This window comes from Artemia franciscana, chromosome 5, assembly GCF_032884065.1.
Source record: "Artemia franciscana chromosome 5, ASM3288406v1, whole genome shotgun sequence".
NCBI classification, from domain to species: domain Eukaryota; kingdom Metazoa; phylum Arthropoda; class Branchiopoda; order Anostraca; family Artemiidae; genus Artemia; species Artemia franciscana.
This window is the reverse complement of record NC_088867.1, coordinates 27,930,256-28,051,465: the sequence shown is the minus strand read 5'-3', so window position 1 is coordinate 28,051,465 and position 121,210 is coordinate 27,930,256. Positions and strand designations below refer to the sequence as shown.

The following is a 121,210-nucleotide window of genomic DNA, read 5'->3' as shown; positions in this document are numbered from 1 at the left end:
TTCCAGTTCCAAAAATTGTAGGGAGGTATATGGACTAACAACAAGTCCTTTCACCTCTTTGACATCTTCTCTAGAAAAACTAGCTACTGGAAGCGCTATTCTCCTCCAATCTGCAAACAATGGACATATACGATTATGAACAATAATACACTGTTATTGATTGTGGGAAGTACGAGTACCTGAGCTACCTGTCCCCAGCAGTTTAAGGCACTAGGCCGGCCGGTACTAATACGGCTCTTCCTACTCATTCCCGCTCTCTTCTGCACAATCAAAAACTATGGATAAGTCGCGTCCCTTTAAAAATTGACTTCTTCAAGCTTTAATCTTTATTAAACAATATTTCTCTTCTTTAAGGTATCAATTGCTGTCTTAAATATCTTACGATCAATTTCCCATGGCAGGTTAGAATCCAGGATAGCTGTATAAGTATTTGAAATCTTAGCCAAGGAGCAGAAACGCTTAAGAGCAACAGTCTCCTCACTCTGAGCCTGACAATCAAATAAAATATGCTGGATTGTTTCCTCTGCTGAAAAGCAGATTCGGCATAAAGGGGAATGATGTAGCTTCCAATTAAATAACAAGCTATTTAGAAGTAGGGCACCTGATTTCAGCCGGTAATATAGCACTGTATTTAATCTTGTATGAAATGGAGATAACATTAATTTACTGTGATTAACTTTGGATCTTTGCCTGATAATATCTCGTGAATTGAGGTCAGAGGAAGGACTAGGAGATAACATGGAAGCCTTTGCTGCTAGAGAATCAGCCATATCATTATATTTTATACCTTTTTGACTAGGAACATGTTGAAAATAAACTTCATTTTCCTTGATCTTAAGATTAAGAAGCTGTCTTCTAATATTATATAAATCTTTGTCATTAGCAATTCTATTAATATTTTGGATCAGTAGTAATGCTGATTTAGAGTCGGAGAGACAGAGTATATTTTCAGATTCCATGTTATAATTTATAAGTGCATCCAAGGCCAGGCGGATGGCACATAATTCAGCAGACAAGATAGAAGATCCCAATGGGAGAGGAGAATAAATATTCAAATTCAGGGATGGGATACATGCTCCTGCTCCAGCTCTTTCCCTCTGGACAGATCCATCTGTATATATTTTTCTATAGTTGGGGTAAGCCCTTGAGATGTGTTCAGCCAAAATAGTCTGGATCTCGTAATTAGGAATCAAATCTTTACTAATAGAGATAAGTTCTACTTGACAGCTTGGAGGACTCATTTCCCATGGGGGGGACTCGGTAAAGGGATATGCATAAAGCGAATGTTGATTCCAGTTTGGGACCTCCAGTTGAAACTGATTCCATGATGAATGGGCATTGGGACAGGCTGACTTCTCAGCAAAGGTGTGTGCATATACAGCATGCTTGGCTCCATAAGCCTAGATTTGCGAGAAATACTTTATCCTTAGACTAGATGCTCTTTCACTTAGGGACACCAATCCCGACAGTGTTCTTAACTTTGACAGAGCAGTATGCTTATGCACACCCAAAGCTATTCAAATAGCAGAATTTTGTAAAGATTCAAGGATTTTGAATGAGGATGGGGGACGAGCTGAAAAAAATTTGAATTCCATATTCTATATTTGAACGAATATATAATTTGTAAAAATCCAAAATAATTTTTGGGTGACATCCCCACTTACTTCCAACAAGTCTTTTTAGAATACAAAGTCTCGGAATAATCAGAGATTTCAAAGAATTAATATGTTCATGCCACTTCATTTTAGAATCCATTAATAAACCAAGTAACTTCACTGAATTGCAATATGGGATCTCCCTTGAGAAAATTGTCAGTGGATTAGGAGGATCTAGAGTACCATTAGTAAATATAATGGCTTTAGTTTTACTGATTGAGATTGGGAAGCCAAATGCTAAAGAGAATCTCTGGACTAAACTTATATCCTGTTGAATAAGGCTTTGAAGAAGGCTAATATCCCTTCCTGACTTCCAAATGATCAAATCATCTGCATAAAGGCCAAATGATGCATGAGATACTTGAACATGAGATACTTGAAATTCAGAAACATACAAGTTCAATAGAAGAGGACTCAATATTGCACCTTGAGGAAGTCCTCTCGTAATGGGGCATTGCTCACTTCTAGACTGATTTACTTGAACGTAAAAATATCTATCAGTTAGAAAAGACTTTATAAAACTTATAAAAGGATACGGGAAGTCAAGATTTATTAGGATTTCCAATAATTTATTGTGGACTACATTTCCATAGGCATTCGACCAGTCAAACAGAACAGCCATTGTGACATGTCTTATTTTAAGAGAGTTACAAACATCAATTTCTAGCCGGGTAATGTTGTCTAAAGAGCTATGTCCTTTTCTGAAACCTGTTTGTTCACTAGGAAAGAGATTGTTGACTTCAGCAAACCACTCAATTCTTGATAAGACAAGCCTTTCCAGAACTTTACTAAAGGAAGGTAATACCAATATAGGACGGTAAGACTTGAGATCATTAGATGAATAAGAAGGTTTTAAAGCTGGGAATACCTGAGCAATCTTCCAGGCGTCTGGGAACTTTTGACTTGACCAAATAAGATTATAAAAACTTAAGAGGGCTGTATGAACCACCTTTGGGGACTCAAGAATCCACTTCATATAAATACCATCATAACCTGGGGAAGACTTGATGTTAAGAGAATTAAGTGCTAAGCAAAATTCATCTTGGGAAAAAGGTTTCATCAGAGTACCCTTATAAGAACAGGTAAGAGGGAGATTACAAAAAGGAGGTTGGCTGGGATGAAAATCTGAGCAATCATTTTTAAAAACATCAGTAAACAGATCTGCCTTCTTTTTATCTGAGACAATTGGATATCCATCCTGAATGATATCATATCTACGGTCATCATTAGGCTGCTTTCCATTATTTAGTTGGCTAATGAAATTATGGACCTTTGAAATTGGGGTTCTAAAACTGATGCTTGAGCTGAAATTCAGCCATGTACTCTGTTTAGCTCTCCTACTAATTAGTTTCACCTTAGCACATGACTGCTTATAAGAGATTGCTGTTGACTAAGATGGGTGCTTTTGAAACATTTTACGAGCCTTTCTCTTTGCCAGAACTGCAACCCTACACTCATCATTCCACCAATTCTTGGGTCTTTTGGAGCCATTGTAAAAATGTACCCTAGTCATTGGAATTGCCAATTTAGCTGACTCCAGAAGGATTGATCTCAGATTAGACTCAATGGCATTAATATCAGAATTAGGAGAAACAAAGGAAAAATCCACTTCATTTAACATCTCACGAAAAAGGGACCAATTACCTTTGGAGTTGATAAATGTAGGGACATAGGGTTTGGGAGTGTAGCATAAATCTTGAAATGATGTAAGAATTACACAATGATCAGATTGAAGAGACGACACCTTTACCATCTGAACTAAATCATAATATGAAGAAGGACCTAGAAGCAAATCTATAGTTGAGAAAGAGTTAGAAGAAATATTATACCTGGTCTGAAAGTCAAATGGAGTGAAAATCAAGGTGTCAGGAAAATTGGACAATAGGTACTCTATTCCTCTTCCTGCTTTGTTGCTACCAGCTGATTATTCCCAGAGAGGATTATGGGCATTAAAATCACCAAAAAAAAGGTATTATTACCTGATAATTCTGTTTCCAAGATACTTTGGATGTCCTTACTCCCACATGGATTATAAAAGGATTTTATGGCAAGATGGTTACCATCGGCTAAGGTAATTAATATACCTACAACATCTATTTCATCCCTGTAGATAGTTGAGGGTTGAGGGGAGTGTTGGATTGAAACATGAACAAAAATTGCCACACCCCCTCCCTTTCTGTTAGTTGATCTATCTTTCCTGTAGCACTTGTACCCAGGCATTTTGATTTTCTTGTACTGATGAAGATTAGTCTCTTGTAGACAAATAATTCCAATTCTATTATCATTTGCACATTGGATAAGATCAGCAAGTTTATTTGAATTTAAAGAGACGCAATTCCATTGTAGGATCTGCAGCTTAGTTAACATAGGAAGGGTTGAATAGGTGACATGCATGATATTTTGAGAGAATGGATGATAATTCTGTTCCTATTTCATTGAAAATAGAAATGGAAAAGTAGTGTTCTGCAATTTCTTTTGTTATACTGGCTTTTTTATCTTTAGCCATATTTGATTGTAATATTAGGTCCACTGATGCAACATATTTAATTAAATTAGTAATATGAGGTCCAACTCTATCTTGCATAGTGATGGCTTGAGTAGAAATATTAGGAAAAGCTGCCACTCTTTCAGAACAAGATTTAGGATTAGTTTTAGGATTGTTGAGGGATGGACTAGCTTCAGCCACCTTGGGATACTCCTTAGCCAACAGAGGGTAAGAAGTCTCAGTAGGAGGTATGAGTGCCTGATTTGGGTTGTTCTTGTGGACCTGTAGCCAGGGTTTTTGAGGAAGGGCTAAATTCCCTTCCTTGGCCTCATTAACTCTTGGACCTGATGGTACTTTGGACAGCTTGGCCAGCTCCATTGCAGCTATCATGAAAGGAACATTTTCTTGAAGAGCAATCTTTAAAACTTTAGCTCGTTGAACATATTTAGGACATGACTTGCAATCTGTTGATTGATGTCTACCATCACAGTTTGTACATTTAGGCACTTCAGTGCATCTACTTTCTGTAGACAAGGAGTGATTATCCAAGGCAATTAGGGCACCCTGGTTCAGAAGAAGAACAACACTTAGATGAGTGACCAAGCCTAAAACATTTTGAGCATTGAAGAGGTTTTTCTTGGTATATTTTATGAGCTTTTTGCTGACCAAAAAGGAATACCGAGTCAAATTGGGAACTAGCAGGTAAGATAAAGAGGACACTCTTACTACTTCTTGTTCCCTTAGAATCTAGCTTGCCCATACGATGAACATCCAGAACCTCCAGCATTTCCCCCTTATTGTTCATAAGACCATCTTTCAAGTCATCATTTGACAGTTCCAATGGTATGTTGTACAGTACTATTTTCTGAGAATTTTTCAGGGTTGGTTTCCACCATTCAGGTGTAACAGGGATATTGCCAATTTTATGTAGGCTAAGTGCTTTGCAGGCTTCATTTCTGTCTAGAAACATAACTGTTAGTGAACCATCTCTGTTCACATTCACAATGAAGCTGCATCTAAAAGTTTCGAAAAGATTCATTCTAGTATTAGTAATATTTTTGATAGAGTAAGATTGATCTTTTACTGTTGGAGTAAAAAGGATAATGGGTTTGTCCTTTATCTCCACAGCTGGAGCTGAGTTTGAGAGTCCCATTATTTCAGGAGGACTCATAGAAGGCTTTTTTCGTTTCTGTTTTCTGCCCACTGTCTGAAAATCCTCATTTAGCAGGTTGTCAGTTTCAGAGATTGGTGACTCAGAGACAGTAATCATGGTTTCATTCAGGCTATCATCATTGGATACTGGAGATACAACAATAGGAATATCCGCTTCTGATAACCAATTAGATGCTTGGCCCCCTTCCCTGAGGGGGCTGGAAGAGTTAGGAAACATTGAGTTCAGGAAAGGGAAATTCCAGAAACTCTAACCACGCAATAAACTTATATGACAAAGCAAAAGAATACTTCTCAAACAAAAGGAGTAGCAAGAGCTTTATTTCCTTTCACTCAGAAAATAAATGAAATCAATAATATAAATTTTTCATCAATTGATTTCTTCTTTTCTCTAGCCAAATTAGATTTTAAATTAGGTTTAAATAAATTAGAATAAATAAATTTTTAAATAAATAAATTTATCTAAATTAGATTTAGGGAGTAACTAGTTTGAATCCAGTCTACAAGCATGGACAAAATTTGGACAGCATGTAAATCTCATATTCAGCGGACCGCGGAGTGGAAAGAATGCCAAACAACAATGTGCATACCTTCTTCTTTGGCTAGGAGAAAAAGGACAATATGTCTTTAGTACTTGGACATTAGCATCAGAAGAAAAAGACAAACTTGATGTTTATCTTAAGAAATATAAAGAGTACATTGCTCCTATGAACAATCCTATATTCGCTCGCCATAAATTCCATAAGCAGGATCAGTTGGAGCATGAATCAATTGAACATTACATTACAGCCCTCAAGGTGCTTGTCAAAGACTGTGAGTTTACGGACAATTTTGAGAAGGAGATGGTGAGAGACAGATTAATATGTGGACTGAAACAACATAGAATTCGAGAAAAACTATTATCTCAAGGTGGAACCCTTACTCTTGAGACTACAGTGACAATTGCAAGAGCTTTTGAGACAACACAAGAGCAGTTCATGTCCATGTCAGCCATGTCCTTGTCACCTACAACAGTAAAGGAGCCAAATGTAAAACAAGAATTAGACTATGTAAGAAGACAAAAGAAGTATGACCAACCCACAACAAGTAAGAAGTGTTACTTCTGTGGTGGGGCATATGACCCAAATCACTAATGTCCAGCAAAAGGGAAGTCTTGCTCAAAGTGCGGAAAGACAAATCATTTTGCTTGTGTCTGCTGTAGCAAACCAGTAGATACTATTGATATGGAAGGAACAGATGGAAATCAAGAACAAGAAATTTATATTGATACATTACTTATTGGAGCCATAGCTGAGAAATCAAGCCAACCGACTGTGGCTATCAAACTGAATAATTCAGCATGGGAAACTCTATTCAAAATCGACACAGGAGCTGAAGCAAATGTTATCCCAAAATCTGTCTTTGACAGACTTAAACCCAAACCACAACTAAACAAGACAAGCCAGATCCTTGTAGCTTACGGAGGAACTCGCATTCCAATTGCGGGAGTATGCTCTTTAAATTGTAGACATAAAGGAATTATCAACAAAAAGTACAGTTTCTTTGTAGTTGATATACAGTCGAACCCTATACTAGGATACCAAGCATCTGTAGAAATGGGGTTTGTGAAGGTAGCTACATCTAACTCTTCCTTATCTACAAAGAAGAGTGTTCAGAAGAACCCAATTCCCAAAGAGTTTGATGACGTCTTTGCTGGGGTAGGTAAACTCCCAGGTAAAGTAGAGATCCATGTAGAAAAGAATGCAATCCCATCCATTAATCCTGTAAGGAGAATACCTTTTGCCTTACATGAGAGGGTTAAAAGCGAACTGGAGCGCCTGAAAAAATTAGACATCATTGAAAGAGTGGTGGCTCCAACCGAGTGGGTTAATTCAACCGTAGGCGTGGAAAAGTCAGACGGTTCGTTACGTTTATGCTTGGATCCAAGAGAGCTTAATAAGTCCATACAAAGGCCCTATTATCCAATGCCAACTTTCGAAGATATAGCAGCCAAAATTCATGGCCATAATAAGTTCTCTAAGCTTGATGCAACATCTGGGTATTTGATGCTGGCATTAACTGAGAAGTCTTCACTTGTCACAACTTTCAACACCCCATTTGGCAGGTACAAATACAAAAGAATGCCATTTGGATTAATATGTGCACAAGACGAATTCCAGCAAAAGATGGAAGAAACCTTTGGCAACTTGAAAGGCGTTGGCATCATTGTTGACAATATCCTTGTATCAGGAAAAGATGAAGAACATGATGAGAATTTAAGGGAAGTCCTAGAGAAGGCCAGAGAAGTTGGAGTAAGGTTTAATCCAGAAAAATGCATATTCGGATCAACAAGCGTGCCATATTTTGGACATCTAATAACTGCAGATGGTATCAAACCAGATCCTTCAAAAGTTCAAGCCATAATTGAGATGCCACATCCATCAAACAAAGACGAACTGGCCACATTCCTTGGAATGACAAACTTCCTTTCAAAATACATTGCAAACTTGTCATCTCTAAACTATCCCCTCAGAGAGTTGGGAAAACAAACTGTCTTTGAGTGGACCAATGAACATGCAACAGCAATGAATAGAATCAGAACTTCGATCTGTAATAACCTTGCAACCTTTGATACTAAGGCAAAATCTGTTGAGATGAAAACCAACACTTCCAAGCATGGTCTCAGGGCAGAGTTGAGCATAGGTGGAAAAATTGTTCCTTTTGGATCAAGGGCTCTCACATCAACAGAACAAAACTATTCTCAGATTGAAAAAGAGCTATATGCTATCCTCTATGGCTGTAAAAAATTTCATCAATTTGTCTATGGGAGGAGAATCATTGTACATACAGATCATAAGCCACTGGAGGCTATATTGTCAAAACCAATAAGCCAGGCCCCTCCCAGGCTCCAAAGAATGATGATTCAGCTGCAGCCATACGTTATTACGGTTCAATATATTAGAGGAAAGGACTTACCAGTTGCAGACACACTGTCAAGACTGCATCCACCCCACTTTGATGAAGAATGCTCCCTGGAGATTGAATTCCATGTTCACTCTGTTATAAAAAGTATCCCAGTCAGTGATAAGAAGATGGGGATCATCTTGGAAGAAAATAAGAGAGACCCAATTATGATAGAACTTACCGTGGTCATACAAAAAGGATGGCTGAACCACCGACACCAGTGTTCTGCTAGCATGCAACCTTACTGGAATGTTAGGGATGAGTTGTCCAGCGTTGATGGCATCATTTTAAAAGGAAATAGAGTTGTCATTCCAAGAGCATTATGAAGGGACATTCTGCAGCAATTGCACATATTACACCTAGGGATGGAGAAAAGCAAGCAAAGAGCCAGAAGCTCCGTTTACTGGCCAAATATGAATTCAGCTATAGAAGATCTGATCCAGAACTGCAAAGCTTGTGGGAAATTTTCCAGAAATAATCAGAAAGAACCACTGATATTGACACTAATCCCACAGTATCCTTGGGAATACCTGGGTATTGACCTTTGCAAGATCAACAGAAGAGACTATATAGTAACCAGTGACTACTATAGTCATTTCATAGAGATCAACCAAGTCAAACCAGCAACCTCTTCAGAAGTAATAAAGAAGCTCAAGGCCCATTTTGCTAGATATGGTATTCCAGAAAAAATTCGGTCTGACAATGGACCACAATTTATATCTTATGAATTCCAGTCCTTTTTGTAGAAATGGGACATCCAGCATCTGATTTCAAGTCCGAATTTCCTGCAGTCTAATGGCCATGCTGAGAAGGCCATGGATATAGGGAGTAGGATCATGCTAAAAGCTATAGAGTCCAATACAGACCCCTACCTTGGTCTTTTAGAATATCGGAATACTCCAATAGACGGTGAGGCATCACCTTCCCAGCTTCTTATGAGTAGAAGTTTATGATCCATCCTTCCCTGTACTTGAAAGCAACTGGAGCCAAATACTGTTCCAAAGACAAAGTTCCTCAAAGCAAGAACTAATCGACAAGAAAGGCAGAAGCAGAACTATGACAAGGCTTCTAAAGATCTAATAGAGTTGAAAGACAACCAACCCATTTGGGTCAAGCTGTCAAAGGAAGCTACATGTTGGATGAAAGGTGTAGTGACGTCATGCATATCTCCAAGATCTTACCTTATACAAGCCAAAAATGGTAGATTTTATTGCAGAAATCGGGCCCATTTGAAACCATGGTCCAGTGCTGAAGGCAACAGTGCTCAACAATCTTCAGGATTCACAGGGGATGAGGACCTTCCAGCAGAATTTCACCCTCCTGTGACTCAATCCTCTTCTCCAAAAAAGGCTGTTCCAAAGACTCCAGATAATCGTAGTACTGGAGAAATCTTCCAAGACAGCCCGTACAGAACCCCAAGAGCTCCAACACCCCTCCAGCAGCAAACAGTGAAAGCAGAAATGGAGAGGATTATTCACGACCCTGTGTAACAAGAACTGGAAGAGTGGTTAAGCCAAGGAAGATAAGGGACATTTAAATTGCTAGTGTTTTCTTTTTTTGTGTGTATGCTTTTATAGCACAATTATTATTGTGAAAGAAAGGAGATGTTGTGTTTAGTGCTTTTATGCTTATGCTTGCTGCTTATTATCTTATGATTGCTGTTTGCTTATGTAGTTTTGTTGCAGGTCGGTTGGCTTAATGAATTAATCTACTTGGTAACAATACAGATACTAAACAACAATTGAAGAAGTTAAGTACAGTGTGGAAATTTTGGTACCTTATCAAAAGAATTGTTAGTACTGGACACAGAAAATAAGAACTGCAAGCTCTGCTTTGAAACACTGGACATAAAAAAAAACACTCATCAGTGTGTTTGCTTCAATGAAGAAATACTCGTCTTCTGGCACTATAGATACATTTGACTACATATCATGCTGGAAATGATGCAGTCAAATCTCTATTCTTGCATAAACTCTTTTTAGAAAAGAGTCCAGTCAGAACAGTCAGTTGTTAGTTTTTCTCCACTTCAGCAGCCAGAAGAGGAAATATTAGCATAGTCACATAGCCACAAGAATAAATCTTGCCTTGTAAGAGATTTAGCCCCTTTGTGTGCCAGAGACTATCTGCCATTTTCCTTTGTTGAAGGACTAGATTATGGAGACTTTGCAGTCAAGTATGATATGGTCACTGACAGAAAAAAAGGATAAAGATCCTCCAGAGCCATTGCTGGCGCATAGGGCGTCGAATCGACGTTTCAGTTGCTGGGTGTTTTTACAGGAACAAGTACCAAGCTTGTTGCCCAACCAACAGAAAAGACCTCCCTACTTCCCAATATATTGCCAAGTGCATATTGATGACATATATGTGTCATTCCATTGTGGACCCCAGTGCATGAATCAAATGGACACAGAAAATAAGTACAGCAAGCTCTGCTGTGCAACACTGGACAGAAAAAAAAACACTCACCAGTGTGTTTTCTTCAATGAAGAAATACTCCTCTTCTGGCACTATAGACCTGAGGATATATTTGACTACATATCATGCTGGGAATGATACGGTCAAATCTTTATTCTTACACAAACACTTTTGAGAAAAGGGTCCAGTCAGGGCAGTCAGTTGCTAGCTTTTTCTCTACTTCAGCAGCCAGAAGCAGAAATATTTCTCATAGCCACAAGAGTTAACCTTGCTTTGTAAGACATTTACCCCTTTTGTGTGCCAGAGACTATCTGCCATTTCCCTTTTTTGAAGGACCAGATTATGGAGACTTTGCAGTCAAGTATGATATGGTCACTGACAGAAAAAAAAGGATAAAGATCCTCCAGAGCCATTGCTGGCACATAGGGCGTCGAATCAACATTTAGTTACTCGGTGTTTTTACAGGAACAAGTAGCAAGCTTGTTGCCCAACCAACAGACAAGACCTTCCTAGTTCCCAAAATATTGCCAAGTGTATATTGATGACGTGTACGTGTCATTCCATTGTGTTGTCCTTGAAGATATAAAAAAAATTATGGGGAGGCATGGTAATCTGGCGTTTGACATTTGTACTGAAACAGTACTTTTGCACATCAGTACTGAAAGCTGTCATATTGAGGACATAGACTACTATTTTTGACACCTGAGTTTGAGATGTAAGTCCACATTCTTTCAACTAGATGTCTTGGGACCAATAGGCATACAGCTGAAAACATCAGGAAAGCATACAGGCAGGTAATATAGACAATCAACCTCTCTAGCAAGACCATTCAGGTGGTCCAAGGCAAAGAAGCAAATGTGAAGAAAGCTTGCCAACTTGAAAGGGTTTTTTTTCTAGGGAAAGTGCAATGAGATATAGAGGACCAGACCAGGCAAGGGAGCATGAACTCAAGAAAGAAAAATCAGAAGAACAAAACTCAGAGGCGCCATTTGGGGGGGGGGGGGTCAGGGGTGGGCAAATGCCCACCCCAGATTTTCCAGGGGGCCCAAGCTTCTACCACAAAGGGCCCTTTGCCGGCCATAATAATCCATTATGTCCAACATAATCCATTCTGTCCAATTGAGTTTAAATTGCTGCACACCTATTAACCAAAGAACATAATTACTTGACAACCCTTGGGGTAATTAAACCATTTGCTATTAGTTATTGTAAACTTTGAAAGTAGGCAAGATACATAATAAAATTCTCGAGTTCTGTCAAATGCCCATTTTCTAGATGATTACGCGACACGAAGTGAGTGGGGGGGGCCAAGATGGAGTTTATGCCCACCACAAGATTTGGTCCAAATGGCGCCTCTGACAAAACTCTCTGAATGAAATGATAGATGTGGCCACTGAAGTTGATGAGTATCCCAGGGTTGATTCCAAGCTACCAATCTTAGAAAGCTCAGACAATATGCAGTATGTAGCAACAATGGTCCCATCACTACAAAAGGTCTCAATTAAAGCTCTCCTGGATATTGCTATTGGCAATACAGTTGGAATATACAGAGTTCTGAAAAGAATGGATAAAAAAAAGTTGGTCCTATATAATTCAGAATGGGAGTTGCTAGGTGAACTTGCCCCATTTCTAAGCATTTTCAGAGAGGCCATGAAGGTAATGGAAGGGGAGCTGTACCCTACACTTGGAGTAGCTCTGCTTTGTAGAGGAGAAATTGAAGAGCATTGCAGACAAAGTGTCAGATTCAGCAGCAATCAAGATCCTACAGCAAAGCCTCAGAGAGAGGCTAAACTTCAGGTTTCCTATTGATGATTATATGATCAGTGCTGCATTAATTGACTGTGAAAAATAAATTGACAGCTATTACTCAGTATCTAAACAAAAGCTAACAGCTCATATGGCACTTGTGACGAGGTCAGAAGAATCAAGAGCTCATATGGTATGAAATCTAGCAAAATTCTAAGAATCAATAGATTGCTTTAAAAGGAAAATCAGAAACTTAATGCTGGTCAGGATTTAAAATAAGAGCTCTTGAGTCATGAGGCCCTTCTAAATATCAAAATTCATTAAGATATGATTGCCCACTCATAAGTTAAAAATGCCTCAATTTTTCTAATTTTTCCTCTGTTCAGCCCCACAGATGGTTGAATCAGGGAAAACAGCTTTATCAAGTCAGTTTGTGCAGCTCTCTGACATGCCTACCAATTTTCATTGTCATACCACATTCAGAAGCACTGAACTCCACCACCTACCTCCCCCAAAGAGAGCAGATCCAGTCCAGTTATGTCAATTACATATCTACAACATTTATAAGCATTTCCCACGATTTCCAGTTTCCCTCTCCAACTCCCCCCATTTCAACTTGCCTTAATATTCAACTTTGAAAAAGGCTCATTTGATTGGGAATTGAAAGGGCTAGAACTTGCTACAACATGCAAAATTCAAAATTCTGAGATGGAAGGGCAACTAAGCCCCTCCCAAGCCCATCATTTCTCCAAACACACCTAGTAAAACTAATGAGATAGCCATTTTGTTCAGCATAATTAAAAGGTCTAGAAATTATTTATTTGAGCACAGCAACCCCTCACAGCCCTAAGGGCAAGAGTTATTATGCCCATGGGGCATATAAGGTACATATAGAAAGGATGACTATAAAAACTTCAGAGGGGGATCATTAGATCTGTAATCAGAAGTTACAGTGCCCTTTGTAAGACTCAGATGGATTAGAGGGTGGAAACCCCCCCCCCATACCTTATATTTTTTTCTTAAATTCATCTGACAGAAATTTTGGGATGGCCATTTGTTGTCATAGAAACTTTGAAAACAGCTCTTTCAAATAGAAATTGAAAGGGCCAGTACTGTTTTTAATAGCCAAAAGTGATTAGAGGACATTGCCCCCCTCCTCCTGCACAATCAAATTGAAATTATTTCATACCTAATCATTCACATTAATTTATTCACATCTAATCAAAAATTCTGAGATAGCCATTTTGTTCAGTGTAGTTGAAAGATATGGAATGTCTTTGGCAACGCCCCATACCTTCTCAAGACCAGAACATAATTTGCACTTTACTGAAAAAAAAATGGATGTGGATTGTCTGTTTAGGATACATATACTGATATATATTCCTTAAAGTTTTAATAGTTTTTAATTTATTATGGTTAAAAAAGTTAAAATATTTGAAACATATTTTTTTATTTAAATCATACAATTAACAACTAAGTCAAACTCAAAATAAGCAAAGATTAATAAGGAGTATGAATGACAATCCCCATGCCTTTTCAAGACCAGAACATAATTGGCACTTTACTGAAAATAAAATGTATTTAACATGTTTTTACTTTGTTTTTACTTGTTCAAAATGTTTTACTAGATATATAAAGGGGGAAGTCCTCCCCCTTGCACTTTAATTACAGTGTGAGTGTCTGGTGCCCTTTTTAAGAATAACATGAGATTGGAGAGCATGTTGACTCTCCCCCCACTATGCTTCAAAATGGCCTATTATACTAAAAACAAGCAAAAATTAACATGAGTAGGGCTGATAAGCCCTATGCCTTCTCAAGACCAGAAAACAATTTGCACTTAACTCAAAAAAAAATATTTGAAACATTTTCACCTTTCTTACTTTCATAAATGAAAAATTATCAAAACCTTAATGAAAAAATGTCAGTATATGTCTATTTAACTGACAAACCACAATCAATTGTTTGTTGTTTTTTTTTTTTTTTTTTTTTTTTTTTTAGTAAAGCACAAAATGTGTTCTGGTCTTGAGAAGGCATAGTAGTTTTTTGAGTTTTGACTCTGCTATTTATTGCAATTTCTGTTTGTTTTGAGTTTCATTAATTCATTCACAGTGACTTGTGATAGTTTTATGCTTGGAAGATTATTTGACTTTATTTTTGCTCATTCTTGACTGAACAGACCTCTTTGCTTTTCTTTGGAAAAATTTTCCTGCAGAAAGTTTTTTCTTATATGATGTCTTTCTCTTATTCTATTTATTTCTAAAATTGTTAATTATCTGTGCAAAACAAGCTAATATGTCTGACAGATATTTGCATATTTAGTATGTTATGTATATATGACTGAAAAATAAATGAGCCTAAACTAAAAAAAAAAACTAAAATAAAATCAACCTCCTCTCCCAAAAGGCCCTCTTAATACCTTTTGGCTTGACTTAAATTAGAGACCCTTCAACAAAAATTCCTGGATATTGAATTTGCCAGTAATCTTTTTTAATAAATTCTCTCAATTTGGAATTCAATAGTTTCATTCATTTCAAATAATTTTCAAGTTTGAAAATGCTATTGTTATTTTTCATATGGGGAAAATGTTTTCTAGGGAATTGTTGGAGGTGAATTTTTATATCAAACTGAATTTGACTTGCAAATTTGAAATTCAACTGTTATAAAAGTGCAAGGAAAATTTTGTTGAGCTAAATTTTCTTTGAATTTCCCTTTTTTAGAGATTGAAGCAATACATGATAGATAAGCTAGTTTGAGATATATTTGTCTTTGATTTTACAAAAAAAAAAAATAAAGAAAACCTGTTATTACTACTCTTTCACATAAATGTGCACATTTTCTACATAGCTGCAAAACTATCTGCATAGACCTTTATCATTTTAAAATATCATAACAGATCTATTTTTCTCATTTGTTTTCAACAAATAATCTGCATCTTTGTTTTGTAATAATTAGGCAGTAAATTTGTTATGAACTGAAGTAAAATGCTGTCAATTCTGTTATTCAACAAATAAGCTATGCTTATTATATATAACTGCAAAATCTGCAGCAAGAAACTTTTGAAATACCTGTGTTATTGAAGTTTCTTCATTAATACTCTTTTTGAACAAATAAACAGTATCTCTCTATTCTATGTGGTTACAAAATTTTATAAATTACAAATTTTCTAAGCAAAACTAGGATGCACTAGAACAACACATAGAATAGATACACTTTATTAGTTTAACTTCTACTACTACTACTAACAACTTGCTACAACAGCAAGCTGCCAGAGGCCACCACAGCTATGTGCACTCCTCTATCCTAATCTATTCAAAATTTTCTTCTTTACACCCTCCCAGGAAGTTCCTATTTACTTTAAATCTTTCTTTATAGTATCCTCAAACCTCAATTCCTGACAGCCTGTTTTCTATTTAGCCAAAAAAGGACAATCTTTGGCAATCTGTCATCCTTCATCCACAGAATGTACCCTAGCTATCTCAAACTTTCTCTCATTATTGTCCTTGAAAGTGGGATTAAACCACACTTTCTATACAGCTTCTGTTTGAAAAACAGTCAGTCAGCTGGATACCCAAAACAATGTGTAGGCAATTTCTCTAGAAAATGCCTAGCAAATTTTGTCTTTTTTTGGAAAAAAAAACATACTTCAAAACCATATTTGACCCCTTTCACCACTGTAGCTTCCAAAATTGTAATCTTGGCTTGCAGATTTATCTAACCTACTTATTCATCTAAACTTTTTTCAACCACAAAAAAATAATCTGTTCCTTGGTATTCTACTTGTAACATCTTCACTGCCCCAACATCTTTATTAATTATACTACCAAGGTAAGTGAAGCTGTCCACTTGATTAGTCTTTTTGATACCTAATGTTACTTTTTCATCTTTACTTATTCTTAGCCTTAGCAACTTAGTCTTCTTAAAATTAATTTTCAAACCTATTTAAGCATCCAGAGCTCACAAAAAAGCAAATGGAAGATGGATTAATACAACAGTAACTGGTAGCCTGTTTATTATGAATCAAGCAACCAGTCAGTAACTTTAAAGACAGAAGATGGGGCTGTATAGATGCAACAGGAAGTTTTTATCTTCTAGATCCACTAGCCTACCAACAAGTTCATCTACATGCAGAACAAAAAAAATGCCACCAAAAAATATAGAGGTGCCCATGGAACCTTGACCATTGTGCAAAACCCCCAAGTCAAAAGTCCATCAACCAATATCAGTAGGGCGTTTAGCTGACCTGAAGAAACTTCTCAAACAACAAGAACAAACCAACAACCAAACATTAACAAATCACAATGCACACCTTGTTCTGAAGCTGCCACTACAGCACATCTGATATAACCAAAAATGACAACAACAAGATCAGGGAGGGTTATACAGGAGCTGACTAGATTAAACCTATGGATATGGAACCCATAATAGATAACTTGAACAAATCCAAAAGTGGGAAGATATAGAATTCTTCTTTCAAAGTGATCAGACAATAATTCTTATTAATTTTTTTTCTTATTTTGTAGGTGCATGGGTCAGAATATAAGGTTACTTACTTGTTTGGTGCATATTAGAAAACTCTAAACAATACAACTTAGAAAGTTTCGACTGTCTAAATTAACTGCCTTTAAAGGTCAACAAAAAGCCTAAATCTATAATTTTACTAGGCCTAGGCTATTCTGTGATTAAGCTAGGGCCTATATCAATCCTTAAAAAGGACAACAGCAGATGAATTACTTAAACAACACATTTGGAAAGCAATTCATCAAGTAAGAAAAGGCCACATAATTTCGTAAGGTAGCCTAAATAAAAGCAGACTAACTTACGGTCAAATATAAAGTTTCTAAGGGTATGAAAATGCTGACTAAGTTTTCAATAGGCTAATATTCTTTTCTTAAAAGAACATAGGTCAAGATTATACTAGATGTATCCTTAGGTAGCGCTTAGGTGCAGGACTCAAAGTGCTTCTCCTTTTGCCAAATTCTGCCAGTGTGCCGATTCTGCTATGATTCTGGTCTCCAATCCACAAACTACCAATACAGAATGGATAAAAATTTTCTATTGAATCTATTGAAACTTGCAGATTGGTGTTGTGGCTTTTTCATCTACATTGGGCGTTCTACTATTTGCTTCTATCATCCCATTTGATAGTTTCTGAGTTCAGCACAAAAAATTGCCAATAAATGGAAAACTAATCCTCAGTTTTCCAGAAAAGCCTAGTATAGACACACCTTTTACAGAACGTAAATTTCAGTCGGTTGCCACTTTTGGATTTAAATTATTGCAACAAAAATAATCACAAACCTGACATATTGCAACTGAATTTCAAAGAGAAAACTAGTTTTTCGATGAAATCCATTTTCAACAGTTAGTTATTTAATTCAGTCCTAACCTGATTCTCTCGTACGGATTCGAAAATTTCATCGCATTTGGATTCACGCTTTTCTGCGAAAAGGCTGTCAAAAAAAATCTGTAGTCCACACTGTTGTTGTGGTCTTTTTTGCACAATACAGTATATAGGAGCTAAAGTTATTATCACATTTCCAGATGCGTTTTTAAGGACATTTACAACAAGTAATTATTAAATGGAAAATTTGCAATCAAAAATAATATGGTAATTTGTTTTTTTCTAATAGCCCCAAGATTTGTCCGTTAGTTGATCTATTTTCTGTTATTTTTTAGGTTGGAGACACTTATACCGAACACTAGCCGATAATTGGGTATCACCTCCATGTTGAAGATGCGGTAAAGAGGTACGTTGGCAAGTAGTACCGTTCCCCTTCTAATGTTGTGTGGCAATGGATGTACCGTTTTTTTTGAGCTAACAACCCGACAGTGCTTCTTTTACCTGGTTATGATTGACAATAATAAAAAGCCTTGGATCAAACAGCCTTTTTGTTGAAAACCTGTAGTGCTTCCACCACACATAAAGTGGACCTGTTTACAATAGACCACTACAATGCCCGTGCTTTCAGATCTGAATTTGGCCAGTTCATATGTTTAGTAAAATATGTCAAAGCGTCTATTATGTGCATAACTGAGACCAATCTTAACCAGGAAATACAAAGCAGCGAGATTGCCACTCGGGGATATACACTCGTCAGGCGAGATCGTAGGCGTAGTGAAGACTCTAGATACAGTGGAGGAAGTGTCACTGTTTGTCTACAGAGCCATATACCATATTCATACCTAGATACACCATATTCAACAGGTAAAGAAGCTCTATGGCTTAAGGTAACCCTCCAAAATAAGTATGTGATTGTCGGTACCGTGTATAACCATCCAGCTTGTGATATTAACAGCTACCATGAAGCCTCCCTAAAATACATTCAGGGTAAGAGCACTAGGTATGTCGTTACCCTCCATAGAAACTTTTACTTCTATCATAGCCTGCGGCTTTGTTGCAAAAAAAAAGATAAAGAGGGGCCGAACTTGTATAACTTATTTTTCTCTTACGGGCTGGAACAACAAGCTTCAGCATGCTCCGGCAAATATTTTGCAGAGAATTATCAAGGGGGCTTTAATGTCGTCCAAGGGGACTTCAATTCCTTCTCTACAGGTCAAAGGGACTGTGAAGCCAATTCCACAGGCAAAAGCTGAAGCTCTTGCTAAGACTTTTGCCAAACTCTCGAATCTGGAAAACAACAGCCGAAAAGTGTCACATTTCTCTGACTGAAGCAATACTGTCCTGGATCGTGTGAATAGATTTTGTCCTATCGCAATTTGCAGCATCTTGATGTGACCAAAGCCATCGATCATTCAAGGTTTGAGTTAGCTCTGCCATACGAAAGCAATTACTAATTTGGTTTCTCTATATTCCTTTACCTTTATTGATACCTTTGATACCTGATATGATACCTTTAGAAAGACTTACTACCCCTCCCCCAATTCTAACTTCTTCACTAAATCCTCAGTAGACCCAGAAGCTTGATCTTGCAGTGAATAAGCGAAGACTCTAGCCTTCATGACAAGATCAAAAGAAAATTAAACGAAAGCGGCTATTAAGCCATTAAAAGAACTGGTATTTTTAATTTTCGGTTGAATGAGCTTTTTTCAGATGTTCTTGGACCATTTGTTTGGTATCCACATGTGTCTTTGACCAACTTTTCCTGATGTTTCTTTGTACTTCTAGCGTACCTGAGAGTTTATGTTTGATGCTGTTTCTTCAGTTATCAAAGAGGGGAAAATCTCCTTTTAATTGCTCATCTTACTTGACCTATTACTGTCTCTTGCACTTTCAGTTAATTTCTTGAGCATGTATTTCTATCTTTTGGTGCTAATAATATGCTTGAGGGAGATAAACAGTTTCGATTTCGGCCTGGAGTAGGTTGTCAGCATGCACATCATGTATTATATTCTTTGCTCCTTAAAAATTCTTCTAATTAAATAGTATTTATCTTTGTGCTTTAGATTCATGAAAGGTTTACGAAAGTGTGTGTCATAGTCAGCTTTTTTCTGCTCTTCATGGTTATGGTGTCAATTTTCAGTTATAATGCCTCTGCATTACTGATACTCTAATTCTTTTCTTCGGCTCAAATCGGCACCAGCTGTTATAATTAAAGTGAAAAGAGGTTTAAGGTAAGGTGGAATTTTATCTTCGACCTGTCAACCTATGCTGATGACCTGTTTCTTATAAGGCGTACTAAAACCGGTCTATCTAACATGGTTTCTCGTGTTGCCACTTCTTTTTCGGATATACGCCGTTCTATTAATGTAGATAAATGTGAATCTCTTTCTTCTAAGAAAATTCAAGTACTCCCCTCCTTTGTAGTGGCTATACTATCCCTTCTCGTATATTTCCTTTGATGGCTCGGTATTTCTATTGTTAATAATCTTCCAATCTTGTGCTAGCGCAGTCTCCGATATTTAATAAGAATGTCCAATTGGAATATGATAAGATTGTTGCCAATCTTAGAGGTAAATATAATATACTTGCGTTGACTAAGCTCTACTCAACACTTTGTGACCATTCAATACTTTTACTTCTGGAATTGTCCACCTTCTTAAGAAAAAAGAACTGAAAAGAATCCGGATTAATTATTGTTGATTTTGTAAATTTTTGTTGTCTCTTCCTCCTTGGACAAAAACTGAGTTCTTATTAACAAATTTCTTGTTCTTGATATTACTGTGAAAATTAAAAGTACTACACAGAAAGCTTTCAAATACCGCTTGTATCCGTATTTTTCCTTACCACAGCCTTATCAGGCTTTTTCAGTCGTAAGGTGTATTTCCTTTACTTCTTTGTTAGATTTTCTCCCTTTAGTTATTCCGCGTTTTTTTTTATTGCAAAGAGTGAGTACAAATTAAATAAAAATAACAATAGGGATAGCTTGTTTCCATATTTTTATACATTACTGCTTTATTAGATTCTATAAGTTGTGTTTTTTTCTTCTTTTCCCCTCCTTTTATGTTTTTTCTCTTTTGTTTTACTGTATTATTTCTCACGTTTTACTCTGTAACTGGTTTCCTTGTGATTTCTATTTTGATTTGCATTGTATTTTATTTGTTTTCCTTCGTGTTACTCCACGCATTATACTTCTATATAGTGTGAGAATAATAATAATAATAATAATAATAATAATAATAATAATAATAATAATAATAATAATAATAATAATAATAATAGAGTCAATTCCTGCAAAAAAACAACAAACAGATGAACAGAAAACTTTGTAATTAGGTTTTGTGGTATGCTGACCCTGACAGTGCAACGTTCACTAAGATCCTTTGGCCTTTTGGAGCTTTTATCCATTGAATGATCGTTTTCATATGTGCGCTGCTATAAATTTTTTTTTTATTCTTTTAACTAATAGCCATCTCACTCCTTCCTTACAGTTCTTTATTACGAACAGCTTGAAACTCTAAGGTAAGGAAGGTGTTAGAGGGATCTCGGGTCCAAAGTGAGCTTCTAATTATACTGATAGATTAGTTAAATAAACAGAAAGCTGTTTTTTCACCCCACAAACCGAAAACCAGCATTCCTAAGCAAAAGTCATAAATACCTAGTGGGATATTTAAGTGTAATCTATTTCACTGTTCCTGAGACCTTGATACGAAAAGGCAAAAAAAGGCTAGAAGTTGGAAAAAGCTTACTGTTTCAAAATGAGTTACATTCTTTATGTATTATTTCTGAAAAAATGGAACTAAAAACATATTTGTTCTAGGAATTAGTTTACGGAAATACCTCAAGGGACATCTGTTGTATTCTTCTAAATGTATACAAAAACCAGATTTTAGTTATGATCTTATGTCAAAAGAAGAAGCTAAAGATGATTGGAACTATTTACGTGATTATTGATAACACATGTACCAAATGCCTATCTTTCGACAGAAGTTGGTGTTGGTGGGGAGGAGGAAGGGATTGAGGGCCTACACGGGTAACGATGTCAAACACGTTTAAAATTTTCCCATTATCCACGTTTAAATAGTACAGAGCTTGTTTACCTTCTTGATGATCAGTTATTATTGAAGTGGTGGGAGATGTTTGAGGAGCCACGAGTGCACCTTACTTCTCAAGCCAAACAGATCGAACTTATTGTTTGATATTTTTTTCAAACATTGCGGAACATGCCTAACATTCTGCTAAAATTCTGTTGGGGTTGGGCATAGAGAGACCACAAACCCATTTTATTTCCTAGTCCTATAGATAGACAATCTTTGCATTTGGCTCTAAAACCAATTCCAACCGTCGGACAATAAGTTAATGAAGGGAGGGACAGGTGACTTCTGCAGGGACAAATATTCTACTTTTGTTTTACCATCACACTGTTTGAATATCCTCGTGTGACTCCGTTTAATAAAAATACAGCATATCTACCCATCGGCTGAAGATTTGATGTCGGAAAAGAGGAAATCTAGAGGTACCAGAGGCCCACTCCTGTCTCTAATGAAGTGTTATAACATTATACTAGTAGCCTATTCTGACTGGTAGAATAGGCAATGTAACAGAGTACCAAGAGCCTGGGAATATCTCAGTTTAGTAGATTCAACCAATGCACTAGTGGTGCCGGGCGGGACAGTGTATTGTCCAGTTCCCTCCAAATGCAAATAAGATAGTAAGTTTATGATTCCAATAATGCAAATTGAAAATCTTTACAACTCCACTTTCAACAGAGTGCAGTAGATTTACTTTTCTGCTAAAAATTGGGTGGAGAGAGTAATTCGGGGGGGGGGGGGTTCAAAAAGGTCATTTTATGCACTTTGAACCTCTAATTACACAACCTAAAAATCCTTTCGCGTTGAAGCAAATTCCAACATACTTGTCTTTCTGCAAAAGAGGTTGGCACTAGGGACATTGAAGGGACTACAGAAACGTTTTTTACCTTTTAATGATTTGGATTCAAAATGATGTGTTATTTTATTTCAAAAAGAGTGCTACTTGCCTATCTTTTTGCTAGAAATTTGGTTGTTGAAGAAGCTACAGCTCCAGCTTTACGCTGATCCGGGATTTAGCTCGACTTGGTACCAAGGCACGACTTATGCTATGCTTTCACAAAATTATAACTTACTTTTTTTTTACACCAAATCAGATATTAGCTCATTTTACAGAGATTCATTAGCCAATTTCTTTTTTCATCAGTATACACTTCAACAGCAAAGTTGGAAAGCCCACCGAAATCCTGAAAAAAACGTAACTCATGTACAAAAATTTGGGTGGAATGTTTGGTGCATTGTACTTTCACCAGCTGCTCAAGGATTGTCTTTGATTTTGGTTCTTTTTGAATCGAATAAAGACGCATATCGCTATTGTTCTGAGTCACTACTTGACTTAGATTTTGCTCTGATTTGCACCGACTTAGGACTTGTATCGTTTTCATTCCATGAGAAATAAGGGTTATATTGATTTTTACGCTGAACATGGATTTACCTAGTTTCTTAATGTAATTAAGACACTGTTCTTTTTTTTCTCCTTGTCAGGTCTTGCCATTTGAATTGAATTCCACTGCTCAGACTAGATTAGTTTTGCACGGAAACAGGACTTAGCTCATTTTGCACTGTGGTGGAAACTAATTCAGTTTTGGAATTAGTTTGACCAAAGGGTCACTTGGAAATTTTTCCCGCCCAGTCCGAATTCTTATGTATTTTCCGTCGATTTAGACTCGTCATTTTTATTATCGGTTCAATAGGACTTGGCTTGTGTTTTGAAAAGGGTACTGCATCATGACCAATCCAATTTTTCATTTTCGTCCAATCAGAATTCGGTGACCTATTTCAAAGCCCTCTCGCTGCTTTTCATTCACAACAAAACTCCAGAAAATAAGAAAAAAATACACCTCATGACTTAGCTTGTTTTTGCAACAGTTTAAATTCAGCTCATATTAGCATCAATCTTGGACTTAGCTCATTTTTCGGCAATGTTTTTAAGGCAAGTCAATACTTAGCTTGTATTGCAGTGTGTCGAAGCTTACATTTATCTTTCGCAAAATTAGGACTCTGTTGCTCGTTCACTGTGAAAGAGATTATTCTGTTTTCAGCACCAAAGCTCCCTTTTGGACCGTAAAACTTATCTTTGTACGAAGTGTGAATTAAGCTTGTTTACTCTTATACCAAGTAAGGTCGAATTTTGTATTTCACTGAAATGGATACACTAACTTGCTTTTTCGCACCTAACTAGTCTTTTTTTGTTTATGAGCCTAATAGGGGTCTAGGTCGCTTCTTAACAGTTATTTTTAAATTTAACTTTTTTATACCTATAAGGACTTAACCCGATTATTTACCTAGATTTTATACTTAGTTACTTTTTTTACCAAATTAAAATTCCTATGTTTTTGGACTGAGCTTTAGTCTGTTCTTAAAATGCAACGGTTTCGACTTCGCTTGTTTTTACGCCTAGTCTATTCGAATCATGCGCTAGGCTTATTTTAAGCTGAATAAGGACTTGATTTGGCTTTGTAACCAGTCAAAACATGGCTTGCTTTTTATCCATTGCTTGATTTAGGTCTCGTCTAGACTAAGTCAAAACCTGTCTCGTTTTGACACCGAGTCTGAATTTTGGTCTTTGTTAAACAGACTTAGGATTTATTTAATTTCGAATTGAATCTGAAATTCCATCACTTAATTAAAATTTGGTTTGCGTTTGTATTTATTCAGGACTTTGACCGTTTTTAGGAGTTTAATCGATTTCATTGAGTCAAGGCTTTTTATATAATTGGATTTCTGTATCCCTTCATAGCATTGAATTTGTTCTCAAAGAAAAGTTTTTTTTTAGAATTTTACAGAGGATAGTCACAAAAAATAGAATTATATTTGAAGTAATTCCATCTTCTTTCAAGCACGTAGATAATTTAAAATATTTACTATTCTTAGTATTGGTAATGGTCCTGTTAAAATTTCCATTGAATTCAGCAAGCCTTCACGGCACAAGGCTAATAACAGATAAAATTTAACATTAACATAAAAATGTTCGTTTTGCATGACAAACAGAGTAAAGTGAACTCAAGGTATCAGTTTCATCTTTAAACATTATAAAATGATTTTAATTTTCTATCAACGCATCTGAATTTTTTGTACAAACAGTTTATACTAGGTACTTTATATACATTTCAAGGATAGCTGGTCAACGACGAAACTAAAATAAAATTTTTCTTAGTTCAAACACATATTTTCTTACCTTTAAATATTTTTCTCATACTACTACTACTACCACTAACAGCTCACAGCAGCACCATGCCACCCGAGGCCAACACAGCTACGCACACTCTTCCTTCATCCCAACCTGTTCAAAGCCTCCCTCTTTGCACCCTCCCACGAAGTTTCCATTTCCTTTGAATCTTTCTTTATGACATCCTCACATCTTCAGTGTAGACGACCAGCTTTCCGTTTAGCCCTAGACGGTTGGCCGAAAAGGGAAATAAATTCGGTAATCTTTCATCCTTCATCCATAGAACGTGCCCTAGCCATCTCAACCTTTCTCTCATTATAGCCCTAGAAAATGGTGTTGAATCACACTTTTCATACAGCCTACTCTTTCAAATACGGTCAGTCAGCCGGGTACCCAAAACAATTCGTAGGCAACTTCTCTGGGAAACATTTAGCAAATCTTCATCTGGTTTTTGGAGCGCTTGTGTTTCAGAGCCATATTTGACCTCTGTCATCACTGTAGCGTCCAATATTATGATTTTGGTTTGCAGACTTGTCTTGTGCTACTCCTAAGCAATGATTTCCTTACCAATGATAGAACTATTAAGTGAGAACTAATGATGTTATTCCTTTGCCTTATTCTAAACACGAAGACTAATTTCTCAAACTACACTAAAATTAACAGCATAAACTGCTTGTAAAATTAGTTGGCGGCCCTTTTGAACCCGTGGAAAAATAATTTTTTTCTGAATCTCAAAACTATTTTATTTAAATCTTTACGAAAATATACGGCTATTGTAAGCAGGAAGCTGTCGCACATTTTAAAAATTTTTAGATTTTAATGTAACTTCAATCTGAAGCTCGAATCTGATTTCTCATGGCTTGAAGGAAGAAAAGCTTGACTAAAAAACTACTCGTAGTCTTCTCTAGTATAGACTACAAAACTTCATTTTGGCTTCAAAACTGGAGGCTTTGGCTCAAGGATAACTGAAACCAATTTTTATGACCCGAAGCAAGAATTAAATGCAGCTTTCGAAAATGTAATAACGTGTTAACAAATAATTCTATATTAGCAGAGTGGGTGTATCAAATTGGTTTATATAAGGTCTATAAAAGTATAAACTCGTCCATGATCCGTAATTATTTTTTTTTTCACCGATCTTTGACCTATTAATATTTCGCAGTGTGGACATAAGTTTTTAATGCCATCTATCTTTAAATCAAATAGGCCACATGTGTTTATGTGTGTAATTTATTTAAATTAAACAGTTTAATAGAATGAATGTTTCAATGAAACCTGGTGAGATAAAAGATCTCACAAGGATTGAAAGAATCGGAGCCCATTCACACATTAGAGGTCTTGGTCTAGATGATTCAATGCAACCAAGACAGACCTCACAGGTGGGTTTCTAAAGACACAATCAGATGACCTAGGCTAGCCTCATTCACAAAAGGTCACTTATATTCAAAAAATTAAGAAATATCATAGAAAATTCAACTAGGATCATTTTAATAAAAACAGCACTTGTAGAAAAATCCACGAAATTTGAAGGTAAGAACTTTTATTCTCTGCAGGCTTTTTATATGACTTAATAACTTCAGAGTGCCCTGCAATTTGGAAAGGGCCATATCCTTTTCAAAAAGTGATCAAGTGAAAACCTATATATTTTCAACAACACTGACATCCTCTTTCTTGGGTCAGTTTTGACTGAAGTCAGCATTGCTGATGCATTCCAAAAATTTGATCTCACCATCCCCTCATCTTGAAAATCTTCACCTAATGAAGAAATCTTTCTCATAGAACACAGCATAAGAAGTTTGAGAGTTTTATTAGGAGAATGGAGCCCTTAGTACAAGTAGAATTGCCATCACACTTATGTTCACTGTTCTCGCTTTCATCCCAGCTAAGAACACTGGAATCATCACACAGTTTTTTTGTTAAGTTGTCTAATGTGTTGTCAGATGAGCAGTATAGATTCAGGGATTCTTGTAAATCTATTTCAACTCCCTTTCCTTTATTCAGTTTTGTTTTAGCTTTTCCAGATTTTGCCTCATTCAGTCCTGAATCCTTCGAGTTCTCAATCTTCTCTGTTGCTTGATTTAGCCAGTGATTTTTTAGGAGCTGTCTTCTATTTATCAAGGGCTTTCCTTGTTAAGTTTTGTTTATCAAGACCTTGCCTTGCTAAGTATGAACTTCCAATAGAGTTTTGTGTCATCCACATAGATTTTTAGGACTGATGACATTTCTTTTGATTTTATTGATCAGCTGATCATGAGGACTGATCATGTTACCTTGCATCAATCTGCTGGTCACTTGTTGGATCAGAGATGTTGTCATGCACTCTAAGGTTTTCACTTTAATTTCTTAGGACTGATTCTATTCAGGATAGTATTTGCCTTGGCAAATTTTAGTGCTGGAGTTTACTCATTAGCTCTGCATGCCATACACTTTCAAAAGGTTTTTCAACATCAAACAGTAGGCTACTGTCAGGATGCTGTAACCCTTCCAGGGCTTGTGTCCAATCATTGAGTGTTTCTAATAACTATGTTGTACAGCTTTTGTTTGGTAGGAACCCATGTTGGTCAGAATTGATCACATTGCTCTGCAATATGTGGTTCAATATCCTATCTCATATGTATCCTTCAAAAATTTTACTGACTAGTGATGTCAGGCACACAGAATGGAAGTTTTCCACTTTGGATTGTTAACCTATCTTTTAGAAACCTATCTTTTAGATGAGGACAGCAATTGCAATGTAACACCTCAATGCTATTTTACCATCATCTATAGAGCTTTGAAAGATTTCTAGCAGAGGTTCAACAATATAATCTAGATTCACTTTGAACCACAGCACCTCTATTCTGTATGGGCCTTTGGATTTGTTTGGTTGAAGTTTTTAGAGTTGTAGTTTGATTTCTTTCTTTCTGATTAAGACTTTCAAGTGATTTATTTCATGGAATGGTTCAGGGCCTGCTTGCTTTGGCTTAAAAACAGAGCTAAAAAAATCAAAGCATTGGCCCTTTCAGATGGGGAACTTGCAGATGAGCCATCTTTGTTTATGAGGGTGCAGATTTCTCTTCTTATAGTCAACTTTGTATTTACTAGTTTCCAGAATTTATTGGGGGCTGATTTTGCATCACCAGCAATTTTCCTTTCTTGTTCTTCTTTGACTTGTTTAGTTGCTTCTCTCACCTTGTTCCTTGCTTGGTAGTATTCTTTACCTGTCAATTCTCTTTCCATATCATATTTTTGGACTTCCTTTTGTTTGCTGAATTTTCTTTTCTTGATATTAATCAGTCTTTTGATCTTGGAGTCCATATGCAGCAATGTTTTTGTATGTGCAAGTTTTTTATTTTCTGTGCAGGCTTCTGCACAGTGGATTATTATATAACAATAAAGCTCAAATTTTTTGCTGCAAGTTTCTCCCATTGCAGGATAGTCCAACCCATTGGTAGGGCCATTTCTTTAAAATTAGAATTATCAAGTTTTTTTTTAGTTCTTTCCTCTAATGATAGGGAGATGGCTTTGGTTGAGGGTCAAATTGACCAGAAGTATTACACGGTTGCTTTTACCTAGTTGCATTTTGATTTTTTGTACATTCATTTTTTAGAAAGATTTTCATTTATTAAAAACATTTTCCATTTATTTTTTATAAGCTTATCAAAGTCTGCAAAGAACAAAATATTGCTTTTGTTTGTTGACCAGTGAATTGCACCCATTTCTTGAAACCCCTTGATATAGAATTCTTTGGGTCAACTAAAGAAATCTGGTGAAAAACCCTTGAAGAATACAAGGTGCAAAACCCTGCCAAAAATTCAGTCCAAAAGAAGGTGTTTCAAGACTCCTCTGGGGTGAGCTGGGAAAGGATGACAATATCAACCTCCAAAATGGGTTTGTATCATGCTTTGACAGAATGCATTGCATAAAAAAATTTCCTAAGGCACTCAAATGATGAATTCCGGGATGCAATTCTTGATTCTGTCATAACTTTCTTTCAAAAAACAAAAAAAAAGGCAGTTGGTCTACTAATACTATATCATGCAAGTGAACAAAACCTAACAAGGTTCCCAAAAAAATCACTAGCTGAATCAAGCAACAGAGAAAATCAAGATCTTTAGGATTCAGGAATAAATGAAATTAAATTTGGAATATCTAAAACAAGATTTAATAAAGGAAACATAGCTGGAAAAAAGTTCCAAGAATCCCTGAATCTAGACTGCTCATGTGACAACACATCAGAAGACTTGCCAGAAAACTGTGTGGTAATCCCAGTGCTCTTAGCAGGGATGAAGGTCAGAATAGTGAATATGAGGGTGATGACAATTCTACTTGTAATAAGGACTTAAGTCTCCCAATCAAACTCTTCCACTTCTTATGCTGTGTTCTATGAGAAAAATTTCTTAATTAGGTGAGCAGATTATTTTCAAGATGAGGTTCAAAATTTTGGAATTTTTAAGCAATGCTGACTTCATTTATAACTGACCCAAGAAAGAGAATGTTAATGTTATTGAAAAAAGATATGTTTTTACTGAATTAATAATATTAAGTCATACAAAAATCTTTGCAAAGAATAAAAGTTTTTGTCTCCAGTTTTCTTGGATTTTTCTGCAAGTACTGTTTTTATTAACATTATCTTAGTCCAATTTTCTATGTTACTTCTTATTTTTTTAAATATAAGTGAATTTTTTTTAGGTTGAATCTAAGAGAAAAAAAGATCTATAAATAATTGTCTGTTCTAATTTACCCAAACATGACCAACTATGATCAGATTAGGAACCTACATGAACTGTACATAAAATACTATTGTTCAAAGTTGGATGAAGTATGGGTAACTTTGAATACAATTTCAAAATGCAGTCAGAAATACATATGAAAATTTATTTTAGGTTATTACTGACCATAAATAAAACTAATCACAAAATAAAGAAGAAAAGGTGCTTTTAGTATAAAAAAACTGTCTTTGTTTTGACACTTTTATTTCAGAAATATTATTTAACTAACAGGATTTGTATAAGAACAAGTTGCATATTTTCAATTTTAATTTCCTTTGAATTGTGAAATACAAAATTCTTATATTTTTGGAAAACATAGAAAAAAAGGATTTAAAAAACAGAAACAAAGTGATTCTATTAATAATCTGAATTTTTGATAGATCTGACATTGACCAAATTTTAAGCAAATAGTGTATTTCCATTTGGTATTTAATGAAAAGTTGATCAGCCAATCAAAAATGCAAGCTAACCTTTTTTTATGGCACTTGGTATTTACAAAGTGACATAACAATCATAATTTCTGTCTGTCTGTTGGTCCTGGTTTTTCTAGTTTGGGTGCTTCTAGATAAGCTATGATGACGAAATATGGAAGGCATAACAGGGACGAGACCACATTAAATTAGAAATAGTCGATTCCCTGATTCGACCGTCTGGGGGGAGTGAGGGGACGGTTAATTTTGGGGAAATTAGAAAAATGAGGTATTTTTAACTTAGGAACAGGTGATCAGATTTTGATGAAATTTGATATTTAGAAGGATCTTGTGTCTCAGAGCTCTAATTTTAAATCCTGACTGGATCTGGTGACATTGGGGGGAGTTGGAGGGGAAACCAGAAATCTTGGAAAATGCTTAGAGTGGAGGGATTGGGATGAAACTTGGAGGGAAAAATAAGCGCAAGTCCTAGATACATGATTGACATAACCGAAATGGATCCGCTCTCTTTGGGAGGCTTGGGGGTGGGGTTAATTTGGAAAAATCGGAAAAAATGAGGTATTTTTAACTTACAAATGGGTGATTAAATCTTAATGAAATTTGATATTTAGAAGGACCTCATAACTCAGACCTCTTATTTTAGATTTCGACGGATCCGGTGACATTGGGGGGAGTTGGAGGGGGAAACCTTAAATCTTGGAAAATGCTTAGAGTGGAGCGATTGTGGAGAAACTCGGTGGAAAGAATAAGCACTAGTCCTAGATACGTGATTGACATAACTGGAGTAGATCCACTCTCTTTGGGGGAGTTTGAAGGGGGGGGATAATTTGGAAAATTAGAAAAAACAAGGTATTTTTAACTTATGAAAAGGTGATGGGCTCTTAATAAAATTTGATATTATGAATGACTTAGTGTCTCAGAGTCCTTATTTAAATCCCGACCGGATCCAGTGGCATTGGGAGGAGTTGGAGGGAAAAACTGGAAATCTTGGAAAACACTTAAAGTAGAGAGAATGGGATGAAACTTGGTGGGAAGAATACACAGAAGTTCTAGATACGCTATTGACATAACTGGACTGGATCTGCTCTTTTTTGGGTAATTGGGGGGGGGGGGCATTTCCAGTGCTCTGGCGAGTTTGGTGCTTCTGGACATGCTAGAATAATGAAAATTGGTAGGCCTGTCAGGGACCTGCACAAATTGACTTTATAACAGTCGTTTCCCCAATTTGACCATCTGGGGGGCTGGAGGGAGGGGAAATCGTGAAAATGGGGGTATGTTTATTCTTATGAATGGGTGATTGGATCTTAATGAAACTTGATATATAGATAGACCTCATGTCTTAGATGCTCCATTTTCAATTCAGGACATTCGGGGGTGGAGAGGGGAAATGGAAATCAAGAATCTTGGAAAACTCTTAGAGTGGAGAGATTGGGATGAAACTTGATGGGAAGAATAAGCACAAGTTCTAGATACATGATTGACATAACCAGACCAGACCTGATTACTTTGAGGGAGTTGGAGGAATTTCTAGTGCTTTGGTTAGTTTGGTGCTTCTTGACGTGCTAGGATGATGAAATTGATAACTCTAGTGCCAAGTCTAATTTTAGGTTCCAACCTTGTCACAAATACCATATGAGCTCTTGGTTGCTGTTTTAATAAAGCAGATGAAAATGTAGTTTAGAATTGGTTGATATGTTTTGAATTTTGTTTTACATCCAGCAAAATTGATATTATTTTTGAGTGGATACAGATTCTTTTTAACAATTCTTGCAAACCAACATTTTTACTATTAAGACTTTAGAAATTAATAATTACCATTCTGGAATCAACATCACATGATTTTTTTCCACTGGATAGTTTTTAGAAACACTTTTTCAGATTATTGGTATTAAGGGCTGTTTTGAGCCCTTGTAGGGGTTAAAAAATAATTTTCCCCTGAAGTAATTATTGGATTTGGAAAGAGCATAAAAAATGCACAAATTAAAATTGCATAATTTAAGGATTATTATATTTAGAAGAAAATGTTTGCCTGGTCAACTGAACCATAGTGATACTGATTGTTTCAAACAGTTCGTGGTAACGAACTGTAGTAAGGAGCGACCCGGCTCAATAGTAACCAAAACTCTAAAAAATGGAATTTTGATACCAATAGCTATATCAAAAGAATCGCATTTTAATGCTGGTTTTAAATATATAAGTTTCATCAAGTTTAGTCTTACCCATCAAAAGTTACGAGCCTGAGAAAATTTGCGTTATTTTAGAAAATAGGGGGAAACACCCCCTAAAAGTCATAGAATCTTAACGAAAATCACACCATCAGATTCAGCATATCAGAGAACCCTATTGTAGAAGTTTCGAGCTCCTATCTACAAAAATGTGGAATTTTGTATTTTTTGCCAGAAGGCAGATCACGGATGTGTGTTTATTTGTTTTTTTTTTTTTTTCCCAGGGGTGATCGTATCGACCCAGTTGTCCTAGAATGTTGCAAGGGGGCTCATTCTAACGGAAATGAAAAGTTCTAGTGCCCTTTTTAAGTGACCAAAAAAATTGGAGGGCACCTAGGCCCCCTCCCACGCTAATTATTTTCCCAAAATCAACGAATCAAAATTCTGAGATAGCCATTTTATTCAACGTAGTCGAAAAACCTTATAACTATGTCTTTGGGGACGACTTACTCCCCCACAGTCCCCGTGGGAGGGGCAACAAGTTACAAATTTTGACCTGTGCTTACATATAGTAATGGTTACTGGGAAGTATACAGGCGTTTTCAGGAGGATTTTTTTGGTTGGGGGGAGGGGTTGAGAAGAGGGGGATATGCTGGGGGAACTTTCCATCGATAATTTGTCATGGGAGAAGAAAACTTCCATGAAGGGAGAGCAGGATTTACTAGCATTATTTAAAAAAAAAATTAAAAAATAAATGTGAAAAAGCTTTTTCAGCTGGAAGTAAGGAACAGCAATAAAACTTAAAACAAACAGAAATTATTACCCATATAAGGGGCTCACCTCCTTATGATACATAGCTCTTTACGCTAAAGTATTTTTAGTAATTTCAACTATTTATTCTACGGCTTTTGTGATTCAGGGGTCATTCTTAATGAATTGGGATAAAATTTAAGCTTTAGTGTAAAGAGCGAGGTACTGACGATGGGGCGAATCCCCTCATATATGTAATAAAAACATGAGAATACAAAAGTTCTTTACGTAAGCTAATTTATAAGTTACGTAAATCTTTTACCAATAAAAAGATTCGTAAAAAATTAAAAGTTCTAGTTGCCTTTTTAATTAACCAAAAAATCGGAGGGCAACTAGGCTTCGCCCCCGCTCTTTTTTTCTCAAAATCATTCGATCAAAATTATGAGAAAGCCATTTAGCCCCCCATTTAGCCAGCCAAAACGAAATGCAAATTTCGTTTTGATTATTCCTCTGCGGAGAGCCAAAATCAAAACATGCATTGATTCAAAAACGTTCAGAAATTAAATAAAAAAAAACGAGTTTTCTTAACTGAAAGTAAGGAGCGACATTAAAACTTAAAACGCACAGAAATTACTTCGTATATGAAAGAGGCTGCTTCCTCATCAACGCCCCGCTCTTTACGCTAAAGTTTTTTACTGTTTTAAAAAGAAGAATTGAGAGAAAGAGTCAAACTTTAGCGTAAAGAGCGGGGCGTTGATGAGGAAGCAGCCTCTTTCATATACGAAGTAATTTCTGTGCGTTTTAAGTTTTAATGTCGCTCCTTACTTTCAGTTAAGAAAACTCGTTTTTTTTTTATTTAATTCATGAGAGATCAAGTCACTGTCCTTTCCACTTAGCTTAGCAAAAGCCCCAAGCAGCTTTCTTTTCCCAACTTTTGCAATTGATTTGGGCCTCCTGCCCCTTGGACGTTAAACAATACAGATTATTTACAGAAAAGCCACTAATCTTACTTGAGAATACAAGCTAATGGAATTCTTCCAAGCCAGTATGGTTGAACAATCTTTTTTTCGTCCCTAACCGGCTTTTTGCGAACTAAATATGGGAGGCTGTAGTTAGGTGGTGGAATTCAAAGGTTCTGAAGCAATTGATATTGCTTAGTTTTTCAATAATTAGACTTATGATAGGCGTAAAGATCGTCCAGTTTTCTAATTCTATTGGTATAGCCTCCGGTATGGTTTTTGGAGAAAGCACTTATATTTTCGATTTTTTATGCTAGCCTTAGGGCTGCACTCTTCATTTGATGCTTACAAACCACCCATAGTTTCACCATTCGTCACAGCATTGGAGTCACTATCAATATAAAATGTGGGATGTGAAGTGAAATTCCATCAACTTGGTTGCCTTTTGGGAAAAAAAATACTAGGCATTGAAATTTCTGCTTTCATCTGATTCAATTTCCAGTATGAAATCATGTTCCAATAAAGCTATAGTATTAACACAAGTGGATGTTTTCTTTATGGAAAAGGTATCAGTGTTACCTAAGTAAGGTTATAAAAAATGTTAAAAATCCAAACTTGTCCTTCGGAGGGATAATTATAGTTGCTAAAGGCGACCTTCTTCAGTACTTACCTGTTCAACTCCAAAGCAACCGTAGTGAATAACATGATTTATTAATAAAAAAAAGTCATCTTTGGAAGTATTTCAAAACTACTTCCTCAGGAACAGTATACATGTTGATCTTGAATAGGAAGTACCCATGAAGTAGGTCCTGGAACTGGGAAATGGAAATCCTCCCAAAAATGGCTTCAATGAAATTTAATTATCTGGATATAATTTCCGATGGTAATCATAGTTGAGGAAGTATATGGAGATTATCTTGCAAGAAGAAAATTGCGATCAAATGAAGGAACTAATTAATTTTGCATTGCTCCCTGATAAAGTAAATGCAATAAATGTTAAAACTGTTGATCACCTTCTAGAAGAACGCAAATCTTAAATAAGTTCTCATTCTGTGAGATATAAACTGGAATGAGAAATTGAATTCACCCAAGAATCATTCAATTCAATTAAGATTGTAGATTTACTACCCCGTAACTTAAAGATAAAGGAAAATACAATAGTTATATGTATATGCAGTGTGTATATTCAGAGATTATGTGTAATGGAACAAGTCTGGCTATTACTGAGTTATGTTATAGCATAATTATGGTAAAAATTATTATTGAAAGAAAGTGTGGAAAATAAGTTCAAATTACTCTAGTTAGTCTTGACTCCTGCTCAACTGGTCAAAGGATCAGCTTGGATGTATAGTAGAACAAAATCAATTTCCATATCCACCAGTATTTCAGATGACCATAGATAGATAACAAGGGCAAACTTTTTCGAATTTGTTGGCGTCGATTTCCGTATATCTGTTTTTAATCACGGTAGGTTGTATGTAGCATTTTTTCGTGTTAAACAACAACATAGCTTGAAAGTTCTGCTCCCACCTGAAAATGAACGGATAATATTTAATATTGTTTGGAAGGAAGCATTGAACACACCCGTGAAATATTCATTATTCTGTTTCCTATATTAGTACTTTGGATAAATTAGGATTACTTGGGAAAAACTACAAAAGGATTTTCCTATATCGATCTTCTGAATCAACTAAAACAAAAAGAAACACAAGTAAAATTTTCATCTTTGTAATCAGTTTTAAATTAATGTATTGAATGGGCGAATGTAACGTTTTTAGTTTCATATTGTTGATACACTTCATGGGAAACGACAAGCCACCAATGGAATCACAAATGAAACTAACACAGCAAGATGTGTTGTTAGAAGACAAGAGGCAGTAAGAATCACAATCAATCGCAAACGAAAAGGGCGTAATGGCAGGCAAAGTCTAAATATAGCCTTAGGCAACATTGTAATTTTGTGGTTATTTTTTAGATGTGAGACTTACTTTACGTTGGGTAGTTTGGTTTCAAAGCATAGAGTAGGTAGTTTCATTTAATAATCGTATTCCAAGAAAAATTAGAAAAAAATAATGCACACATACAAAATTTAATCAGCAAAATCCATTAAACCAAACAAAGATAAACACAATTTATCAAAACAAAGAGTAATACTTAAGCAAATATGCCCAGACTGACTAGTTTTATTTCCCTTTTCTCATTTTTAATTCTTCACAAACGGAGTTGCTTGGTTTTTCCCGCTGGCCTTTTTGCAGAATAGCAACAGGCAAAAATGTTGTTTCTAAGAGTTTTAGTAGGTGGAATTTTGACAACAATGACGATTGTTGTAATTGTTCTCCATCTACAGTTAAAAATTTGTCAAACGATCTTTTCCTTTGTTCTGTCACTTTACTTCGATCGGCTTTTCGTTCTGTTTTTATATTAAATAAAAAAACAAACAAGTTTTTTTAACTGAAAGTAAGGAGCAATATTAAAACTTAAACATAACAGAAATTACTCCGTATAAAAAATGGGCTGTTCCCTCCTCAACGCCCCGCTCTTTACGCTAAAGTTTGACCCTTTCTCTCAACTCTACTTTGTAAAACAGTAAAAAACTCTAGCGTAAAGAGCGGGGCATTGAGGAGGGAACAGCCCCTTTTTTACGGAGTAATTTCTGTTCGTTTTAAGTTTTAATATCGCTCCTTACTTTCAGTTAAAAAACTTCTTTTTTTAAATTTAATTCCTGAATGTTTTTAAATTAAGGAATGTTTTGGTTTTGGTTCTCCGCACATGAATAATTGAAACGAAATTTGCATATTAATTTATTTTTATGGCTAAATTATTTTCTAATAGTTTTGATTGGACGATTTTGAGAAAAAAGAGCGCGGTAGTAGGCATAGTTAACCTCCAATTTTTTGGTTATTTAAAGAAGCAACTAGAACTTTTAATTTTTTACGAACGTTTTTATTAGTAAAAATATACGTAACTTACGAATTAGCGTACGTAACGAACCTCTATATTCATATGTTTTTATGACGCATATGAGGGGGTTCACCACCTCGTCAATACCTCGCTCTTTACACTAAAGCTTAATTTTTTTCCCAACTCCTTAAGAATGACCCCTGAATCATAAAGGCCGTAGAATAAATAGTTGAAATTAATAAAGTTACTTTAGCGTAAAAGCGAGGTATTAGGAGGAGGTGAACCCCTCATATGCTTAATAATTTCTGTTTGATTTAAGTTTTAATGCTGCTCCTTACTTACAGTTGAAAAAACTTTTTCATATTTATTTTTTCATTGCTCTTTAAAAAGTGCTAAAAAATCCTGCGCCCCCTTCATGGAAATTTTCTTCCGCCATGATAAATTCCTCCATGGAACGATCCTCCCGCATAACCCCCTTCCCTTAACGCCTCTCCCCAACCAAAGAAATCCCCCTGAAAGCGTCTGTACACTTCCCGATAACCATTACTATGTGTAAACACTGGTCAAAGTTTGTAACTTACAGCCGCTCCCACGGAGACTGTGGAGGAGTAATTCATCTTCAAAGACATAGTAATTAGGTTTTTCGACTGTGCTGAATAAAATGGCTATCTCAGAATTTTGATCTGGTGACTTTGGGGAAAAAATGAGCGTGGGAGGGGGCCTAGGTGCCCTCCAATTTTTTTGGTCACTGAGAAAGGGCACTAGAACTTTTCATTTCCGTTAGAATTAGCCCTCACATGACATTCTAGGACGAATGGGTCGATACGATCACCCCTGGGGAAAAAAATAACAAACAAATAAACACGCATCCATGATCTGTCTTGTGGCAAAAAATGCAAAATTCCACATTTTTGTACATACATGCTTGAGACTTCTACTATTGGGTTCTCTGATACGTTGAATCTAATGGTGTGATTTTCATTGAGATGCAATGACTTTTAAGGGGTGTTTCTCCCCGTTTTCTAAAATAAGACAAATTTTCTCAGGCTCGTATCTTCTGATAGGTAAGCCTAAACTTAACGAAACTTATATATCTAAAATCAGCATCAAAATGCGATTCTTTTGATGTAGCTATTATTATAGAAATTCCGTTTTTTATAGTTTTGGTTACTATTGAGCCGGGTCGCTCCTTACTACAGTTCGTTACCACGAACTGTTTGATTTTCACTCAAATGTATTCTGGAGTTCATTTTAACAAAGCCAACAAAATATTGCAATATCGTAGCAAAACAAAATATCACCAATACAAATAAAATTATAGTTGGTGGTATTTTCTGTTATATTTGAGAGTGGTATGGAAAATTAATAAAAGAAAAACAAATTTTGACGCATTTATGATAACTAATAAGAACCAATTTTCAGAGAAAAAAAAATCAGAAAAACATTATGCACTGGGACACTCCATTTACAGACCTACGACGTATAAACTGCTGGATCAGATCGTTTTAATGTAAATATATCTTTTAAAGAACTGTTGGGGTAAGTATATTTTCAATGGGGTGACAGCCACAAACTTCCTTGTGTCTCTTCGAGGCACAAGAAATTATGGGGCTCGAAGACAAATCAAAATTACAATGGAATTGGGTAAGGTGTAATTTTAACGCGGCTCATAAAAGACAGTCAGTAAAGTTAATGCTGAAATTATTCAGTTGCCTCCCAAGAGAATACAAAGGCTATAAAATATATAATTCTGTAAAGGATAAACCGTCGGGAGGATTAGAAATTACACTAGTACTTTTTATTTCATTTAAAATTTCTGATTTTCCATTGCACGACTTCAAAATGCAGAATGAGACTATGATCAAGCTAATGTGTTATTTAGATGTTAAAGGAGGGTGTGTGCAATGAAGTACGAATGTTTGTTACTTGATTATTTAACAGCTTATTTAAGCAAAAATTGATGTGTGATTTAGATGTTTCACAGGGTATGTGCAACGAAACTCGTATGATTGTTACTGAAATCCGTAACAACTTAATTAAAGCAAAAGAATTACTAGGAAAAAAAAAACTGGAATACAAGTTTTTGATGCATATGACGTCAAGCTAAATTATGCTGAATGAATCCGACCAGATAAACTCAAAGGTATGGAAAAAGCGTCTGAGGTAATGATAATCGAAAAGGAAGCACAACGAGAACAGAAGTTATAAGACATGCGACAGCGATTATCGCACCGAATCACAAACAAAAATATTTCACAGCAAAATCCCTGGTCAGGATTGACGAACACATAATCCTAAGAGAAAGAGTGTGAGTTCTTTCTGCTGCACTGAACTTTATTCGCTGAGAATACAAGGCCAAGTTATGCGTCACTAAACTCTGCGTCTCTTATGGGTATCAGCCATATCTGATGAAACTTACATTGTCCCTATTTGTAATGAACTATAGATTCTTTATGTACTCCATTTAGTATAGGCTAGAGATCGTTCTTTACTGTGAAATCCTAAAAACATTATTGCATTTTCATGATCTTTTATTAAATATTGTAAAATTACAAACAGGAAAAATCCTATGACTTTTTTAATTGGAACAGTAAGGTAGACCTTGCTACATCCTACGATTATGACGTCATTGATCAATATTGTGCATGAAAAATCTTATTTTTTGTTAAACATCATGTTTTAAAAATAATTTTTAACTATGAAAGCTTTTTAACTCCTTCAATTTCCTTAAAAATGAGCCATTAAACAGCTCTTAGCGATATTCGACTGCCCTGCTATCTGGGGAAAAGAAAAGAAAAAACCAAGAAAAGAGATGCCGTTTATGCAGATTATTGCGGTTGCAGCCACTTTTCTTGATTTTCAAGCCAATATATATCCCTTGCTGTTCAAGAAGAGGGACGTTAAGTTTCCTATATAGGGGTTTCAGACAACGCGGTCCTAATAGTATACTTCTTGTCTTTATTTGACTCTATTTTTAGGGGCTATGAACTATTGCATTTCTTAGTATTTGATGTGATTGTATCTTACTAGGTTGCTAAATGTTTCTGCAACCTGGATGAGACTGTTTTTCATTACCATTGTAAGTTAGAAAGTATGGTCTCTACGACTTTTCTAATATCAGCATACATATATATCAGGAATAGTGTGAGTTCTGTAAAAAAAAGAAAAAAAGAAAAAGAACTATTGGATCAGTGCACTGCTCCACGGAACTTTGGGAATTGGGAATACAATGCCAAGTTATGTGTAACTATTCATAGTATATAGTATAAATAGGTAGACTATTTCATAGTATCATTTTATGCTAGAAAGTGGTATGTGTGACGTTTTTTTAAGTGTATTGTTTTATTTTAAAACATAAAATTGTGTTTGACTAAACAGTTATGAGATGAAAGGAAACAGCATGAAATAGTTGAGTTAACAGCCATAATTAATCTATTGATTAGCCTAAAATCATTTGTGACAAAAATTAAACGTATGCTGTCAACCGTAATTCCAAATTGTAAGCCTGACTCTATTTTAATATAAATGTTTGAAAGCATAATTATTTACTGGCTTCTAGCATTTTCCTCTGTAAACAATGAAATATTTGGCGTTATTTGCTATAAAATTACAGTTTCTAGAACTTATCTTGCACCTCCTGTTGTCAATCAGGAAAACTTGTTGTATATTAAAATAATATCATAATGAATTATCATGATCTTTAATTTACAAATTATTCTAACAAAGCTGATGATAAGCTTTTTATTAATCGGTATTGTATGTAGTCAACAGTTAAATGACAAATGCAATGCTAAGAATGAAAAAATGTTCTGCCAAGATCCAAATGTTTGTCTTTGTTTTGTTTACAAAGACGAGAGAAAGTCTTGGCGAGATGCGAATCAGGATTGTCAAAACTCAGGAGGAAGATTAGCATCCTTTCAAAAAGATCGTGTGCAAAAATTATTCCCATGGCTTAAGACGCTACTGAAGAAAAATCAAAATTATTGGGTGGATCTCAAAAGAGAAGATAGGAGCGGCTGGAGATGGACTCACTACAATGAAAAGGTTGATCGGCTTACAATTAACGAAGGGAATAGCATTTCTTATCCAATTTGTGCCTTTGCAGCTAGTGATCCTTACTCCCGCCGCGCTGGATTTTATGCGTCTGAATGTTATCCCAGTTGGGATGAGAAAAACTTGCCTGTCTTATGTACAGTAAAGGATAGAGCTATTGATCTAAAAAAAAAACTCAATGGAACAGGTATGCAAGAGCTTGCAATAGTAAATAATCATGTACTTAAGGATATGCGGTGTAGGAAAATTGATTTTTATGACCATTTTGTAGTTTTTAACGAGAGTTATGATCACTTAACAGGGTTAGAGAAATGTAAAAAAATAGGTGGAACACTTGCTTCTTTTACAGCTCCTGAACATGAAGTAGTGTTTAAGAAAATGGCTGCAAAAGCTCATGATAGAGACTTTGGAACATGGAAGGTGTGGATAGGGCTGATAAAAGAGGATGGCACCTGGAAATGGGACAATGGCCAAAAATTATTTGAGGTATTTGAAAAGAAAGATAAAAAAAGGGAGATTTTTTGGAATGATAATGAACCAGCAGATATCAAGCAATTTTTATGTGGGTCACTCTACTATAGTGAAACATTAAGGCAATTTCAAGGGCAAAGTCAGAATTGCTTCTACAATGGAAATAATAGTACATTGCTCTCTAAGCTCCCATTCTTTTGCGAAATAGATTATTTCAAAGATGTTGGAGAGCGAATCGAGACAATTAACTTAAAGGACCCCTTTGTCGCTGATAAGATAAACAAAATTGAAGGTTTAAAAGTGTTTGAAATAATAGAAAATGAAATAAAAGACCTATTGATAGAAACCGATATAACAATTCTTCAACTAATAAACCTTAAAGAAAAGATAGATTTTATCCAAATGGTTCAAGATCAAATTAAAGACCGAAATGACCAAACAAAAACTGAGTTAGAAATGATCAGTTCTTTGAGGAAGATTCTTGAGGTGAAACCATTTTTGACTGAGGAGGTTCAGAGCGTGGTTGGTAAATTCGATGTAAAATCCCTCTATCAGTCTGATAGCGAAAAGCTAATAAAAAGGGGGTTAAAAAGGGAGTTAAAAGAAAAACTAGCAAAGACACTCCAACCTATAGAAAGCTTCAAAAAGAGTATCCGTGAAAGAATTGCTGCTTTGAAGGATGTTTTGGTAGAGCGTGATGAAAAATACTATGACTTGCGCGGACAAATGCACAACCAGAACGAAGGTGGGAAAGATAGAAAGACAAGACTGGATGAAAAGACACATCTCAGTGAGGTTATCAACTCTAATTCCTCTTTATTAGTGTGGGGTGAGTGGCTAGTGTGGGGTGTCATTGCAGTTTTACTTTTGACAGCTTTTTTATTGTTGTTAATTTGTTATTATCGTAAATATAAAGCTCAATCTACTGAAGATTGACAAATATTTGCCTCTTAAACGAAGTAGTCGCTTGGTTTCTTGAGGTTTAAAAAAGAAAAGAAAAAAGCTTTAAGAGTTTCCAAAATAAAACCTGGCATGTATTTTTTTTGTTAGCATCCACTGAGCTCGCTGTACCACTACAACCATTATCCAAAGTATTCCCTCATGTCACTCCTACGCAGCTGACGCCATAAACGTCTGAAATGAATACAACTTAAAAAAACAGATTTTTACTAACTGAAAAAGATAAAGTAGTTCATAATCGAACAGTAGCTTTGTATCATAAAGGTAAATATTAAAAATCAGAATTATAAATATGTTATTTAAATATTTCAGTTCAAACTAACGTAGAAAATGAAAAATAACGTTTTCCAAATCAAACAGTTTGTGGTAACGAACTGTTAGTAAGGAGCGATTCAGCCCGTTAGTAACCAACACTGTAAAACAACGGAACTTGATATCAATAGAAGCACCAACAGAATTGACTTATTATGCTGATTCCATATATATCAAATTCATTCAGTTTAGTGTTACCCATCAAAAGCTATGAGCCTGAAAAAAATTTAACTGATTTTTTAAACAGGGAGGGGGGAACATCCCCTAAAAGGTAATGAAAATCACACCATCAGATTCAGCTTAAAAGAGAACCCTACTGTAGAGTTTCGAAATTCCATCTACAAAAATGTGGAATTCAGTATTTTTGGCCAGAAGAAAGATCCTGATGTGCATATAATTTCTTTTTCTCCATGAGTGATTGTATCGAACCAATGGTCCTAGAATACCGGAAGAGGACTCATTCAAACGGAAATTAAAAGTTATAATACCCTTTTTATGTGAGGAAAAGATTGAAGGGCAGCAAGCCCCTTCCCTTGCTTCTTTATCCCCTGAAATCATCTGATCAAAATTTTGAGATGGCCATTTTGTTCAACATAGTTAGAAAGTTCAATAAACGTGTTTTTGTTAATAATATCCCCCCCTCAGCGTCCCGGGGAATGGGCTTTAAGCTATGAAGTTTTCCACGAAAGGGAGGAGGTATGTGGCATGATTTCAAAAACGATTAGAAATTATAGTTTTTTTTTTTAATTGAAGTATGCTAAGGAGAATTTTTCGGTGGATTGGTCAGCAATAAATTTTGTGAGAGGAATTTTCAGCGAGGATGAAATTCCCCGGGAGGAATTTTACGGGAGGGGGGGGCATTTTACGTGGAAGGAACTTTCCATGTAGCAGTTTCTCCTGAGTGGAGGGAGTTTTAAACGGAGGGGGAGCCAGATTTTCTTGTATTATTTGACAAATCAGAAATTAAAGAAAAACAGTTATTCAATTGAAAGTATGGAGCAACATTAAAACTTAATCCGAAGGGAACTTATTTCTCAAATGACGATTTTTTTTTTAAATGTAAATACTTATAAATGTATTTTCAATAAATATACTAAAACATGTATTTTTCTAAATAAAGGGGGAGGCACAAAAACTAGGTGACATGTGCATTCCCTCTTCCATTGATTGTATTGCACTGTAGGAAAAAAGTCTTATCCATATTAAGCTTGCAAAGCATTTGGTTTTGAAGCATTTCTGGAAGTTGTCGTGAAGCCCTTTCGTACTAAAAATTCTGTTTAGACCTACACTTTTTACGGAGTAGTTCACGAATTGTTACGATGCTTTTGGTCAAACTTGGGGCTCTACCACGTAAGAAAATTATGTGTAGAACACAGTTCAATCCTGCTCGAATTAACGGCAACTAAAACATAAACATAGAAATGGTTCAAGAAGGTATACTCATTTATGATAACAGAGTATCTGGCCTTAAAAAAAAACTTTCAAACAGTGCGTGGTAACGAACTGTAGTAAGGAGCGACCCGGCTCAATAGTAACCAAAACTCTAAAAAATTGAATTTTGATATCAATAGCTACATCAAAAGAATCACATTTTAATGCTGATTTTAAATATATAAGTTTCATCAGGTTTAGTCTTACCCATCAAAAGTTACGAGCCTGAGAAAATTTGCCTTATTTAGGAAAATAGGGGGAAACACCCCCTAAAAGTCGTAGGATCTTAACGAAAATGACACCATCAGATTCAGTGTATCAGAGAACCCTACTGTAGAAGTTTCAAGCTCCTATCTACAAAAATGTGGAATTTTGTATTTTTTGCCAGAAGACAAATCACGGGTGCGTGTTATTTGTTTTTTTTTTGTTTTTTTTTTCCCAGGGGTCATCGTATCGACCAAGTGGTCCTAGAATGTCGCAAGAGGGCTCATTCTAACAGAAATGAAAAGTTCTAGTGCCCTTTTTAAGTGACCAAAAAAATTGGAGGGCATCTAGGCCCCCCCCACGCTCATTTTTTTCCAAAGTCATCGGATCAAAATTTTGAGATAGCCATTTTGTTCAGCATAGTCGAAAACCATAATAACTATGTCTTTGGGGATGACTCCCACAATCCCTGGGGGAGGGGCTGCAAGTTACAAACTTTGACCAGTGTTTACATATAGTAATGGTTATTGGGAAGTGTACAGACGTTTTCAGGGGGATTTTATTTTGTTTGGGGGTGGGGCTGAGGAGAGGGGGCTATGTTGGAGGATCTTTCCTTGGAGGATCTTTCCTTCGAGGAATCTGTCATGGGGGAAGAAAAATTCACTGAAAAGGGCGCAGGATTCTCTAGCATTACTATAAGAAAACAATGAAAAATAAACATGAAAACGTTTTTTCAAATGAAAGGAAGAAGTAGCATTGAAACTTAAAACGAACAGAGATTATTACGCATATGAGGGGTTCTAAAAATACTTTAGCATAAAGAGCGAGGTATTTAGGAGGGGATAAATACCTTGCTCTTTATGCTAAAGTATTTTTAGTAGTTTCAACTATTTATTCTACGGCCTTTCTGGTTCAGGGGTCATTCTTAAAGAATTGGGACAAAACTTACGATTTAGTGTAAAGAGCGAGGTATTAACGAGGGTACGATATAAGGTAAAAATATAAGGTTATGAAAGTTTCTTACGTAAGTTAATTCTTAAGTTACGTATATTTTTTACTAATAAAAACGTTCGTTAAAAATTAAAAGTTCTAGTTGCCTTTTTAAGTAAACGAAAAATTGGAGGGCAACTAGGCCTCCTTCTCCACCCCTTATTTCTCAAAATCGTCTGATCAAAACTAAGAGAAAGCCATTTAGCCAAAAAAAGAATTAATATACAAATTTCATTTTAATAATTTATGTGCGGAGAGCCAAAACCAAACATGCATTAATTCAAAAACGTTCAGAAATTAAATAAAAAAAAAACTAATTTTTTTTAGCTGAAAGTAAGGAGCGACATTAAAACTTAAGACGAACAGAAATTACTCCATATATGAAATGGGTTGTCCCCTCCGCAATCCATCGCTCTTTACGCTAAAGTTTGACTCTTTGCCACAATTCTACTTTTTAAAACAATTAAAAGCTTTAGCATAAAGAGCGAGGGATTGCGGAGGGGACAACCCATTTCATATACGGAGTAATTTCTGTTCGTTTTAAGTTTTAATGTCGTTCCTTACTTTCAGCTAAAAAAATTTCTTTTTTATTTAATTACAATCTAAAATGTGTTGGATAAGTTGATCATAACCATCGGTAGGGAAATGACAAGTCAGTTTGCTGCAAAAATCTCAATGGTCATTTTTTTTTTCATTTGGTGCATTCTGATGAAGACTGTCTGATTTCATTTTTCGTATTCGGATGATATCTCTCATGGTGAAACTTTTTAAATCAACTGGCAAATGATAGAAAAGGTATTTTTAAAACGAAAAACAAGTTTCTGGACATTTTCCTTAATTGTCTGATAGCTTATCTACTTAAATTTGTAAAAGTGAGATTCTTGTGCTTTTGTATAAAAATTTAATTTCGTTTAAGTCTTATTCCGAAAATTTTCCGCTGTAAGAGCCAGGGGTTCAGGGGAGGGGAAGTGGTATCATAATACACTCAGTAGTTGATGTTTCTTTGAAGCTCTAAGGACAATTTTTACTTTTATTAAAATAGAGCTTGTGTTTTAATTCAATATACAATTTTTGAATGTCATATTTAGGGTTATCTTAATCACGAGGGAGGAGTCGACCCCTTAAATCCGCTGCAGTCACGATTGTGTGGATCTGCTTGGAAATAGTCCGTATCAGATGAGCTATCAACTAGCAGTAGATGTAAAACTGTTGTTTTGTGACAAGATGACTGTTGAAAACTGTTATTTTGTGACAAGTTTTGAGAAGGCATACAAAGCAGAAATTATCTGGGTACTTAATTTCTTGTAAGCTTCTATGTCTGCTGCTTTGTGTGACGGAATCATTGATGTCTTTAAAACCTTGTTCCCTGGTAAACTACCACCCGGGATGTCGGTGAGTACGGAGAAAGTTATGTACTTGATAACTGAAGCATGTCACTCACACTGTAAACACAGTCTTGTGAAGAATACAGGCAAAGCCCGCTTTGTTCTTGAACGCAATGAAACTGCAAACAGTTAAAGAATAAAAAAGCTACAGATTAGAGTAACTTTTACCTTCTTTAAGAGATCAGGTTGTGTGCCGCCATCTTGTGATGTATTTCACTGGACATGCAACTGGTAAAGACATTGCAAAAAAAGCTGATGTCATGCATTGGGATAAGAATTTTAAAGACTTATTATGTTAATTAGCAATGGACCTAATGTCAATAAAAATGTATGGGTACAAATGAATACATTGAAAAAGAAAAAGTCATTAAAATTGCTTTGGAACATTGGAATGCTTAACATCTATTTTGTACCTTCATGATAAAAATGTTTTCTGGCAACTCTCAGCCTATGACACTCAGTGGCTGGCACGTAGCACCCTCTGGCGTGCATTATGACGCTTAAAGCATTTTGCAGCAAAAATATCCGTTTACACTAGAATCGTTCGTTTAAGCTTAAAAAAATTCCCGATAGCATTCCTTTTGATGATTTCTAGGAATTGACGCTAGCGTGACACAATGTACCCGCCACTATTGGCACCCTTCGGCATATGTTATCATACTTAAGGCATTTTCTACCTGTTTTCCACATAAATATGCCTATAAACTTAGATTTAGCTTTATTTTATTTCAACTGCGGAAACATCATTTAATTGATAGAACGTGTTAATCCAAGGCAATTTTCGATCTTTGACACTCAATAGCTGGCACACAGCACCTTCTGTTGTGTATTATCACACAATACCACACACAGGCATTTTCCAGCAAATATATCTATTTACACTAGAATCGTTCGTTTAAACTTAAAGGGATATTTTCAATAAGGTTTCTCCCGATGATTCGTGGCAGTTGACGCCAGTGTGGTACAATTTACCCTCCCGATATCACCCTCTAGTGTGCTCTATCACACCTAAGGTGTTTTCAACCTTTTCCCCACGAAAATAAGCATATAAACTTAAATTGACCATTTTTTTTATTTGAAATGCGGGAACATACCATTTCATCGTTAGAAAGTGTTAGTCCAAGGTAATTACCAACCTGTGACACTCAATAGCTGGCACGCGGCACCCTCTGGGTGCATTATCACACATAAGACATTTTTCCGGCAAAAATATCCATTTATAGTAGAATTGTTTGTTTAAACTTTAAGAAAATTTCCAGTAGCGTTTCTTCTGATGACTCGTGGTAGTTGACGACAGCTTGGCACAATGTAACAGTCTGAAGATACCCTTTGGGGTAAAATATCATACCTATTCCATTTTCAACCTTTCCCCCACAAGAATAAGCTTATAAACTTAAATTGGAAACTGTTTTTATTTGAACTGTGGGAACATACTATTTCATTGTTGTAACGTGTTAGTTCAAGGCAATTCCAAGCCTGTAACACTCAGTGTCTGGCACACGGCTACCTCTTGCGTCATTCTCAACGTAGGTATACATATACCCTATTACGAAAAATCGAAAAAAATAGGTGTACCATAGTACTACGTGACATACAGGTATACTATACCGTAACAATCAGGTTTATTATACCATTTCACCTGCACTATGGTATTATGTAAGACCCAGGTGCGCATAATAACATTTTGTTGGATTAGTAGCTTTAATAGTACACCCCTTATGTGTCTATATATATATATATATATATATATATATATATATATATATATATATATATATATATATATATATATATATATATATATATATATATATATATATATATATATACATGTATATGTATATATACATATATATGTATCTAGCTTGAATGCATCAATTACGCTAGGACTCTCTGAATAACATCGATTAAAGATGGTTCAATTTCCCCTGGTAATTTAATTGAGGAACTATTTAGTGAACGTCCGTAAAATCAAATTTCACTCTAATGAAGGATTATGTTATATTACCGTCGCCCAACAAAGAGGTTTGTAAAATAAATGCGAAAATTGTCGATCATCTTCCAGGAGAATATAAATCTTATAAAGATTATGGTTCTGTAAAAGACAAAGAGGAAGGAGTAATCGAACTCACACCATAGATCCTCACTCTAATTGATACTGCAGATATGCCACCCCATGACTTAAAAATCAGGAAAATACAATAGTTATGCTTTTGCGTAACCTAAATGTTTCAGAAGGGATGTGCAATGATTGCAAGACAAAAAAAAATAAATTTGCCAGAACATCTGTTGGATTTCTGATAGTTCAGACAGTTTTGATAAATACACGGTTAGAACTGGAATAATATACGGTTGTCTGAGTTTTGTATAATATATGGCAAAGTAGTTTATTTGTTAGGTCTGTAACACCGTAAAAACTCGAGTTATGTCTTAAAACGAATGACAGCAAAATTGTATGTAAAGTTAGGTTTATTTGTTGGCCCTGTTGTTTTTTTTGGGGCTTTGTTTTATAATTTTTCTCCAGTTTTTTGTTTGTTATGTCATTATTTTGTTAACTCGGTTGTTCTCAATACATTCATTCATTATTTTCAATAAGGAAAATATTGTATTTTCCTTAAAAATTAGGAAAATATGCGTAACTTATATGTTTCAGGAGGGATGTTCAATGGAACACGCCATAACGTTACTGAATTGTTACAAGATAATTAAGGCAGACATAATAACTGGGGAAAAAATCTGAAAATGAAGTTAATGTTTCTCGAGTTACGGTTGACTCCGGTAAAGGTCAACTTGGATGTACTGTTCAACGACATCAATTTCGACTTCGACCCGCATTTGCAATGACAATACATAAATCTTAAGGCCATATCTCAGATCTCCTCCCCCTCCCCCTTTGTGAGAGAGCCTTTCTTGGTAGTGTCATGGTGTCCACCATCAGTTTTCCCTATATTGAGAAACCCAACTGCTAATTTCAGGACAGCTTAGGCTGGCAACACTAGTCCTCAAAAAGAGAGGAGGGAGTTGCCCACAACTTGCCACTCATCAGTAGCAAGCATTATTTAATACTCAGAACTGGTTCTAGCAAAAGAGCTTCTCTCTCCCGCCTCATAATGTTTCTCAAGGGATCTTTTTTTCACTAGGGTTAGCATTTCATATGTCGAGGGGAATCGATCCCATACATCTTAAGTAATTTTAAAATTTTGGCCAGCTTTAATTTGAAATCCCTGCCAGTTTGAAAAGAGCTCTCTCCTTGGGAGCAGAATCATAGCTCAAAGAAACAAAAGCTTGGCAGAACAACTTATGAGGTTTTTTATGATATAAATAGAATACAAAATCCAACTTCAGCTTTTCACTGTAGGCTGCGCCTCAAGGACAAGGAAAAACCAACGTTTTTGGACCGAGCAAAAATTAGATACTGCTTTCCAAAATCTAGTGTCTAATCTGAGGTCCATGCGTGCTGTAAAAAACATAGATGTAAGACCCTTGCCATTTTCTAAAACCATAGTAAAATCAACAACATGATAAAAAAAAAGGATAAAACCAATGTGTTGCTCATGAAACATAATTATGACATGTTTTAGGTAAGTTAGTGACAATCTACTTCTTTAAACATGATTTAATTTGAATGAATGGGCTTATCTTTATTTAGGTCCACATCAGAAAATTGTCATTTCGTAGCGAGAAACTTTAAAATAAAAGAATCTTTCAAGAAAATATGACTTGGACTGTCTCTTATCGGATTAAACGCCCAAGACCTGGTCGAGGTCAAATTCCACAACTGGTATGACTTGACAAATGTAGAGGGTTCATCTTCCCTCCCCATATCCCCTTTGAACAACTTCAGTACTCTGTATCTTTGATTCTAATGTGCTTTGGAATATTTTTATGTTTAAAACAATATTGGCAGGTTGCAAAAATTCAAGAAACTTCTGGGTGTTTTTATTCCTCCCTCCTCCTTAAGTTGAATAAACCATCTTTGAAGAAATAATCAACATCCTAAAGAAGGAAATTTAACCTTGAAAAGCTCATATCAGCAACTAGGTGCTATGAAGACCATTTCACGGAGGTCAAAGGGCCTCCATTGTGATTCAAGTACCCCTCTGCATAAGAAAAAAAAGAGACTAAGGTTCTCCTTTCCTGTTTTCTGGTATGGCCTCATTTACAATTCTTGCTCTAGTCGCTATTTGACCCATTGCAAAAATTCAAGAAACTTCTGGGTATTTTTACCCCCCCCCCTCTCCTTAAACTGAATAAACCATCTTTAAAGAAATTATCGATATCCTAAAGGAGGAGATAGACTGCTTAAACTTGAAAAGCTCATATCAGAAACCAGGTGCTATGAAGACCATTTCAGGGAGGCAAAACGGCCTCCATTGTCATTCAAGTACCTCCCTGCATAAGAAAAAAAGAGACCAAGTTTCTCCTCCCCTGTTTTCTGGTATGGCCTCATTTACAATTCTTGCTCTAGTCACTATTAGAGCTCTGCACATCATTAAGAGTATTTACTCAAGACATAAAAAGTTTCTTTTGTGGTTGAGTTTTCCTCATAAATGCTATCAAAACAGAAATTTTAAACAATTAGATTCTTCTTCTGGGTCATCTGTTTTTATATTCACTCCACTTCTAAAATAGTTGCATTTAAAACAAAGACTAAATTCCATATTCTCCTGTTCATATCTTGAAAAAACCGAAAAAAAGGGATTGCACTGCATTGAAATAGCCACTTGGTCTTCTTTATTGCTTATTTTTGTGATAATTAATCAATAAAATTATGAGTATTCATTCAAACAAGTAAAAGCACATTGGCTGTATTTTTCAGGGCATGGTTGGTCAGTTACCTGCCAGAAAAGCCGCTGGACTTGTTCTTGAAATGGTAAAAGAAGGAAAAATTGCAGGAAGAGCTGTTTTGATTGCTGGACAGCCAGGAACAGGGAAAACCGCCATAGCAATGGGAATGGCCCAAGCTCTGGGACATGATACTCCATTTACATCTATGTCAGGCTCAGAAATCTATAGTTTGGAAATGAGCAAAACAGAAGCTCTAACTCAAGCTTTTAGGTACAAGTAGCTTTTTTCACATTTGTTTTTTTTTTTTTTTTTATGCAAGATTTGTAGAAAATCATATAGGAATTTAAGGTCATATTACTATCAAGATTTGGTTGGAGACAGATTAATTAAAAAAAAAACTTTTCCCAAAAAAATAAGTTTTTCAAGGAAAAGTAAAGAACTCCATTAACCAAAAAATGAGCAAAAACAGATATCAAATAATCTACAAAGCGTAAAATTATCATAAAGACCCGAGTCAAACTCCGAAAGAGCAGAAATTAATGTGATTAGGGCTCACAACTCTTATGCCTTCTCAAGGCCAGCACATGGTTTACACTTTACTGAAAAAAATATAAATGAATGTCCATTGTCAGTTTAATATACATTTGCTCACATTTATTCTTTCAAATTTAATTAATTTTTGGCTTATTAAAGTTATTAAAGTGAAAACATTTAAATATTTTCAGTAAAGTGCAAATTATGTTCAGGTCTTGAGAAGGCACAGGGGGAGCCCCAATCATGTTAATTTCTGCTCTTCTGAGTTTGACTTGGTTATTTATTGCAATATCTGTCGTTTTGAGTTTCATTTATTCATTGATGCTGATTTGTGGTTGTTTTACGCTTGGATTTTTGTTTTGTCATTTATAACTTTGCACATTTTTGGTTTAATGGAGTTCTTTGCTTTTCCTTGAAAAACTTATTTCGTGGAAAAATCTTTTTAATTGATTTACGTTCATTTTATATTGGCATAGTCTTTTTCAGGGAAACTGGATTGGAAAGCTGATTGTCCTCTAGTCACTTTTGAATCTTAAAAACCGCACTAGAACTTTTAAGTTTTAATCCAATTAGCTCCTTAAAAATATCAATGATATTGCTAGTTATGATAGAGCAGCACTGCCTATAATATTGTTTATGTGCCATTTATACAGGCATGTATATAGTTTTTTCGTTAAATTAGAACTCTCCCTAAGCGTTCCCTCAAAGTTTCAACGTATTGCCCTTAGTGTGATTAGTTACAGTAAACATAGAAGCAACATCAAAAGTAAACATATTGTCTTCTGGCTAGTTAAAAATCCGCTTCAACTTACCCTGAAATGTCATTGTCTAACTTAACAAAGTAAGCCGTTACTGTGATATTGCTTTGTCACTCTTTTGACAATCTACATGATCACAGTTGGTTTTGATTTAGTTCGACGTCTGCCTGTATATTCCTTGAAAACTTCACCTTAATACCCTTAGCTTGTATAGTTACGCACATATCATCCTTGTTTTGTTTTTTAACATTTCCTTCAACATCCAACGTTCCAACTTAATACACAAGTCAATTCCTAAGATAAGTTCTTTTAACAGTCTAAGTGCATATAGATTCTTTTTTAGCCTCAATAGTGTTAGTATTACAGTAGTTGCGATGGTAGTAGGAGAAGTAGATGTAGTGTTTGTGTTGTATTAGTAGTAGTGGTAGCAGTATTAATAGCGTTATTAGCATGTACATCTTGCCTTTTGACCAGTTGAACATCTCTTTCGTGATGCCCCAGAAGTTTCACCTTGGCACGGTAAACCTTTCCAGAAATATTGCTAATTTGCGCTTTAGACCCTCTTCTGACGTCCTTTTCATCTTAATATTCTAGCCATACAAATTGTTGTAAATGAGGTAGTAGCTGGAGTAGTTTAGCAGCAGTAGCGGTGGTAGTAGTCACATGCCTATATTACCTTTTTGTCGATTTATCTGTCCCTTTAAGTATTCTCCGAAAGTTCCAACTTAATACCTAAATGCATTCTTGAGATACGCCCTTTTGACTATCTGCATGCACACAGTGTGTTTTGATTTAGTTCAAACTCCCCCTCGATGTTCTGTCAATTTTTCAGTTTCATACGCTTACACTTAATTTTGCTGGTATCATAGTAGTAGTGGTAGTAGTAGTAACAGTTGTCGCAGTAATATAGTGTATTATTATTATTAGTAGTAGCAGTAGTAGCAGCAGTATTAATAGCAGCATTAGCAGATTTCATTTTGCCTTTTGATCAACTGAATATCCCACTCATGATACTCATGAAGTTTCCTCTTGATATGGTATCAGTTCCAGAAATTGCTGATACTCTTGTATTATCAATCTGTATGCACATAACATGCTTTGATTTAGTTTGTTTCCTCTCAACGTTTCCTCAGACGTTTATTTCAATATCATCAGCCTTACTAGTGCCAGTTACAGAAGTAGTTGTTTTAGTCATAGTAGTGGTAGTAATAGTTGTGGTAGCAGTAGAAGCAGCGGTAGTTGTACTAGTAGTAGCGTGCAAATATTGCTTTTTCGGTCAATTGATCATCTCTCTTATCAATTCTCGTAAGTTCCAAATTAATATACTCAGTCATTCCTGAGTTACGCCCTTTTGACAACCCATATACATATAACATGTTTTGATACTGTTCAACATTCCTTGAAAGACTCGTCTTAATACCCTTCATATTTTGGAAAATAGTAGTCAAACATGCATACCTTTTCTTAATAACAAATACTATACATAAACAATGAACAAATTGCCTAATCTACAGCCCTTGTTCTGAGGCCTCGGGGTGGAGGGGTTGACATCCCTAGATGCATAATTACCGAACCTTCTGACAATGATGAAAAAAAAAACAGGTGTCTAAAAAGCTGTTTTGGATTTTTGTTTTCAGAAATGATGGGCTTGGAGGGGGGTCTGGTTGCTCTCAAGTCACTTTTGACTCTTTAAAATGGCACTATAACTTCCAATTTTAAGTCAAATAAGCCCCATCTGAAATCTATACGACAACCCATTCCATAAAATCCTTATATGTCCTCAAGGCATAAATTACCATCCTTACCCCAGGCTCTGGGGAGTTGGGTCAACCCTGGAAGCATTGTTATATGTTATTTGGATTATTTTGTTTTAGAATCGATATCTCGCAATTTCAATCAGATGTATCTCATGGAAGAGGGGTAGTTAGAGAAAGGCTAGTTGACTTATATCATTTTTGACTCTTAAAGGGGAACTAGAACTTCCAATTTTCAAACAAATGAGCCACCTCTAAAGTTTATACAACCATCCCATACATGAAAACCTTAAATGCCCCTGGGGGATAACTTAAAACCCTTACCTTCGGGTTCTGGTGGTTTGTAGCAACCCAAAAAGCCTTGTTATATGATCTTTGGACTATTTTGAATAAAATGGTTATCTCAAAGTTCACATTGTCTGCATGTCGGCAAAAGACGATGTGTGGGGGGGATGTAGCTGCCCTCTGATCACTTTGACTATTCAAAAAGGCACTAAAAGCTCTGATTACCTTTCCAATGAGACCCCTCTGAAGTATATACGACCACCCTTTCTATAAAAACCTTGTATGTCCCCAGGGCATAACCTAAAACCCTTGCCCCGAGGGCTGTGCGATGGTTGTCATCCTCGAAGACATGATTTCTGGACCCTTCACCTACGCTGAACTACATTGGTATCTCAAAATTTGATTGGATACGTTGGGGTAAATAATGAGCGTAGAGGGGGAGAGGGCTGGATGCTCTCAAATCAATTTTGTCTTAAAAAGGGCATTATAACTTCCGACTTCTAATCAAATGAGCCCCAGCTGAAATTTATGCAAACAAGCATTCAATGTAAACCTTATATACCACCAGGGCATAGCTTACAACCTTGCCCCAGGACTCGGGGTGGGGGTGGGGGTGGGGTTGCGCCAATCCTAAGGGCATTGTCGCACTCGCATGTTATTTGGACTATTCTGAACAAATGGCTATCTCACAATTTCAATCAGATGAATTTTGTAAAAAGAAGGGCAGTCGGGGGGGGGGGGGGTGCCAATCCTGAAGGTATTGTTACATGTTCTTTAGACTATTTTGAACAAAATGGCTATCTCACAATTTCAATCAGATGGATTTTGTAAAAAGAAGGGTATTCGGGGGGGGGGGTGACTGGCTAGTTGCCCTCCGTCACTCTCAAAAGGGAACCATAGCTTCCAATTTTCAACCAAATGAGACTCCTAAAGTTTATTCAATCATCCCTTTCAAAAAAACCTTAAATACCCCGGTCACAACTTACAACTCCTTCCCCAGGCTCTGGGGGTTTGTTTCAACCTCAAAAGCCTTGTTATATGATCTTTGGACCATTTTGAATAAAATTGCTATCTTTAAATTTCATTTGGGTGTATTTCGGGACATTACGACGTGTGCGGGGTGGGAGGAGTAGCTTCCCTCCAACCACTCTGAATCTTAAAAAGGGCACTAGAACTTCTGATTACCACTCCTATGAGTCCCCACCTAATTTTATACGATCATCCTTTCTACATAATCCTCATATGTCCCCGGGCATTATTTACAACCCTTACCCTGAGGGCTGTAGAGCAGTTTTAACTGATCCAAAGTACAATGTAATTGATTTCTAAATATAGATTAAAGGAGAGAGGGTTTGGGACAAATTGTCCCTCAAAGATAAAACTTTGTAGAAATAATTGATAAGATACTTGATAAGTTGATAATAGTTGATAAGAAATAGTTGATGTTTTCTAGTCATAGAGCTAGATAATCATAAATGTTTTCTGTACTATTCATGGCTGATCCCCGCTACTTCTGATTCGGTAGATATTACTCAGTAGGTGCTACTAAGTAGAACCTCTTTTAATTTCCTAGATGTCCATAATAACCAGTCTTTTAAAGGAGGGGAGTGTAAAAATAAGGCTTACTATTTCAAGCGCAGGCCTACAAAGACAGGTACCTTCCTTCAATTTACTTCTCCTACTTTGATGCTTCCTTGTGTAAAGTCAAAAAGTATTCCACATCTAATGACTGGCTTCGGGGATTAGTATTTTAAAAGAATATATTAGTTTAATCATTAAAAAAGTCCATTATTATATATTAGAGGCTTTCTACCTCGGGAGGCTCGGGTTTCATTCTGGCATGTATTTTTCTAACTATGTGCCTTTTTTAAAAGGGGAGGGGGCAAAGTAAATAAAAACGTTGTACAATTATATAAAAACACTAGAGTTGTAAACACTGATTCTATGCCAGAACACGAACCAAGAAACAAATTACTGAATGTATAGAAAATGATCATTTGTAATGAATAACAAATGTTAAACTGAAAAATAAAAGATAAAATGGCTTCATCTTTGAGCAGGCTGCAACTGCAGAAATTTATTCTGTTTTTAATGAAAGAATTGTTTTAAGGAAGAATAAGATCGAATATATGCCTCTTCAATAAATTCAACAAATTTTGCTTAGTCTTATTCCACCATTATCTCTGTTAATTCTTGAGAATTTTTCCTTATTTTGAGTCCTTGAGACTTAATAGATATGGTGGTTAAGTAAGTAGAAGGTGATTCATTTCACCTTTTTTAGTTTCGTATTTCTTTTGTGTTGTTTTTGTTTCCAAATATTATTTTCCATACATTGATTAATTTTATTTCTTGGTTCATCTTTGGCTGGGAATTTAAATTTAAACAATCTTGATGATGACGTGGCAATGAACCAGTCAAAATACTGGTTAAGTGAAGAACTTATGCCTGACAATTTCTAGCTCCAGATGAGCTTAAAAACGTGATTCAGCCTTAACACCGGATGTCCAACGATCATTCCGGCCTAAGAAATTATCTTTATGGCAAACGCTAATAACCATCATAAAAAAATGAACTTCCTTGGGTTTGATGGTTGTTTTTTTTTTACTACACTGAGACTCTTTTTGTAATTTCATTAGCATCCTAAGGTAAACATCCCACAGTCCCTTAAATAGGACTTCTTCCCATCCCCCCTTTCTCGGTTTAAATTGAAAATTTTTGAAAAAATTTATCCAGTTTTCTAATTAATGATTTATTTTTTTATTTATTTAAAGTGTCCTAAGAAATATGTGCTTGTGAATGTATAGGAAAACTTTCCTATGGCGGGGAATGGGATTGCCAAAATGCGAATAAGTGCTACAAATAATAAGCTAGGCTGTAGGCTGTCAATCTTTGGGTGAAAGTGATTCTTCATAATAACCTATAGAGAGGGTCCCAACTCATTCTCCTGTGTGTCGTAAACACAAAAAATCAATCTTACCCATCTGCCACAGCTGGACCTATGCGTGCCAATGCAAGTAGAGAAACAAAAAATATTACCTTAGAGCCTCTTGACTTTTAACATTTTTCTCCTTTTATTCGACTCCAAGTTTTGTGCCAACTGCTGTGCTATGTCCGTTGACTTTAACATGTTTTACTTTGCAGGAGGTCCATTGGTGTGAGGATCAAAGAAGAAACTGAAATTATTGAGGGAGAAGTGGTTGAGATCCAAATAGATCGACCAGCTACGGGCTCTGGTACAAAAGTCGGCAAAATAACAATGAAAACTACTGAAATGGAAACTATCTATGATCTTGGCCATAAAATGATCGAGTCTCTATTAAAGGAAAAAGTTCAAGCAGGTGATGTCATCAGCATAGACAAAGCTACCGGAAAAATAACAAGGATTGGTCGATCTTTTACCCGTGCTAGAGACTATGATGCGACAGGGCCACAGACCAGGTTTGTTCAGTGTCCTGAAGGAGAGCTTCAAAAAAGGAAGGAAGTAGTTCATACTGTTAGTCTTCATGAAATTGATGTTATAAATAGTCGAACGCAAGGGTTTTTGGCACTGTTTTCGGGTAAGTTTTTCAATCCTGTCCATTTAATTGACATTAGAGGATATAAGCTGCATTTTTGGGTTGATTGAACCATGATTGTCTGTCAAAGTAGAAACTCTTCATTTTGTTAAATATAGTAAATTTCCATTCCTTTAGAAGTTACAGTGTCTGGGATTTTTTTTCACATGATAAGCGGTCTGGAACTTAGCATCAGTAGACTTTTAAATTTTATAACTGTATTCAAGTATGGGGATCATGACACATTGGAGGCGATTTCCTCAGGAGTATGTAGAATTGTTCATAATTTTTCTAAAGCCTGAAATCGTTGTTTTTCGCTAAAGACTATAAATTCGTAAAACTGCCCGGCTCTAATAGTTAGCTAATTTGGGATAATTCAATATCAGACTTTAGTAAAACACTGAATAGTCTCTTCAAAATCTCGAAATTGGAACTTTACATCTCTTCTAGACTTCCAAGAAATGATTCTTGAAAAGTGTATTTCTTAGATCCCAAATTTTGAAACTGTGTAGGTACATAAAGCTTGGGTGAAGAACTAGATTGGAACAAGTTTGGTTGCTATCCAGCTCATGGATAAAGATCCAGAATCTAATCATTGGCTTGTTCTCCAGGAGCGTTGTCAAGTTTCAACCAAACCTACTAGGAAGTAAGAAGCTAATGCTCTAGTTTTGCCTTTTGTGTATCAGGATTCAATTTAACCTCTGTGGAGGGAGGGGCATCTCTAATTATTTTGTCGTCTGGACATCTAAGCGAAGAGGTTATTGTGCATGAACCAAACTTGGTAGAATGTAAGGGCTGAAGTTCTATCTGTATATGTATATAATCTCTTTAAATGAGAAATGATTGTGCATGTATTTATTTATTTATAAATATGTATTTCTTTCTCAAAAAACATTTTTTTTAACCTGGCACCCTGAAATTTCCTGGCCGGAAAAATGATCTAGATAAGTAACGAGTTTGAGAAAATTTGTTTATGAGCCTTAAATTCGGGGGGGGGGGGGGAATCGTATTAGCGAAGTCATATCTATGAGCACATTTCAAGAGCATAAATTACATCATTTTTTTTCCAGGAGTGGTTGTATTGTTTTTAGTATTTATGACGCTGGCAAAAATTAAAAACGACTCTGAACAGCTAAATAAAAAGGTATGGACCGAGAAAAGTAAAATCAAATTCAATTCCAAACGAAAATGTTGCAGAACGAAATTTTAAACGCTGAAGTTGTTAATCTGTAAGGATGTTAAAATACATACTAGGTACACCAAACTCGCAAAAGTTGCAAACCCCTCATCGCTAAAGATGATTGTAGCCTTAAAGCCGATTATTACTTACAAGTCCCCCACATGTCTTACCGCTGGAACTAAATTGGTCTTACCATCAAATGCACCGGAAACAAAGAATAAGTACTCCAACTAGCAAAAGTTGCGAACCCCTCATTGCGGAAGATGATTATGAGCAAACAACCGACTATTGCTTAAAACTCCCCTATATGTCTCACAATTGGTATCGGCCTATTTTTGGTTCGAGTGTGTACCTTACTACTGAAGTTGTCAACCCCTTTAAACTTTCAAACTGGTACATCTCATGAAGGAATTTTTCCACCGAAAAAATGAATAATATATACTTTGATCAGCTCATCAAGAGCTATCGACTGCCGTCGAAAAAAAAATCTATCTTTCTTAGTGCAAAAGTTGCCTTTTTTGCCGTAGGCCAAGTTTCCAACGTCATCACTTAGAAAGGAGGAAAGGATAACTCTAATTTTTTTTTAGCAATGGGAAAACTATTAAAGTTTAAGAGACATATTTGATAATACTTCTGTATCGGCCTATTTTTGGTTTCAGTGTGTACCTTACTATTAAAGTTGTCAACCCCTTTAAACTTTCAAACTGGTATATCTTATGAAGGAATTTTTCTATCAAAAGATGGATGACATGTACTTTGATCAGCTCATCAAGAGCTATCGACTACCGTCGAAAAAAATCTATCTATCTTAGTTCAAAAGTTGACTTTTTGCCGTAGGCCCAGTTTCTAACGTCGTCACTTAGAAAGGAGCAAAGGATAAACTCTAATTTCTTTAGCAATGAGAGAACTTTTAAAGTTTAAGAGGCACATCTGATACCATTTCTCTACCGTAATCCTAAGTGCGAAAAGCCGAATGATAAACTCAGATGAAATAACGAACAGAAATATGTAAAAACAATAGATGGCAGTACTTTCGGTCCCCACTTTTTTATTTCTGTAATATTTAATATTTATCACTCAAAGAAGATATACTGGCTGTGAGGCTTGGTAACTGCCGCATATATTTAACACTTATAGAAACTGGTGCCTGCCTGTTAGAACGGAGCTTTCCACTCGAAAGCAGAAACATGGTTTGATGAAACGAAAGCTTGACCGCATAACTTCAGATAGTTCTCTCTCACATAGGCTATAAAACTCCAAGTCACTTCACACACTATTGTCCCTGGCTCAAGGGCAAGCAAAAACTATCCTTTTTGACCCCAGGCAAGAGCTCTACGAAGCTTTCCAAAATGCAGTCATATTCGTCAATCCGACCTAAGGTCCACACTTTCCGTAAAAACCGCAGGAGTTAGGCAATTACCACTTTCCATGAATAAGCTGAAATCGGGGTGCCAGGAACAAGAAAAAAAAAACACGACAAAACCAAAGTGTTGCTCTCGCAACACAATTACATGGATTGAAGGAAAGTGTTAGCTCAGCGTGTGCAAGTCTGTGAATGATAAAAAGGAAAGAGGAATCGATTTTGTGTATCTACGACACGTGTAAAATTATACAAAATGAATTGCTGATTTGCTACCCTATGAATAAAAAACGAATGAAACGATGAATATGTTAGAGAACATGGGCATATGAACATTCTTGGTTATTACTGAATTATAGAACAACGTAATTAAGTCAAAATTATAAATTTTCGTCTTAGCTTACAGAAACGTTTTAGGGATTTTATTATTCAACAAAGTTGAAGAATTTGTCATAGTATCAACAAAAAAAAGCACACAATATGAAAAATGTAGACCGGTCTGAAAAACTTATGACAACCATAACACTCCACTCTCACCATGCATATGTACCTGTATGTGCCGTTTTAACTTTAATCCTCAGCATCAGCAACATAATATGTAACCTGGCCGTTCTCGTTCCCTTTAGAATTGGATCATTGTGACTCTTTTTTGCGTTCTGATATAACCACTTCAAACTTATAAAAAGGCAAACATTAAAAAAATCTCTCCTGAGCATATATTTCCAAGACTAACCAGAAATGCATTTAGGAAAAGGATCCTAACGTAATCCGAGGAAGGATCCGAGGTAAACGCCCCCGCTTTCGTCACGTATCTAGTCGCCCTACTTATTTTATTACTTATAGGATTGATACTGAGCTCTGAAACAAGTACAATAGACATTGTTGACATGATGATATCTTGGTTTGTGCATTTCTTCCTTTTTAGGTGATACGGGTGAAATCAAGCCTGAAGTTCGTGAGCAGATTAATTCAAAAGTCTCTGAGTGGAGAGAAGAAGGCAAAGCAGAAATCATTCCAGGTACTATTATCAATAAATGAATGGCGTAGTATTGGAGTAAACAGGGTCATTTTATCGATATTTTATATATCGAAACCTTTTTAATTTGCTGAACCAAATTCTTGTTAATGATTTATAAAACTGAGGACTTGAGGGGACTGATGATTCAGAAACTTCTCAGTTATCAATCTAAGAGTCAAAATCTGGCCGGTGCACCCTCGCCCATCCAAAAAAAAACGTAATGTTCCTCTTTTGAAACATTATCTATAGCATCTTTTAGTCTAGTAAGTTTTATCATTCCAACTATTTGGCTTCCTATAGAAATAAAACTAATCCCTCTGTGTATAACAGTCACTCTTATCACCTTTCATATTAATATATATATTATATTATACATATATATATATATCTATATATATAAAAATAAGTTGTCTGTGTGTGGATCTGTGGATGGATCAGGTGACGTCATGTTTGTTCGCATATGACGTCTGAATTATTTCACACTAATACAAAAGAAGAAAAAAACTAAAAAAGGTAAAAACTACAAAAAAAACTAAAAAGAAAAAAAACTAAAAAAGTTAAAAAACTAAAAAAAACTAAAAAAAGGTAAAAATCTAATAACTAAAAAAAAACTGAAAAAAATAAAAAAAAGGCAAAAACTACAAAAAAAAATAAAAACTAATAAAAAAACTAAAAAAGCTAAAAAACTAAAAAAACTAAAAAAAGGTAAAAAACTAAAAACTAAAAAAGAAAAAAACTAAAAAAAAGGAAAAAACTGAAAAATAAAAGAGAAAAAGAAAACTAAAAAAATATGAATAAATATATATAAAAATAAGTTGTTTGTGGGTTATGTCTGTCTGTCTGTCTGTCGAGTGACGTCGTGTTTGTCCGCATATGACGTCTGAATTATTTCACACTAATACAAAAGAAGAAAAAAAACTAAAAAAGGTAAAAACTACAAAAAAAACTAAAAAGAAAAAAAACTGAAAAAACTAAAAAAAGGCAAAAACTAAAAAAAAACTAAAAACTAATAAAAAAACTAAAAAAGCTAAAAAACTAAAAAAGGTAAAAAAGGTAAAAAACAAAAAAAAAAAAAACTAAAAACTAAAAAAGAAAAAACTAAAAAAAGGAAAAAACTGAAAAATAAGAGAAAAAGAAAACTAAAAAAATATTAATAAATATAAAAAATATAAATATAAATATAATATAAATTAGCAATCAACAAAGCACCGAGACACAAATGACGACCGGGACACAGGGAGTATAAATGACGACCAGGACATAAGTAAAAAAAAAAAACTAAAAAAACTAAAAAAATGGTAAAAACTACAAAAAAACTAAAAACTAATAAAAAAACTAAAAAATCTAAAAATCTAAATAAACTAAAAAAGAAAAAAAAGAAAAAAGGAAAAAAATAAAGGAGAAAAACAAAACTAAAAAACGAATGTATATACAGACCGGGACACCGGGATACAAATGACGACCGGGACACAGGGAATATAAATGACGACCGGGACACAGGGACACAACTACAATGGGGACGCCGGGGGGCACAGGGGGATATAAATGACGACCGGGACACCGGGACACAAGGAATATAAATGACGCCCGGGACACTCAAAGAGAAATCACAGACTGGAACACCGGGACACAAATGACGACCGGGACACAGGGAATGTAAATGACGACCGGGACACAGGGACATAACTACAAAGGGGACGCCGGGGTGCACAGGGGGATATATAAATGACGATGGCGACTCAGGGAATGGTCGATTAGCAATCACCATCAACAAAGCTCAAGGGCAATCATTAGAATCATGAGGTATAGATCTGAATACGGATTGTTTTCCCATGGACCATTATATGTTGCATGTTCAAGAGTCGGTAAACCTGACAATCTATTTATATGCACAGACAATGGGACAGCAAAGAATGTTGTATATTCGCAAGTTTTACGTAGTTAAAAACATATATATATATATATATATATATATATATATATATATATATATATATATATATATATATATATATATATATATATATATATATATATATATATATATATATATATATATATATATATATATATATATATATATATATCTATATTCACAGGTGGGATATAGGGACACAACTACAATGGCGCGTAACTAATATGGCGCGTAACGACTTACGTGCGCGGGGGGGCTTGGGGGGGCGCGAAGCGCCCCCACCAACTAGGTGTTGGGGTGGCGCGAAGCGCCACCCCAACAGCTAGTATATATATATATATATATATATATATATATATATATATATATATATATATATATATATATATATATATATATATATATATATATATATATATGGAGGCTCAATTTAACATAATAACGGGGGATACCTCACTCCATTGATGCCTAAGGTCGTATTTGATATTTGATTTCTATAAATCTTGAGATTTAAGGTTTTCATGGAGAAGAGCTTGTAATTTGATTTTGTTTTCTTTAGGTGTACTGTTTATCGATGAAGTTCATATGCTTGACATTGAGTGTTTTTCTTTTTTGAATCGAGCACTTGAAAATGAACTGTCACCTGTTCTAATAATGGCAACTAATCGGGGTATTACCCGTATTCGAGGTACCAATTACAAATCACCACATGGTATTCCAATTGACCTGTTGGATCGGATGATTATTATTAAGACATCCCCTTATCAAGAGCAAGATTTAAAGCAAATCCTGAAAATACGATCGGATGAAGAAGACTGTGAACTATCTAGTAAGCTTTTTTTCTTATTTGAATGTTGGTATATATTAATGAAGTCTGAGAAACCAGAATTTTCATTGGTAAGTGGGATTTCATAGGGTAGTGATCTTCATCCTGCGGTACGTGTACTCCTAGTGCTACAACAAAGATCCCTTAGGAGAATTCGAAAAAAAAATTGTCGAATCGGCAAAAATATTTTACTAAAAAATTTCTACCGCAACTACTAAAAAAAAAAAAAAAAAAAAAAAAAAAAAAAAAAAAAAAAAAAAAAAAAAAAAAAAAAAAAAAAAAAAAAAAAAAAAAAAAAAAAAAAAAAAAAAACAGCTCGCTAACCTGAGAAATAAGTCACCACACCATTTAAATAAACAGAATTTTGGCTAGTAAGGTGTTTAATTTTGGAGTGGTGCAATGTCATACGCAAATGGTGCTAGAGGTATAACGGGAGTAATTGTAAATGCAGTTTCAAGTGTGACAAGTCTAATTTTGCTCGCAAGTTAACAATTTAGTCTATGTAAAGGGCTGCACATGTTAAAGTGGAAGATGTCGTTTTCCGCCAGACACGATAAAAAAAGTCTTTCTTATTGTGGTTAAATATGGATAAGTAGTTAGCAAGCGAACAAAGAAAGCAGCTTGGTCTAATGTAGAAGGCTTTCAATTAGCAAGCTCTTCCCAACATCGGGAGAAAAAGAAAATCGAGAATGACCTGTCATCATTAGAACAGAAAGAAATGAGTCTTGCAAAGAATACATTAATTATGGATTTTCATATTTACAAGAAGAGAGCTGCTCTGAACCGCAGTGTATAATGCGTGGAGAAATATTATGCAACAAGTGTAAGAAACCTTCCTTGCTTTCCGGACATTTAAAAACTAAACATGATAATCATACAACTAAGAACCTTACCCTTTGAAAAGCTTTAAGAAAAACATCGAAGGCAATGGAAGGATTTGCATGCAATCAGCAAATAAAGATCTTAAAAACATCGTTGAAGGTAGTTATCATTTCAGGCACCGTATTGCAAATAAAGTAAGCAATATTCCTATCTCTTGGAGAATCCAAGATATGTCTGTTGATCTTGATTTGCACGTATTATCAGAAATGTTGTAAATTTCTTCTCGTTCGTATTGACGGAAGTACAGATGGTACCAATTTTGCAATTTTGCTAGTCATTGTACGATACTTGATCGATAACGAAGCGGAGGAAAATTTATTCAGGAAAATCTCATGTTGACAGAACCCACTAGAAGCGAGAAAATATTTAACGTGAATAATAACTATTTTAAAGCTAAAACTAGAGTGCGATAAAACACTCAAGTTTTTGTTGCCATTTACCAGCACGCAGATAGTGGAAAGAGCTCGTACGTTTTCATAACAATAAACGGAATCAGTTCAATGCTGTCTTAAATTTAAGATTGTACTTAGCATCAGTGGAACCCGATATATATATATATATATATATATATATATATATATATATATATATGAAGTATATATATATATATAAGTGCCATAAAGCAAGGAGTAATGTCACACTGAATATAGATAAATATCGAGTAAACAATAATTAGCACCTTAGTATTAATTCTGCTTTGTTTGGTTTTTTTTTATTTAAAATGTATTTTTATAAGATCTGAGAATAAATATACTCATCATCTAAAATAAAAAAAAAATATTATAGAAGTTACGTGTTTTTAATTTCAATCAATGCCCATAATACAAAATGTAAGAAAAGATGGTACCGTTGTCTTAGGGTACAAAGAGGAGGAGGGGAGAAATACGACATATACTTTTAGCTCGGAGTCAGGCTGTGCCAATTAAAATCCTCTCCCCAGGGATGAAAAGCAGTTTTTTGCCTCTTCACCAGCTCCTCCCTCATCCTACTTTTGTGAATTAGCAAAACTGCTTATAATGGAGTGAATTTATTATGCTCTTTCATTCTTCTCTCTCTTCCCCCTCTCTTTGTGTCTCTGTGTATATCCTTCCATTCTACAGAGTAATACTATTCTTGGGTGTAAGGGTGTTACGTTCTGGTTTACACCCCTCCCCCTTCCTTTGGAACGTATGACCCAGCTATGATGTCTTCTTGTCTAATATTTTCCTTCATTTTTGCACCTTTTAATTGCCTACCCCTCTCTATTTGTTTTCATAATATTTCTTATAGAAGTGTCCTATGTTCTTATTGAAAAGATACTGAATGGTGCCCTTTTCTGCTAAGCCCCGGGCTTATGTTTGCTAATTGGCTCGATTGGAAAATAGATTTGTATTCCGATTACATTATTCTTTTCAGATGATGCTTTGCTTGTTCTGACAAGAATAGCCAGTGAGACGAGTCTTCGATATGCTATTCAACTGATCACAGTGGCTAATCTTGTTGCCAAAAAGAGAAAGGGAACGGATATAAAAATCGAAGATGTAAAAAGGGTGTATTCCCTGTTTGTCGACGAAGGGCGATCGGCTCAGTTTCTTAAAGATTATCAAGATTCTTTTATGTTCGATGAAGAAATAGAACAGATGCAATCGTAATTTACTTGTTTTGTTCTCTTTGATAAATAAACGCTTAAAGTCTAATTTTGATATGTATAGTTTTGAGTTTAATCCGATCTTAATATGATAAAAGTACATTTTCCTACTCATACTTGAAACATTCCTGTCGGCTTACAATACCAAGCCTGACTATAATCAAGAATACAAAAATATTATTGTTTCAAAAGTCAGCTGACAATTCTCGAGTAAAAGTGCATAGATTCCTAAAATGAATCCTACAACCCGCTCACCCCCTGCCACTGACCAGTATCAATTCCTCCTCCTAAAGCTCAGTTTACGCATAAAAGTTTTTTACCCAATATTTATAATCTAAAATTTGTGAACTGATAGTTCAGATGAGGTAGGTATAAAACCAAGTTCAATTCTAACCAATGCGATGAATATCGATGAAGGAGGACAGGGATTATATCAAATAATGAATTAAGGAAAAGTATCTATTTTCAATAGTATAAATTCAAGGTCAACAGGTGTCCTTAACCGAAATATATTAATTATAATCGTGAAATGGATTCTAGAATCACCAATGCGAGTGGTAGAAAGGAAGAGGAGAACTCTCATGAACGCCCCACAACAACTCCAATAACCTCTAAAGCTCCCCCTCGACTTAAAAATTCTAATGTTGTGAACTTCCTCCCTTTACTTCCGGGAAACAACGCCCTGTTCCAATTACAAGAGGTCATTCGACACCATACCACATTTAATTCAAAATCAAGCAGTTGCGGGCATCAAGTCATGGCTAATTGAAGAAAAAGCCAAGACAGATAGTTCCAAGTGAGGCGAGAGGCAAATATGGCATAAGTCCTTTTTAGTACTGTATAAAAATGGTGTCATTTCACTTGTTGATAGATAAGTCTATCATACATCTGTCCATGCGTTATTTCTAGGGCAGAACTAAGGAAGATAGTCATAGAACTAAGGGGCGAAAGATTGAATTTAAATCAAGTAGTTGGGGCATCAAGCCATGGGAAGTATAGAAAAAGCCAAGACAGATGGTCCACGTGAGTGAGAGGCAAATCTGGAATAAGTCCTTTTTAGGATTGTGTAATTTCACTTGTTGATAGATAAGTCTGTCGTCCCTACTTCCATAAATCGTGCCTAGGGCAGAACTAAGGTAGATAGTCATAGAAATAAGGGATGAAATATCGGATTGATGCGTGACGGATCATGTCCACTGGACTTGTTGGGTAACAGAACTTCAGCTGAATCTCTAAGTCAAATGGTCCTAGTCCTGATCCTAGACCCTTCACAGTCTGGCTACAGCCACCTTTCCAAACGCACAGTAAAAAAAAATTCGCCTTCACAACTCGTTTTAGGTTTCCCAAGTGTGTATTTAACTGATTTTATCGAGGATAGTACAAATCACCGGTAAGATGTACAAAACTTCGAAGCCTGACAGTCTATGCACGTGGCTGCAGTGAGAAAGAGAAATCGCTGAATTTTTCGTTCGAGCTTTTTTCAGCAGAAGGGGCTGTTATACTTAAAAAATTCTGACTTCAAACGCCATTTTCGAAACAAACTTTAGTGTTCCTAGCCCATTAATTTGAAAAGAAAATCTACTTTATTTTGCTTGAAAATAAGACGGTTTCTGTTGTATTTCCCTTTTTAGAATCTGTACGTGTTCAAAACTGTAGTGATTTTAGACCGTTGCAGAAGCCTCGTTATTCCAACGCAATTCATGCTAAAAATACTTGCCAATAACAAATATACTTGCATCGCTTCTGTTTTATGAGACGAATTTGTTTCAAGTAGCAAAAAATTAGGAAAAATTGAGAGACAAGCCAGTTTTATTAGAAAATGGACTACATTAAATTTCTCAAACACCACCATAAGAGCACTGCAAAAAGAAGACAAATTACATCATCAATAACCAATATTAAAAATTACGTTTTTTGTACCCAGTTCAAGATATAATCGTTTCAAACATTCCACAGCATAACAAGAAAGATATCAATCTGTGTATCGAAAGAAAATACTTCAAATAAACAATTTGTAAGCCCTCTTGTACACCAGTATTTGCTTTACAGTTGATGTTTGTTTCTAATAACAAAACTGGAGTTTCGCCAAGAGGAACACCTGTATATTGCAGTTTCGTTGCTCCAGACGCAGTTGATCACGAAGCATGTACTGAATATATTCTATACAACATCGACTCGGCACGGTTCTCAGTTACTCCAACGTTCGACTTACAAAACAAACACTTGGGTACTAGAGGCTTAAAACATACTATGGTCATATGGATTCCAGTCATGTCCTAATATCATTTTTATTTATTTATTGAAGATACAAGATTCCAACTTGCATTTTCGGAACTTTGATAATGCTAAAGACGTCTTGTTTACAAAAGGAGAGAGTTGGACAGAATGCGTTTGAAGTTCTGGTGACTCTGAATTAGGATACTTATGCCTATGCTGCTCTCAAACTAACAATTACGTAATTAAATCCTGCTTTCGATTTGTTTTTCTTCTTTTAGCAGCAATATTCTTGAAGCAAAATAAATTGCTAGGCAATTAACTATCTAGGCGTGATAAGAAATTTTAAGGAGAATTTACACTAGATATACGTCCTGTCAGTAATTCACCTCATTTATAATATATTCATTCTAATTTGAGAACTCCAGTATTTCTCATAGAAACCGAAACTATTTTAATATTTTCCTAAGAAATTTATATGAATAATAGCCATTGTGTGTTGTGAGACTATGGCCAATATCTTCAAATGTCTAGTAGGTTCAAAGTGAGTTCTCTGTTGTGTTTACAACAAGTAAGGTAAACGAATGAATGGGAACACGCGAGTTTCTTGAAACAAAAAACTATAACGGCGATGCCGCTCCTGTTTGGATCCCCCCCCCTTTTTTTACTCAGCTAAGCAACTCCGAACTGGCTGTAGTGCTAGTAGTTTTCAATTTCAATAGAGGAACTAAAATCCAGCTACTTCAATTTTCTTTATTATTATTAAAAAAAATTTGCGCTGAGGACTAGACGAAAATAAAATCTTGAGAATTGCTGACTAAGTATATGCAATCTAACATCCTTATCACGGTTATAGCTAGCTAACATCCTTATTAGGTTATTACTAACAACAATATACCCATAATATTAAAGAATGTTGCACCACACACTTCAAATTCCAATACACTAGTAATATGCAAGCGTATATCAAGTTCCAAAAAGGATGGTTGTAATAAAACAAGACTGAATTCAAAAAAGTCATCTATACATAATATCTAACGTAGAAAGTCCATGTACAATATTAATTTACACAATGATCTTTAGCAGAATTATATCACTTTCATAATCATACAACAGTAATATGACGTTTTTTCAATGCTTGCTTTTTTATCCTTCAAAAGTGGTAATTTAATTAATCAAAAAACATAAAATTCATTATCCCTATTATTCGATCAGCCCTGATAAAAAAAAAAAAAAAAAAAAAACAGTATTTATACACCCAAGTTATACACTCTTGACACCCAAATTACATATTCTTGATAAAGAACTAGTTATTGAAAACACACATTTTCATATTTAATTTACCCCCATCCCCATTTCTCCTAAGGACTGGGTTCGAATAGAAATTAAATATACAATTATATTTTTTATCTATACCATGCAGAGATGTTGCCATACCCTGGAAATGACGTAAATAATTGAAGTAAATTAAATATAAAAGTAAGTGGTCCTGGGCGGAACATTATTATCAAAGTAAGTAATTAGAATAGGCAAATCAGGCAAAGAATTTTCCCTTAATAAAATTCTCGTGATATAATAATTAGTTGTGAGGAATTTGAATTTAAAAGTGATGTATGGAGGAGATTCAGAACATACTTTATTGAGGCCACTGAGTCTACTATAATAAATATAACAATCGATCAATACAAATTCACAGGCTACATTGAAGTGGGGAACAAAATTGATTAATGGTGTAAATAACTCAATTTATTTTCTAAAAACCTGTATCAAGAGAGGAGATGGAAGATCAATAACTCTTATCTGTGAGGATGAGGCATGTACAGAGGAACTAGTCCACCAGGCTCCTGACACTTCCCCCGTAAAAAAGAAATCTCAAGATTTCCAAATAATTTCTTGTTCCCAGAAAACTCTTTTTTCGTTTTTTTTTTCGAATACAAGCTCTCTCTTAACATCCTAAATAAATTCCTGCATCTGTGCCTAGTGGCAAATATCTCATCAGAGCGACTGGTGATTAATTTATGAAGGATACAGAACATAAATCATATTAAGGACGCTTCTAAAACAACATTGTTTCCTTTTTTCAAGTACCCCTAATGTAAAATTCCCTTGATTTTTCACTCGAAAGTTTAATAATAATCTTTGAAATATAAAATTCAGCTTACTTTTCATGAAATGAGTTGTTTAATTTCTCTTCTCTTTTTTTGTCAAAAATGGGTTTTTCAAAATATTATTTTAACCACACACCTTAAATACACCGTGAATATACTTCTGCTTGAGGCAAGTACTATTTTGGTAAATGTCCCTTCTGCGGATTCACTAAAGTGAGACCATGTATTTTAAAATGCCACCTGTTCTTCAAGTGCTGTAAACCCTTCAGGGTATGTGTCTACTATTGTGCGTATCGTACGCAAAGTTAAATATCATGAAGACACAACATGAAATAATAGGCATATTTTGATGTGGTGTTATGACAGTCTAACTTCAGAATAGAAACGCCAATGATCCATTGGCAAAAATTGGGATTTTTATTGGATTTTAGTTAGCAAATTGACGGAAATTCAAGAATTTATAGGAAGCTCTATAAAGAACGCCAACTATTCTTTAATATTTAGCGATATGAGAAAATCATGTTGAAAACAGAAATTTTGGCCGTCTGAATAGTCACATAAATAACGAATGAGGACTACAGATGACTCAAAATCGTGAATAGAAGATGGAGAAAAATTGCACGCGTAGAATCGAACTAACAAGGAGCTAAGATTAGAGAATCAAATAATCAAAAATATGTAGAAACATGATAAATAAGAATGGGTAAAGTAAAGCAACGTCTTAATTGAAAGAGCCTTGTCCTGCTTATTATACAACTTTAATTCCATCTCGGGAGTAAATTTACGAGTTAGATATATTTCATCTTTGCAAACTTCTTTTTATATCAAAACTTTTCCTACAAGGCTTCAAAATCTTTTTCTCGAGCAGCTTCTAGAATATTACAAACTAGTCCCACTTCCAGTAAATAAGATGAAATCCCTGCAAAATAATTTTTAGCGGTTCTAAATTCTCACCCAAAAATTATGTCGAATAAATGTTGATGGTTGGAAAAAAATGTTGGATGGTTGTATTAGAATCGAGTCAAATAGGCTTATGGTCTACCGCTCATCACAGACTTTAGGAACTAACGCGTAGTTCAATAAGCAAACAATCAACTGAATAGCCTACAGGGAATAGTTTGGTTTCACGCAATGGAATTCAACCTCTAAGCTGATGTAGTCAAAACAATTGGTAAAGATAAGAGTCTTCAGCAATGCTCTTTGCACAACAAGAAAAAGATAATAAATATTAAAACTTTTTTTCGTATATTAATCCCAATGCACCATCACAGTAGTAACATGACCACGATAAATAAGTAAAAAATATAAAGTATTCCTACAAATAACCTAATATTAAAAAGGATTTCCCTCCGCCATCGCAGGTTATTTTACAAATAAACCTCCATTTATCGCCATTTACCAGTAAATTACTGCGCGAAACCAATTTTTGGGTTCATCTGAACATAAAATAAGTTTAAAACTGTTGAAAACGACAAAAGCCTCAACTATAATTTCTTTTCGTTAATTTCAAATTCCACCATCAAGCAGAGAAACACTTATTAGCTAAAATTTAGCGAAGAAGTTTATGCTCCTACTATTTCAGTTAACTTAAAAAAGAATAGGTAGGTAAACAAAGGAACAAGGATGAGTCTAAAGATGAGTCTATTTAGATCATTTTCAATAGCATTCAAAACATTTTTAAAACAAAGTTCCTAATCTTGATGTTTGACACGAACCCATAGCTATTCAATTTCGAAAAATAAAATTAATACATAGATGCTATACGTTCAATTATTTGGTTTATAATTATTTATTGCATAAGTCCAATGCCGATAGACTGCAAAGTCCAATGCCGCATTCTTTACCTTTACCTATACGTTCAATTGGTAGGAAAAACAAATCTATAGTATGGGAATCTCGAGCCCAAATTCGCGAAGCACATGAAAAAAAAACAGCAGCAAAAAGAATGAATAGTACAACATAGGTGTCTCAATTGAAAATACGATAAAAAGAAAATCTATTGGACCCTATAAGTACTTCTCACGTTCAATTCGAAAAAAACGCAACACTTTCAGTCTGACCAACAGGTAACCACTGATATCACATAAAGGGAGTCTTGACTCCATCCCTTCAAGATAATGTTACCTCTAATTTAAACTATGATTCATACTAGCCAACTTGCGTTCGTTGACAAATATGCACGATCTATGTCTGTGTTGAATTACTATCATTTTGGTTTTGCTGTACGGAACCAAAACGGGGCACAAATTCTGCTGCTTCAGGGTTAAGCTTGACCTAAAAGAAACAAATATAGAGATTTATGAGAAAGGTAAGAAAATCCGAATCTTGTCAAAACCGATGAGCAAAGCTAACAATAGTATGTCAAAAGAACAATACAATTACTCCGTTTACATCTAAGTGAATTTTAGAGAGCGGTAGCAGTATGCCAAAAATTTTCCGATTCCGAAGACAAATCCATCCACAGTTGGATTCTCCTAATTACTCAAATAGAGAATGCTATAGTATCAATATAGAACATTGCGACTATCTAAGTGAGAAGCTGAGGGGTGTGACAGCACTTTTATAACAAAGGCTAAATTTTTGATTGCTTTAAGTTAAATGACTCAACTTTTATTTATGCAGCCTAGTTTTTTAAGGCATTTGGTTTTTACCAAGTGACATATAGCGATCGCAAATTCTGTCGGTCTGTTGGTCCCGGTTTTGCTAGTTTAGACACTTCCAGATAAGCTAGGACGATGAAATTTGGCAGGCTCATCAGGGACCAGACCAGATTAAATTAGAAATAGTCTTTTCCCCGATTCGGCCATCTGGGGAGGAGTGGGGGGCGGTTAATTCGGAAAAATTAGAATAAATGAGGTATTTTTAACATACGAACGGTGATCGGATCTAAATGAAATTTGATATTTAGAAGGATATCGTGTCTCAGAGCTCTTACTTTAAATCCCGACCGGATCCGGTGACATCGGGGGGGGGGGGGGGGTGGAGAACGCTTAGAGTGGAGGGACCGGGATGAAACTTAGCAGGAAAAATAAGCACAAGTCCCAGATGCGTGATTGACATAGCCGGAACGGATCCACTCTCTTTGGGAGAGTTGGGGGGAGGGTTAGTTCTGAAAAGTTAGAAAAAATGAGGTATTTTTAACTTACGAAGGAGAGATCGGATCTTAATGCAATTTCATATTTAGAAGGACCTCATAACTCAGATCTCTTATTTTAAATCCCGACTGGATCCAGTGTCATTGGGAGGGGTTGGAGGGGGGAACCTGAAATCGTGGAAAACACTTCCGTGGAAAACAAACACGAGTGGAGAGATCAGGATGAAACTTGGTGGGAAGAATAAGCACAAGTCCAAGATACGTGACTGACATAACCGAACCGGATCCGCTCTCTACGGGGGAGTTGGGGGGGGGGGTGTAATTCGGAAAAATTAGAAAAATGAAGTATTTGTAACTTACGAACGGGTGATAAGATTTTAATGAAATTTGATATTTAGACGGATCTTGTACTTCAGAGCTCTTATGCTAAATCTCGACCAGATCCGGTGACGGCGGGGGGAGTTGGAAGGGGAAACCGGAAATCTTGGAAAACGTGAAAATTGAGGTAGCCTATCTGTATCTTACAAATGGATGATCGAAACTTAATAAAACTTGATATATAGAAAGATCTTATGTCTCAAATGCTCCATTTTCAATTTGAATTGGATCCGGGGACATAGGGAGTTGGAGGGGGGTAACAGAAATCTTGGAAATCGGAAATCATGGAAAACGCTTAGAGTGGAGAGATCGGGATGAAACTTGATGGGAAGAATAAGCACAAGTTCTAGATACGTGATTGACATGATTGGAAAGGACCCGCTCTATTTGGGGGAGTTGGGAGGTATTTCCAGTGCTTTAGCGAGTTCGGTGCTTCTGGGCGTGCTAGGACGATGAGAATTACTAGCATGTCAAGGACCTGCACAAATTTACTTGATAACAGTCGTTTCCCCGATTCGACCATCTGGGGAGCTGGAGGGAGAGGAAAAATCGAAAAAAATGAGGTATTTTTAGCTTACAAGTGGGTGATCGAATCTTAATGAAAGATATTTAGAAGGACCTTGTGTCTCCGAGCTCATATTTTAAATCCCGACCGCATTCGGTGACATTGGAGAAGTTGGAGGGGGAAACGAGAAATCTTGGAAAAAACTTAGAAGAATAAGAACAAGTCCTAGATACGTGATTGACTCAACCAGACTGAATCTGCACTCTTTGGGGGAGTTGGGGGCGGGGGTGTTAATTTGAAAAAAATAGAAAAATTGAGGTATTTTTAACTTAAGAACGGGTAACCGGATCTTAATGAAATTTGATATTTAGAAGGAATTCATGTCTCAGAGCTCTTATTCTAAATCACCGACCAGATCTGGTGATATTGGGGGGGAGTTAGATGGGGAAACCAGAAATCTTGGAAGACGCCTTGAGTGGAGAGATCCGGATGAAACTTGGTGGGTGGAATAAGGAAATGTCTTAGGTACGTGATTGACGTAGCCGGACTGGATACACTCTCTTTGGGGGAGTTAGGGGGGAGGTTCAGTGCTTTGGCGAGTTCGGTGCTTCTGGACGAGCTAGGACGATAAAAATTGGTAGGCCTGTCAGGGATCTGCACAAACTGACTTGACAAAAGTCGTTTTTCCTTTACGAAATTTGATATTTAGAAGAAACTCGTGTCTCAGAGCTCTTATTCTAAATCCCGACCAGATCTGGTGATATTGGGGGGGGGGGAGTTGGATGGGAAACCAGAAATCTTGGAAGACGCCTTGAGTGGAGAGATCGGGATGAAACTTGGTGGGTGGAATAAGGAAATGTCGTATATACGTGAATGACGTAACCGGACTGGATACACTCTCTTTGGAGAAGTTAGGGGGAGGTTCAGTGCTTTGGCAAGTTCGGTGCTTCTGGACGAGCTAGGACGATAAAAATTGGTAGGACTGTCAGGGACATGCACAAATTGACTTGATAAAAGTCGTTTTTCCTTAATGAATTTTGATATTTATAATGACATCGTGTCTCAGAGCTCTAATTTTAAATCCCAACCGGCATTAAGCCGCTGATTTCCTTTTAAATCGATCTAAAGATGCTTAGAATTTTGCTAAAGCTCATGCCATATGAGCTCTCGACTTTTCGCTCTCCCAACCTAGTCACAAGTGCCACACGAGCTCTTAGCTCTTTTTTTTTTAATATAACATGTGTCTGTTTTTCTGCTTTCAATCGTGAAAAAAAATCAAAGAAAACATTTCTTTATCAGAAAAATATACCACAATTTTGTGTTTTCTTCTTTCATTTGATCACACTTAGAATTTCCTTTTATGTATATGTTACAGTAAAACATTATCAAAGTGAATACAGCTAATTTTTCTAAATTCCCAATAATTGGTTTTCAAAATTATATTTTAAAATTAAGAATAATCGACATAATAGTTACCATTCCTAAAACAGCGACAAACACACATATTACAGATATTACAGAGTATCATCCTTTTTACTGAGACTCTTTTATTTACTTATAACCAGGCAAGCTAGTTTCTCTTGATCCATGACTCATTCAAAAAAGAAAAAAAAATGCATGACAGGTTTCATTAATCACAATCCAGATAGAGATTGGATCTGAAAAGCAAGAATCTTGGGCACACTCTATTAAATCCCTTCTCCCATTGACCGAAACCCACAAACGTATGACCGAGTAGCCGCAGATCTATTAATTTAATTATGTTATTGGTAAGTGCAACTTCAGAGAAAACCCACTTATTGGAACCCCATTTAATTTTGTTCATAAAAATACTGAAGTTGTAAGACAAATTAACAGGGCAGTTTAAATCCGCAGACACAGCATCAGGCTCCCGATTTTGGTGTCGTGGGTTCGAGCTCGGCGTTGAACTTTTTTCTGTCAGTAAATATATAAAATATTTAGCACATATTTTTTTTTAGTAAAAGCAGCATTTGTAGAGTAAAGAGTAATGTCAGATAAATGTACACAAATAAATGGGGAAGTAAGTCAATTAAAGGAGAGGGGGGGGTGTTTTCTCTTCTTAAATAAGTATTTTCAAAATAATACGTTTTGATGAGTCACCCATGTTGTGTCTCACGAGTGGAAGATCGAATTCATTTATAACGTCCGACAAGCTTCACTGCTTGTACGAGGGCTATCCAGAAAGAAGATTACCTTTTAGAAGTGAAAATAAACAAGGTATAAGAAAAAAAGTTATTATATACAGTTGAAAGCCATACTTAAACACAAGTTTTCAACATGGTCACCACTCACATTTAGGCAGTTGTCATAGAGATGAATGAACTTGGCAATTCCTTGCTTGTGAAGTTCTGCTGCTGAGTCTTGATTTTTATGAGCTCTTGTCAAGATTTTTGGTATCCAGCATGCATGAAACGTATGATAATCGAGATTATCTGTGGCATTTCCGTGCAATAAACTTGGAAATAGCAAAGCGAAATTTCAATTATTGTGAATCTTTGGTTTTTTCCTCGGAATTTTGCATCAACAAACTGAACGAATTTGGCAGTCATTATACTGGGTCTTCCACTCCACTTTTAATCTGGAACATTTGTTAGGCCATTTTTCAAATCAAAACCACCATTGAGGCACTCCACCTTCAGTTATACTATTGTCCTCATACATTTCACGAAAATACTGATAGATTTCTATTAGTTCGTAGTTTTTGTAGCCAAAAACCTCATTACTGTAGGCATATAACAGTTCGCGGAATTTTTAGTAAAAGGCGGACATTTCAAACTGTCATTGTAATTCGGTGGGATACAACACAAACCTGTCACTAGCCCGGCTAGATGCTGACTGAGCGGCGTAACGCCGGCACTAAGACGTCTGTGCTAGACCCGATCCTAAAGAACACAGACAGGAACGTATCCTACTCTCTGGATAGCCCTCGTATTAATATAATTTCAAATTTGAGAATTAAAAAGTAAGCTTACAGTTCTCGCAGCTTGTGATTCGATTCTTGAAGCTTGAGATTCGATTCTTGTATTTTGTGACAGAGCAAGGTTTACCATATTCATAGCCAAGGTATCTGGTGAAACAGGATTCTCATTGTTTAATGGTGACCTAAAAATAAAAATAAATTTCAACTAGTTTCAGTAAGTAAAACACACCACTTTGCCCATAATAAAAAGACATATGACACTTTAGGATCCAATACGGGTTTTAGAGAATTCTCGAAAATCTACTAATCAGCCACTGTGGCCAAATAGAACCACTCCCTATGTGCAATTAATATACCTGATCATATAGAGACAAGATTAAATCCCAGCAATGTTCGTTCTTAAATATCTGCAGTTTCTGGAAAATTCTCTACTAGCTCGTTTTCTAAGAAAAACTTTTGGAAAACAAAACACTACATTAACTTTGCCCATCCTCTTATGCGAAAAAGCAACGTTTCGAAAAACCACGGGAGCCGAGGGTTTCTAATTGAGTTTACGGGAAGCACGGCGTCCCGGAGGTATGTTGACCTGGAGGTAGAGTGTTCAGACCCCTTCTTTGATAAAAAAAATAGCAAGGTTTTGTTAATTCATGAAATTAAGGTCCCAGGATTTTATCCACTAGAAAATAAAGAGGAAGCGTGCTTGTTTTCACTCGCGAGTACCAACCACCAAAGCTGATAATTACCTCTGGTGCATCCCTCTACAAGGAGACAAATTCAACCGATATTGTGTCTTGACGTTTACGTAGGATTTTTGTTCCATTTCCGTTTGTTTTCAACAAGCCCAAATTTTGGATAAAAATGGATTTTTCACAAAATTACAGCCAAGTTTTGATTGAATTAAAACGAAATATACTTTATGTGGTATTCTAATTCCGGGCGATACGAACGCTTTTAAATTGTATTACTTCTAGACAAATGTAGCAATTAAGTTTCTAACTAAATTTGTACGAATGTGAGTAACAAGTACTACCTCCCACCCTTCTGGCCTTTCCGACGGCAAACGGGGCCCGTCGGTTAAATAAATTTTTACAAATCATCAGTGGATGCTTGATGAGGTGTTCGCGTTTGGTCCCAGCAACAACTCCTGGCCCTTCTTGGTTTTTGGCCATCATTTTTTCTTATTACTGCCACAGAATTCTTCGTCACAGTAGCCTCCTTCGACCACGTTTTTTTCCCAAAGACAAATTATCAACCCTCATTATTCCACTTTGGAACATAGACAACTATTGAGTAGTGGGACAGTGTATCTGATTCCATAATATAAAATTAATAGTGAATGATGCCCTAAATTAACTTTTATCACAGTTCAAACACGAATTCTAGGGGAAAAATCGTCTAATAGTTAAATGGCAGGCCCTATATTAAAACGTATATTAAGAATTGGACTTGTACTAAAATGATGTATTCTAGACTAGATATATATAGAACAGATGAACAAAGTAACATTATTGAAATAGAAATAAGAAAGTCTTCAACTCTTTTTCTTTAATTTCAGAATTGAAACATGTCCACAAGAATGTTATAAGCATGTATAACTTATTTGCGAAAACGAAGAATAGAAATTTTAGTTTTCAAACTATTAGAGGCTGTGTATTATTATTATCATATAGACGAGTAGCCTTGCACTACTGTAACTGATTTGGGCAAGAATTCTGCATAGATTCTGTATTCTGCGCCCCCTTGTTAATAATTCTCCTGTTGTCTTGCATAATTGCTCCCACATTCGTTATTACATTGCCACTCTTAACCAATTTGAAAGGAAAATAGGAAGTCTTCACAAGAGAAAACAATATTGGTCCCTTATATGTCCCGTTTCCCTTGCAAAGGTTTCTTTCGACTCGATTTCTTGACCATTTTCTAGTATTCTCAGCAACTGAAAATACTATTTAGAAAAAAAATTGTTGAATCTTTACGACCACGATCTAATTGGTTGGTTAGAAAACAGCTCTGCCACCTTTTTACTCATAAAAATCGTGACGAATACACGCCAATTTGCTAACGGCTCAGATAATTCATCTCGTTTAGCTGACAATATATGGACTATTATACTATCTATAATAGTCAATATGGACTTGTCCCAGTTAAAGATAGGAACGGGGCTACAATTAATGAAAACGAAAGAGCCAAAGAGAGTGAGAACATTTGAAAATGTGCTAAACCGTCCTGTCCCCCCCAAGATTTTTTGGCACACCCTTTCCCTGTTTTGCACTCTTTTTTAGAATAAATTTGTCAATTATTGACACCTTTGTCGTATTCCCCCCCCCCAAGATTTTGCTCTAGATCCGCCCCTGAATTCCTAAGTCATCAAATCTTTTTAGTCCTCAGTTTTAAAGATTATGAGTATGCGCTTGATTCAGCTGATAGAAGAGCGATAGCGAAGGTCCTGTCTTTGTATGGTATACCAGATAAATACATTAAAATGACTAGTTTTATGTACAAGAACAACATTGCTGCGGTTAAGGTAGGAAATGAGGTTTGTAGCTGGTTTTGTATTAAATCAGGAGTTAAGAAGGGTTACGTCCTATGGATCATTTTGATGGAATTTGTTGCAAGGAGCAGAGCAAAGACATTGGGAATTATGGAATTAGTCCCCTCTCAGAAGTTACCGTAAGATTCAAGGCGTTGGTAGTAATCTCGCTTTCCGTGATAGACTAGTCAGAGCAGGAAAGAGTAAAACAACCTTATAGTCCGCCAGTGGCTTAACAAAACAAATGAGTGCAATTATACCCAGAAACAAAAGCCATAAACAAAAGCCATAAACAAAACCATTGTACCAACCTATTTTTCATCTGACATTTGTTTCTGGTTCTAAAATATCACCAGTTTATCGAGGTGATCTCAAAGGAGATTTTCTTCTTCTAACGGTTGATGGCCTTCCAGTCCTCAAGTAGCTGGGTTTTAACAATCAATGAGGCTATATAATATTGAAAATAATAATAAAAGGGTTTTATTCACACTAAATTTATAAAAGAATTAAAGCTGAGCTTGTTAAAGTAAATGCATACCAAAATCCTTGCATTCATACTTAAGACAAAAAAGAAGAAAAAAGGAAAGAAGAAATACCACAACACAATATCTGACAATTGAATTCGAGCAAGCTTTGTGTCTAAAGAAATAAGTTATTTACCTCCTTAGACAGTTTATTTCCTTTCGGCAGCCATGAAAAACAATATTTCTTTATGATAATATAAAAATTGCAAAACATTAACTTCCAATGTTCTTTGGCATGACCCTACCAACTTATAAAATAACTAGAAAAATCCAGAACACCAAAAATATCTAACAGTAACATACCAGTTAGGATAATTGAATGGGATTTGAAAAGAGGGTACTGGTGGTTGTTGAACCAGAGGCTGAAACATCATCATTTGGTCTTGTTGTGGAAAAGGCTCAAAGCCAGGTGACAATCCATTAAATGACTCAAGCATACACTCTTCCATCAAGGCTTCCTCTTCTAATTGTTGTAATACCTGTAATTCAAAGAAAAATAAGAGCTGAGTCATTATACAGACCACTCATATTAAAAATGAAACATGCTTGCTCTGCAATACTAATGGTTGAAAAATCCCTAATTTGTGCTTCATTGTGTCTCACTCTTAATTCCTTATGCTCATTACATTTTTACTTGAAGTTATTTCTTTTAAGGTTAGAAATTTAGGGATTAATTAGGATCCTGTATCAAATTACAACTGACTTTCACAAAACGTTGTATCAGCTATGCTAATCTCTGCTGAAGACCCTCCCTCCTCCCTCTGTTCTTTTGACATTATCATTTACTTATTATTCCATCTTACATTTTGCTTCCAAAATCCCTACTTGCTAGGCTTTCAAATAGCTAAATCCTTCTATGCCATTAAAACATGGGCTTTATTTGCAGTTGACTGATCCTCTGTCATGCAGAGACTTTATAGTCTTTTATCTTTATAGTCGATTTTTTTTTATCATGCTTTGTCTATGTTTCTTTTGTGCATTGTATTTAACAAACTAAATACTAGATTTCTAAAAAAGGTTGAAATAAACAGAAGGACAAAAGCTCTGGACAATAACTACATACATCCATATTTGGACACAAAATGTAAGGGTACCCCTAGGGTAAGAACAGCCAGAACACACAATTGCATGGACAGTTTTGGGCATCATTAAATGTATCTACATCTAGTCATTAGTGGAATATTTATAGAGCTTCGAAATATCTGTACTACTAAAATTTTTCTGGTCCTCCAAGGAGTAAAACTATCCCCCTCTGACATGTGTATATACATGTGTTCTCTCATTTTTATCCTTTTAAAACTAACTGGATTTCATAGAATCTTAATTGGAAGTTCATCAAACCATAGCCCCAAAGCCTTATGAAATATCACAATATTTCACAAAGCCCTGTTTATCCTAGAAAGTGCCCCCTATTTAAAAAAGTGTTGATTTTAAAACATTTTATTTTTTATAAAGCCAAAATCAAAAAAGTGCTTCTGGGCTACTTAGCAGCCTTACAATGATGCTACCTGTTGTTCTGTCTTTTGGATAAGGTGTTTTTAATTTTGCTTTCCACGCTTGACACACGTTAAGTACAAACAGGAAGTTCTATGCAATCAGAGTTCAAAAACATGAGGTTAGAGGGAGGTAATCATATATAAAATGTTGTTATAGCCTACTACATAATTTGAAAAGCAGATTGCTAACGTTGTGTCCATTGTTCTTCAGCAATCAATACGCAGGGTAAATAGATCAAAATGTTGGATGAATCATAAAACAGAGAAGTATATGGATACTGTCTGAGATTTCTGGTGGATTATATTTCAGCTAAAAAACTATGATATTTTTTTGTGTGACCTTGAATTCCAAAGCCAAGTTTGATGCAAGCTGAAAGTAGGTCAGAATTTTTACCAGGTTTTAATATCCGAACCATTATATACAGATAGCCTACGAAAACTTAGCATATTCTCATAAAGAGAAAGGGACAAGCACATTTTGTTTGTTGGCCTATACATAAAAACAAAAATTTGGAAAAACATACCTGTCTCTCAAATTCTTCTTCATTTGCCATCCACATATATTCAGAGAAGTCTTCTGGTTCTGGTGCTTGGATTGCCACACCATTTCCAGCTTCACCATTTTTAGTCTCATTTTCTTGGGACCCATTTTGTACATCATTTGAATCTTCAGTTGGGTCTTTATTAGTCTCATTTGGACCTTTCATTTTAGCTGATTGTGGATTGAAATTATTCTAAAAACAGATATAATTCAATATTAAGTTCCAAAAAATTTCCAAGTACTGCACACAATAACAACCTGACCTTCAAATATGTAAACTTACATATAACAAATGTGATTAAAAGTAGGAGCGAGTACGACTCTATATATATATATATATATATATATATATATATATATATATATATATATATATATATATATATATATATATATATATATATATATAAATTTACTGGTCCAACAAGAATAATATGACATTATCACCTGAGAAAACAGTAGGTATGCTTTTCTCAAAAAATAATAATACTGCAGTGCCACAAGTAAATGTTGTAAATCAGCCTATTAGGCTGGATGATTCTTTCTGCTATCTAGGCCTAATTTTTGATAGTAAAATGACATGGTTGAGACACATTGAGTATTTGTTAGGCAATATTAAACCTTATAAATGTAATGTGCCTAGGGAAAAGGGGTGCTCCTTTTAAGTGTCTTAGTAAAATTATAAAGGCTTTTATTGCAAGTAAGCTTGATTATGGTAGCTTTATATATGGTGATGCTAGTCAGAAGAATCTAAGAAAAACAGTTTTACATACTTTAGATACAGTGTTCCACAGTGTACTTAGGCGATCCATTGGCTGCCTAAATAGTACCTCTATTCCAGCTATGATGATTGAATTGGGGGTGAGCACACTTAAACTACGACATGACAGGTTACTTGTGAAGTATTTCACTAAAAAATCTACTTTAAATAAGGATATAATCAAGATGGAAAATATAAATAATTATAATAGTAATGTTAGTTTCAAAGATAGGAATACTCCAGCTTTTTATAGATGGATTAGTTTGCTTTCAATTGAGTGCCCAAATATAGTACCCATTAATGAGATAGTTTTTGAGGACAATATATTGAATAAGTTATGTGAAATAAAAAATAATGTATATTTTCCTGTACCTGATTGCGGGGATAATAATAACTTGACTCTCAAACATGACTGGTTACAAATATATACAAATGTCGTAACATGACTGGTTACGACTATATACAAATTTTTACTGATGGCTCCAAGTTGGATAAGGGTGCTGGCTGTGTGGTAGTGGTCCCCAGTATGTCAATTTCATGTAGTTTTAAGTTACCAGGCAACCTGTCTATTTTTTCAATTGAGATGATTGCTATATATAAGGCATTGGAATTTATTAAATCATATGGGCATGCCCGGAGTTGGATGATACGCTCTGACTCAGCATCAGCCCATAAGTTCCTGATGAATGAGCATGCACCTAGTCGTCATTTAGTTTGTAATATCCACCAAACAGTTAGGTTGTTAGAGCTTGTGGGAAATGATATATTTCTAGTCTGGGTCCCAGCTTATGTGGGAATTGCTGGAAATGAATCTACTGATATAATGGCAAAGCAGGGTATTTTAAATGGTCAGAGTATAAGTGTAAAACCCACTCAAAATGAATGTTTTGCATGTATTTATAAGGTGTCATGTGACAGAGAGACCAATAATTTTATTAGAAGTTGCATAAATCCAATTTATAAACTTTATGACTATAAGGCACCACCTGATGGACTTGTGCATGATGTTAGATCTCTTGCTATTACTATTTTTAGATTGAGGACAGGTCTTGCCAAAACGCGTTCAGTTTTATACAAATGGGGAAGAGTTAGCTCGCCCTTCTGTAATATTTGTAATGAGTATGATGATGTTAGAGATATTTTAATGAAGCGCACAAAATATGAAGTACAAAGAACTTAGTTTAGAAAACAAATTATAAAGTATTTTGGTGCTTTCACAATGAGAGCAATCCTAGGTTAGGCGAAGTCCCCTAAGTGGGTCCATAGTTGTTGACTAAGTATATAAAGAGTTGTAATCTACACAACATTCTCTGATTTTTTTTTTTTTTAAGTTATAATGTATTGACTTTTATATTCATTGTATTGACCTTTCTTTTTCGTATTAATGTTTCCATTTATATATGTTTAATTGTAACTTATTAACTTATATTTTCAGTTTTATTTATATTAACTTATATTTTTTATTATATTGACCTTTTTATCTATTTATTTATTCTTGTATTTTAGCTTTATTTAAATTTGAACATGTTTCTTTTCACATATATTTTAAGCAATATTAGCAGAATAGAGGTGTGATATTCATACTAGTGCCAGTGATTTAAGCAAGAACACTCTGTACAACATCCTAGTGTTCTCCCAAGATATTGTAAGTGTTGATGTGACCTGTGCCAGTTCCAGTTCCAAAAATTATAGGGAGGTATATGGACTAACAAAAAGTCCTTTCACCTCTTTGATTTCTTCTCCAGAAAAACTAACCTCTGGAAGCGCTATTCTCCTCCAGTCTGGAAACAATGAATATATGCAATTATGAACAATAATACACGTTGGAAGTGCGAGTACCTGAGCTACCTGTCCCCAGGAGTTTAAGGCCACTATCCGGCCGGTACCAATACGGCTCTTCCTACTCATTCCCGCTCTCTTCTGCACAATCAAAAACTATGTGCCAAAATTTTATTTGTGTGTTTTTTAAAGTGACGTGGCTTCATGAGTCCAAATTTCAAAAGAGGATCGCACGTATACGAGCGGTTAATTCGCTCAAACGTCAACTAAACAGCAACAACAACCAACCACACTATTGAATGGTTAACATGAAAAAAAATTGATTAAGAAACTTTTAGCCTAGTTCAATGGAGGAATATACTGGTATGAAAAGAGATATAACATTCAAAAGGCTTAAGTGCTTTGGAAACAAACAAGATTTCTAATCCTGAATACAGATTGAAAAGAAACTAGCAAAAAAAAAAGAATAATCGATTTTAATTGCATACAAAATTAGCAGTAACTGAAATAAATATCACAAAATTTTTTTATATTTTTTCGTTGCTATGAAAAAATACCAGAGTAATTATGAAGAACCATGCAAGATTTAGAGGTGTATGTTCATCAGATTTGGTGGGAACTATATTTTAATACTAAATTGGAGCAAATTTAGTCACTGAATTTTCATTGAGACAAGAACACCATTTTGCAAGTGAATTACAATAAATTTTGTGTATGGTATTTTTTCATTCACTATGGTATTTTTTAGTTTAGGAAAATGAGACTTGAAGCAAATGTAGTGATTTTTATTTCCTGTGAAACTCCAATAGAGAGCAGCATTTTTATGGCTCAATACAAAACAGGCAATCATACACATATTTTATATACATTCTCAAAAGATGTTATGGAAAATTAAGCTAGCCTTTGCGTATGACCTCCCCCCCTGCCTCTCCCATTTCTTTAGACATTATCATCTGATCATTTACTCATTATTTCATGACGGTTTCTGCTTCTAAAATCCTTATTTAAATGGTCAACTATATCTATCCTTGCAGGCATTTCCAAAAATAAATCCCAGAAATTTTAAAAATGTGCAAGAAGTAAAAACGGGAAAGTAGCAGCATAAGGGGTTGTGAAATTATTATGTCAATCAAACAGAACAGCCGTTTTTTGTGAAACAGACGTAAACGCCATTTTGAAGAAATTGAGATATTAGCACTTTCTATGGTAAATTTTTGTGCTCTTTCTATTGGTGCCGTCTATGTTTGTCTAAGTTAAACGGTTTAGAAGTTGAACAGACGTATATCCACACATTCTCTTGCTTTTACCAACTTTTCTTTTTTAAAAAGACGTATATCCTAAACCCAATCAAAGCTGATTCCTTTGTCATGTGGCTAGATATACGTCTTAGTCTCTTACTAAGAAAATGCACTTACGTCTGTTTCAAATGATCGTATTATAAACGATGGTTGATATACGTCTCTCTCAGCCGGATACTAGAGCATCGTTTGTCCATTTCAATTGTAGAGCTAAGTCAAAACTATTTAGAGTTTAGTGAACTTGTCTGAGTACGTCCAAAGCTGTGTGAAGGAACATGCCTCAAAGAGCTCGGACCATGGTCCAAAGGGCTCATGACATAGCTGCCAAAAGGTAAAGAGAAGTTTGATTTATCTTTGTAAAGTTTAACTGAAAAGGAATGCGATTGGGAATTTAGGTACCCATGACTTATTAACTTGAAGATGCTTGAAGACCCAATACAAATGCGTTACTTTTCTCTTCAGCTATTCATGAATCACCAACTTTCAAATAGTGGAATTTCACTGTGGTTTGTAAAAGCTCTATCTGCTGTTGTCTGTGTTGTATCACAAAAAACAACTATTCAACAGTTCACGAAAACAATTCACGAAAAACGACTGTTCACGCAGTGTGCCAAACTTCCTGGAGCTGACCACTCACCACAGAAAAGAAGCATTTGTGCTGAGAATCAACTCTCCTCTTCGATATTCTGAACATTATATTAGGGCGAAAAAAAATCCCTTAAAGCAATCAGCATAATGAAGAATATTTAGTTGAGTGATACAAATATAAGTTGGCTTTTCAGTTAAACTTTAGGATTGCTTGATTAACACTTAGTTCACTCCAGTCTTGTTGTCTTACTTTTGTAGTCCTGTTAGATTTATTGGTTTTACTATTTTGCTTGGTTTACTTCCTTTTTACTGTAAGACAAGTGGTAATCGGGTTGAGGGTCCTTTTCACTAAATTATTATGTCGTTCTTAATACATATGCCTTATCTTTTTTACAAGAAGTTAAGTGGTTTGGAAGATAGGCAAAATGCTTTGTAAGTTTTGCTTCCAGGCCAGTCAGTGGACTGGGAAGAGTTTAGCAGGGACTTCAATGAGTAATTGGATGGTTGCCTTGGAATAAACGCGACTGGAAAATATTACACTTGTGCTGTTAGTTGTTTGGAAGTAATTGGCAAGCAAAATTGGAAGTGATTGGCAAGCAAAAACGCTATAAATAGCAACTGTTTGATAGTGATTTCCTGAGTTGGAACTATCTTTTTTTTTTAGGGCAAAGATTGAAATGCCGGATGTGTCCAGTTTCAACCAGTCAACAATTCAAGAAATAAACAGTACTGGAATCGTTGCAGAACATTGCCAAGCTGAAATTTCGCATGACAAAGAGATTGGTGACATGAACAAATCTCGATTAACTGAGACATACATTCTCATTGGGAGAACTGAGATGAACTTGGAGTATGAACTGCAGCTGAAACTTCAAGAAACCTTTGCTTTTTACATGGATACAGAGCTTCTGGCATCCAATGGAGAAGTAGAAGATATGGACATCTCCAGGCTAACATATATTCTTGCTGAAACAAATGATATGAGCTTTTCACCCCTTCTTAATCATACTTTGCAAGACAATTTAGACTGCTTCAGTCTTGCAGTATCAGCAGCATTATCAAGTGACATCCAAGAATATCAGACTCTCTCAATGAATGCAACTTTCACTTTTTCTTCTATTCAAGTTTTCTTAGCTGACATTGCTGAAGATGGCTTGCCATTAGCATTGAATCTTGCAGTATCAGCATTATCAAGTGACATCCAAGAAGATCAGACTCTCTTGATGAAAAACACTTTGCTACTGAGCTACTTTGCTACATGCTACTGAGGATGTCACGCCATTAGCACAGGGACTACTTGACACTGAAGCTGGCCAGTCCAGGTCACCTATCAGTGAAAATGAGCTTAGTCCATTTACTTGTTCAACAAGTTTGCATATTCAGTCAGCTGCAGAACCAGCTATTGAGATTGACAATGAAGTTGTTTTGATCAAAGAAAGACCCATTCTCTCTTGGTGTGATTGGGAAATGTAAGCTTTAGTACTCACTTATTACCGAAGAGCTGTGAGAAAGGCTAAATCAATCCTTCTGGTCATTTGAATTTGAGCAGAAACTCAATTCGCTTAAGCTGTACATCACAGCCAGCAAGCCAAAGCAAAGGGGAGTCTAAATTGCAGAAAATTCTTCCATTAGAACAAACAGATCTACAATGTTTTACTTCCTAGTTGATTCTGAACTGAAGCAGGTCTGCAAACAAATGTTGTTGGCGATCCTGGGCTACCCCTCCAAAATCCAACAAGATCATTCAGCATGTTCTTTGCAAGTACGCAGAAGATCCTCTCAAACTCTGTGGAATGGAGGACAAATGAGGAAAGGCTGCGAGAGAGCATGCACAGATTTATGGAGAAGCACAAAGAATGTTTGTTAGACAACACATTATGACATTTGAGCCTTCTATGACGCACTATAGGCGCGAGCACTGTCCTAACATGAAATATCTCTCCAGGGAAATTACTATTACTTTTTTAGTAAAAGATTTTAAAGAAAAAAATCCTGGAGTGGAGATTGGTCTGAATATGTATTGAGAAGAACTGAAAAAAAATAACATGTCTCCTTGAAAATGCCTTCTATTGATGAATGTGATACCTGCTCACACCTATCAGCCAAAATCAGTGTCGGACCAGCATCTGAAATTGAGGTAACAAAGCTGGAAAAGCGTCAAGAGAAGTATAAAAGTGAGCAACCTTTACGCTACTGATGCCGATTGTGTATGAAAAAACACCAAAAGGGTTTAAAGCTTTGACTTGCAGAATATCCTTCTTCTGCCCACAATGCCGTCTTCAAAAGACGCTTTTTTCATCAGTCATCTCCTTACCTTCAACGAGACCTTTGCATCAGTTGACTGCTCAGTTGCTCTTCAGTAACTTGGTGTATATCCAGCCTTGCCATTACTCGCGTGAACAGACGTATATCCAACTGATCATATAAGTAAAAGACTTATATCCAACTGACCAGAAAACTAAAGAGATGTATATCTAATTTTCGTTTGTTCAGAAGGGCGTATGTTTTTCAAGTTTCTAGTGAAAGAGACGTAAGGACCAAATGGACAATTTCCCAAGTTCGGATATACTTGAAAAGCCGCCTATCGACTTGTGCAGTATATAAAACCCCAAATTAAGTTTAAAAATCTTTACTACAGGCTTATTTGCTCTCCAGTGAAGTGAGGTTTCTGGAATTTCTAAACCCAGTTTTCTCAAAACTGTTTTTGGATACACGTCTCTTTCTCAAAAAACGGCTGATAAGTATTTCTCAATATGGCTCATTTTCAGAGAGGCATGTTTTACTTTTTTCCTTTTTATTCCAATTTGTTTTTTGTTTTGTTTTTTTAGATCCCTTAGTTGCAGTAAATTTATGATGCAAGGCGAAAATCAGATAGAGCTTCTGTTATTGCTCGATTTTCAAGTGGAATGTTCCAATTTTTTTTCTTCAAATATTGAATTTTGCTTCTCCTTTTCTTTGCACTAAACTTATTATTGAAACTGAAATTTCAACGTCTTTCATTTTATTCAATTTCGTTAAATTCGTTAATGTTAGACAAAGATCAGAAAAAAAAGAAGAATAAACTATTTGATTTCCCATTCAATTGCTCTTTCCAAATGCAATAATTTCTAATATATAATTCCAGTACATTAATAGAGCCAGATTATATAGCTATAAAAAATTGCATATGTTGTGGTTTGCATTATTTTTACTCATTTCTCATCAACAGCTGGTTCATAATGACAATAAGAGCAAAAAAAATCAAACTTTGCAATCAGCCTAGAGCTATATTTGCCCCTGCTTTGTGTATAGCACAGTGCTATGTCTGACCCTGTGGTGCATAGAATAATGTATTAGGGCGGGGGTAGTACAATTGCAATGACACTGGTCATTACACTTGAAAAACTTTTTGAACAGTGAACTAAATGGTATTGTTTTCTGTCTGATTTTTGTCCTATACAATAAATCAACTGTTGATGCTTGAAAGCAATGTGTAATTTGACACCTTTTCAGTAAGGTATCTTTGACTTTCATTTGCAATTTTATTCATCTTGTTTATTTTAAACTTTTTGAATGTTTTGTTGCTTGAAAGTAATGTGTGATTAATTATCTCTTTTTCTAAAAAACCCAAAACACAATAATTACTGCTATTGCAATATCATCCTAACCCTCTAGCAAGGCCAGATATACCCCTAGGCTTTTGAATAAGCCATAAACATCTTTCTATAATCTTATAGTAGTCTGGTAGCTCACCAAAGAAAAAGGAGATCTATTAATCTTTTTGTTTTTCATCAAAACATTTTCTTTGTTTTTCAAAATAGAGGACTCAAAATATCTGGTTAATTGTTTTTCCTGTTTCATGGCCCATTAGTATGCTTTGCATGTCAATCCACTGGTGTCCCATTTTCAACAATTTCCAAGTTATTTTCAAATTCCATAAAATGAGCTTTTGCAATAAAATTTTACTACTGAAATTAACCTATAAATTATACTTATATTATGTACATACTTATATAATATGTATAATATACTTATATATAAATTTATATATCTAAAATGCTCTTGACATTGTTGGTTTCCATTTTTTTTGCTTTTTTCTTATTAAAAGCTGTTTTTTTAAAATAAATCAATTAAAAATAATAATCAGTAGAACTTATTAGGAAGAAGGTCTTGGATTCAATAACAATAGAATGATCATTATAATTGGAAAGAGCATTGAATGGGGAACTGATTGGTAGATTTTTTTCCATCTGATTTGTGTCCTATACAGTAAATTTACTCATAAATTTACCTTCTTTGCTTGAAAGCAATCTGTAATTTGGTCATATTAACATTTCTCTCATTATAGCCAAAGAAAGCTGGATTGAGCCAAAGATTATCCTTGTTGGCCAACCATTCACTCATGGACACAGAGAGGGGCCAAGGGCACCCCCTGATGTAGTGGTGAATTTGTGCTTGGGACTGCTTGCTCTAGTTTGGGTTGGGATGAAAGTCATTTTCTTGCAATTATCTTGTAATAGCTGAGATTTTAATAAGTTTTAACTATTAAGACTGTTTCTTTTTGCAAAAAAGTTTCAGTTACTTGTGTGGTCTCTGTTAGATTTTGCTAATGATGCATACTGCCAAAACAAATTAAATTTGAGTTTATCAAGGGAATATGTCCACATTAACACAAAATCCAACTGGGGGGGGGGGGCAAAAATCTTCACTGTGTAATAACAAGGAGGGGAAATTTAAAATCTTATGTTGTCAAAATGATATTTCAGGATTATGCTGTCACAAAATGGCTGAAAATATTTACTTATTTTTACTGTCAAATTTTTTTTACTTATCCTATAGTACTGGGGCAAAGAAATTGATATCATTACCTTTTTTGGATGCCTGTTTTGTTTTTTTGGGTATTGTTTTTTTTGTGAATGAGGGTGAAATGATATTTCAGGATTATGCTGTCACAAAATGGCTGAAAATATTTACTTCTTTTTACTGTCAAATTTTTTTTTTTGACTTCCTATAGTACTGGTGCAAAGAAATTGATATCATTACCTTTTATGGCTGCCTGTTTTTTTTTTTTGGGGGGGGGGTATTCTTTTGTGAATGAGGGTGGTTTTTACAATATTGTTGTTTTTTAGGGGATTTGTACAATAGAAGGTAAATGCATGAGAAGTGCAAAAATTATTAATATGTTTTGGATTTTGGTGAACAAATGATGGTCCTTTTACTGCCTATTTTCATATAATTAAAACTCTGTATTATATGACATATCAAAGTTGTGTAAAACTTTCCTTTAAAACATTGCAGACTTCCTGGAGACTTCAGCTCAACATTAATAAACTTGAACTGGATAAAAGGTGAACTGATTTAAGGAAAAACACTGGTAAGGGTTCCTGTACAGCTGAACCCTTGTGTAACTCAGCCTTTTTGCAATCCAACCCCTGCATAATTAAAACTTCATTTAACTCAACCTCTGTTTAATGTAACACCCATTCAGCTCAACCCTTCTTAAATCAACAATATAATTAAAAAATATTATTCAGCCTATGTTGATGGAAGCAATAAAAAAAAACTACAATGGTACTAGGTAAGGGCTCCTGTACAACTGAACCCTTGTGTAACTCAGCCTTTGTGCAATCCAACCCCTGCATAATTAAAACTTCATTTAACTCAACCTCTGTTTAATGTAACTCCCATTTAGCTCAACCCTTCTTAAATCAACAATATAGTTAAAAATGTTATTCAGCCTATTTTGATGGAAGCAATAAAAGTTGACTATAATAAAATAGTATTTACTCACTGGTTGACTCTTATGTAAAAAGAAAAAAACAACAAATTATCATTCAGTCTTATATATTCGAAATTAGCAAACCTTTTCATATACAGAGCCTAGACCCACTTCAATCCAATGATTATAGCAATAGCTGCAACCTAGTGCAGAAAAAAACCTACCCATGGTAGACAAAAGCTTAAAAACATGTTAAGAAAAAACTCAGTCTGGTTAGACAAATTTTCTCTAAACGCTGATTCAGGAATAATAGATTCATCTTACAAGTAAAATCTTATTGTGGAGACAAATTTATATTTATAAATAAATTTCATAAAATTTTCGAATTTATATATTACATGTTAGAATCTGCAAGCACAGCAAGAAGCAAATATTGAGCTACTAATCAGCAATAGTTCAAACCTATTCTTTGGCCTTGAGCTGAGTCCAGTTAAACATGGGTGAGTTTAAATGATGATTGAGTTAAACAGGGACTGAGCTAAATGAGGGTTGAATTGAACAGGGATTTGGGTATATGCACACTATTGATGAGATAGAAGTAACCTATCCATCAGTTTAGTGATTTACCACTTCAAAAGGAAACATATTAAATAATAAACATAGTACAATTAAATTTCTTATCAGTAAAAGTGTTCTTTATATGCCAAGCTTGTGGCAATTGGGGAGAAGAAGTACTTGTGGTCACTGTTGACTATGACAGCTGTGGTCATAGTTTTACTAAGGTAGCAAAAGCAAATCAAGCTCTTGGCCTCATAAAACTAACATCCACTATCAGGAAGCCATGCCTGATAGTGAAACTTTATAAAGCCATGGTCTGCCCTCACCTGAAATTTGGCATGCCCCTGGCCTCCCCCAGTTATAAGACGAATGTGAAAGCACTGCAAAATGTTCAAAGAAGAGAAACAAAGCCCAACACTGCAAGACAAAACCTACAAGAAATATTTCCCCTCACTGCAACTCCCTACTTCAGCATACCATAGGAATAGGGGAGACAAAATAAATACTTGTAAATTGTAGGAAAGTGACATATTTAGCCAAGTCTTCTCCCTCTTCTTCTCAACTACAACAAAAGGACAAACTCCCCCACTGCACCAAGCAAGAGTACCAACACTTATTCACAGTCTGTTGAACAGAGGCTAAACTGGGATGTCAGATCAGAACCTCAAAACACCACCAGTAAAATTTTCAAAGAATGTTCAACATCACCTTATATTGCTGGAAATTCAATTTAAGGGAAGGTAAAATTCTTCAGTAATAAGGGACAGGACTGTATTTTCGCTAAGAGAGTTCCATAGGCTAGCCAAATACTTGGAGATTTTTTTTTTTTTACAGCCTAATATTAACATGTTTTTGACAAAGCTTCAGGGGCTGCTCTCTTGTTCTTGGAAAACTGTCTATCTGGAATAGGCTTAGGATGATAGCATGGTTGCAGATCAATCTACATGCCATCACTCCATCCTCACACATAAATCAGTATGTGAGCAATGGTATTTTGAGCTTTTGGAGTCTGGTAGAATATTGTAAGTTTTGGAAGCCTGTTATGTATTTTATTAATTGCTGCTGTAGATATCCCACCATTAATTGTTCAAGTTCATGGACTGTGTGGGTGAATTGAACTGAGCTTATCACCAACCAAGACTCCCAGATCTTTTTTGCAGTGACTGGTTGTGAATGACTGTTTGGAACCATCAATGGAGTCCATAAAGTATTGGCTCTGAGGGTTATTTTCTCCAAAGTATATTACATTACACTTCTGGATATAAAATTCTAGTTGCCAGGTTTTTGCCCACATTGAGAGTCCTTTGAGATCTGCTTGGGGGGTCATAATGGTCATTTTTATGGTTTTGTTTGTGTTTTGGACAATTTATCCCCACCCCCTAATGGTCTTGCCCTGAGCTATATACAAAGGTAACCAAAAAATTATGAAATTCTTACTTTATAATAAGCAGCAAGTATCAATGAATCATATCTCATTTCCTTGTTTCCAATTCTACCTCCCTTTTTTCATTTTCAGCAACAAAATGCTATCCAGAATTAAGAATTAAAATATAAGGGTACCATTGTCTTACAATTCTTAGGATGTATTCTAAGAATTGCAAAACAAAATTGTTTGCATGTTGACAAGAGTTGCCAATGTAAAAAATGTAACATAGTAAACAGCTAGCAGAATTTGATGCCAGAGTTCTGACTGGAGTCAAGGGGTAAAGACATTGAGCAGTTGTCTAATATAGTATTGAAATGCTTTTCCTTGAATTAAAAAATTCTTGTTTGACTGGCAACCCTTGTTGCATGCCATCCTTCTCAACATATGAACTGCTCTATTGCTGTTTTGAAATTTATAGAATACATCTTAAGAACTGTAAGAAAATGGTATCATTTTATTTTGAATTCATTATTTTGGAAAGCATTTTATTAATGAAAACTGAATTAAAACAGATGAGAATGGGGACAAACCAGGAAATACAATACATAGATAAGATATGGGAGATGTTGAAATCCCTTTATGCATTTAGCTGTATGTCTGTGTACTGATTCCAGAATTGATATCTCACCCTTATTGACTAAAGTAGCAATACACAGCCCAAGTTCTAATTTTAGTCTGATCAGGCCCATTAAAAGTTTAGTGATCACAGTTGGAGATCTGCTGCAGAATCTTCTTTTAATTAAACCAAGAGTTCGGTTGGCATTGGCTCTCTGTGTGAAAATTAAGCTAGAGCTTATTGTCAACCAAGACTCCCAGGTCTTTTTTGCTATGACTTCATTTTAATGTCTGTTTTAAATCATTGCTGGAATCCATAAAATAATGGCACAAAGGGTTATTTGATCCAAAGTGAATGACTCTGAAATTTTGGATATTAAATTCAAGCCAGGAGGATTTTGCCCACTTCTGAGAATGCATCAAGATTGGCTTGGATGGCTATGGCACTTTGTGGGTCATAGATGGTATTAATTATTTTGGAACCATCCACATACAAGTAAATTTTATTCTCTTTGATTGAAGGAGCATAACTGATGAAGATATTCAATAATGTTAGACCCAAAACCAGCCCTTGTGGCACTCCACTTTTTACATCTGCTGATTCTGAGAAGAATTGTCAGGTTTACCGACTCTTGAGCATGCAACATATAATTGTCCATGGGAAAAACAAATCCAAATTCAGATTTATACCTCATTATTCTAATGATCGCCCTTGAGCTTTATTGATGGTGATTGCTAATCAAACATTCCCTGTGTCCCAGTCATCATTTATATATCCCCCTGTGCCCTTGGTGTCCCTGTCGTAGTTGTGTCCCAGTCATAATTTATATTCCCTGTGTCCTGGTGTCCCAGTCTGTAATTTTGTCAGTCAACAAACAACTTCATGACAGCATAATGCTCAATCCTTATAGTGATGTCAGTCGACACACAAACATGATATCAGTCAACCACATACACAAACAAACAACTTATTTATATATATATATATATATATATATATATATATATATATATATATATATATATATATATATATATATATATATATATATATATATATATATATATATATATATATATATATATATATATATATATATATATATATATATAAATATATATATATATAGATGGCAAGGTCTTTATTCTGTATTTATTCAACATAGAGTGATAAAACTAAAAAATAACATCAAACAAGGTTTATTGAATAAATATAGAATACAGACATTGCCCTGCTGCCCACAAGGCTCATGGACTAATATGCTTTGCTCTATAGGTAATGTTACCTGTGAGCAAGCCCACTTTATACATTTTTAGTTTGTCCCATGGAGGAGGAGGTTCAACTAGAAATCAATGCACTTCTAGAATTAGTGTTTTAAGTACTATAGCATGGAAACTATGCTGCTTTGCAGCATGATCTCCAGTTTAGACAGCTTTTGATGAAACTAATTATTTACTGTTTTTATGAATTTCTTAGAACCTATATAGGTACAGGGAATACACCCTTAACCCCCTAATGCACAAATATATACCCAGAATTACATCCTGAATCTAAATATAAAATGTATTTGCATCACAAATGAACTTTACCCCCATATTAGCCATATCATAGATTTCAATAGCAACAAAGAACACACTGCCTTTCTATCACAAACATCAAAAACAAGAATAATAATAGGGAATTCTTTATGTACAACAGTGGAAATCCAATTTGAATCAATATTTTGGCTCTATGTCCAAGAGCTGTCCTCAGCTAAACATAAATAGGGTAAGACAGCCAGTACTGGGACATTTTGATCACTCTGCCTATTCTGGGACAGAAGCTTTGGTTGGATTGCAACCTTTGTAAAAGAAGAAGAACTAACAATAATGTCCAACCAATAAAACTAAAATGAATTTTTTTTGAAGTCCCAGTATCCATACTCTAGTGAAGTTCAACAGGACTTTGGCTGAACTTCCTGAAGTAAGGATACCAGGACTGTTTTTAAAAATTTTCAATTTAATTTTATAGGTTGTATATTGCAAGTTTTTCATTTTATATATTTATGGTTTGGGTAAAATTCTAATCCATTGACTTTTTGCTATCTTGGAAAGTTGTTGGGCTAGAGAAATGAAACTTTCAGGGATGTGTCTACATGCTAAAGTATATCCCGGGAAGTTATTTTGAGATCCCTAACTATACCCCTTCCCCCTCCTCTATATAACGCAGTTTTTTGTGCATTACAGCTTATATTTTGGTCAAATTTGATCCTATATTACTATTAAAAGTGTAAATCCTTGCTTACCTTAGAAAAATTCAACTTTTCACTGTTTTTAAGCTACTATATTCCATAATTACTCATAATTACTTCACCTGCATTGAAAAACAATTATCACCTTTTATGGTACAGTTAAAACTAGAATGTAGGTATTTAAACGCATCCAGTTTGAAACTCTTATCTTTAAAGGGCTTTTGACAGGGTTAATACAGATAAGACTTTGAACTTTTAAGGGGCTTCTCACTCAAAATTATGATTCGTTTCTATAATTGGGTAAGGTCATTATGTTATATTAATTTGAAAAAATTAGAAAGATGTATTTGTAACTTACAAATGGGTGATCAGATCTTAATGAAGTTTGATATTTAGAAGGATATTGTGTCTCAAAGCTCTTATTTTAAATCCCGACCGGATCTGGTGACATTGGGGGGGAGTTTGGGGTGGGGGAACCTAAAATCATGGAAAACGCTTAGATTGGAGGGGTCGGGATGAAACTTGGTGGGAATAAGCAGATGTCTTACCGATCTCTCTCTCTCTCTCTCTCTCTCTCTCTCTCTCTCTCTCTCTCTCTCTCTCTCTCTCTCTCTCTCTCTCTCTCTCTCTCTCTGTCTCTCTCTCTCTAAGTTGAAGAAACTTTTCATACTTATTTTTTCATTGTTCTTTAAAAAAATTCCAAGAAATCCTGCACCCCCTTCATGGAAATCTTTTTCCCCGTGACAAATTCCTCCATGGAAAACTCCCCCGCATAATCCCTTCCCCTCAACCCCTCCCCCAGCCAAAAACATCCCCCTGAAAGTGTCTATACACTTCCCAATAACCATTACTATATGTAAACACTGATCAAGGCTTTTAACTTGCAGCCACTCCCACGGGGACTGTCGGGGAGTAAGTCGTCCCCAAAGACATAGTTAATAGATTTTTCGGCTATGCTGAATAAAATGGCTATCTCAGAATTTTGATCCGGATTTGAACTGGGAGAAAAATGAGCGAGGGAGGGGTCCAATTTTTTGATCACTTAAAAAGGGCACTAAAACTTTCAATTTCCGTTAGGATGAGCCCTCTCACGACATTCTAGGAGCACTGGGTCGATACGATTACCCTTGGGGAAAAAACAAATAAACAAAAAAAAACAACAAATAAACTCGCATCAGTGATCTGTCTTGTGGCAAAAAATGCAAAATTCTACGTTTTTGTTGATAGGAGCTTGAAACTTCTACTGTAAGGTCCTTTGATATGCTGAATCTGAAGGTGTGATTTTCGTTAAGACTCTATGACTTTTAAGGGGTGTTTTCCCCTATTATCTAAAATAAGGCAAATTTTCTCAGGCTCGTAAGTTATGATGGTTAAGTCTAAACTTAATGAAACTTATATATTTGAAATCATCATTAAAATGCAATTCTTTTGATGTAACTATTATTATTATAAAATTATATAAATTAGAGTTTTGGTTACTATTGAGCCGGGTCGCTCCTTACTACTGTTCGTTATCACGAACTGTTTGATTTGGTCTGGTTTTTTTTCAGTTATTTATATTTAACATTTTAAATGGTACAGAACGAATAGAATTCACAAACTTTTGCATAGTAGATTTATTAAGATTAACGTCCACCTTCTGACCAAAGTAAGTTTTTGATATATAAATTGCCTTCATTATCCTTACATGTTCTATCTTTGTATGTTTTGTATTTTGGCCAACTTGATTAGGACCTTAAAAATTATAGCGAAGTGAAGTTTTGATGAGCTAAGTATAAATTACATAAAAAAAAACTAGTTTTTTTAACTGAAAGTAAGGAGCGACATTAAAACTTAAAACGAACAGAAATTACTCCGTATATGAAATGGATTGTCCCCTCCGCAATACCTCGCTCTTTACACTAAAGCATTTTTAGTAATTTCAACTATTTATTCTACGGCCTTTGTGATTCAGGGGTCATTCTTAAGGAATTGGGAAAAATTTAAACTTTAATATCAAGAGCGAGGTATCGACGATGGGTGAGCCCCCTCATATACGCAATAAAAACATACGAATATTGAAGTTCGCTACGTAATTTAATTCGTAAGTTCCGTATATTTTTTACTTATGAAAACGTTCGTAAAAAGTTAAAAGTTATAGTTGCCTTTTTAAGTAATCAAAAAATAGGAGGGCAACTAGGTCTTCTCCCTCGCTCCTTTTTTCTCAAAATCTTCCGATTAAAACTGTGAAAAAGCCATTTAGCCCCAAAAAATTAATATGCAAATTTCGTTTTAATTATTTATGTGTGGAGAGCCAAGATCAAACCATGCATTAATTCGAAGACGTCCAGAAATTAAACAAAAAAACGATTTTTTTTTTTAAATGAAAGTAAGGAGCAACATTAAAACTTAAAACGAACAGAAATTACTCCGTATATGATACGGTAAAACTCCGTATACGATATACATTTTAAAACAGTAAAAAACCTTAGCGTAAAGAGCGGGGCGTTGAAGAGAAAAAGCCCCTTTCATATACGGAGTAATTTCTGATCGTTTTAAGTTTTAATGTTGCTCCTTACTTTCACTTAAAAAAAACTTTTTTTGTTTAATTGTAGATAGGAGCTTGAAACTACAGTAGGATTCTCTGATACGCTGAATCTGGTGGTGTAAATTTCATTAAGGTTCTATGATTTTTACGGGTTGTTTCCTCCTTACCTGTGCTTCCAAACTTAAGTGTCTAGCCGGCAATCCTTCAATTCGTCGCAATCCAAGTTTCTACCACCAGTCACGACCCGGTAGGGCAACGAGGAGGAAGCTATGGGGTTCTGCTCCGCCTCAAGGTTTGTCGCTTGACATAAATCTCTTGACTTGTCTAGTTCTTCACCGTATCGCATTATTAGGTATTTATACCGGCTTGGTAAAATTCTAATCCATTGAACATCATTGACCAGTTAAACACTGGTCAAAGTTTGTAACTTGCATCCCCTTTCCCAGGGATTGTGGGGGAGTGAGTCATCCCCAAAGACATAGTTATTGTGGTTTTCGACTATGCTGAACGAAATGGCTACCTCAAAATTTTGATCCGTTGACTTTGGGAAAAAATGAGCGTGGGAGGGGGCCTAGATGCCCTCCAATTTTTTTGGTCACTTAAAAAGGGCACTAGAACTTTTCATTTCCGTTAGAATGAGCCCTTTTGGGACATTCTAGGACCACTTGGTCGATACGATGACCCCTGGGAAAAAAAACAAACAAACAAATAAACACGCACCCGTGATTTGTCTTCTGGCAAAAAATACAAAATTCCACATTTTTGTAGATAAGAGCTTGAAACTTCTACAGTAGGGTTCTCTGATACGCTGAATCTGATGGTGTCATTTTCGCTAAGATCCTACGACTTTTAGGGGGTGTCTCACCCTATTTTCCTAAATAAGGCAAATTTTCTCAGGCTCGTAACTTTTGATGGGTAAGACTAAACTTGATGAAACTTATATATTTAAAATCAGCATTAAAATGCGATTCTTTTGATGTAGCTATTGATATCAAAATTCAATTTTTTAGAGTTTTGGTTACTATTGAGCCGGGTCGCTCCTTACTACAGTTTGTTACCACAAACTGTTTGATAGAAAAATAAATTAATATTCTGAAAACAAAATTTTGGTTTGTTTCCTTGAATAGGAGATATGTTCAAAATCTCAGAAGAAAGTTATATTTTCGTCTCAAAGTGCTTCAATTAAACTGATATTTTTTGTCTATTCTTTACAACAAGCTTTTTATTCTTCTTATTTCTGAAGAGACAAAAAAAAACTAATCAAAACCAAACAGATTTTGAAACTGCATTCAGCTGAGAACTCGTACCAAATGAATTTTTTTTTCCCCACAAGATGAACGCATATTTATTGAAATACTATTTGACTCTCTTGTATGAAATTAAATAATAAAATTTTTTTTTTTTTTTACCTGAAAGTATGGAGTGACATTAGACTTAAAACGAACAAAAATTACTTCGTATATGAAAGGGGCCGCTTCCTCATCAGCGCCCTGCTCTTTACGCTAAAGTTTTTTACTGTTTTAAAAAAGTAGAGTTGAGAGAAAGAGTCAAACTTTAGCGTAAAGAGTGGGGCGTTGAGGAGGGAGCAGCCCCTTTCATGTGCAAATTAATTTCTGTTCGTTTTAAGTTTCAATGTCGCTCCTTACTTTCAGTTGAAAAAAACTTTTTTTATTTAATTTCTGAAAGTTTTTGAATCAATGCATGTTTTGATCTTGGCTCTCAGTGAATGAATAATTAAAACGAAATTTGTACATTTATTTCTTTGGCTAAATGGCTTTCTCATAGCTTTGATCCAATGATTTTGAGAAAAAACGAACAGGGGAGCAGGCCTGGTTGCCCTTCAATGTTTTGGTTACTTAAAAATGCAACTAGCACTTTTAATTTCTTACGAATGTTTTCAGTAATTAGTAAATGATATTAGTAAAAATATGCGTATCGTAAAGAGCAAGGTATTAGGAGGAGGTGAACCCCTCTTATGCATAATAATTTCTGTTCGTTTTAAGTTTTAATGCTGCTCCTGTCTTTTAGTTGAAGATACTTTTTCATATTTATTTTTTCATTGTTTTTTTTTTTTTTAAATAATGCTAAAATCCATCGCTCAGTTCATAGAAAAAAAAATCAAAAAATGACAAATTCCTCCATGGAAAGATCCTCCAACATATCTTCCTCTTCTCAACCCTCCCCCCACCAAAAAAATCCCCCTGAAAACGTCTGTACACTTTCCAATAACCACTGCTATATGTAAGCACTGGTCAAATTTTCTTCCGCCATGACAAATTCCTCCATGGAAAGTTCTCCCCGTATAGCTTTGATATTTAGAAGGATCTTGTGCTTCAGATGTCTTATTTTAAATCCCAACCAGATCCAGTGACATTGAGGGGAGTTGGATGGGGAAACCAGAAATCTTGGAAGACGTGAAAATTGAAGTATCTTTATCTTCAAAATGGGTGGTTGGAGGCCGTGATTAAGTGAACTGATGGAACTCAAAAATCCCATGTTAAATTGAAAATTTATATTTAAAAAGTACTCAAGTATTCATTGGCGGAAGATGCCGCTTTTAATATCAGGCCATAGCTTCTAGAAGATGCTACAAAATCTTTGAAAGGGTTTTGCTCTATTTCCTCTAATTGCTTAGAAATCTTAGAAAATGTCTAGGTCTTTTTCACAAGTGTACTCGATAAAGGATATCGCTTTTAGAACAAAATCGGTACTATCATGAGCAGAAGACAATAACCTGTAAGATGATTGGAACCATTTTTTGATTTATTTTCCTGTTTTCTAACAGTCCCCTAGAATATTTTCAGCTACCTGAAATTTTTACAAGTCGGTTGCCAGAAAGAATCTTTTCAGATTGCTGATAATACCCCCCAGAGACCAAAATGACAAGCTGGTATAATCAGCTGCTTGTTAATAGAGTGTGAAATTTCCATAAATTATTTCAATGCAATGAAGAAACCTAGAAATGAGAAATAGTCAGGAGCCTTCAGTAAAGTTGTGCACACAAAGCCGAAATCATGGGGGAAATTAAATCAAAGCAAGGTATACATCTTAAAAGTGTTACCACACATAGACAGCGCCTTTGTAAAAAGTATTTGGAGCTTGGTAGATGTAAATATCCAAAATACCTAATAATGCGATACAGTGAAGAACTAGACAAGTCAAGAAATTTAGGTCAAGCAACAAACCTTGAGGCAGAGCAGAACCCCGTAGCTTCCTCCCCGTTGCCCTACCAGGTCGTGACTGGTGGTAGAAACTTGGATTGCAACGAATTGAAGGATTGCCGGCTAGACACTTAAGTTTGGAAGCACAGGTAAGGAGGAAACAACCCATAAAAATCATAGAACCTTAATGAAATTTACACCACCAGATTCAGCGTATCAGAGAATCCTACTGTAGTTTCAAGCTCCTATCTACAATTAAACAAAAAAAGTTTTTTAAGTGAAAGTAAGGAGCAACATTAGAACTTAAAACGATCAGAAATTACTCCATATATGAAAGGGGCTTTTTCTCCACAACGCCCCGCTCTTTACGCTAAGGTTTTTTACTGTTTTAAAATGTATATCGTATACGGAGTTTTACCGTATCATATACGGAGTAATTTCTGTTCATTTTAAGTTTTAATGTTGCTCCTTACTTTCATTTAAAAAAAAATCGCTTTTTTGTTTAATTTCTGGACGTCTTTGAATTAATGCATGGTTTGATCTTGGCTCTCCACACATAAATAATTAAAACGAAATTTGCATATTAATTTTTTGGGGCCAAATGGCTTTTTCACAGTTTTAACCGGAAGATTTTGAGAAAAAAGGAGCAAGGGAGAAGACCTAGTTGCCCTCCTATTTTTTGATTACTTAAAAAGGCAACTATAACTTTTAACTTTTTACAAACGTTTTCATAAGTAAAAAATATACAGAACTTACGAATTAAATTACATAGCAAACTTCAATATTCGTGTGTTTTTATTGCGTATATGAGGAGGCTCACCCATCATTGATACCTTGCTCTTGATATTAAGGTTTAAATTTTTCCCAATTCCTTAAGAATGACCCCTGAATCACAAAGGCCATAGAATAAATAGTTGAAATTACTAAAAATGCTTTAGCGTAAAGAGCGAGGTATTACAGAGGGGACAATCCATTTCATATACGGAGTAATTTCTGTTCGTTTTAAGTTTTAATGTCGCTCCTTACTTTCAGTTAAAAAACTAGTTTTTTTATGTAATTTATACTTAGCTCATCAAAACTTCACTTTGCTATAATAATTAAGGGCCTAATCAAGTTGGCCAAAATACAAAACATACAAAGATAGAACATGTAAGGATAATGAAGGCAATTTATATATCAAAAACTTACTTTGGTCAGAAGGTGGACATTAATCTAAATAAATCTACTATGCAAAAGTTTGTGAATTCTATTCGTTCTGTACCATTTAAAATGTTAAATATAAATAACTGAAAAAAAAAAAAAAACAGACCAAATCAGTTCATGATAACGAACAGTAGTAAGGAGCAACCCAGCTCAATAGTAACCAAAACTCTAATTTATATAATTTTATAATAATAGTTACATCAAAAGAATTGCATTTTAATGATGATTTCAAATATATAGGTCTCATTAAGTTTAGACTTAACCATCATAACTTACAAGCCTGAGAAAATTTGCCTTATTTTAGATAATAGGGGAAAACACCCCTTAAAAGTCATAGAGTCTTAACAAAAATCACACCTTCAGATTCATATAGTCGAAATATATTCATATATTCAGCATAGTTGAAAAATCTAATAACTATGTCTTTGGGGACAACTTACTCCCCGACAGTCCCCGTGGGAGTTGCTGCAAGTTAAAAACCTTGATCAGTGTTTACATATAGTAATGGTTATTGGGAAGTGTATAGGCACTTTCAGGGGGATGTTTTTGGCTGGGGGAGGGGTTGAGGGGATGGGGTTATGCGGGAGGAGTTTTCCATGGAGGAATTAGTCATGGGGAAAAAGATTTCCATGAAGGGGGTGCAGGATTTCTTGGAATTTTTTTAAAGAACAATGAAAAAATAAGTATGAAAAGTTTCTTCAACTTAGAGAGAGAGAGAGAGAGAGAGAGAGAGAGAGAGAGAGAGAGAGAGAGAGAGAGAGAGAGAGAGAGAGAGAGAGAGAGAGAGAGAGAGAGAGAGAGAGAGAGAGAGAGAGAGAGAGAGAGAGAGAGAGAGAGAGAGAGAAAGAAAGAGACAGACAGAGCAAGAGAGATCGATAAGACTTCTGCTTATTCCCACCAAGTTTCATCCTGACCCCTCCAATCTAAGGGTTTTCCATGATTTTAGGTTCCCCCACCCTAAACTCCCCCCCCCAATGTCACCAGATCCGGTCGGGATTTAAAATAAGAGCTTTGAGACACAATATCCTTCTAAATATCAAACTTCATTAAGATCTGATCACCCATTTGTAAGTTACAAATATACCTTTCTAATTTTTTCAAATTAATATAACATAATAACCTTACCCAATTGTAGAAACAAATCATAATTTTGAGTGAGAAGCCCCTTAAAAGTTCAAAGTCTTATCTGTATTAACCCTGTCAAAAGCCCTTTAAAGATAAGAGTTTCAAACTGGATGCATTTAAATACCTACATTCTAGTCTTAACTGTACCATAAAAGGTGATAATTGTTTTTCAATGCAGGTGAAGTAATTATGAGTAATTATGGAATATAGTAGCTTAAAAACAGTGAAAAGTTGAATTTTTCTAAGGTAAGCAAGGATTTACACTTTTAATAGTAATATAGGATCAAATTTGACCAAAATATAAGCTGTAATGCACAAAAAACTGTGTTATATAGAGGAGGGGGAAGGGGCATAGTTAGGGATCTCAAAATAACTGCCCAGGATATGCTTTAGCCTGTAGACACATCTCTGAAAGTTTCAATTCTCTAGCCCAACAACTTTCCAAGATAGCAAAAAGTCAATGGATTAGAATTTTACCATGGTTTGTTTAGGACAGTCATTAGACATAGGCCAAAATATTCATTCAAATTGGTTTTCACCATCTTCTGAAAAGATTTCCCTAATGTTCTTCTAATTTGATGTTTGTGCTGGATGTCCCCTCTTTAGCCTAGGCCTATCCTAGAGCTACATCTAGGAAAAAGGGAGGATGGTCTATATTGTCAGAAGAGTAACCATATTATTAGGAAAGAACATGAAATTAGAAACCTAATTGAAGCCTAAGCCTAGGCTATTCTTTTTGTTTTCAACTATTTCATAAAAAAGGTAAAATACATAGGCTATTTACTAATATGACGAAATGTGAGTTTACTTAGGCTAGCCTAAACAACAACAAAAAGTAGGCCTAGGGTAGTCAATCCAAAAAGGAGCTCTTAGGCCTCACATAAGAATTTATCAAGCTGAACAACAATGCAAATATTAGATATTAACCCAAGCATACTACGATTTTATATGTAAGAACATGAAGTGTAAAAAATACTTTAAATCCCACCACAAAATATTGGACACGATCACACGTGTATTCGGAATTCCTTCATTTGTTCTATGAATTGTGATTGAATAAATGCCATCTATTTTGACTGAGAACTTAAGATCATTCAGGTAGCTCTTAAATATTAACTCAGAAAAAGAACAGCCCAAATAGGAAAAGCAATTGAGATGATTGCTATATATAAGGCATTGGAATTTATTAAGTCATATGGGTATGCCCGGAGTTGGATGATACGCTCTGAATCAGCATCAGCCCATAAGTTCCTGATGAATGAGCATGAACCTAGTCGTGAATTAGGTTTGTATTATCCACCAAACAGTTAGGTCGTTAGAGCTTGTGGGAAATGATATATTTCTAGTCTGGGTTCCAGCTTATGTGGGAATTGCTGGAAATGAATCTACTGATATAATGGCAAAGCGGGGTATTTTAATTGTCAGAGTATAAGTGTAAAACCCACTCAAAATGAATGTTTTGCATGTATTTATAAGGTGTCATGTGACAGAGAGACCAATAATTTTATTAGAAGTTGCATAAATCCAATTTTTAAACTTTATGACTATAAGGCACCACCTGATGGACTTGTGCATGATGTTAGATCTCTTGCTATTACTATTTTTAGATGGAGGACAGGTCTTGCCAAAACGCGTTCAGTTTTATATAAATGGGGGAGAGTCAGCTCGCGCTTCTGTGATATTTGTAATAAGTATGATGATGTTAGGCATATTCTCATGAAGTGCACAAAATATGAAGTACAAAGAAATTTGTTTAGAAACCAAATTATAAAATTTTTCGGCACATTTACAATGAGAGCAATCCTAGGTCAGGCTAAGTCCCCTAAGTGAGTCCATAGAAAGACTATATTGTTGTTTACCAAGTATATAAAAAGTTGTAATTCGCATAACATTCTCTGATTTTTTTTTTAAAGTTATATTGTATTGACTTTTATATTCATATTGACATTTCTATTTCGTAAATATGTTTCCTTTTATAGATGCTTTAATTGTAGTAACTGCATCAACTTCTATTTATTTTATATTGACCTTTTATTTATCTATTTCTTCTTGTATACTTAAAATCTGAGTATGTTTCTTTCCACTGATATTTTAAGCAATATTAGCAGAATAGAGGTTTGATATATATACTAGTGCCTGTGATTTAAGCAAGAACACTCTGTACAACGTCTTAGTACTCTCCCTAGATATCTTAAGTGTTGACGTGACCTGTGCCAAAATTTTATGTGTATTTTTCAAAGTGACATAGCTTCATAAGCCTAAGTTTTAAAAGAGAATCGCACGTATAAGAGCAGTTCATTCGCTCAAACGTCAACTAAACAACAAAGACAACAGGAAAAGCATTTGAAGTAGTATTTACATTAGCTGTTACTGAAATCAATAGTAGTTTAACGGCTTTGTCGAGCGGTATTTTTCTGTAGCATTTTAATGTGAAAACTGCACCAAAACCGAGGAAAAGGCTATTGCTTTTATAGAGATACTAATTTACATTAGACGACAAATAGCATGTGTTATTAGGCAATGCCGTGCACTTTTCCTTTTATGCTGTCATTAAAAGCTTCTTTCTTAGTGCTTGAAGCAATTAAAAGAAGGAACAAGTGGCTTTTTATGTTTGGTTATCCAGACTGATTGATTGATTACCATTGTGGCTCCTATTTATATTATAAGTAAGTAGTGCATTTCGTATACAGATTCCAAGTTAAAGGAAGCAGTGTATACTAAACAACTCACTTGGTCGACAGTGAGAGAGCTTAAAAGAAGCATAGCAAAAAAAAAAGCATATATTGAAGCAATTTAACATTTCTCGACCAAATAACACTAATGATGTTTTTTAGTTTGTAGGGATAGGGGTATAAACGGTCCTGATTTTGCATATCCGAATCAAAAGATTTTTGCTTTTAAACTAGAAACTTAATGTTTGGTCAAAGTATTTCAACGATGTTGAGCTTGCTTAGTTTGTTCGGAAAAACTAGAACATCGGACGGGTCTATAATGCTAAATCATGAAAGAAAATCAACTTTCGTGTTTAACTTTACTGGTAATTCGTAAAAGTCGACCAAGAAAGCCACTTTGGGACGTGAGCCACGACACTTCCAAGAATATCTGCTTCAAAGATATTGTAGCAAGTTTTTATCATATTGTTTATCATATTGTTTTTTATCATATTTTATCATAGATATTGTAGCATATTGTATCAAGTCATTGATATCTCGTTTTTAATTTACATCAGGAAAAAGTTGGAAATCCGACAAATTTACACTTGTACATTTTGCATGACAAGAAAACTTACCTGACCATAGGAAAGAATGATTGTGAAAGTAGATTATAGACATCAGAGATCATAGACGTCGTAGTTTCCTTACCTTGTAAATTCAAATACACACCTAATTTTAAATTTCCGAGCCAAGGGACATGACTAATTCGGAGGGTGAGCAAAGCATTCCCAAAAATATACAGCAAGGGTTTACTTACATCTTGGACTGTTTACCATCACGCCCGTTTTAATGTTGTTTTTTCCTGGTATCTAATTAGGAGATGATTCTCCTCCACCGTTGTCTGAATATGACCATATTCAATATCCCCAAATGAATCCCCAACCACTTAATAATGTTGGCCTTTTTCTTACTATCTCCGCTATCTACTCAGCTTCAATTATCGACTAATGTCATTGAAGCTAAAATTCAGTTTCAATAGTTATTAAACAAAAAAACGAGTTTTTTTTAAAGGAAAGTAAGGAGCGACATTAAAACTTAAAACGAACAGAAATTACTCCGTATTTGAAAGGGACTTTTCCTCCTCAACACCCCGCTCTTTACGCTAAAGTTTGACACTTTTTCTTAATTCTACATTTTAAAACAGTAAAAAACTGTTAGTAAACACAGATCAAGAGGATAATAGTGTGACTGAATATACATCACCCTGATCATCTTTCCTTTAGTTTAGTAAACTGTTTCTGGCAACTGTTATTTGCAAACAAGATAAACAATAAATAATAGCAAAAAACAAATAAGGAAAGCTGACGAGTGAGTAAATTCAGGTCCATCTAAAGAAAGAAAGAACAACCATTGGCATCCAGCGATTCCCAGAAAGATTATGTGATTAGTTATAAAGACTAATAGGAATGGTACAAATTTTTACCCAAATGATACAACATTATATAATTTTTTTCTGGATACTAACAAGTGTAGTTCTAACTGTTTTTTAGATGACTAGAATGGTGAAACTAAGAGTCTATCTATTTTCAGAAAATTCTGGTTAAATCCAAGCAAACTTAGACCTATTGTAAAAATCTAAGTATTAACAATATAACCCAAAAAACAGAACGTAAAGCACCAGCTTTGGCTGGTACACTATTAATCGTGGAGTCTATAACAATTTCTTTTTTATGACCAGATAATGAAGTACCTTCTGTGAAAAAAAAAGAAAACAAATAATCGCAAATTTTTTATAGATGATCCTTTATCTAACCTCTTTTTAAGTATTTTTATTCAATATCCATTAATTTTATTAGAAGTAATTCACTTTGATTAAGCTCTGAAAGGATTTTTTTTATTCCGTAGAAAATCACTATTTTATTTTTCAGAAAAAATGCTAAATTTTTCAAAAAGAATTGCGTAAGGGTGGGTTTAGGTTCTTGTTAAATTCAATTGCGTAGGTTTATAAAAAAAAAGGTGAAGGTGGTATGGTTATGTTTATAGAGGATACCACAACTATTGGCAGGTTATCACTGCATCAAGCCACCAGAGGTTAACACCACTACGTAAACTTCTTCTCCGCCCTACTGATTCAGAGCTTACCTCCTTACTCTATCCAATTGGATTAAATCAAATCCCATTTAAGCAAACTTCTCGGATGAGGTTGCTCCTCCCTTTAAGTCTTTTCTAAAGCCGTCATACTACCCCTGTTCCAGAATGTTCTGCTTACAGTCTAGTCCCAGCTAAACTGAAATAAAGCATGTCTTTTGAAAACCTGATGTCCTTCGTCTGTAAAAACTGCCCTACCATCTTAACTTTTATTTCCTTTCAGCTCAGACTAAGAGATCGTATAATATTTTGTGTAACAAATAAACAAAAAAATACAAGAAAAATTCTGCAAAGAAAAGTAAATGGCAATATTATATTCTGAAACAAACAGAAATACAGCCATAAAACAAGTCAAACACAAGATTAATAGAAGTTACTAAGAAAAAATAAATGAAACGCGAAACAAAACATTTTTTATTAGTATTTTTTGGATTTATCTTGTAAGATTGGCATCCACTGAGGAAGCTTGCCTCTGTAGCGATCATAGTCAAAAGTGGTAGGGTGCATTCAACATTTGGTAAAAATGCACCTACGTCCAAAAATATCCTCCTCAAGAATTGTGAGGATCACTAGCCTTTACAGCCCAGGCGCAAGCAGGCTTCAAAGTTTTGATGTTGCGCATTTTAATCAGCTCAAAACAAGCATTCTTTCTCGTGGATAAACCTGAAACTACAAGTATTTATTCATATTTAGCAATACAAGAAGGGGCCTTATACTACCCTGAGCCCCCCCCCCCGTTCAAAGGTAACCGGTACAAGCTACCATGGGCACCATGGCTGGGTGGGGCACCACGGATGGGGGGACATTCAGGGTGGTACCGTAATTGATTTTGCCTCAGCACTACCAACCCTAGAAACGACTCTAACCCTAAGTAATATGAAATCATCAAAATATAGAATTCGTAGCAAAAAAAAAAAAAAATGGATAACAGGTAAATAAAAAAGAAGAAGAAAATGCAACTGTTTTATTATAGAAACCATAATAACGAACCAGTTTAATCTAACCCTATTGCCAAATAATTAAAAAAAAAGTAAAAAAACAGTTATTGTATTTGTATAAAAAAACAGCCTTGGCTTCCTGATACGGACAAAAATGCGTTCCAAGACTTAAAATACTCTTCAAGTTTTAACTTTTTCTTTCAATCGAGTTCAAAGCCAAGAGGATTCCAAAAGGCAATAGATTTTGCCAGAAGGGTGTGAGTGAACGAAATTTGCGTTTAATGTCTGATCTACTTGAAACTTACTGTGCCTCTAACCCCAGTCAATAGGACTGTAACGCGCTGAAAATGTTCAATAAAAGAGTGCAAGTGTCGAAACAATTATTTTTCTCACGATAGCTTGAAACTTATAGGACATATACCTGGGCCAAAGGGACCTCAGAGCACAAATATTGTTTGCCAAAAGGAAACAAGTGCATGAGATATGTTTTTGACCTTCGAGCGGCCCAAAACGCATCAAGCTGGCACCCTGAACCTCAAAGCACAACATTACCCCCATCCTATGAAAAAGAGCGTAGAAAACCATGTTCTGTCTGATCAGCTTGACAGCTAGAGGATATATACCTTGAGCCAAAGCAAAACCCAAGGTACAAAAATGCGATGAAAAGGGTTTAAACCGTGAAATGTGCGAAAAACTCGCCCTTTTTCGTAAATACAAATTCAGCCCTCGGATTAATATAAAGTGGGGTGACAGTAAGGTTGATGTCAGTTCGAAAAAAACTAGCTCTCCTGATTCCTTAGCCACGGCTTTTTGTTTAAAAACAGAAAAAAAACTAACTGAATAGTCCCATTTTAGGCTAACAATTCATTCTTTGCTTCATTCTGCCTTCAAACGTTCATTTTTAACATTTTTTTTAAAGACTGAAGCATGTAAAAATTAAAAAAAACTACTCAAACTCTTAGGACTTTTTTTTTATATATACAATTTTCGGACTAAAATGTTTCCTTTATTTAAAAGAAATTATTGATATTATGTAAGGAATATTGACACTACATTTCTAACTATCATTTGTCAAACATGAAATCATTTTTCTAGAACGAATTTACTTTATTTCTTAAATACTTTTACACAAAACAAGACACAGCAAGCGCGATAAATGGAGATGATATTCAAAACGTAAAGCTCACTCAATCAGGTACTACCCATTGTTTTTCTCTAGTACAGGTAAAAAAATACGTCAGGGTAACAAATTATGTTAGAAAAAGGGAATCATGGGCAAAATACTGCTAAGTCATACAGAAGAATACACTTACTTTACAAATCAAGACACTGGGTACTTTATAAGAATAACTGGAGTTTTCAGAAATCGCAAACGACACTCTGTCCTCTTTGGAGACGGCAGCCAAACTTTCATTTCTGGTGTCTTTGTTCTTTTTTATAAAATTGTGTTATTCATTATAACTTGTGTGCTCCATACATTTGACTACTTCTTTTTATATTAACTGTGACCCGTTTGACTTCGAAAACTTAGAGGGGTTAACAACTACTCATTTAAAGTTTTGATGTTGCTCTTCACTTTTGTTGAATTTTTTTTTATTCTTTAATTTAACACTAAAGTTAAAACCTTCACTGAATACTATCCATCTGCTGATAAATGCCTGTTCATCATCTAGAGACTCCTGGACTTGAGGGCAGTGGCTTCAATTTATAAAGAGTAGGGAGGGGAGGCAAAATGTATTTTCAAAATCTAGAGGGAAGGGCAATTTCGTTTTTATCCAATTTTTTCTAAACAAAAATACCAAAAATGCATTTCCAATGAAAACATCCAAACAGAATGTGTTTTCCAAAATCTAGGGAAGTGGGCGATAAAATGAACTCCCCTACTAAAGGGGTGAGTTCATATATTTATTGGTTATTATAATTTTGAGCAAAAAAAAAACGATAAAAAGTATCATCAGGCTAAGCAATTTGCCCCCTAGCAATATCTTGGTAAAGGATCCGTCCTTACAAAGGTTACTCTCTTATCGCCTTTCTTAAGCAAGGACTTAACTGAACTTTTTCTAAAATCACTACATACTTTCCCTCTATCATAATAATATTTATAATTTTTCCACCTTATGTCTACTACATTTCTAACCATCATTGACATAGTATCAGAAAATGTAACCTTATTATTTTCCAAACCTTTTAGTACCATCTCTGCTTCCCTTATTTTATAGAAAAAAAAGTTACTTTTCTACAGTACATTTAGACTTCTCATATTTTACAGCTCGACATAACATCCTGCCAAATAGGGCTGTGCAGAGATCATCTCCATAATTGGACCTCTTCCTAACCCTGGAATCTTGATCGTACCACAGTAAGCCAAAGCCATGCGTTCCTTTATTTTATGGAAAAAACATGAAATCATTTTTCTAGAACGAATTTACTTTATTTCTTAAATACTTTTACACAAAACAAGACATAGCAAGCGCGATAAATGGAGATAATATTCAAAACGTAAAGCTCACTCAATCAGGTACTACCCATTGTTTTTCTCTAGTACAGGTAAAAAATACGTCAGGGTAACAAATTATGTTAGAAAAAGGGAATCATGGGCAAAATACTGTTAAATCATACAGAAGAATACACTTACTTTACAAATCAAGACACTCTAGAGTAAGTTTTTCCTCTTCAAGCACTTTCCATTTTAGTATACTTGCACAAAGATGAAAAAGATACCCGTTAGAGTTGGTCTATTGAATTTCCCAAAAAATCGAAATGTCTTCTCCCTTACTCCCTAAAATGAAACCCGTGCTCTCTTGCAACAAGTAGGCCCCAGACTAGATATAGTTACAGTTGGGTTATCTTCAAAAAAAGAGGAAAAAGACAATAAAATAATTTTTCATTTTTTTGGCGGTTTGTTTAGCAGATCCTTTAAGTAAAAGAAAACAAAAATGCCTGAGATTTTTGTTTACATTGATCTCGCATTATTTTTTTTATGGTTTTATGGACAGAGTGAATAAATTAGGATAATAACATAATTCAATAGCCACTGAAACAACTAAAAAAATACTTATTTCAGTTACTATTTAGAAAAATATTGAGATTAAATAATCTAAGTCACTGTATATCAAACGAAATCGGATCCAGAAGGTAACCAATAAAGATAATTGAAAAACAAAAAATGTAAACTAGTCCAAGACTGCTTACTATGAGCAAAATATTATTAGGTTTTTATGTCTTTAATCCTAAGATTTCTTTCATTCTAAAATGTTCATCATAAATGTGGGTATCAAGCAGAACATTTTTAGCTCAAATATTTGCATCTCAACACATTGCAGTCGTTTTATGCAGAACCCAAAGGTAAAAAATCCTAAATTTGTTCATGCAAGAAAAGCAACAGTTCATTTCAATACTTCTTTGTGATGGATAAACATTAGCACACATAGGTTAGACCTCTTGAGGGCAGGCGGTGGGGACGGTTTCATGGAGAGAGGTCTGTGGTCAAATGTAGAAAACAAAAAGCATGTCTACGCCTTGATTCCCAACTCTCCCTCAGAGGGAAGGGGCGACGGGCTTCCCCGTGTGTAGATACATTGTTCATCTGTGTGTCTATATATTCTATGGGGAGGGGGAGCCTGATGCAGCCAAAATGTTCTTTTCGAAATTAATTTCCCAGATGCTTTGGGGTATTATTGGAATCCCACCTGCAATTAGAAATGAGGTTTATCATTTTTCTTGATCCTTTCTTTTTCAGATGCGATTCAGACTAAGCAGAAGAAAAATTGCAGTACAATTTAAGTTACAAGGGGTATCCAAAAACCCACTCACATTGTGACCAGGATGACCAAAGGAGGGGTCTATTACCACCTTACTTGGGTAGAAGGGTTTTCTGCTTTTGTTACACCCGTCAATGTTATGGGAGAGCTTAAGTAGTTGCTCAATCATTTGCTGTGAATTTGAAATGACGTGTCCTATGCCTGCCAGCAAGTCCCTTGTTTTGTTAAGAAAGGCAAGGTATGCTTTTCGTGGATTTTGTCAAGACATAATTCAATGTTAATGATTTAAAAAATAATGCAAAACATCACATAAGTTACCAGAAGTGATTAAAAATAAGCTTTGAGAAATGTTGAGTTTCAACTTCAACTTTTCAACGAAAACAGCCACCTGCATGCAGCAATTCATAATACGAAACTCTTCAGCATCACACTGTAGATATTTCAATGGACAATTATCAACTGTTACTGAATCCTTAGGCATAGATTATTACACTTTGACAACAACGTGAAACTGTAAGCAAGCTTAAAAAAGCAGTTCAGTCTCATAAAGTAAACTTCAGGGAGCAATGAATCAATTGACAGACTGCATCATTATGAAAAGTACCTGACTTTGAATTGATTAGTAGGTTCAAGATTAATAGTTAGCTTTATTTCCAATGATAAAACGCAATGGCGTCAATTACCCTGAATCTAGAGGAGAGAAGGATTTTTTTTCAACGAAAATGCCCCAGAAAAAATATTTTTCAAAATCTAGAAAGGGGTCAAAAAATCTAGCAGGGCCAGTACCTTGAGTACCCCAATTGACACCCCAGATAAAATATAAGCTATTTTCTGTACAACTGACATGTGCATGTCAGTCGTTGCTTATACACAGAGGCAGCATTTCAAAACTGTAATTCTAAAGCCAAAGAGCTAACGAAATATATCAGAAATAGGAATTCACTGATTTTCCACCCTTATTACTCTTCTTCTTTTGTTATTAAGTGATCAAGGAGAAGTTCTTTTGTTGTCAAAATCGATTTGTTTTCTGTGCTTCCTTTACATTTTATCTGCCGAAATTCAAAAGCAGCTTTTACATGCTTTCGTGTAGCTTCTTGCATTGAAATTTCACCTTTTGACTCCTCAACTTCATCTGGGAGCCTTTTTGGCTTCTTAAACACAATTTTCTCAAATTTAACTTCTGAATCTTCTGTTGCAGTTTTTCTTTTCCTCTTGTTCACTTCATCTAGAAACGAGTATGCTGCAAACTTGTTCGATTTTTCTGAGATGTCTACATTTTCAAGTGAATATAGTTTCCATTTTTGTGGATCCCTCTTTACAAAACGTTTCTTCTTGGTAGGGACTGAGCTAGGTATTTTAAAGTCTCGTTCTTCAAAAAATTTCTTTTTTGGAATTTTTCCATGTCCAATCAGGTCTTCATCTATTATATAAGAGCTTTTCTGCATAGGAAGCTCTCCAGAGTGTAAGCTAATATTGGGCAATCTTCCAAAAACCTGATTTTCTCGTTCTCTAAATTCTTCAGTAGATTTTATGCTAAAATCAGTGTCTTTGTTCTGTTCTGTTTCCATCTTCTATAAAAACAATAATCATAAGAAACAACAATAATTTGCCAAAAATACAAAAGAAAATACATTTTTAGGCCTTGTTTTCAACATTTTTCAAAATGGACCCTTTAGATAAATCTAAGGGTGGAAATTACACAGTGAAAGGTAAACCTAAGCAATTTAATGCAAGTTTAGAACGTTTCTGTAAAATAAATATCCAAGTCAAACTCAAAACAAGCAAAAATTAACATGAGTAGGGCTGATAGCCCCCATGCCTTTTCAAGACCAGAACACAATTTGCACCATCCTAGTCATTTGTCAGCTTCTTTTCAATAAAGCACAAATTGTGCTTCATCCCTAAAGAGGACCAAAAACAGCATATATTTTCAATTTATGGGAAAAATATCCCCTCTCCATCAATCCAAATAAGTATAGTAAAACTATTATTGAAAAATCTACAGGAACAAAACTACTGTTGATAAAAAACTTTGACTGAATATTTAAATCTTGTCTTAGATTTTAATTACAGCCCAATATTTTCATCCTTAAACAGAAAACTAAAAAATATTCTTAGTATTAACCAACAATAAAATGATGTGAATTAAAATGAACAAAAATTAACCTAAAAATAATTGTCAAAAAAAGTAGTTTCAAAGAATATTTGAGTCCTGAATTACATAGGATGGGGGAGATGCAAAGTTTTATGATAATTGAAACTTGAACCAAATACAAGTTACTATCAATGAATAAATGAAACCTAATCACACTGAAACTAAAATAGAAAATCATACTGACAAAAAAAAACTATTAGATATGAATAACTGAATTCCAAACTGAAAATAAATTGCCATGAATGCTAAATGCTAATGCAATGCTAATTAAAATGATGATTTCTTTTCTTGTCACTATTTTGACACAAAAGAGCTGCACAGTTCAAAATACATATCCTTTTCAATGAAACACATGCAACATTCAAAATGTTAGGAAGTTTTTTTTTATTTTTTTTTTGTATTGTAGCAAATGTTATAACAAATAAAACATATGACACAAAATATAAATTGTTTTCAACAAATTACAAACTGTATTCAACAAGTATTCAACAAAACCAAGACTGGAATTATGTCAATATTTTGTCTATTTGGTTAACTCTATTGTGCTGTTTACTTTGTTTCTCTTTTTACCCAACTAAGAAATTTACTGGATAAAATTACTTCATTTGCTAACAAGAACAAAACACTGGCAAATCAACATTTCAGTGGTTGTCAGTTGAATATTTTTAATGTCTTTAATTTTATTATTCTTATTTGTTGAATTCAAATACTGAGCTAGTAAACTGGAGTGCTTTGGATGAATTTTAGATGAGAGGCTTTTTACTATCTTAGAAAACATTTTAGTTAGGAGAATGAAACTTTGATGAATAATTCAGAGCCTAAATTGTTCCCTAGGGAATGTTTTAAAGCTCCTATTTTCACATAGTGAGCTGTTTAATGACTCATTATAAAAGATATCAGTTCATCTAGTATCTTTAGTAATTAAAAAAAAAACTTTTGACAAGTATTTCAGTCACAGCTGTAACTAGGGTTGGTGGTGTCCAGGGCAAAATTAATAACGACCCTCTCTCCTGTCTTAAATATAAGCAAAAAATCCCCAATCAAAGTGGAAACATGATTTAAATCAGCAAGCCATCCCCTCTCAACCATGGCACCTGGGAGTTCTTCCCCCCTTTGAAGAGCTCTAGCTTCAGTACCCAAGGGTATGGCACTTAAGTTTTTTGGGTATATCAATGGTTAAAGTAATTATTACTACAGTATGATAAATGGTGTCAAATCAGCCATAGCCTTCTGCATCTTCTTTACAAAGAGCAACTCTCTAGGCTTAGAATTCCAACTTTAAATTTCAGATGGCATTGTAGTAACCTTATCAAAATGTTCTGTATTATCAAAGGTATAGATGACCTAGATTTTGGTTCATTTTTCAAATACAGTCACTATCACACAACCTGCCAACACCATTACAAATTGTACCCCGCAAAATTGAATAAGAAAATAGGACCATGTTCATTTTCTAGTAGGGTTGTTTCACCTTGGATTGCAATTGTTGACAACAAAAAAAGATTCTCTTCGTCTTGGCTTGAACACAAAACGTGGTAAGGACTTGTTATATGGGTTTATGAAGAGATAGCCTGAACTCAGCTTAAACCAAAAACTTCCAGTTTGGCACAAGCCATCAGTAAATGCCTCTAATGATAGTCTTGAAAGAGTCCTTACAGAGCATAAATTTGGCCCAGAAACAGATATAAAGTTGACAAGACAGGTGTAACAACAGTGTGTTCCACCAAAAATAATTGTAGAGAAGGGGCATGAAACAAATGGATCAACTAACAGGGGATAATATAATTCTTGTCACTCTGGCAGGTTGTTTGAGTGATTTAGGAGCAGCATAGCCACAATTCTTTGTTTTCCTAAAAGTTATCTTCAAGGACTGTATATTAGCAAATGCAACTCCATCATCTCCTGAAGCTGAAAACCCTAGTAGCAGGAAGACCACCAAAATACCAAGTTTTTGTTTCATATCACATTTTGTCAAGCATACTAAGTGCAGCAAGAAGAACAAGTATAGCTGATTTTAGACAACAATGGGCCAGATCTCTCTTAAAACTCCAAACCTGGCAAGTGAGCATTGAATTACAATACTTACTTTTCTACCAAATTGCAGCCATAGAACTTCAACAACTGGGTATTTCTGTATATGATCAATTGAAGGGCTATTACAACAGTACTATGAACTCACGAATGATGCATCACCATGGGAAATCTATGACAACATACAATTTTGATACAATATTCCCAAAAGCTTTTTCTATGAGGGGGTTTGCCAAAACAGGAGTGTTTGTATTCAACAGAAATGGAATACCTGAAAAATCATTTTGTCATCCTATGTTACTGACCACCTGAATTCAGATGAAGATGATAGTCTAGTATTGTAAGGGGGCAGCAGCACAACTAAGGATGATTTTGACAACTTTCATAGAGCCAATTCAACATATTCAGATGTCCTTTGTAAGGACAGCTCGTTTCAAAAGTCTCAACAGGCTAGTAAGAATACCAGGGCTTGCAAAAGAAAGAAAATCAGGGTTTTAACTGAAACACCAGGGAAAGAACTTGAAGCAGAGCTTGAGATAATGACAGCTTACAGGAAAACAAGCGAATTGAAACATTTAGCAAAGCAGTCACCATTAAAGAGAAATATAACAAGTTTTTTTTTAGTGCCAGAGCAGTTCACTTGCTCCAAAAAAAGAAATGTAAAGACAGTAGCAGTGATGATGAGGAAGATCTAGAGGCTGAGTTCATGAAGAATTCTGACAGGCCAGGTTCAGTTACTTTCTAAATACTCAACATACTATGTATACCAACATCTGGCAGAGAGACAAGCTTGTTCTGCACAGATAAAACAAGTAAAGTAATAAATAACAAAATATATGGATGATAAAATAGACTGCATCTCAGTCCAAAGAACCCTTGACATAGTTATCACATGATTAACTCTGCAGATGTCAATATGCCCATTCAGAGTGCCAAGGAAGAGCATGATCTTGGGGTAACCAAATCATCAGCCAAGAGTTATCAAAAAACTTTACACAGCCATTGTTTGTGCCCATCTTGATGTTTGACATGT

General features: G+C 35.2%; 4 protein-coding genes across 4 annotated transcripts in view; 1 reads left to right on the top strand and 3 right to left on the bottom strand.

Annotated features, from left to right (window-relative positions):
• The window catches only part of LOC136027205 (proteasome subunit alpha type-6-like), a 21,327-nt gene extending 3,964 nt beyond the window's left edge, over positions 1–17,363 (bottom strand). The window contains exon 1 of the mRNA XM_065704227.1: positions 17,235–17,363. The gene's annotated coding sequence lies outside the window, so the exon portion shown is untranslated. The remainder of the gene's footprint in view (positions 1–17,234) is intronic.
• An 8,840-nt stretch (positions 17,364–26,203) lies between these two features.
• LOC136027203 (ruvB-like 2) lies at positions 26,204–67,302 on the top strand. Its single transcript, XM_065704225.1, has 6 exons — positions 26,204–26,388; positions 51,592–51,830; positions 58,033–58,448; positions 61,911–62,003; positions 64,478–64,747; positions 67,022–67,302. Exons 1-6 carry the CDS (start codon positions 26,266–26,268, stop codon positions 67,255–67,257), a joined length of 1,377 nt encoding a protein of 458 aa, XP_065560297.1. The 5' UTR covers positions 26,204–26,265; the 3' UTR covers positions 67,258–67,302.
• A 1,742-nt stretch (positions 67,303–69,044) lies between these two features.
• LOC136027204 (polyadenylate-binding protein-interacting protein 2B-like) lies at positions 69,045–107,491 on the bottom strand. Its single transcript, XM_065704226.1, has 5 exons — positions 107,467–107,491; positions 83,565–83,774; positions 81,848–82,023; positions 78,546–78,675; positions 69,045–73,849 (listed from the first exon to the last, which is right to left on the bottom strand). Exons 2-5 carry the CDS (start codon positions 83,745–83,747, stop codon positions 73,760–73,762), a joined length of 579 nt encoding a protein of 192 aa, XP_065560298.1. The 5' UTR covers positions 83,748–83,774; positions 107,467–107,491; the 3' UTR covers positions 69,045–73,759.
• A 7,148-nt stretch (positions 107,492–114,639) lies between these two features.
• On the bottom strand, positions 114,640–117,562 carry LOC136027202 (uncharacterized; the record flags this gene model as incomplete). Its single annotated transcript, XM_065704223.1, is given in 1 exon segment — positions 114,640–117,562. A coding segment is annotated over 1 exon segment (609 nt). The 3' UTR covers positions 114,640–116,950.
• Between the last annotated feature and the right edge of the window lie 3,648 nt (positions 117,563–121,210).

What these genes read in the sequence shown, in the direction of transcription:
- LOC136027203 (XM_065704225.1), top strand. Translation starts at nt 26,266, where the DNA reads ATGAATGTTTCAATGAAACCTGGTGAGATAAAAGATCTCACAAGGATT. An exon ending in GCTCTAACTCAAGCTTTTAG is followed by an intron (nt 51,831 to 58,032) that starts GTACAAGTAGCT and finishes TTTACTTTGCAG; the next exon opens with GAGGTCCATTGGTGTGAGGA. An exon ending in AGAAGACTGTGAACTATCTA is followed by an intron (nt 64,748 to 67,021) that starts GTAAGCTTTTTT and finishes TATTCTTTTCAG; the next exon opens with ATGATGCTTTGCTTGTTCTG.
- LOC136027204 (XM_065704226.1), bottom strand. Translation starts at nt 83,747, where the DNA reads ATGAAAGGTCCAAATGAGACTAATAAAGACCCAACTGAAGATTCAAAT. An exon ending in CCATTCAATTATCCTAACTG is followed by an intron (nt 78,676 to 81,847) that starts GTATGTTACTGT and finishes TTTTATTTTTAG; the next exon opens with GTCACCATTAAACAATGAGA. An exon ending in AATCACAAGCTGCGAGAACT is followed by an intron (nt 73,850 to 78,545) that starts GTAAGCTTACTT and finishes TGTTTCTTTTAG; the next exon opens with GTCAAGCTTAACCCTGAAGC.